Genomic DNA, 144,179 nt, shown 5'->3' on the forward strand with positions numbered 1-144,179 from the left:
CTCCTGGCCTGGTCCTTGTGTGTCAGCTGTGATGAGCACTTCTCAAAGCATGCCGCATCTTGGGAGAACGTGGGAATGGCCAATGGAATAGGCAAGTCACCTCTTTTTTCCAGTACCTGTTAATGTTTAGATATATTTTTAAGTGTTCATTTTTACCTAGATTCCCTAAAATGGGTGAGGAGGAATTGGGGTGAAACCTGGGGAGTAGTGAGAGGATGAAGGGGAGGGGAAGGGGAGTGGAAGAGAGGTGGAACACGTTTGCACCAATTGAGAAAGGTCCCTTTAAACTGCTTTTCATACATTCGAGTTCTGTGCACCTGTCACACCTTCAGTGTTTGAGCCGTAACTGGTCTGGGCCATCCATGTCATTTTCACTTACACACTTGGGTTGCTTTTCTTTTATTCTGTATTTTGCCTCAGTTTGGTCACAGAGAAGGCTGCACAGTGTTCATCAGCAGGGGGAGGTGTCATCTGTCGTTCTGCTGTTTTATTACCAATGCTTGTTATATTTTAGTTCTGACCATTCTTGTTCTCATAGGATGTGTGACCTCAGTGTACACAGGGTGAGCCACGTGAACATTCTTTGAGGATGCTGGAGAGCAGTGCTTTCCAAAGTTTATGGTGTTTCAGCTCCCTGTTTGTTTTTGTATCTTTTTTGCTGAACTTTCTCTTTCTTCCAGGGTTGTAAAGTGGGTTAAAACTAATTTTATATAGAAGTGGAAAGTTTTATGCCTGAGGATAACCCCACAGAATTGAAAACCTGGTCTGTGAATGGAAGATTTCTTAAAAGCCAGTGAAAATAAGACAGCATAGGAATCACACTTGGCCACGCAATTTTAAATGTCTCTGTTGTGTTCACAGTGCCCCAGCTTTTCTCTTAGTGAACAGTTAGTTTCTCAGCAATCTGTGTTCTTACGTAAAAGGTGCTATTATCTCATTATTCCAATTGCATATTGGTTCATTCTTGGCTCAGGACAATGCAGCTTCCATATCAACCTACATTTTCTCATGTCCTTATTACTATAACATCCAGCCCATTTTCTGATGATCACAGTCGACACTCTCACGCCTTATGCCGGAAATCACTGAGCATTAGGAAATTCCAGGGTGAAAGAGGAGGGAAGGAAAGAGGGTGATGTAGGTGGTGCACTGAGCAGGCACTTTGTTAGTGCTTTCACATGCAGGGATTCATTTCAGAAAATACCCGATTCCCACTTAGCTGAGGAGAAAAGTGGAGGCTTAGCAAGGTTAAATCACCTGTCTGTGGTCACGTAGCTTGAAGGTGCTGAGTTGGAATTTGAGTTCGTTCCATAAAACTGCACGGAGAGTTTACAGCCTTGTCCACATTCGTCATCGTTCTCACTGCTGACCACTGTCCCATATCCAGTAGTGGAACCGTGTCAGTCTCAGGATACCTGTTCGTGTTTCTGCTGGTGCCAGGCTCTGCCTGCAGGCAGTACTGGCAGCCTTAGAGTCATGGCGTTCCCTGATCAGAAGCAGATTGCAGGACAATGCCAGTTCTGTGCTTATTACAGAGCAAATGAGAATAACAATAGCCGGCATTTATTGCATGTTTGATGCACTCCAGGAGTTCAGAACATGCTTGTAACAACCACACTCTCATTTCATCCTTCATAATGCCATGGAGGCAGGCATTAAGTTTTTATCTCCATTTTCTAGATGATTCATTTGAGGCATAGAGTTGTTTGTGCAGTTTATCTGAAATATTTTAGATCCAGGCAGTGGCAGAGCTGTGATCTGACTTTCTTGCTAAATTTAAATGCCTACCCAAATTTGTCTTTGATTATAATGGATAAGTCAGTTTCTACAGCTCACCCTGCCCATTCCTACCCTTCCTTTCTTCCCTCGTAACATGCTTTTTCAAAGAAAATCTTTGTTTGAAATAAAAGTTTTTGAAATGTGCCTTTGGTATTTTGGCATTTTGGACATAAACATTCTCACTGTGCTGCTTGCAGAAGGCTGTGGAAATGCATTCCCTGGATGACTTAGCACAATAGGGTAGATCTTTCTTGTTGAGGTCCTGGAGTCTGAGAATCAAGTCAGTGGTATCCTAAGGTCTCGTCTAGCTCTGATTTATGAAACACAGTGATATGGATTTCAACAAGTGTGCGAGCCACTTCTAGCATTTTTGCGAATCATCCTTCCAGACATTTTTGTCCAGAAGCATTCACTGAGTTTGCTTAACCCAATGAAAACACCTGCAAGCTCCAGTCTAGGAGATAATGTATTTATTTCAAGCAACATTCTTTACAGAAATTTCCAGCACACTAAGGGATTTGGGTGGTTGCGCTGGATTTAGAAAATTACATCATGCTTTGTGGCTTTAAGAGTTAAACCATCTTGGTGTGAATGGTACTTCCAGGTGAGCAAGTTTGGTCCTGCTGCTTGAGGCTGTGTCTGTGGGCTGTGCAGGAGCCTTTAAAGCACAGGCCCTATTGTGGTCCCTGTCCAGAAGGATAGACAGCCAGCCCTCAGAGTCTTAATTATTACTGGCTATTTCTGCTGAAATGAAAAGGAGGGGGTGATTGACCAGGCCAGTGTGGCAATTGGCTTGCTTTCTATTAATTGGAAAGTCTCAATCAAATAATGGCATTGCTTTTGTTTTTCAGTGTTAATGAATATGCTGCACTGTCTGCATCTTCTGTATATGTGAGCATGAAATGTTTACAAGGCGGGACAGAATCTGCAGGGCATCTCCCAACAGTAAGTGCATTTTCATGTCTTCATGTTACTGACCAGATTCATGTTACTGACCAGGAGATGGTTGCTTTCTGATTCTGTGGGAAATCGCTTTCAAGGTATGTGTTATGATGTTGTTTTATTCAAAGCATGGTGGAGGCTTTGGGTTGGGGGAAAGTATTGTTGACATAAGCTTTTATTAAGCAGAGTGAATTAAAAGAGAGCCGCAGGAACATTGCTGTGGGAGAATTAATGGTGGCGAACTCGTATTGGCTGGTGCTAAAAGCACCGAGAATTTCTCAGTCCTCAACAGCTGCATGTTGGAAAGGGAAAGGCTTTTTAGCTTTATGAGTTTATGAGGGAAAGGCATGTAGATGGGAGGGAGGCGGTGTGAGGAGAAGGGGGAAAAGATCCAGAGTATTAATAATGTCCACAAAACCCAGTGAGTTGTATGCTGTGTCACGATTGTGAACTGACATGGGGTGGTTAAATGTATTTGTTTTTATTTATATCTTGCTCCATAAAGAATTTAAGGCAAATATTTACTATCCAGGTTAGCCTATTGAGGTAACGAAACGGTTATGGATATGGGCAGCTGCTGTCTTTACATTGTATTAGTTAAGAAAAGTCAGTGACGATATCACCTTATTTGCTAGATTTGGGAACCACTAATCACTAAGAGAATAACAAGGTTTGTCAAGTGTTTTTTAAAATTTAATTGGTTTTCCTGCTTTTTTTTTTTTAAAGCACAGTGAAAAATTCTCATGTTCTGGGCTTAAATTCTTTAGTTTTCTTTTGGACTTCCTAGTAAAGGCCCTTTGTCTGTTATGCAGACTCTGAATTCACGTGAGCAGTGCTGGGGAAGAAGTAATTGCTTAAACACAGCAAAGGGAAAGCCTGGCCCATCTTCTTGCTCCTTTCATACTTGTTATTTCCCACCCTGAGGCCATGTCTCCGATTATCCCTGACCCCAAAAGAAATTCTTCTGGGAGAAATCTTTACTGAAATTGGTGTGTGGCCTGAGACAACTTTTGAAGGAACAGAAATTCCAGAAAATGATACTTTGAGTTTCAGTTCTGTGTCTGATTAGAAGTTTTTGTTCTCTTTCTGTCTGCCCTACCCTCTCCACCCCCTGCTTTTTTTTTTTTCCTTTTTTGTGTTAATCCCATCTGCTTCTCATGGGCCTCTTACATTTCTCCACTAAAGAGCTGTCCATACTGTCCTTGGCATCGGTAGCTAATGTAGGTCTGCCCCGCCCTGTTGAATGCACTTGTCTTATGCACTTTGTGCTGCTGCCGAGGGCACTTTGCACAAACAGGTACTTGTGTTTCCTGCCTGTCTTTTTTTTCATTAAGTGACTTTAGTTAGTGCACGTCTGACCGTAGTAACTTTACCACACTTTTGTGCAGGTAGCGAAATTTTATTCATAGTGTGAATTCTCGTATGACGTGTTCTCTGAGTTAGTTTTCTTTTTTCTTGGCCAGTCTTTGCAAGTTGTATATTAGCTGCCTGTTGCTCCAGGACCACCATTAAGCTTATGCATTTTCCAGACACATTTTCTCTGCATCACCCTTCCATTTTTCCTTCTAAACAGTTTCAGATAAAGTGTTTATTTCTAATGTAGTCTCTCTTATAAATCAATTTGCATTTTTGAGGGGGACTTTGAAAATCACGTGAAGAATATGAAAGGACTTAAAACTGACTTTTATACCTTCAATCAGATATTAAATCTCTGAGCTTTGTCATTCATCTTTGAGAAGGATTTGATCGCAGCATAGTCTTACTTTACATCCCTTTTCTATGATGGGAAAGAGGTATTAAAATACAAGTCAGCCTTTTTATTGAAAGCAAAAATATTTGCCATTATGAACACTGGAGCTTTCAACCATGAGCACATGCATGAAATAACTGTTCTTGGCCCTTTTCCTTAGCTTATTGACTGAGGTAGACACAGTGATTCCAAATAGTATTACTTTTCACGTTGCTTCACTGTAATGTGGATTTAGTAATGTGCCATCTCAGCTTCAGTGCTAGGTACACTTTGTGGGTGGGGATTTGCCAGCTGTTGGACTGTTTGTCTTATAGGTTTTGTTTTGTTTTTGGTGGGAGTGGGTGAGAAGAGGCAGTTACATTGTGTTGATGAAGTTAACGTAAGCTCAATAAAGTAAATAGTTTTGAGTAGGAAGTTATATTCTCTTTCAGCCTATGGTATAAGCAGAATAATGAATACGCCTCTTTCTATTTCTGAGTCAGCTGTGTTTCAGGAAGTCACAAAGGCACCTTGATCTTAATGAAATCATGGGGTCTAAGTGTTGCTTCTCAAACCCTCCTAAAAGATTTCAGTATGGATATTGATGGAAACCTTATTAAGCTAGGAGGGTATCTGGAAGCACAGTAGGTGCCATCTAATCTAACCTGTTCCTGTTTTGCAGCTGGGAACACCAGTACCTGATCTTTGGTGGTTGAAAAATGCTGTTGAAGTAGCTTTGAAGGGCAGGACTGGAATCTGTTTCATCTTTACCACCGGTGCGTTTTATTACCAGAATGTCCTCCATCACTTAGAAAAAAATAACCCACTCAGCTATGAAAAGCTTTCAGCTAAGAATTCACCTGGGGGTTGTGTTTGGGTAAGGTCCTCAATGCCATGGTTACTGATTCTTCCATTTTACTTCATGCAGAGCACAGCGGTACTGGGTTTGTTGGACTTCTAAGGTCTCATTCAACTCTTGAGATCTCTTCCGAAGTATCTGTGTGTAGCATTGAGGTTAGGGATTAGCAGGAGGGAAACATCTTTCATGTGGAAAGCTCAGGGCATAAAAGCCTTGGAACTTTGTTTTATGCAGTTACAGTGCCATTAGAAACTCATTGGAATAATGACAGTTGACCAGTGCTTTTTGGAATAATAACATGGTAACTTTATTCTTTTGGGTCATCCTCTGTTGGTAACCCTGGAAGACTTGTTACAGGTTTCAAAAAAAAAACACAATACACATCTGTGCTTCTGTTTCTGTCTCTCTTTCTACAAAATTTGAGAACACCTTCCCAGCAAGTAATATAGTGAATCGATTGGATCTGCCGAAAAATAATCTGTAGCTTAAAAATGGTAAAAATGAAGATTCAAACACAGTCCAAAATTTCTTTCAGTTAATCCAACATACAGTAGTAGTGAGAAATCATTGACTGCAAATTCTATGGTAAAGCAGTACTTCTAAAATAGTCTGTCTTATAGTAATGAATGTAGTCATGGAACCCTCTATTCTTTGAAGATGGTAAATTAAAGGTATCTGTGTGTCAGAAGTTGTGGTTACAATAGCTATTTATATCCTTTATTTGAAAAGGGATGCTCCAGAGGCATTTAAGGACACTTTGCACATTGTCAGTGACATCTTACTCTGCACTTATATGTGGCTCAGGTCAGGTCCGTGACCAAGGGCAATACGGTATACTGAAATTCTCCCAGGTTTTAGGTTTTCCAGCCACTCACCTTTGATAACCTTAACCCTGACTGATCCTGTAGGTTTGCTTTAGTTACTTGTAGGAGGAAGCATGTAGTCTGAAGAAAGGAAAGAAAACACTTGAGAAGTTTGGCGGGAGTCAGGAATATAGGCATTAGAAATAATCACACTCCCGCCTCAGGCGGCATGCTCTCTGGAAGTTAAAAAGAATTTGACAGTAGAAAGAGGGATTGTCGTTATATTTCTGGGTTCTTATTTTAGTTTTTAATGGACTGTAAAGGCTCATTAAATTAGTTTAGGCTTTTCTCTGTGTGCACAAAGTTTGCTTCCTTTGCTGTCCTTGGGCACATTTTCCCTAGAACCGGCTCTTACCTATTCTCTTGTTCTTTGAGGAGTCTTGCATGACACCATGTCCTTGGCATTTCCTCTGCATTTGCTGTACCAAATTTCCCAGCCAAGCGGAGGGGGGTTGCTTGTGAAAGGGAAGTGCAATATAAGCGAAAATTATCTTACCTTTTCTTTAATTACCTTTTATTTTCTTTGTTTTTCTGAGATGTAGGCTACATTTAAATTAAGTCTTTTAAATATTTTTGTGTTTTTGTACTGTTTTGGTTCTTAAGCTGGTTCCCAGTTATACTGAGACATCTATGTATGAACATTAATAGGATGTTCTTTTGCTTAAAAAATATAAGGCAGTGGAGATGCAGAGGTGAAATATTATTTGTTAGGATAATATTAAACACTTTTTAAGCTCAGAACTGAGGGTTATAACAGTTAGATAAAAAAAGACCAAATTGAATCCAAAGAACCAATTTTTTACCTTCCGAATTGTAGGTCCTGTGGGAACAAAATGTTAGTCAATTGCAACTAGAGTTTTAAAGTGAAGCATTTGCGTTTGATGAACTTTGTGTCTAAGTTAAAGGTGTTCTCAATGGAATACTATGCTGCCATAAAAGAATGAAATTCTGCCATTTGCAGCAACATAGATGAACTTAGAGAAACTTACGTTGAGTGAAATAAGCCAGGCACAGGAGGAGGAATACTTCATGTCCTCACTCATAAGTGGGAGCTAATAAATAAATAAAAATGGGAAGAAAGATGCAAGTCAAAATAATTCATTGAACTTTCAAAAGGAGAGAACAGACTGAGGCCCCCAGAGGTGGCAAAGGGGGAGGGATAAGGGGGTAGTGAGAAAGCGGTAAAGGACCACAAAAAGTGATTGCACTATGCAATGTCGAATGTACTAATGATCTCGACATGAGCATCACATTGCACAGTGCTGTGGATATTCAATGCTGTAACTCACAGATACGTACAATCAACCACGTTTCTTTTTTTTTTTTAATTTTTATTTTGTCAATATACAATGTGGTTGATTACTGTGGCCCATTACCAAAACCTCCCTCCCTCCTCCCTCCCACCCAACAATGTCCTTTCTGTTTGCTTGTCCTATCATCTTCAAGGAATTGTAGTTGTTATATCTTCTCTCCCCCACGTTTTGTGTGTGTGTATGTGTGTGTGTGTGTGTGTGTGTGTGTTTGTGTGTGAATTATTTTTAGCTCCCACCAATAAGTGAGAACATGTGGTATTTCTCTTTCTGTGCCTGACTCGTTTCACTTAATATAATTCTCTCAAGGTCCATCCATGTTGTTGCAAATGGCAGTATTTCATTCGTTTTCATAGGTAAATGGTATTTCATTGTGTAGATATACCACATTTTCCGTATCCACTCATCTAATGATGGACATTTGGGCTGGTTCCAACTCTTGGCTATTGTAAAGAATGCTGCAATGAACATTGGGGAACCAGGTATACCTTCGAGTTGATGATTTCCATTCCGCTGGGTATATTCCCAGCAGTGGGATAGCTGGGTCATATGGTAGATCTATCTTCAATTGTTTTATCTATCTTCAATTGTTTGAGGAACCTCCATACCATTTTCCATAGAGGCTGCACCATTTTGCAGTCCCACCAACAATGTATGAGAGTTCCTTTTTTTCTGCAACCTCGCCAGCATTTATCGTTCAGTCTTTTGGAATTTAGCCATCCTAACTGGGGTGAGATGGTATTTCAGTGTAGTTTTGAATTGCATTTCCCAGATGCTGAGTGATGTTGAGCATTTTTTCATATGTCTGTTGGCCATTTGTATATCTTCCTTAGAGAAATGCCTACTTAGCTCTTTTGCCCATTTTTTAATTGAGTTGCTTGTTTTTTCTTGTAAAGTTGTTTGAGTTCCTTGTATATTCTGGATATTAATCCTTTGTCAGATGTATATTTTGCAGATATTTTCTCCCACTCTGTTGGTTGTCTTTTAACTCTGTTAGTTGTTTCTTTTGCTGTGCAGAAGCTTTTTAGTTTGATATAATCCCATTTGTTTATTTTTCCTTTGGTTACCTGTGCTTTCGGGGTCGTATTCATGAAGTCTGTGTCCAGTCCTATTTCCTGAAGTTCAACCATGTTTCAATAAAAAAAAGTTAAAGGTGTTCTTGTGGCAGTGTAGTTTTTTTTTGGTTTTTTTCCCCACTTAGTTCTGGAGGTGCTTTTGTCCAAGTTGTAACTTGAGTTTCTGAGCAGCCTCTTCAGAGTAAGTGGAGAGGTTTCCTCAAGTTTGACATTCTGACGTTTATTGCTCTTTTCATCATAACACCACAAGAGAGACAGGCTCTTGGAAAATATGGGGATGTTCTTCCTGTTTTAAATTTGTTGCAGAAGAACCATTTCCCTCAAAGTCTGTAAGTAGATCAAGCTCAGGATGTCTGGGTGGCTCTTTGTTACTGGCCAGAGAAATGACCAGCAAGGTATTGCAAAGAGTGATTAAAGAGAAACAAGATTGACAGTCATTAAAGCCAATACTCCTCCTCTGGGTGAGAGGAGAATGATAGCAAATTTTTTTGAAATGCCTAGTGATATGAATGGGCTGCAAATTTTTAGGTCCTATGTCAGGAATTAGAATATAGCTGTAATAGAGCTATCTACTCTTTCCCCCAAATCTCTTTCTGTACTCCCTTTATTCTGGATGATTCTCCAATCTCCCTCCACTGGGACTGCAAGAAAGCTCAAATAAGACTTTTAATGTGTAACTCTTGTGGAATCTAGTAATAGGTATTGGGAGCACACCAGGCAAAAATTACTGTTATCTGTGCATATCTAGAGGGTTTTCTTGTTGTTTAGTTTTTGCATGTGGAGTGTTAAGAAGGAAAAGGTGGTCAACCTGATGTGTAGAAGTAGACCTTATGTTGCTTGGAGGTAATGGCATGTAAATTAAACATGTGAAAGAAAGAAGGAATTGTTGCTTTATCAAAACGTATTTGTTCTAATTGCTTTGTTTATTAAGTGGGGTTTATTGGTATCACAAACTATATTATTCTATTGGAAAGCACAGGACTATGTCAGGATCACTTTTGGTTAGTAAGAGAAAAGTATAAAAGAGACATGATTCGTTGGAACCTTCAACCATTCTGTTGTAATGATTGTGCAACACATTGGTGCTGATTGATCTTTTTTCCCCTCTGTTTTTCAGGGTAGACATGTTAAAACGGGTCAGCTGGCGGCTATCAAAGTTATGGATGTCACTGAGGTAAGGTTGGATCGCACATGTCTTTAAAGAAATTGTTAACTAAAAGACAGGGATCTTCTTCCCCAACTGCGCCCCCCCCAATACAATGTGAGAGTCATTACTCTGGAGAATCTGTTCACTTGAACAAGTTGCCATCCTGTGACATCGTAGGTTCAGAGGTCCAGCAGACTAGTTGGCTTAAATCGTTGCAGATGGCTCCCAAGTAACAAAGAATCATTAGTATTTTCTTTAAACACACACGCACACGCACACGCACACGCACACACACACACACACACAGCTGAGTGATGTCATCCTTGGCCACATAGTGGGCCATAATTTTAAACATCTTCTCTAATGGAAAAGATTTGAGAAGGGATCATGGAGGTCACATGAATAGAGACACTGAGGGGTGGGGGGTGGGGAAAAGCTTCTCTAAGGTTTTATGCCCATTTGTGCCATTTCTTTTATTTTTAACATGGGGGAAGAAAACAGATTCAGCTGAGTTCCCAGAGGTTGGAAATCAGAAACATTTGCTAGAATGCTGAGCAGGTTGTTGGCCAAATTTAGCAGCAAAAAAGTTCCTGAAATGGTCACATGAGGATTTACTGTGCAGCTTTAGATGGGAGAGAGGAGAATTTAACGCAAACAAAAAGTAATTGCATGTATGCTCGTGTGCGTGTACGTACATATGTGCATGGGTCCATATTTAAATTTTAAAAACTAGCCATTCATTATAATGAACTAAGTCCTTTTTATTTTAATTTATTGTATTTTTATCCGAAATTTTACTTTAGGATCTGCTGATTGCTTCTGACTTGCCTAATTATGAGTAGGATTCAACATCATACTTTACAGATGCTAGAAAGTGAACCATCAGCCTTGGGAATTTGTGATATCTTTAAGTCAAGCATAATTTCTGCAATTCAATGGTCCATCAAGGGAGATAATGGCTAAACCAATTTCATTCGTGCCAGCCAATAATCTAGTGAGAGTTCCTCCTCTGCTCTGCTCTCTGTACTTGGTCTCTAACTACACGGTCATCTCTAGTATGTATATTTTCTCAGTAAGAATGAGAAAGCATTGTTGTCTCTGGACTGCAGGACAACTGATAGAGCTTTATACAAATATTTGCAGATGTGACATTTTGTGAGGTGACCACTCTCTTTTCTCTTTCAAAGAGGATACAGGAGACTTTAAAATGAAAAAATATCATTGCTTGGTTGATGCCCAAAAGATTCTCGTATTGTATTGTGACATGGACTCTGTTGTGTTGTGTTATAGTGATCCTATCTTGATGTACAGCTCAGTGGGATATTGGATGCTTTCCAGTTAAAATTGTTTTAAGATTATTTTAAAGGGTGGGGAATGAGCAGCAAATTCTAGCTTATTGTAATTTAAATACAGTAGTCTAGCTATGCATGAAGTGCTCTCCTTGTGAATGGAATGAGGAGTGGCACCTTCCTTCCAAAATCAGTCTACCGTGCATCTTGCCAGGGCTGTGTTAGGAAACGCTGTTGCTGGAGCCTATGGTCTTTGCATATTTATTAACCACTTCTTGACTTGTTTTCCTGGCAGACTTGTTGGTACCATTTTAAATGTAATTTTTGGAATTTTTTGAACCAAGAGTTCACTTTCTTTCCTTGCGGTGCCCTTCAGCTTGTGCTTCCTCACCTGACAAAGGTTTTGTGGCCAGCCAGAGTATGCCTCCTTTCACATCTCAAATGGAATCTAAATGGGGTTCATCTTTTCTGTAGAGGTCCTCTTCACTTAAGCCTGGCTCTGGTGATAAGTACAGTACATGATCACTGCAAAAAATAAAGTCTAAAATACCCGAAACCATAAAGAAAAAGTGAAATCATTCTACCCCCACCACTTTACCGTGGCCATTATTGGTTCTTTGGAGTATTTCCTTTCAGTCATGTCTCTATGGGCAGAGGTATAAAAGACATACCTATGTGTGTAATCAGTGCTTTTGTATTCCACTTTTGTTGAGTTGTATACAAAAGGTATTTCTTTATCTGAAAAAATCAGACAGTGTTGGACAAATGCATGATATAAGTATTTTCAGGCCACCTTAAATAATTAATGCAAACCCCACGTATCCTGATAAAATGAAAACTAGTCTTTGAAAAAATAGAAACCCAATCAGCCATTTACCATATTGGCCTCTCAGTAATGTTTCCTGTGTGCTGTCTTCATGCAGTGACCTCTGCTATAGCTTGGGGCACAGTCAGGACCAAGAGTAAGTGTTAATTATGGATAGAGGACTGTGTGCAGCTGGCAGCCCGGAAAATATGCCCCTGCCTACCCTCCATGTCAAGTGCCTCGGCTCTTGTGAAGTTGAAGGCATTGGCCTGGCTGGGACCTAGTGGCAGAAGGGAGTAGGTGAGTGAGAGAGATTTTGCAGCTGATGCTTCTGTTGCAACTCCAGTAGAAGGGGCTGTTGGAAAGGGTTCTCTTGAGTGCAGAATTCTGCATGGTTTCTGACTTCCACTCAGTTTTGTCCCAGCAGCAAAAAGGTACAAATGCTTATTCTTGGGAAAAATCACAGACTTGACCTGACTCCTTACGTGAAATTGAGATGCAGTTATCAAGCTACTAGTCATTCCTCAGTCTGAGCAGGCAGGAACAGCAGAAGGTGTGGGCAGTTGCATGGTATGGCTGCTCTTTGAATGAGTCAAGCTTTAGAGCTGGCTGCAGTGAGTGAGAAAATGTATTTAGAAACCAATATCTGGGTACTAAGTGTGCTTATTGCTACCGAGATGTTATTGCTTCTATGTCCTTTTAGTAAACAGAGCATATTTTTTCAAGACTCAGAGTTTTCCTTTAATTTCTTCTGTGTATCTTATATTTCTTTGTCTTTTCTCCTAGACCGAAGATCTTGTTTCCTAATAAAACAATACATTTGCTTCCTTGCCTGATTTTTTAATGAACATAAAATAATTTAACAGTTACATAATGTTATAACAGACATGGAGTGACGTTTAAGTTTTCTCTGAAGTTCTTTTTTTCCTTAGAATATATCTGTTAAGTATTTATAGTCAGGGTTCTGTGTTCAGAAGTTATGTGAAGTAATTATTTTCTCTGTATGGTTTATCAATTTGTTATATAGCCAGGTTCAGTTTCTATTTAGATTCAATTTTAGGGTTTGCTTTTTCTCTTGATTTAATTTAATTTTTGAATGGGTAAGCCATGTACATAGTTTAAAGTCAAAACTATATAAAATGGTATGCATTTTGAACACTACATTATATCCAAGTACTGTCGTGCAGTTTCAGTGACTGCATTCCTGTTTGTTGTTGCTTTAGGCACAGCAGAGCTAAACATGTCTTGGATTAGTGCAGAGAGAACAGAGGAAAACTTCATATGTTTTGTTTGATGTCAAATGGAGATGAAATGGTGTCTGTGGAATGGTCTGTCACTGCTGTTCATCACCTCTGAGTGAGAGACCTACATCTAATCTAATCTTTTATGCAGTCCAGTGGTCTTTCCTCCACTCGGCCCTTCTCTGCCATTCCAGTGTTAAGATGATGTTAAAGCAGTTGGGTTCTTGAAGTGTGGTTGTTGGACCAGCAGCAGCAGCACACACCTGGGAACTTGTTAGAAATGCATTCTCAGGCTGGCCCGTGGCTCACTCGGGAGAGTGTGGTGCTGATAACACCAAGGCCATGGGTTCGGATCCCATATAGGGATGGCCGGTTAGCTCACTTCATAGTGTGTGGTGCTGACAACACCAAGACAAGGGTTAAGATCCCCTTACCAGTCATCTTTATATGGTAATTTTTAAAAAAAGAAAGAAAGAAATGCATTCTCAAGTTCTGTCCCAGACACTGCATCAGAAACTTTGGGTGGAGCCCTCCAGGGTATTCTGATGCACCCTCAAATTTGAAAACCATTGCTTTAATGGAACCTTAGGAAAGAGACCACTTCCTCCTATCTACGAGTGAAGAACTCCAGCTCAGAGACACTAGTACCTCTTGCTCAGGAGTGCATTGCTAGTTAGAAATTGCAGGCCTTAGAACCCAAATCTTTGATTGCCAACTTACTGTACTTGTGTAAATATTAACAGTTTCAAACATTGGGTTCTTTTTTTATTATTATTTTACTTTAACTTCTCAGTATACATTGTAGTTGACTTTCATGACCCTTTACCCGTTCCTCTTCCCCTCCCCCCTCCCCTCCCCCTCCCCCCCATCATATCTGTTCACTTGTCTTAACAAGTTCAAGGAATCAAACATTGGGTTCTGAGTAGGATTGTGGAGTGAGCAGATTTGAAATTTTCCTTAAAGGATAGATAGATCGTGCCCATTTTTCTCCTTTTTAGTTTATTTTTAGCAGATCACTCAGAGCATCTTGGGATGCTTGCTTTTTGTACCCAACCACCATGCTGCGAGGAATCCAAGCAGCCCACTAAAAATCCTAGTATGGAATTTTGATCCCTTCCCACAACTCCTATTGAATTCCTACCTGACAGCTCACACCAACTTGCCAGCCATCTCGAAAGCAGGTCTTCTAGCCTTCAATCAGACTGCTCCAGGTGACATTGTGTGGAGCAGAGATAAGCCATTTCTACCAGGCCCTGACTGAATTTCAGATTCAAGAGCAAAATAAATGATTGTTGTTTAAACTATCAACTTTTGTACTGGTTTATTATGAACAATATCTAAAGGTAAAGAGGTATGAAGCAGCCTGGTGGTTTTTCTTTTTTGGTTTGGTTTGGGGTTTTTTTGGCAGCTGTCCTGTATGAGGATCTGAACCCACAATCTTGGTGCTCAACTGAGTTAACTGGCCACCCTGCCTGATGTTTGAAAATAGGACACAAATAAGGACATGTTTATGTATATCTCATTATGCATAACAGCTATTAGAAATAGAAACATAAAAATATGGGGCATGTTGAATTTGTGTTATGGAAGGAAAAAAACTTAGTGTACATGTTATGAAGTTGTACTGTGTGGTCAACCCTGCCTGGGTTAATTATTATTCATGACTTTAATTAAATGTTCTAGATATAAATGTAAATATACTTACATAACAAAGTTTTCTTCCTGTAAAAAGTAAATTTTAATTGAAAAGAAAATACTAATAATCTGCTATTGTGTGTACTCAGGTAGACAATTTCCAAAAGAAATCAATTTATTGTTTTTACTATCGAAGTGGAAACGATATTATTTCAGAAACAAATAAAAAACCCAACCCAATTCTTCTACGGGAGATAAATTCACATATTCTTGGGATAAAAGTACATAATTCTGACCTGTCATCAATCCCTTGTCTTTCCTCCTAAACACACATTTCTAAGGGAAGCAACCAGCACTTTCTGAAAAAGATAACATTTATTATTTTTTAAAGCTGACAACTTTAATTTCTACAACCCTTAGGAGTGTGCGTGTGTGCGGTGGGGGGGGGTGCATGATAATTTAAGGGAGAGAGATTTAGAATGAAGGGAATTGACGGATACGCCAAGATTATTTCCTGGGCTTGTGGGTTTCTTGAATTTATTTTTTAATACTTTTGACCCTATTTTAACCTGTGGTTGAAAAGCAGAACCTCGGTGCAGCACAGGAATTCCTATTCCATCGAGCTTTGGGGCATCGAAGGTTCCTGGGATGGTGACAGCAGGTGACAACTCGCTTCCTTCCGCCTTGCCCTGAGCTGACTCCTGGAACCCGGCGCTCGGGTCCTGACCCCGCGTGTTAAGGGAGGGGCGTGGTGGGGGAGGAGGCTGCGGCCGACGTGGGGTCGCGGCCGACGTGGGGTCGCGCACGCGCGGACGGACGGGCAGAGGCGGCCGGCAGCTCTGGAGGTGGTGGTTTCTCTTTCCAGGACTCAGGAGCGGCCACAGCTGCAGCCGCGGGCAGCGGTCTCGGTCTCGGGAATCGGAGCTAGAACGGCCGGGCGCGGCGGCGGCGGCTCTGAGGGTGAGTCCGGGCGGGCGCGGGCGCGGTGGGGAGAGGCGTGGCGGGGCGCTCGGGTGCGGTGTGCGTGGGTCCGGCTTTCGGTGACGAGACGGTCGGCGGGGATGTCCCGTCTCGGGGCCTCCCCAGGCCCCCGTCCCCCTCGCGCTTCAGCCGCCGTCTCTGCCCTGGCGACGTGTGGAGCCCGCGACCTGCGCGGACACCCGTCCCTCCCTCAGGAGCGCGCTCGGCCGCGCCGGCGCCCCGGCCGCGGGCGTCCTCCTCGCAGGCGCCCCGCGCACCCCGACCTGCTCTCCCCGCCGCCGGCTCTGCCGACACCGCAGGCGCCGGCTTCTCCCCTTGCAGGCCCCTCGGCGCCGGCTTCCCCGCGCCGCCTCCCGCGAGCCTCCCGCCCCCGGTTCTCGCCCTTTCTACCCCTCCCCCTCCCGTCCCCTGCTGCCTGCTCCCTCCCGGCCTCCTTCCCTCTCCTACCCCTTCCGCTCTCAGTTCCCCATCCTTCTCTTCCCTCCAGCCCCTTCCCTCTCCCAGCCGCATCCTGGAACTCAGTCTCTGCAAAAGTGCGGGATAAATGTCGCCGTGGAAAGTGCCCGGCTGGCTCTGTCGCTGCTCTCCCGACGGCGTGGTTGCTGCACATGGAGTCTCTCCTGGAGAGCGCCGGGTCCGGCTGCGCCGCGTCCCAGTGGCCGGCCCGGGGAAGACCTTGCGGGGTCTATTTATATATGTCCTGGTGTGTGTGTGGGGGGGCGGGGGCGTTGTGTTGGTCTTTTGTGATGCCTGGCGCTTGTGACAGTTGGGAACAGAAGCCCATTTCTCTCTGGTCTCTTCCCTGCAGCCCCCACCGGCCTGGTTTGAAACTGGATTCTGTCTGTTCTCTGCCTCCCCCGCCCCCCTCCTCTCCTAACGTTTTGATCCCTTTGACCGTTACTATTTCTAACGAAGATAAAGCGCGGCTTCGCGTGTGGGTGTGGGTGTGGGTGTGGGTGTGGGTGTTCGTGTTCTCCCCACGACCAGCCACAAATGTCCGATTCATCTCTCGATGAAGCTAAGCCCGCCTTAGAAAGACCATCCCGTGGTCGCTGGCTGTTGTTCCTAGTTGCGTGTTTTCAGGATTCTTCGTTTTGTGCTGTGTTTCCTGGAGAGTTTACTCAGATGTTTTTATACGAAAGGAAGTGCTAGGAGTTACCCCCACATGATCTCGCGGTTCAGAAAGATTTCAAGCTCTTCTTAAGTTTTAATCCCTGACCCTTTAAAACGTATGTTTCTGAGTATGTGATGATTCAGCCTGGACCTTGGGAATCTAAATATTTGTCTTTCCTCAGACAGTTTGGATACTCCGTGGCTCTGGAGCTTTGTATGCGGGAGGATGCAGAAGATGAAGGCTTTCATATGTAATGCCTATCCCATGCTGTCTCCCCCAGGACACAGCGCCCTTTCCTCCCAAATCTGGTGTTTCACTGTTATTTCCCGCATAAATAGCTTTACAGTTAAAAGCTGAATATTGCTGGATGTTGTGCATATAAGTTGTTTTGCTTTACGTTTTAGAGATTAGAAAAGTGAGGAGGAAGACAGCAAGATACAGATGACAGAGTCAAACGTTTTCCTGTTATAAAAGCCCAAACGAGCATTTCCTTTTGCAGTTTTATACGGTCTAAGGCTTATCTGCATCGTAATCTGGATTTATGGAGTGACTATATTTGCTTTTATGTCATCAGTGATATTTATGGCCAGGGCATTTCATTTTTATGGAACATGTGAGTTTCATTCATTCTGTGTGGCTGATTTCTGGGACTGTAATTACAACATAGAGTACATAGCTAATACAGCTTAGACAATTCGTGTTGAAGGAACAGTATTTGAACTCATACCTTACTATTTTATGTTTAGAAACTAGGTTTTACTTTGAATATGAAGTAAAAACATTAATTTATATATCTCAGTATCTTTCAAACTATCATTGGAGAGTGGCCCTGTGTTTATAATCCTGAGATTTGTTTATCTTCCCTCTATATTAGATAATTACTGTTTAGGAATTAATTTTAAAATGTTAATTTAGAAGCTAATGTTTAAAGAGTTTTAATTCAGGAACTTTTCTTCATTTATATTTTCGAGAAAACACCGAGTTTGTACTGATAACTAATTAAAATTATTTATAGGCTACTTTTTCTTCATAATAATCTGTCGCTTTGGAGTGGTACAATCATTTTTTTTTCATACTTTTTCTGTAATTGGGCATTCAAAAAACAAAACCAGCACAAATTCCCTTTGTTTTTGATATTTGAAAAATGCATATGAAAACTTAATTTCTAAAAGCTTCTATAGTGGTTATCAGCGGCCTCAGATGAATCTATCATTTGTAGGTTAAGATTTGGATGAGATAAGTCATCTTAGGTTAAGAGTGGTAATACGTTTTTCTTGATTTTGAAACTATCTAAATTATGCTTCCATGTGGGCATTTTTAATAGTATTTTTAGTAGTTCTGTAGTGAGACTGTTTTTTACTTTATTCTTCCTCTGGTGCTCTGGAGTAGTTTATGAAATTGGGTTTCAGATTATGGCTCACATTACATCATTGGGTAGTCTCTTAAGTAATTGTGTCATCACAGCGTTTTTAGATTGTATGAGGGTGTAAATGCACATTTATAATGAGAAGAATGTGTAACTTTATAACTAATGGGACGCAAAGCTGAAACTCTAGGCATAGTTTATTAAATTATGGAGTATTAAACTGAAGCTGCAACCTCAGTATAAAAAACTTTATTTCATTTAAGCTCCTATATATTTGTCATGTAATGGATTGCTTCTGGTTTAAGATGTACACAATGATTCCTCAGTCATTTCACATTTCTTAAACTATTGCTGGCAGCATTTTGCTGTATATGAGCACCTTTCCCTGAGAATTGTTCTTTCTCACTCTCACGCACATGTGCTTTAACACAGTTTGAGGTACATACCTACATGGTTTTAAACCTCTGATAAATTTTAACTGAAAGGAGTAAGGTGAGAAAAGCCAATGTTGAATCCTGGAATGAGAATTTAAAGTGAAATAGAAATGAAAAAAAAGCAAAAAATATGTTAGGACTTTTAGAGCTAAATGTGAAACGTACCGATATTAAACTTCAGTATTCTATGAAGTGACTTTCGTGCTCATAAAAGATGTCGCAGCTGTGGAGACTGATGCTGTCCATTCGCAGCATAGGTAGAAACGTCTTCAGATTTCCCATCAGTGTGTTTCAGAGCTGTTTGGGGCCGACCTATTTTTGTCTGGCATGGGGGAAGGGAGCCGTAGGGGTTTAGAGGGTGTTGGTGTGCGTGGTGTCTCGGTGAAGGCATTCAGTATTTGCTGTTGACTCTTCACCTCTCTGAGCTTCCTGATTCTTCCATTCCTTTGCAGTGCTTTTTGATTTGTCTTACCGCAAATATTTCAATCCACTAAAGGTCTGTATTACAAAAATAGCTTTCTTTGGTTTAGAGCAAGTCATGAGTTAAATGTTTAGTAATGATGATTTGTATCAGTGTCAACTAGCCATTCATTTGGACTAAATTATGAAAAACTGTGCTTTAATTGAGGGGTCTTCATTTTACCTGTTACTTCTTATTCTTGGTTGTATCAAAAACAATTTCGTTTCAAGTACTAATTTGATTAAGAGTAATCAAGAGTATCCTTTTCAAAAGGAATTTGTTCAATTTATCTATGATTTGTAAAGGTATATTTTGTATTGTTAATGGTACTTCTTAAACCTAGGTAGTTTTGCTTTTTAAGGAAGGACCGTCTGAGAAGGTAACTAGATAGTGCTCAAAGTGATTATTAGGTGACAGTACCATGGCGAGCACAGGCCCTTCAAAGTCTGGGCATCGATTTTGTCCATTCAGTTCTGGATTTGTGACAACACTCTAAGCTAATTGGGTCACAAGGGCGGTATTCGTAATAATCAAACTGAGAAATTGATTATGATAGAATGACAGTTGAGAGGGGATATCCCTTTTCACTTACTGGAATTTTTTGTGTCTGTTATCGAGGTTCTCACAGCTTCTGAGGTATCAAGGTATTGAGAAAATTGAGTTGTAATCAGAGCTGCTTGGGGACCATGAACTCTCAGAGCGAAGGGAATTTGAAAGGCTTGAGGGATATTTCACCCAGAGTATGAAAGAAAGAAATTCTTCAGTGTCTTAATACAGTCTATATCTGTTGTGAAACATGGTTCTTTAGTGTATAGTTGGATCAATGTGCACAGCATCATATGGTTCAGTTTTTATTTAGAATCATGCAGATCTCTGTGTTCTTCTGTTATTACAAAGGTGACTTAAATCGTTTTACTGGTTTAGAGGATTTTTAACCTTAGCCCAGCCATGAGGATATGTTAATTGGATATGGATGTGGAAATGTCCACCATTTCTTTGTTCCTGTTGCTATTTGCACTAACCTCTGGCATTTAGCAAGCTGGCTTAACATTTTCATCACCCCAAAAGGAAACTTCATACCCATTAAATGGCATTCCCCACTCTCCCCTCATTCCTAGCCCCTGGCAACCACTTCTCAACTTTTATGTCTCTATCGATTTGCCTATTCTGGACATTTGTTATAAGTAGAATCATATAGCTTGTGGTCCTTTGTGACCGGCTTCTTTCATTTAGCATGATTCAAGGTTCATCCATGTTGTTGCATGTAGTGACTGTACTTCTTTACTTTTTATGGCTGAGTAATGATTCATTGTGTAGATATACCTACCATGTTTTGTTTATTCATTCATATGTTAGTGGACATTTGAGTTGTTTCCACTTTTTGGCTATTACAAATGATGTTGCTTGGTAATAGCGTTTCCGTTTCCTGTATATGTTTTGGATGTTTTCATTTCTTAAAACATTTAAATGAGTGAAAGGAAAGTTTTGGCCAACTTACCCATTTTATATTGAATTTTACTTTTTCTACTTTGAGGCTCACTTTCTGTCTATTCTGGAGGTACCTGTCCACAGCTGAATAAATTATTTTTGATTCTTCAATGCAGGATCTAAAATGTCCACCTAGGCACAAAGAGTTGATGACAGTCCAAGCACTCGTGGAGGAAGTTCTGATGGAGACCAGTGTGAAAGTGTTCAGCAAGAACCAGAAAGAGAGAGCAAGTTCAGCCCAAGAAAAAGGAGGGAAAAATATCCGGCAAAACAGCTGCTAAATTGTCAACTAGTGCTAAAAGGTACCTCGGCTATTACATTTAACCTTTTCATTTTTGGTATCAATTTATTGCCTAAATTCTGTTTTTCTGTTGCATTTATTCTTTTTTCTGAGAGATGGGCCATGAAGTTCATGGACTTTTCTTTCCCCTTCAAAATGATCTCTTTGATGTGGTTTTAATTGCAGGCAACTTTTGGTATTTAAAGTCAGTTAAATGGCATGACAAATTCATAAAATACATATCCGCAGTGTGTTTGTGTATGTTTATATGCTATGAGGAGAGGCATATGCAAGACATGCATGTGAAAGTATGATTTTATTTGTGGTTACTTGATCATAAGTATTTTTTTCTGTTCGGTAACAGAATAGAGATTAGTAGGAACCTATTGAAATAGTTATTGAGTTATAGTTTATTTTTTATTACTCCATGTTGATTAAGTCAGAAATGCTGGGGGTAGCAAAAAATGCATCTTGGTTTCATGACATTATACAGTGGACAGTCTTGATACAGAATGTCTCTTTCCATAGAGAATAGATAGATTTGGAATATAGATATTTGAAAGATTCTCTATTGTTATATCAATCTTTTATGATGATTGGCATTTTAAGTGGTCATTGGACTTGGAATCTGCTTTGATATGTTACATGACAGAGTATCTCTTAGAAAATAATTTGAAAGGTAAATTTAGCTGAGTCTTTCCTGATCCTGTGATTTTATGTTCTTGCTTTGTTTTAATATCTTTTTAATATCAAATAAGAAATGTAAGTAAAAGCAGTCTGTAACTTTTAGGCATAGCAGAATGTCTGAATGTTGAATGATAGCTTTATATATTATTGGATGATGTACATTAGGGGAAACTCTTCTCCCAAATATCAGAAACCTTTATGGACTAGTAGACTTTGTTTCCCTCTGACTTAGTCAATTCATAGCATCGGGAAGAACCTTCTTCCAGGCCCCTTGGTGAGAGGTGCTGGAGTGATGGTGAGTGTAAGCATCCCGTCCCATGGGACTAGAGTATTTGATTTTTTCTTCCCAGGGGTGTGTTGCTAATGCTTGATCTCTGTTGAAGGAGTGGTGTGAAAGTTAGATAGCCCTGAACTTTAAACCTCTGAGCGTCTGTACTACAACGTGCTAGAGTGTGGGGGAAAGGGTTCAGTTTGCTTTTGCTATCACACTACAAGGCCAGGGAGACTCAGCTGGCTGACTGCCTGGCCATAACACAAAATGACCTGCTGCTGGGAGATGGGCGTGAGGTGAGGATGGATAAGAAAGTGGGAAATGGAGAAAATATGCTATTTGGGTGAAAGAAAGGAGGTTTTGGGTGAGGAGTAGGAGACGTTCAAGTACAGGTTGTAGCTCCAATGTAGATGAGGAAACTTGAGTTCATTCCTCAGCTTCAGATAGCGAGGATTTTTACAGGACCTCTCCATATCGTCAGAAAAAGGGAATGGGGGGCTGGCCAGGTCTGTGGGGTGTAGGGTTCAGCTTTGCCCATGCTCTGCTGTCCTGTGACTGCTAGTTAACAAGACTTCTGTCTACCTTGGTGAGGCCCTGCCTTTTTCCCTAGCTGGGAGCACCACTACAAAATGCCTCAAAATCATGTTTTTGAATGATATATCATTGCTTTTGGGGGGGGGGTGGCTGGCCGGTATGGGGATATAAACCCTTGACCTTGGGGTTATAAGGTTGCTCTTTAACCAACTGATCTAATTGTCCAGCCCAATTTGGTGATATATAAAAGACCAAATTCTGCTTATGAAAGAGGGTGCACTGTTAAATGTGTGAATGTGAATTTTTCAAATACGTGGGTCATCTGTCACTTTATTTTGTTACAGTGTATATAGAAAGTACAGATTATATATTCAAACCTAGTGAGAGATTTCATGAGGTAAAAATATAGAAAGAAGATTTTTATTCATATGAGAAGTCTTTCCCAAATAGTGCCATTTTATGAGATAGTAGCAGTGAAGGGTTGGAAATCTTGAGACAGAATCTGGGTTTGAATCTGCATTCTAGTACTTAGTAGCTCTGTGATCTTGGGTACGTAATTTAAGGTCTCTAAGTCTTAGTTTTCTCTTTGTAAAATGATGATAATAATGAAACATAAAGTAATAAAACAGCCTTTTCACAGGCTTTTGTGGGGACTAAATGTAATAAAACACTTTTTTGGCATATAGGAAGCTTTCTCATAAACTGAAGCTGTCAATTATAGACTTTGTGCCAGTTAAAGTCTATGATGATATATTTCAAGTTCCTCTGGTACAGACTTTGGGAAAATGAGGTATATGTTAACCTCAGAGGACTTAGCGCTAGTATTAAGGCTGTTGTTAAATTAGAAAAACTCAGATGCTGTAATAAGATACATTTTCTAGTAACTCAGGAAAACTTTGCACAAAGGTGCTCAGTTAGATGTGCTATAATTGTAGAATTAACAGTTGTTAATTATAGAATTAGTAATTTGGTCTAGATATATTTTCTTGAAAAATCTCATTTTTGAGGTATTACAGAATATTGATCTTTGATGTCGAAGTTATTTAAGTGAGTATTTAAACTGGTATAAATTAATTTCTACCTTTTTTAGAGGTAGGAGGGAAGATTGTAAGTACATCTTTGATTCATTTTTGCTTTTCTTTGGCAAGAGTTTGTTTCTTGTTATGGCCTGTTCTCTTTATATGTCTGTGTCACTCTTGTTATATTTGCAAGTACATAGTTAAACCATGTCTGTGTGACAAATTTAAATGATTCAGATTAAGTTGACTAGTCAGTTCAATAAGACATCTATTTTGAGATCTTCATTGAATCGATTCTGTTGCTATTTTCACATGTTGACACATCTGTAAATGTGAATTTTAAATCACATTTATTTCAAGTTAACTTTGTTCAGAGTAGACATTGTGATTTTATTGGATACTCAGTGTAATATTGTTCTAGGAATAGTATTTTATTGCAGACTCTCAATTTTTGTCAGGTTGTAAGGTCGATTCTAGTGTGTTCCAGTGTGAATTCTTATTGTATAGGCTCATCTAAGTTTGTTTCCACATGAGAATGAAGTAGTACTGTTTATAGATAATTGATGGAGTTTAGATGTGTTGTCCCCTCCAAAACTTATGTGGAAATTTGATCCCCAGTGTGGCAGTGTTGGAAACTGATTGAGTCATGGGGGCGGATCCCTCATGAATGGATTCATGCTCTCCCTGGGGGAGGGGGGAGTAATGAGTGAGTTCTCGCTCCATTACTTCCAGGGAAAGCTTGTTTATAGGACCCTGGCTCCTCCTCTCTGTCTCTCTTGCTTCCTCTCACCATGTGATCTGCTTGTACCCGCCAGCTGCCTGCCACTTTCTGCCATGAGTAGAAGCTGCCTGAGGCATGTGCCAGATGCAGGTGTCCCAGACTCGTAAGCCAAATAAACCTCTTTTCCTTATAAATTACCTAGTTTTGGGTATTTCTGTTATAGCAACACAAAACGGACTAATACAGTAATCTTTGGTGATTACTGTATTTTCTTGATTCTAAACATACATTTAAAAACTTTTTAATGTTTTTGAAATCGAGATGCATCTTCGATGCCTAATTGATGGTGTGTCTTCGAATCACAGATATGTAACGTATATCACTGTTCAGAATTAAACTCTAGGCCTATTATTTGCAATGGCACTGTGTATCCTAGAGACTGTTTTGACATTTAAAAAAGTTAATAATTAGTTGCATGATGCTTTCTTGAGAATAAGTTCATTTTGGAAGGTTTTGGCCAGTTGATTCAACTGGTTAGAGTAGATTCAATTCAACTGGTTCTTAGGTGATTGAGGAATGCAGTCCATACAGGAATATAGAAAGTAATCTAGATGGGATGTAGGGTTTAAAAAAACAAAAACTGCTAAGAAATCACCTTTGTGAATCTCCATGTCTACATAGTCATGGTCTACTTGGCTCTGAGTGAGTTATTGAATTTTCTTTAACCGAAGTTATGTGTTTTAAATATGCCAGTACATATCATATACACTGCTTCATTTTTCTGAACCATTAATCCAATACGTTGATATTAAAATGAGTGCTTCAGATCTTCTTCATTCTGTATAATTTTGGTACCATATTTTTCAGTTTAGTCTGAATGAATCATGGTTGTTATTATCACCCCCGGCTCCTCCCCCCCCCCTTTATTTAGCAGATAACAGTCCTGGACAGTTAAGGTATTAGGTGAAGTCAAACAAACTGAAATTTAGTTTATAGTTTTTGCTCCTGACTTGTCCAAGTAACTATGTGCAGATGCTGACTTCTGTATCATAATAACCTAAGAAGTAACATGGCCTGATGGACATTGGATGTTCAGGCAGTTGTCTAGTTGATTTACGTCTAAAATACTTCTGTCTTAAAAGTTCTGATAAGGGACAGGTCTTTTTGTTTGTTTCACTTAGCAAGATAATTGCCTCAGTCTTTCACCTTAGCAGTGTAAAATAGCCTTAGTTTCCTTATCTTTAAAATGGGGACTGATAAGAGAGTAATACTTAGAGTATTCTGTGAGGTTTATGTAATTCACTTTTAGTGGTCTAAGATCATCATGTGAAAGGTTCACTGTAAGTGTGAATTATTGATCCTTTCATTTTTCCTCACCCTGAGGGACAGTGTGTGGAATGGCTACCTTCCTTATCCCACATGTCAAGACTGAGAAACTTAATATACAGCATGATCACGACTTTTGAGATAGAATCGAATTGCTGTCATTGAAAACAACAGGACGTGTTGCAACCGTTTAAATAGCAGTTCTTAGTATAATATTTTTCTATCAAGAGAAATACAACCATTCTTAGGTAACGGGTACCTCAAAATATGTTGATTCACTGCTCAAAGTTGTCAGATTTATCGGTAAATTACTTTTTGTGTTGAATAATATAGATTTGGAATTACAGACATCTGGAGGTGTTCAAGTGCCATTATAGAATTCTGTGACAGAAATTTATGATTTATTAATTGTTTTAAACCAAAAGAGCAGTTTAAGCAAGATGAGTTATTTGAAAATCGCAAAGTTCTTTTATGTTAAAAAACAGTTTAAGCATGTCTTTCGAATGCCTGTTCTTTTGAGTCTCTCTGTTTAAACACAATTTATAAAAGTTACTTGTGTTTCTTATAACATACAGTAGAGATTTTTTTAAAAATAAAGCCCCAGTTTTTTATTCATCCACCCAACATTACTAGTTACATTCCCTCGAAGCAAAGTTTTTCGCTGTCTTTAGTTTTAGTCCTTCTATTGGTTTTTCTACATAACTCTAAATAATAGATTTGTTTCTTACTTTTTGAATTATTAACTGAAATAATATCTTTTGACTCCCTGCTCTAAAATAGTGAGGATTTAGTTTATTTACCCATTTTTTTTCTTCCTTTTTCCTCCTCCGGATTAATGATAGTTACATTAAAAAAAAAAGATTATTGGTTGTCTTTATACTCTACAGAATATATTTAAGCTTCTGTTTCTTGTTCCTTTAAATTTCAATATTATTTCTTGATTCCCTACTTTGTAGAATGGGGATATTAACACTTTCGTTCTTATAACTACTCATTGCTAGCTTCCATCTGCTTCTAGCTGGTTTTTATTAGCTACACTTAATTTTATATCTTCACATTAGTAACATTTATATTGTATAATGCAACTACAACCTGTCTTCTGTGCTTCATTTATAAGTAAAAGACAAATGAATTCTACATTTATTATAACTGTATTCAATGCCAGACGACAAAAAACAGCATGTTAAGATTAATTTCCTGCAAGACCAATGTCATGGCCATGGAGAGCGGGGTCGACCCAGGGCCCACATCCCCAGACCCAGTGGGTCGTGCCCCTCCCCCATCCCTGTAGCCCCACCAGCCACCTGCTCAGTGGCAGTCACCTTTACAGTGTTCACTCTGCATAGGTAGAAGCTGAAGTACTGCTCATGCACGAACTCGCTTGTTTTCACCGCTCATCCCCATCTTTTTTTTTTTTTTTTTTTTTTTTTTTTTTTTTTTATGGTGTGCATATACTGTTTTATTTATTTTTTTTTTTTATATATTTTGTAAACTTTATAGAAATAATACAAAATTGAGAAAATTAATATTTTTGTTAATTGCCTGCCCATTTCTTTTTTTTTTTTTTCCTCTGTAATCTGATTTATTTATTTATTTATTTATTTATTTATTTATTTATTTTTTAATTTTATTTTGTCGATATACATTGTAGCTGATTATTGCTTCCCATCACCAAAACCTCCCTCCCTTCTCCCTCCCCCCCTCCCCCCCGACAATGTCCTTTCTGTTTGCTTGTTGTATCAACCCCATCTTACAAACAGGAGAGCGACCCCACCGCAGCCAGAGGAGTGGGTTGCAGTGTCTGGCAGACCACCCCTCCCAAGGACAGCCTGTGACTTCTGCTCAGGCTCCTGCTGGCTTGTCGGGGGCTTCAACTCCCCAACTCTGGAGAGTAGTGTAAGAAAACCAATTTCTGAGAAGTGGTGTGTGTGTGTGTAATACATACACATAAGGGGAATAGTTGTAAGCAGGTAATGCGTTGCTGTAAAGTGGTAGGGGCTTGCTTTGTAGCTGAGAATCCAGAAATGCTATTCTTCCTTTCTCACTGTAAGGGCATTTGTAAATCCTGCATTGCCGAGGAAGCCAGTCCTGAGCCAGTTGCTTGGCATGAGAGTGCCCTGCCTTGTATGTTGTATATTTGAGGGAGATTAGAGTGGCAGGGTCAGGAAGGGGCTGAGGGCTTGAACCCAGGGCTGCCAGACTGCTCGGCCTTCTCTCTCTCTTTCAGTAATGCCTCACTCTCTCCTGAACAAAGACCCCGTGGCTCAGGAGACAGGTCATTCCTCTGACCTGGCCAGCTGTCCTTTCCCAGGAGGTGGGCAGCTCGAGGATTGCTTTGTGGGTGAGGGGACACCTAACTGCCCAAGTGCACGTCCACTGTGGGCATTCACTGAGTGGTCTGACATTCCCTGCCAGGGCTTTTGCTTAGCCAGGTGGCTAAGTCATGCAGCTGAGCACCCAGAGCCTCCTCTGTGTTGCTTCTGCTCCCATATTTGAGACACCTCTCAGAACAGTAACTTAGAGGGTTAAAAAATGGCGATATTCTGGGTTTTTTTGTTCACATGTATTACTTAGAATTATTCTATTTGTTTACCTTAGATGTTTGCTTAATGGAATCATCTGATTCTCTGGCTCTGACATAGTTTTCTTACAGGAAAATCAACATAATTTCTTGATTCCTTTTCTCTTAATTTTACAGTGTTTAGAATGAGTTTATTTTTTATAATCCTCCAAAGGTGACCAAGGTAGGGTTTGTTTATTTTAGTACCTATTTGATTGAAATCCTCCATTTTTAACATACCTGTTTCAGTCCATTGCTGGATTGCTCGACTTTACCTTTATGTAATGTTAAAGAAAACAGAGAGCCATGGCAATGGACATGCCCCTCATCCTGTGTTCCACTTCCAGGAAGCAACCCTAAGAAAATCATGAAAAAACAGATTTGAGTAAAAGCTTTATGAACACACATATTAGTTGAAGCATTTAAAATAATGAAACTAATTATTTGGTAGTTGTTCAATAGTTGCTTAGCAAAATAAGCAACTTGATGGGATATTATATAGCCATTGTATTCGTCTGTTTTCTGTTGCTTAGAATAACTGAACTAGGTAGTATATAATGAAATGAAACATTGCTTACAGTTTGGGAGGCTGGGAAGTCCAAGGTTTAGGGAACACAGCTGGTAAGGGCTGCCTTCTGGGTGAACTCTCTATACGGTCCCGTGGTGATGTAGGCAATCACATGGCAAGGATGGCAAGAGCTCTTTAACATGCTCACTTGATCTCCTTATAAAGACACGAGTGCCACTCCTATGACAACCCATTAAACCACTAACCCATTGCTCCATGAGTAGATTCATCCATTCACAAGGACATAGTGGTAATGATCCAATCACCTCTTAAAGGCCTCACCTTCCAACACTGCCACAGTTTGATTTCCCACTCTTTGAAAACTGTTAAAATGGGGATCAAGCTTCATTGAGTCTTGTGAAAACATTCAATCCACAGCAGCCATTTAAATGATAATTCTTAAAATTATTAACAGTCTTTTAGTATCTTTATAGACATAAAATATACATACCATAAAATTCACCCAATTTTAAGTGTATATTCAATGACCTTTAGTAAAATTATACAGTTGTGCAAGTATCACCACGATTCAGTTTAAAACATCACCCCCCGAATTTTCTTGTGCCCATGTGCAGTTCATCCCTGCTACCATGTTTCATCCAGGCAACCACTTACCTGCTTTCCCTGTCCCTACAAACAGAAGTTTCTAGAAACTTCATATGAATAATCGCACACAGTAGATGGTCTTTTGTGTCTAGCTTCTTTCACTTAGCATAGTGTTTTTGAAGTTTGAATCTGCATTTTTGCATGTGTCAGTATTATCTTCATTCTTATTGCTGAGTGTAGTCCATTGCATGGATATACCATGTTTTGTTTATGCATTTATAAGGTGATAGTACATTTGGATTGTTTTTAGTTTTAGGTTATTATATGCTGTTATGAAACATTCACATACAAGTCTTTGTGTGGATATATGTTTTTGTTTCTCTTAGATATGTACCTAGAAGTGGAAGTGTTCAGGAAATGGTAAGTGGATATTTAACTTTATAAGGAGCTTCCCAACTCTTTGTGAAAATAGCTGTAGCATTTTTTTTTACTTCCAGCAATGTATGAGGGTTTCAGTTTCTCCGCGTCCTTGTCAGCATTTGGTGTTGTGTTTTGGACTTTTGCTATTCTAATAGGTTTGTGGTGGCATCTCATTGTGGTTTTAATTTGCATTTCTCTAATGACATGGCATTAACAAAATAAAAAATAGACAAGTTGGACTTCATCAAAATTAAACACTTTTGTGCAACACTATCAAGAGGTTAAAAAGACAGCCCACAGAATGGAAGAAAATATTTTCGAATCATATATCTGATAAGAGGCTAGTATTCAGAATACATAAAGAACTACAACTCCACAACAAAAAGACAGAAAGCCCAATTCAAGAAAATGGGTAAAGAATGTAAACAGATATTTATCCAAAGAATTTACACAAGTGAACAGTAAGCACATAAAAAGTTAGTCAATGCCTTTAGTGGTTTGGGAAATGTAAATCAAAAACCGCAATTACAATACCAATTCAAAGCCATTATGTCTTCTCCACCCCGACCCACAAATAGAGAATAACAAATGTTGGTGAGAACGTAGAGAATTGGAACCTTCTAAACTGCTGGTGGGGGCTTTTGTATATCGATCTTCTTCTATCTTGCAACCTTTGTAAGCTAGTTTAATGTAATAGTTTTTCATTTTTGTGGAGTCTGTAGAATTTTTCATGTAGATTGGAAAGTTTTTTAACAAACATTTTAAATTTCTTTAATAAATACGATATAGGACTACTCACGTTATTTCTTCCTAAGTGGATTTTGGTAGTTTTGATAGTTTGTGTCATTCTCTCCCCCATGTCGGACACGTTTGTCTCTCACCTGAGCCACTGCTCTGAGGGAATGTTTCCACTTTTCAAATGAGAAACAGAGTTGGGAGAAATGTCTTGCCAGAGCCAGGATTCCAGGTCCAGCCCCCATGACCTTCTTTTCATGTTTTCCAAGGAGGATGAGGCTGGTGGTCGCTGGGGGATGAGGAGGAACGGGAGCTCTAGGGACCATTTATTTTTATTTATTTATTTTTTTGACTGGTAAGGGGATCGCGACCCTCGGCACGGTGTGGTTTGCACCACACTGAGCCAGTGAGTGCACCAGCCATCCCCATATAGGATCCGAACCCCATGGCCTCGGCGCTACCAGTGCTGCACTCTCCCATTTGAGCCATGGGGCCAGCCCTCTAGGGAGCATTTCCAAGAGGAGAAATCTCCTGGGATTGTGAATTGCTGGGCAGCCTGAGCCATGAGGGCCACAGGACAGAGCTCAGGGAGAGCCTTTTGGCACAACGAGATCAGCCGTGGGCGATTGGGGCTCATATAGGTCTCGCCAATGGGCTTTGGGGAAAAGAAGGAATGGATAGAAGAGGCCAGGGAAGACAATAGAGCCCTAGGGACTGTCACCATTTGGGGCAGGAGGAGGGAAAAAATGAGCAAAGGGAATTGGGCATTGTGTGGCCAGAGGTTGCAGGGACATTCCAGCGCCATTTCATGTCAGGGTAGTCAAGAGAGGCCCTGGTAGAAACAGGGAGGGCTGGGGGAGGCCTAGCTTGCTGGAGATGCTTCTACTGTGCCTTTTCCTTGGGCCCCGATGCCTATAAGGGGACCAGCCCTTCCCTTGCATGTTTCTCTGGGGTCTGTTCCACTCCAGCATATGCACCTGTGAGTGACACTCAGACTTACTTTTTTCTGTCTCCAGCACCTGATGCACATCTCCTTTCAGGACAGGGCAAGGAGGAAGTAGAGATATCTGCTACAGAGCCAATTTAAGTAGAATTGCAGCCAAAAGTGGCAGCACTCTTACTGAACAGGCAGCTTTAGGTAAGGGACAAGAGCGTGTTTGCACACGTCAGAAAGGAAGAGAGTGAAGAGATGGGAAATTAGGAGCAGGAAGTAAGTCTTTGTGCAAATTCCCTGCGGGATTCTAGGAAGAGATGGTTCTAGGAGTGAAGACCTCATCACTGAGGGAGGGCCTGGGTAGCTCAGGAGAAAAGTATCTTGGATCTTAATCAGTCTGCACTTGGAAATGACAAAACCCAGAACTCACTGAATTATCAGGACCACCTCATTCCACAGGGCAAAGGGCTCTCACAACTCCTGAGATCATTTATCTCCTCCAAGGGGCACAGTCGGTGATGTGCACCAGAACAGGACTTGGAAGTGCCTTCTACTTGCTGGAGCTCATGGACAACGAATGAGTGTTTATATCATGAGCATTTCATTTTTGTCATGTTGAGTGTTTGGAATATGTTAGACGCTACACAGACCACGAACGGCACACTCTGGTGTGGGTGGGTGGGTGGGTGGGTGGGTGTGTGTGTGTGTGTGTGTGTGTGTGTGTGTGTGTGTGTGTGTGTGTGTGTGTGTGTGTGTGTGTGTGTGTGTGTGTGTGTGTGGTGTGTGGCAAGTGTGTGGCAAGTGTGCTCTTGTAAAGTAAGTGACCACAGACCTACATTCAAAAGAAGCCATTGCTATGGCATAGAACTGGCTGCCCTGGCAGATGTGTCCGGAGTCTGTGCGTGCAGGATTTCCTCTTCTTTTCACATGGTTCCATTCTGTGAACAAGTGATGTTATTCCCATTTGTGAGCAAAGAGTATGAGCCTCGGAGAATTTGTGTGTCACCCACCTGGTGGCCAGAAGGAATTGGAATGCTGAAGTGCAGGGCAATTTTCAATTTCATTCCTTTATCCAACAAATATCTCTTGGCATGTGTTTAATTAAAATGACAGACTGAAAGTTACTGCTTGGGGAAAAACAGCGATCTCAAGGAAGACACCCAGGTAACTCCTTGACTTCTGGGTGGTTAAATCCTTGAAGCGATTTTCTCTTATTATTTGTATGTCTTTAGGAGGCAGAAGAGGACAGAACCAAAATGCAGTCTTTACTATTATTTTATTATTATTCTAATCTTATGTAAAAGTGAAAGGGTATTTTTAAAATTTTGCTTTATCAGAAAAAAATTTTCTTTTAAAGATTCTCATCCATAACCCATGGGGGAAGAGGGTGAGAATTGCATCTCCCCATCAATAGATGGTGACATCTGAGCACAGAGTCGCAGCAGGCACAGTGAGTGCCAGTGTCCCACGGGCACCCGGGATGCTGCCCAGGAAGGTCTCAGCCCAACAGCCAGCAAGTGTTCTCTGATCCTAAAATAAGTCAAGGAGAATCAAGACTCCTAATATATTTCATATACCTCTGAAGCCCAGCTCCACTCACATCCTTTCACTGCTTAAAAAACTAGCAATAGCTACTTCCTGCCGAAAGGCTAATGTCACCTATTGTCATCACATAGGGATTTGATCCTTATTTTATGACTTTCTGTGTTCCCTATATTCGAGGAATGTGTTGTGCCCCCAGGGCGCGTCAGAGCAGACCATTGGCCTGGTGGTTGCATATAGTGGAGTATGTGCCTGGTGGGGACCCAGGCCTCCCCAGCCATCCTGGCCCCCAGCTTCCTCTCCTTGCACCCCTTCATTCCTTGCTTGGGCTTTTCCATGTTTCTGCCTTGCCTGCCCAGCACCCCACACAGCTAACCTAGGTCTCCCTGTCATCCATTCCTCCCAATCGGGAGATTCTTCCCTGGCCTTTATGTTCTAGGGCATCTCTCCTGAGCTCATGTGGCCAGATGCTCAGGGCCTTGGACTTTGCGGTTGGAGTCTCTGTGGGGGACTCAGGGCACATGCCCAGTAGCTCTAAGATCTAGGTCTGCAGAGGTCATTGTGGTACTCATCAATCTATTAATCCCTCTAATATGCATTTACTCGGCAGTCCACTGTTCTGGATACTGCATCACATCCTGGTGGTGTGCTGTGGGTAAGGTCTGATTCATGCCTTCCAGAAGCAACAACCGAGTCAGAGGGAGAGGGAGATTCTGACATGAATATAAGTGTTGGAGCACATGCATCTGCACCGGGAGGTGGGGCTGCAGATGGAAGGGTGACTGTCTGTCTAGGGGCTTTGGGGAAGAAGCAGAACTTAGAAGAAGGAGGGACATGGGCATCCACCATTATTGAGAGAAGGCCTCTCTTTCTGCAGTGTTTTCTCTGCCTTGGGGTGCCAACCTCCTTCCACAGTGGCTGAGTTGAGGAGGATGGGGGGCTCCTTCTGCGTGAGGAGACCGAGAAACCTCCTGTTGGGCTAATGTCTAACTCTTTCTCCATTTAGGTGACATCTGAGTTGCTTCCCATTGGGAGGAGGTGTGGCGAAGTTGTCCCTTTTTGGCCTGGGACAGGCAGCCTCACCTGGATGTTCCCTAGGATTGTGGTATATTCAGTTTTCAAAGTGCCCTTCCTAGACTGACCCTGATCCCACATGGATAATCCAGAGTCCAGCTCTGGATTTGGAAGGAACTGGGCCGATGGCCATTGGCTGCTTTGGTTCTCAGCTTCAGGTCTTTAAACTAGACCAAAGGGTTCCATCCACAGGCTGGCGATTTTGCTAGGTTCCAACAAGAGCTGGGAAGACAAGAACTAATAATAAACTGTGATCCTCTGCTTGCCTTCTTCTCTATGGATATCTTTCTCTTATGAGCATGCCATTTCAAAGAAAATTTGTATTTGTTTGTGCTTTTGAATTCAAATCTTTTAAATTGTTGGATGGCCAAAAAATTAAATAGATGGGCTTTAATCTGGGTGCTTTGTTGGATAACTGGCAGTTGTGAGGCTGTTATAGGGTCTCCATGTGACTCCATATTTTGGTCTGACTACAAGTCAATTCTTTTGAATAGCAATGAGATGACAATTGCGGGATCCAAATGGGAAGAGGTCACTCAGATGTAGGTTTTGTGCTTTGTTTTTGTTTTCCCTGCAATGCTTCCCTACTGCCTCAGTCTGTTCTGGCTGCTTTAACAAAATACCGTAGACTGGGTGGCTTCCAAACAGCAGAAATCTATTTCTTATGGTTCTGGAGGCTGGAAGTCTAAGATCCAGGCATGGCAAATTCAGTGTCTAGTAAGGGTCCACTTTCTGGTTCATAAATGACACCTTCTAGATGTGTCCTCACATGGTAGAAGGGGTGGGAGTCTGTGTGTAGCCTCTGTTAGAAGGTCCCTAATCCCATTCGGAAGGGCTCCACCCTCATGACCTCAGTGTCTCTCAAAGACCGCAACTCCTAATACCATCCCCTTGGGTATTAGGATTTCAACATAAGAATTTCGGGGAGACACAAACAGACCGCAGAACCCACCGAATGAAATGTGAGGCAGCACCCAGGGAATGTGCTCACCCCTGCCAGCTTCATGCCCGAAATATCAGCAGAACTCAAACCCCCAGAATGGGCGTCACTCTTGGGGTGGGTGAAAAGACACAGGGAATCTTGCCCACAGCTGATGGGTGAGCGCCCACAGGGACTCCCAGTGGACCGTTCCAACACAGTGTATTGTGTTTTGATGCCTTCTGAAGTACGGCAATGGTAGGACCCTGGGGACATCCCATTACACATTTCTTTTTCTTTTTTTTTCTTTTGCCTTTGTTTTTCTTTGAAATACAAAGGGATAAACTTTTCCCTAACCTGTCTGTGGAGGCACCTGAAAGAAAGTGAGCCTAGATGCCAGGTACCGTTCAAGCTTTATTAAAGAAAGAAATCTGGGCCGGGCCCATGGCTCACTCAGGACAGTGCGGCGCTGGTAGTGCCGAGGCCGTGGGTTTGGATCCTATATAGGTATATCCAGTGCGCTCACTGGCTGAGCGTGGTGTGGACAACACTGTTCTGAGGGTTGCAATCCCCTTACCAGTCAGGAAAAAAAAAAAAATCTCCCAGGCTGTACTCAAAGTGGAGGACAGCCCAGGGCTGCCCTGAAAATGGTGGACAGCACCAACAATGGGTTGGGAGAGTTTATATTAGCTTTTGGGCATGAGATGTATGGGGGGAAGGACCATTAGGTTGATGTAACTGGGTGGAGAACTGTGCCGAAGCAGAAGCTGGAAAGTTGTTTCTAAGTCAGGAGGCTTCTGGTAAAGGGAAGGGGAGAGGGGCTTGGTGCAGGAGTGGAAGAAGAGCTGTTTTGTGCTGGTGCCTATTGTGTGCACAATGGTACCGGCCACGTCCCAAATCCATCAGCACCCATAACCAAAAGGACAAACAAAGCATGATTCCTAAACAGAAAGTTGAAGCAACAGTTTTCTCATTGTTTCTCCATTTCATTCAGTGAAAGTATGCAGTGGGACTTGGTGCTCGAGTCTCTGCATGTCCTATTTGTTGAGTATACTATAAAGCAAATAAATTTCACAGGGCCTAGTTTCTTGTACTTTCAGGTTTAGTCTCACTTCTTAAAAGTACATATAAAATGTTGACCTTGCAAAAAACAGGAAATTTTCCCCAGGCTATAGTCTCTGTTGTAAGATAAAGAATTGTAACACAACAAGGTTGCTGGTTCAAAGACAGACAAGTTACTGATTGATATGTAAAGAAAGATACTGAGAAGCTGTGTAGGGAGAAGGAATGCTTGCTAAGACCAAGCGTTTGTTGGTGGATCACTTAAATTGCCTTATGGAATGTTGCTTTGCTTGTTTTACTGAATGTTACCAGCCTATATTGTTAAACTATAACCCCACCTATGTTCTCTTCCTGTAACTTCCTGGTCTGGAGAATAAGTGCGGGAAGAGAACCCCAGTTTGTGGTTAATTTCCCAAATGAAAGGAATGCCTCTCTCTTGAGGGTTCCGGGAGATTAACCACTTCGGGGCTTCTCACTGCTGAGAAGAGATGGGCTTTTGGTTAATCCTTTGCGGCTCCATCACCCAGGGGAAGAGGGGTGACAAATCCATGGGAGGCAAAGCAACAATTATTAGCTAATCCCTTAGGTCCACCCTCTCCTCTGGGATGGGAAAAATCCTTACATGGTCATGTCCAGGGTTTCAGGCTCCACTCTACATAGGTGGTGGTGGTGGTGGTGGTGGTGGTTGTTTGTTTGTTTTCAATAGACCAAGTAAAAATAACTGTCATCTTGTGCCACATACAAACACAAGTAGTATGAATAGTCAAACAGTTATTGCACTCAACCTGAGAGGTGTCTCAGCAGGTGAGCAGAATTCACAGGATGTGTGGCATCAGGAAGACCTGAAGAGGGTGGTGGCTGTGTGGGAGTGGAAGGGTTGGGGACCAAGGTTTGAAGTCCATTTCCACTCCACTCTTACTATTGAAGTAATCTTGGAAAATTTACTGAGCATCAGTTTATTTGCACAAAGCAGTTATTTCTAACAAAAATAGCAAGTAGAACAACCACCGCTTTTGTGCACTGATGATGACTCAAGGACTGTGCTAAGTACCTTCTATTTGTAAACTTAGTTATTGTAAACCCAAGAGGTAGATGTCTTAGCAGGTAGGGAGATGTGTTTGAAGGACGGATGTCTCTGTCTTACAGAGTAATTTGAATATTTTTCTTATTCATGAATGTGGCTATGGGTACTAGTGAAGGTACAAACATTCCTCAGAGAGAATGGGATTCACATGGAAATAAAAGGATGGTGTTCATGAAATTGAACAAAGACCATGTTATGTACAGCAACAATAGACTGTAGGTGAAACAACCAGAAAATCTCCAGTAAAGAAACACCTCAAAACTGAAATCATGTTGCATGATTAATAACAAACACATTAGTTGTACTAAATGCCAGTGTCAGGATATGGGAAAGTTTCAGGAAGCTGAAAGAGTAGAAATCATATTAGTCAAAGGTTTTATAGGTAGTCTTTGGTGATGTGAGCCCTTTACTAGTTAATATCAAAATTTGTCTCTGGCCTGTGGGTATTTTGTTTTTTCTTCCAGTTCTGTGTTGGATTATTCGCTGTTCCCACCACTTTAAACTCTATACTGGAACTAATTGGTTGTCCTTTGCTTGCTTCTAGAATGGGAGGACTTCATGTGGGGACCTTCACTTGAGCCCTGTAGTTGAGGTAAATTGCTGCTTTGCTGCTGATTCTCTGGGGAAGGCTTTTTGTGCAGCTCAGGTTTTAATGGTTGACTTTATAGGTACTTCTGGATCTTATGAGATGATTAAATAATGGACCAGGTTGTGTTGGTCACTTGGTTACAGTAGGATGCATAAATGACCATAAGTGAAGTAGACGTAGGGGCCAAGGGAAAACTTCCTCTTCACCCCTGACGGTTCATTAATAAAAATCAGTGACAAATTTTGATTGATAAGAAAAGGCATTTATTATTTTAATGTGGTGGGAGGGACAATGCATGGGTTAATCACAAGAGGGTAATTTCCCAATTTCCTAGTGGAGTGCAGAGGCTTATATAACAATCGTCACAGGCAAGAGGGAAGGAGAGGAATGTAGATGATTCTCTTGAGGAACAGTAAACAATTATTGGGGGTGAGACCGAGAGGCAGATATAATCTTGTGAAAAGCTCTGTCCAGGTGTGGGTCCCTCCAGTCCTCCAGTCCCTCCTGGAGTTGTTCTTTCCTGGTTATCTGAGGAGGTTCCTAAGGAGACCTTAAGACAATTGCATTTCTTTTGGAAAGTTTTTTTAGATAAGTGCTTGGGGTGAGGGGAACAAGACAAGGTTGGAGGGACTTTAATTGTGAGGCTCATTTCTGAGGCCTTTTAATTTTCAAAGCACTCAGCATGACAAAACACCATGGTTTGGGGAGCAGTTTTCTGCACCCCAGTACAGACAAAGAGTGAGATGGGATTTGCTGGAGCACACGCAGGTTCACAGGAGTCTGACTCACTCTCCCATGGGTGAAGCTAGAACAACTCAACCAGAACATCAGGAGACCTGGATTTTAACATTGCCTCTGACATTTTGACCTTGGACAAATGGGAAAAATTTGAATTTCTCAGAAGCCAAATGAGGGTGTAGTCCAGCCTTGACTCCATATCTCCTGGAGATTCCAGACGCCCCCAGAGGTGCAATGTCACAGTGAAAAAGAATCAGGCCACCTGCTGGACTTGTAATGGACTCACTGGTTTTGTGAAAAAGTCGTAGGCCTTATGGGATCACTTCCTGTGTTGGGGTTCAGTGGCGCCAGAAGTGTGTTCGAAAGCATATTGCCCAGCAGATTGAAGGTGCCACGCATTCTTGAAGCCTTAATTACACCAAGACAATGGAAAGAAATCAAACAACAGTGTAGTCTTCTTACTTTAAAGCACAAAATATGTATGAAGTTACAGCAGACAGACACACACACAGTTTGCTTTCTCTTTGCTTTAAGACAATTCCTTTGTGTCTCATGCTACATCAGAGGTGGGACCTATGTGGGTGAGGTGAGGAGCTGGGATATGGAGAGAGGACCCTAGTGGCCTGGGAGGAGGACTTCCTCAGGTTGGGTACCTGTGCTGATGGGTGGATCACTTCCATGTGTTGACCTAAGAGAAAGTGAGGACGAATATATAAAGCATAGGATTTATTGAGCCAACATGACAAGTGCAACTGGGGAAATGCATAGGTCACATCACCCTGAGAAATGTGCTGTGTAGTGCACCAGCAGAGCTCAGCATTTTATAATCACACGAGTGAGAAGAATCAAAAGAGAGAAAACAGATCCCCCCTTAATCCTACATCAGTGTTTTTATTGGCGTCCCTATGTAGATCTGGGATTGTTACTAGGTTACCTCTTCCCTGTGGTGATCTAGGGTTAGGATTACAAGAAACATTCTAGGTTGTTTTATAGCCTTCTAGTGCCGTCATGTCTGCTTCTAAGTAAAAATGGTCTTATGATAACATTTTCCAGGACAGGTGGACGTGGCTACTGACTTATGCCAGACCCCCCGAGGCACGACAATTTAGCTGACCTGCTTAGAGCAGATTTTTTTGTCATCACATGGCGTGACTCCACAATAGGACCTTGTGAAGTATATACGTACAGTGACAGCATCACTGACAAGCTTTCTCTGTGGTGTACTACCTCCCAAGTAATGGTGATAATATGAGTGGCCTATGCTGGATGGCAAATGAATATTTTCAAGTGATCTTTCAGATGATACCTGGAGAAAATAATGTTTTAGTTATAAGTTATGGAATAACTTTGAAATCTCCTCTTCCTTACTTTTAGAAGTAGTTTCTCTGCCAAAACACTTTTATCAATGGTTTTTTGTTTTAAAGCTCCAATATTAAAATATGAAACGAATAAGTGCCCCATGGTTGCCACTTTTCATCCACTTGGGCACACAGAAGAAATGTACATATTAAAAGGTCGGGTAGATTTTTTTTGTGCCCAGAGTGGTGCTAGAGAATTTGGAACAGGCTTGACAGTGTGTCTTCTTTCTCCCACAGGTCCTGTGCAACTTGGTCAAGCCCTTTTGCCAGATGAAAACCATTGAGACCATCGACATGTTTGTGGGAATTGCTAAGTTTTTTTTGTGGGAATCGGTGGGGTGTTGATTGCCATCTTCCTGGGATTCTTAGTGGCATTTACGACTCGCTTCACACACGATATCTGAGTGATCAAGCCACTCGTTGTCCTGTACAGTTATTTGTCCTACATAACGGCTGAAATGTTTCACCTCTCAGTCACCATGGAGTAAGTATTTCATTGCTGAGAGCTCTTGGTAATTACATTTCACTGCATTCATGTGTTCTAAGCTAAGATATTCAGTTGAATCAGTTGTATAAAAGTCTAGGTTTTCTTATCCTTTTAAAAACAATTAAAAATAATCGTTCTTTCTTTTTCTTATGAAGAAATGAAAATGTGTATCAGCTGAATTTATTCTAACATGATCTGGTGCTAAGATCTGGTGCTAAAACCACTTAAAAGTTATTTCTTGGGTCTCATGTGAAATATAACAATAAACCGTTGGGGATGATCTTGGTCAGGCCCCATGAATTTTATGAGTTTGATGCTCATTCAGCATTGTCCACATGGCAGGCTGTGAACTTCCTCCAGCAAGGCGTCACCCAAGCTGCTCTCGAGTTCACGTTCCGGAATTGCTTATGTATATTCACTTCAATAGTCTTAATAGTAAGAATATTTTATATGATAGATTCAATTGGAAATAGTAGCTCAGAGTCATTCAAAACAAAATTCCATGAATAAACGGTGCGATCAGGTAATTTTTTGTTCAGCTTTTCAAATAAAGAGGTGTGAATATAAAGCGAGGAATTTAGAAAGCAAATTGTTTATTCACTAAAGGTCGGTGAGGGTACCATTCACTAGCTGATTCTGAAGGACATTCTCAAGAAGTTCTGTGAATGGGTGAAAGAACGGTAGTGTTTGGATCCCATGTTACCCTTTGGAGGGTCACTTTGAAAGAGGCTACTCATTAGGTGTGGGTGTCTTTGTAGCTTCCCCAAACAAGCCTATTATGTAATGATCACACCCTGTAAACGGTCAGTGAGAAATACGTAGTAATGGATGCTTTTACATTTTCTTTTATCTTTGGAAATATTTATTTGCAGCTCAGTAGACACGAGCCTGTATGCTAGGACCTGCTTTACCTGTTTAGAGTTTTGCTGTCGTAAACACAGGCCAAGTTCTTCCTGAAATTTTCTCTCCCGACCTGACTTAGGTTTTGCTCAGCCTTTTGGCTGACTTTGCTTCAGATCAGCACCTTTGAGAGTCGGCGGTCCCAGCAGCCCTCCTGCCTATCCCTGGCATTGCTGCAGAACAAGCCAAGCCATTCGCACTGTTCCCACTGCGATGAGACGTACACCCTCCCCCAGAACGGCACCATCAAGTTCTCCAAGGAGCTCCGGTGCCCACTCGATGGCTTCGAGCTGGTCCTGTGGTCCTCTGGCTCACAGGGCAAGAGCTACCCGCCGTGCCCCTACTGCTACATGAAGAACGGTGAGTGCAGCGTCCCCCTGCCCCTACCACTCCCTCCCGAGCCTGGCCTTCCCGTCCCCGCTGGGTACCTGCAGTCTCTGTTCAGCATCAGCCCCTACTGGACTCCGGGGGACCCTTCACCCTCTCACTGAGATAAGAGAGCCCAGCGCCTATCTGGGATACAGCTCAGGCATCAGCCAGCCAGTCTGCCGCCCTCTGCCTGGGTCACAGGTAGGCAGGCTAGTCTAGGATGGTTGGGATCTGGGCAGGGCATGTGCTGTGCCCCCTAGTGGGCTGGGGTGGGTGAGAGAGTTAGTGTGTGCCCTTGGTCAGCGTCCATCGCTGTTCTCTCCTTGTGCTTGTTACTGGAGAAAGGCAAGTGTGTGTCCAGGAAGGGCAGAGAGCACCGAGCCAGGAGCCTGCAGGGGGCCCAGGGCCCAGTGCGCTGCCCCACGGCTGTGCCAGCTCCTTTATGCACGCTTGGGCTCATTCTGTCCACGAGGAGCCAGGAGGGGTGAGGTGTTCACCTCCAGGGGTTCTGGAGAGAACCCTCAGTGGTCACAGGCTGCAGTTAGGCTGCCAGGAAGAGTGAGGTCCTGTCCCTGCCCTGTGGCAGCTTCCAGTGTAGTGATGGTCCCAAGAGGCCAGTTGATGTCAGGAGCACATGAAGCTGCCAGTAACCAGCTGCAGGAGCAAAGCAAATGGGGATGGACTCAGCTGAAGGCCACGTGGAAGATGTTGGCTGGGCAGAGAGGACTTAAAGTTTGAGGACGTTTTAAATATGCAGAGAACAGGGATGATGGTAGCCTGGGGGCTTCAGGAGCCCAGGCCCGCCATGAGCATGGGCATTGCCAAGAGGAGTTCATTCTGTTGGGACAAGGGATCCAGGGGTTCCCTTCAGGAGCACACCTGCATTTGAACAAGTTCTGTTCATTAGTCATTCCATCAAAGGAGAGTATGCACCAGGAGGAACCATGGGGCGTGTGTGGAAGAGAGTGTTACAAACAAACTGTTATTGCACTAGGTTTTAGTTGTGTCATTTAGGAGACCGTCTAAGGAAGCTCTAGTTTGGATGCTTTTTAAAGGTGAGGGAAATGCTATCAATGGTTAGCTGAATATCTACAGGGACGGTGGACAAGAGCAAGGGTCGAGCTGTCACTGATAATGAAGTAGCAGCCACTCATTTCAGACAAGAGAGAAGGCTCTTTGTCATTTTGGGCGTGGGACAGGGATCAAGAGTTGTATATTCTTCTGGTCTCAAAGTGAGTGCCTTCGTCGGCTCAGGCTGCGATTGCAAAACACTATCGACTGCGTGGCTTCAACAACAGAAACTGATTACTTACGACTGGCCTAATAGGGAGAAAGGGATAAGAGGGGGACAGAAAAGGGGAGACAGAAAAGGAGGTACAGGTGCTGCTGTCTGAAAGCCAAGTGGGGTCCCGTGAAGAAGAAACAACCACATGAATTGTGGAAGGCAGTGGCCAGTGAACAGGTGGTATGCACATGCCTTAAAACCATGATCTAGGGAATATCTATTGGTGTAGTGACAGGTGAAGACACAGGTATGTGTGAGTGCTCACACTAGGAGGCCAGAAGGGATCGGAAGAACATCGTGAAAGCACTGAAAGAAGAGACCCACCAGCCCAGCACACAAGACGCAACAGAGACGTCCTTAAGGAGGGAAGGCAAAGGAAACCAAAGACACACATAGGCTCAACACACAAACTCACCTCCAGACAACACAGACAGACATCCCGTAATGATGTGAAAGGAAATTTTTGCAACCCAAACAGTAAACTATCCCGGACAAAGGGAGAGCCTATTCTCCTCTTAAATTCTTGACCATCGCTTGAGTTTTGAATGCCAAAATTTTACCACTGTCTCAGAGGTGGGGACTAATTAATGCGGATGGAATACATGTGACAACTCTAATAAAGAGAGCAGGGGGTAAAAGAATCTATATGGATGCATGGCTTCTGCATTTTACGTTTGTCAGAGCCAAAGTTGCACCAGAGAATGTTGATCAGACAAGGAAGACGTTAGACGAGGCTATTGCAATGGGGGAGCCAGCCCGAACTCACTCTGAGCGCAACTCCATTGAAACAAAAGGCGGGAGGGTTTTGAAGCACTGAAGTGAGCGCTGGGAAAGGACTGGAGGACTTTCAGGGGAGGTGGACGGTGGGAGCTGTCCAGCACACTGACTTCGTTATTCCTGAGATGGCAAATGTTATCTGTGATCAACCCATATGTGTTGGCTAACCTGTGCCCACTGAAGTTTGGCTCCAACCCTCCCACAGAGACTGGGACATGGGGGCCCTGTCTTCCTGGATGGTTCCATTTCAAAGGGTGGGTCCCAGGTCTTTGAGAAAGACATTCCTGGGTTCTAAAACTGCCAAGAGGCTTTTTTCAAGTTTCCATCTCAAAGAGCTGAGAAATAATGCACATTTACAAGTTATCTAAAGTCAGTGCTCTAAGAGGGAGCACAGGGACCTTCAGTCAAGCTGAGGTGAACTTCAAGGCTGCCTTGGTCACTGCAATTGGGAAAATATGAACCCAGCCCAGACTGTGAAATGATGATGGAATATTGATACTACTATGCCCCGCCCCAAACAACTTAAAAACTGTGACAAAATCACTTAAGAAAAAATTGGGTAACATTAGTAGTCCTACACCTGGAAGATACAAATAAAGCAGCTACCACGTTCACATACAGGATTTTGTGAAGACCTAAGTTTTCATTTCTCTTGGTTAAATACCTCAGAGGGAAAGGCTGGTCAGATGGGCCTCTTCCGCCTGTGTCATGGGCACGCGCCCCTCCTCCTCCATAGTCTTCTGCATGCGCCTGCTCCTGACATATGCCCTACGTGTGCTTGTTCCTCACACATCTGTTACACACACACTCACGTGCACATTCTGTGCATGCGCATTCTGTGCACATTCTGTGCATGTGCATAGGTCGTCCCAGCAACCGGCCAAACGTTCCGAGCTTTGCCAGTTGACTGAGTTGGTTGAGTTGGCAGCTCGAGGAGCATTGTCAGTGCTCAGCTCTCTTACTTACTCAAAGAGAGAAACTTCCACAGCTGGAAGTTTCCACATGGGTAGCTACGTGGGCAGGCTTCGCCCCGCACCCATGCCCCCTGCCCTGGGGGGGCAATGTCCTGCCAGAAGGGCTCACACACCCGCAGCCCACTCACACCGCCGGCAGAATTCCCACAACTGGCCGGGTCCACCCGACAGCCCATGCCCTCGGATGAACAGTGGGCCATGCCACAGGTACCCAGGAGCGTCGCACAGGCGCTGTGACAGAGCATCTGCCAGGAGATGTCCTGTGGCCCTGCAGATACTGTGTTCCCTGCTGGGGGTCCTTACTTCCATCTGCAGACATCTCCACCAGGGGATGCAGGTACTGTCTGCTCACAATCGCAAGATGTTCTTCAGGTCAACACCCAGCTGTGCACAAGACTCCTGCACAGCGAGGAGTGTGATGAGGGCCCTTGGAGAGAGCCTCAGAGAAAAGGCTGAGCAAGAGAAAGACCCCAAAGTCACAGAGAAGCAGGACGGTGAGAGACGGGGCCCTGAAGGTGCTGGCACTGCACAGTCAGCATTTAGGCCCTTTAGGGTCAATGCAGCCTTTTCTTCCTTGGTGCCGAGGCATGGGCCTCTGCAGAGGAACCTCCAGGTGGGGTGCTGGCAGCCCACATATAAGATGCCTCACACCTGTTGTTTGAGCTCCTGCCCCCTACGAAATGCCATCACAAGCTCCTACAGCTCGACTTCAAGTATCCAACTGCCGCAGAGTAGGAAGGGTCAGGCCTCAAAAGTGAGAAATGAGGGCCCTCAGCTTTCCATTTTAGCTACTGAGATTTGCCAGAGGAAGAGCCCAGGTGCAGCGACAGGGCAGGAACTCCCCTCTAAGATCTCTTCGCCCACAGTCCAGAGCTCCAGGCCCCGCAAACGCAAGATTCCTCTGCTGCCGCGTAGGCGAGGGGGATCTTTTACGCTGCCACCATGCCCCGAGCCAGGTTTTCGAGTCACCGCTGAAGACCTGGACAGGGAGAAGAAGGCAGCACTCCAGCGTATCAATGCTGCCTTAGGAAGTCAGGGAGCCCACTGTGATGGCAGGGCCAGTCTGCCTTCCGAATCTTTCCTCCTGCCAGCTGCAGTGACCACCCCTCCGCCTGCTGGCCCTGTGGCTTCCCTCGTCTCCTCCCAAAGCTCTGCTCCCAGCGGGGATCCTAGTGCAGCCAAGGACACCACCACCCTGCCCTCAGAGAGGCTCTGGGCGTCAGCCAAGGACACTACCACCCCACCAGCACAGACATCCTATGCCTCTGCCCCAACTCAGAGACTACCTGGCAACCCTGGAGCCCACGCCCAGTCCGGAGTTGGGTCCCCTCTTGGGCAGAAGCGTAAAGCCCCTGAAACTGGCTCTGAAAGGTTCACAAAGCATTGATACCAAGACGAGGAATCAGGCTAGAAGGAGTTTATTGGCACAGGTGGTACGTTAGGGACATAGGTACAGAACCTAGCCCGACCTCTCCCCCAGGGGTTGGGCTCATGGTTCTTCTTGTTCTGAGCTGTGTTGCTGTGATTGGCCATAGCTTCTGTTGATGAGGAGTTAAACGAAAAGTCCACTGGTAGTTGTTGAGGCCTTGTGTCAATTCGGTGATGTTTAGGTTTGCGATTATTGGTTCACTTAGTGTGTAAAGTAGGGTTTCACAGGGGACCAGTGGCGTGGAGATCTGTTGCTGTTAGGAATTTTGTTGTCTTTCTACTTTACAGGGAAGTCCTGTAGGGCAGGCAGCACCATTCTGAGTATCTGTGAGTAGCACCATGTGAAGTAGTCCTCCCCAGACCTAATAGTCCTCCCTTGTGTGTTTGGTGAAAAAGAAAGGATGTGAGTCGATTGTTATTAGGGAGACCCCCAGACGGGGTATATGGATGAAGTTCTGTCTTCTGTAATGACTTCCTGCTGACAAAGGGGTGATGAGGGGCTAATGACCTGAGGGGTTTCCTTGTCACTGAGGTCCTTGAGGCTGGAGGAGATGGTAACGGGCATCTCTCATCATCACAATTTCAGTTACCCACTCATGAGTCACTGGATGGTCGTGCAGAGGAACCAGGAGAATTGTTGTAGAAGTATAGGTGCCATGGATAGCGGAAGGGAACTTATGACAAGGGGAATTAAGATAGGGAGCAAAATGGGTAATAGCCATGAGCCCTTAGACCATTCCGTTGGCAGAGTTTTTAGGTTTGTCGCCTTTTTCTGACTGAAAAAGAACATGGTGAGGACGATTAATTTTCCACTTCTGTCCACTTGGTTATTTGAGGGGACAAGAAGTCCCTGAAGTCTCCTTGTAGGTAGTAGCCCCAAAGGAAGGATAGAAATGTGTTCTCACAGGCTTAGGGCTCAGGTGTGTTTCGAAGGAGAGAGTAGAAGGAGGTCGTAGAAACTGCCTGCCGCTGACAGAGACACCAGCCAGGGCAGCTCACTCATCAGCTGGGTGTGGGTTGGCCGGAGCAGTTAGGCTTCTGTGTTTCTGGATACTGACTCCTCTTGTGGATTCCTCAGGTATCCTTGTTAGCCGGACAGAGGTGAGTGCGAGAAGCTGGGAATGATATTTCTCAGGATGTTCTGAGAGTTTTCAATTGAAGTCTGCTACCTTTGTAACCTGGAAAAATGAACCCACATACTTATGCCTGATAATATTGCCATGGTTGGGGTGGTGAGAAGTGCGTGCTGGGGGCCTGCCCTCTTAGGTTGAAGAGGTTTTGGGTTTAAGTCTTTTAGGACAACCCAGTCCCCTGGCTCAATGTTGAGAGGGGGAAAGGGAGTGGAGTAGGGTTTTGGTAGGTGGGTGTTAACATACTCGTGCAAAAGTGATCAGGTGTGGTTTTGAGCAGGTAAAAAGTCTCCCATGGGGTGAGGTTCGTAAGGGAAGTTACCCAACAGAAAAGATTTTCCATATTCCCAGTGCAAATCCCTGTGTGCTGTCTCCATAGACAAGGAAGACTTCGTTTGGGTTGGGGAGCGCCAATGCCAGAGAAGAGGTGAGAGCTTGTTTTCAGAGTGTGAAGGGAGTAGATCCAGGGGGATTAGGACCTAAGGGTTCATGGAGGTTCCCCTCAGTGGCCTGATACAAAGGTCGAGAAATGAGACCAACGTTTGGTACCCAAAGCCTAAAATATCCTACTAGCCCAAGGAAGGAGAGAAGTTCAGCCTTAGTTTGGGAAGGGGAATTTCTTGTATGAGGTGTTTTCTGTCTACTGGGAGAACCCTGTGACTGGGGGTGAGTAAAAGACCCAAATAGGTAACCTCTGTTTTGGATAGTTGTGTTTTTTTAAGTGAGACTCGGTAACATTTTGTCCTAAAAAGTTTAGAAGGAGGATAGTATGAGGTTTGGAAAGTTGTTTTGAGGGGGTACATTGAAGTAAATCATCAACATATGGCAGTAAGGTGCTAGGGGTGGCGGACAGGTCCTGCAAGTCTTTCATTAAAGCTTGGCCGGACAGGTGAGGCCTGTCTCTAAATCCCTGGGGTAGGACTGTCCAGGTGAGTTGTTGTGAGACCCACGAATCTGGGCCAGTCCATGTAAAAGCAAAGTCGTCTTGGGACGATGAGTCATGAGGAATGGTGAGGAAGGCGTCTTTAAGGTCTAACACCTGGTAATGTGAGGTCTTAGGGGGCACGGAGGAAAGAAGGATGTAAGGATTAGAGATGCTGGGGGACAGGGGAAGAACCGCTTCACTAATAGCCCTGTGGTCCTGAGCCAGAGGATAGGACCCATCTGTCTTTTTACCTGGAAGGATAGGGGAATTACGTGGAGAGCTGGTGGCCCTTAAACGGCGAGCCTGTAGTAATTTATTTATCATGGGTTTTAAATCCTTTAACCCTTGTGTGAGCTCTGGGTATTGAGGAAAGAAAGTGGATCCTTTAAGGTTTCATTTGTAGGAGAGAGATGGGCAGCCACCAAAGGATGTTCAGTGTCCCACACCTGAGGGTTGATTACATCTGGAAAAGGGGTAGTAGGTCGGACAGAATTTTGAGATTCTCCCTCTGTGAGGAAAAGGAGATTATGTGTTAATGTCTTTGGTGGGTGTAGGGTTAAGGTTGTGTCTAGCTTATTGAGTAGGTCTTGCACTGTTATAGCAGTGGGGCATGTAGGTATGGCCAGGAAAGAATGAGCGAAAGCTGTGTCTTGTACGACAGAGGCTAATGGTGGGCTTATTTATCGTAGGTTTGTTAATTTGGCCATTTACCTCCATAATAGAGATCGAGGAAGGGAACAAAGGTCGTGCATGTTCAGGAAGAACCAAGAAAGTGGCCCTTGTATCGAGAAAAAAGACATCAGCTTACCTGCCACCTCCATCTTTACCATGGGCCGTGTTGTTGATGGTCACAGTGGGGGCCTCTGAGCCCAGGCAGCATCAGTCTTTGGTGGCATGTCCCAGAAGTTCTGGGAGGTGCACTTCTGGCTCAGATTTGGGTGTTGGCCTGACGGCCCCAGGCCCAGAGACATGGAGGCAGTCCGACTTGTGATGGTGCGTTCTCTCACAAGCCATACAGGGTCTCTGCGGAGCCTTGGGATCTGGGCAGGGTGTGACCCAGTGTCCTTCCTTGTCACATGTGTAGCACAGCCCTGCAGGAGATCGGTATTGTACTGTTGACGCTTTAATATTCTGACTGTGCTGGAAGGTGGGGGCCCTCATTTGGAATCGAGCCTGATCCCCTTTTACCATTGGTAGCCTTTGTTTCTTACCTCTATTATGAAAGACCTTAAAGGCTGTCTTAATTAGGTCATTTTGAGGGGGTTGAGCGCTGTCTTCTAGTTTTTGTAGTTTTTTCTTGATATCTGGTGAGATAAAATGTGGATGTAGGTACAATTGACCTGCTTCAGAGGTTGGATCTAGGTTGGTGTATTTAAGGAGTGCCTCCATGAGTCGGCTCATATAAAGAGCCAGCTTTTCATCTGACTTTTATGTTCTTCTTGGATTTTGCCGTAATTTACTGTCCTGAGTGCACCTTTCTTCATGTCTTCTATTAAGCAAGTAATTAGGTATGTTCTTTCAGGCCCATTCTTCAGAGTTGGCTTGGTTTTTCTAGCTAGAGTCAGCTTGAGGAACTGCCACCGTCCCTACTGGATATCTGGTGGGGTCTTGAGTGCATAGAGAGTTGGCAAATGCAGTAGTAGCGGCTGACCAGACCCTGTCCCTTTCTTCTGGATTGAGAGAAGAGGACATCATGATGTACGCATCATGTCATGTAAGATTATAAGTATGTTTAAATACTGGAATTCTTTAACACACTGAGTAGGGTCGAGTTTCCATTCTATTTGAAAAAGATGAGAGAGAGAGAGAGAGAATGAGAGAAGGGGCCATGGACATGTGCAGTGCCTTCTGTTCTGGCAACATCCTGTAGGGGAACCTTGCAGTGGGGGAGACAGATGAAGAACTGACAACAACTTGAGGAGTACATGCTGGAAGGAGATCTAACTAAGGCCGGGGAAGTCGAGGCTTGAGCTGAAAATGAAAAAAAGAGAAGGAAGCAGCTGGGTGGTGAAGGGGGTCCTGGAACCAATCCTGCATAGAAAGCAAAGCACGAATGGACACTCTGCTAGGAACACATGCAGGAAAACTCCTATAAGCAGGAAAATCACGCCCTCAAAACCAGGAGTACCCCATGACCAGGAGTGCCCCAGACCAGAAGCACCCGAGACCAGGAGCACTCAAACCGGAGGACGCCTGCATTTGTCAGGTCTGAGTGTGGACTGCGGTCAGTACATCACCAGAAATCTACTGCCTCTTGTCCTCTGAGCACCAGCCTCCTGGCCTGGTCCTTGTGTGTCAGCTGTGATGAGCACTTCTCAAAGCATGCCGCTTCTTGGGAGAACGTGGGAGGAATGGCCAATGGAATAGGCAAGTCACCTCTTTTTTCCAGTACCTGTTAATGTTTGGATAAATTTTTAAGTGTTCTTTTTTTACCTAGATTCCCTAAAATGGGTGAGGAGGAATTGGGGTGAAACCTGGGGAGTAGTGAGAGGATGAAGGAGAGGGGAGGGGGAGGGGGAGGGAGGTGGAACACGTTTGCACCGATTGAGAAAGGTCCCTTTAAACTGCTTTTAATACACTCGAGTTCTGTGCACCTGTGACACCGTCAATGTTTGAGCCGTAACTGGTCGGGGCCGAGCATGTCATTTTTAGTTACACACTTGGGTTGCTTTTCTTTTATTCTGTATTTTGCTTTAGTTTGGTCACAGAGGAGGCTGCACAGTGTTCATCAGAAGGGGGAGGTGTCATCTGTCGTTCTACTGTTTTATTACCAATGCTTGTTATATTTTAGTTCTGAGCATTCTTGTTCTCATAGGATGTGTGACCTCAGTGTACACAGGGTGAGCCATGCGAACGTTCTTTGAGGATGCTGGAGAGCAGTGCTTTCCAAAGTTTATGGTGTTTCAGCTCCCTGTTTGTTTTTGTATCTTTTTTGCTGAACTTTCTCTTTCTTCCAGGGTTGTAAAGTGGGTTAAAACTAATTTTATATAGAAGTGGAAAGTTTTATGCCTGAGGATAACCCCACAGAATTGAAAACCTGGTCTGTGAATGGAAGATTTCTTAAAAGCCAGTGAAAATAAGACAGCATAGAAATCACGCTTGGCCACGCAATTTTAAATGTCTCAGTTTGTGTTCACAGCGCACCAGCTTTTCTCTTAGTGAATGGTTAGTTTCTCAGCAATCTGTGTTCTTATCTGAAAGGTGCTATTATCTCATTAGTCCAATTGCATATTGGTTCATTCTTGGCTCAGGACAATGCAACTCTCATATCAACCTGCATTTTCTCATGTCCTTATTCCTATAACATCCAGCCCATTTTCTGATGATCACAGTCGACACTCTCACGCCTTATGCCGGAAATCACTGAGCGTTAGGAAATTCCAGGGTGAAAGAGGAGGGAAGGAAAGAGGGTGATGTAGGTGGTGCACTGAGCAGGCACTTTGTTAGTGCTTTCACATGCAAGGATTCAATTCAGAAAATACCCGATTCCCACTTAGCTGAGGAGAAAAGTGGAGGCTTAGCAAGGTTAAGTCACCTGTCTGTGGTCACGTAGCTTGAAGGTGCTGAGTTGGAATTTGAGTTCGTTCCATAAAACTGCACAGAGAGTTTACAGCCTTGTCCACATTCGTCATCGTTCTCACTGCTGACCACTGTCCCATATCCAGTGGTGGAACCGTGTCAGTCTCAGGATACCTGTTCGTGTTTCTGCTGGTGCCAGGCTCTGCCTGCAGGCAGTACTGGCAGCCTTAGAGTCATGGCGTTCCCTGATCAGAAGCAGACTGCAGGACAATGCCAGTTCTGTGCTTATTACAGAGCAAATGAGAATAACAATAGCCGGCATTTATTGCATGTTTGATGCACTCCAGGAGTTCAGAACATGCTTGTAACAACCACACTCTCATTTAATCTTTCATAATGCCATGGAGGCAGGCATTAAGTTTTTATCTCCATTTTTTAGATGATGCATTTGAGGCGCGTAGAGTTGTTTGTGCAGTTTATCTGAAATAGTTTAGATCTAGGCAGTGGCAAAGCCATGATTTGACTTTCTTGCTAAGTTTAAATGACTTCCTAAATTTGTCTCTGATAATAATGGATAATTCACTTTCCGCAGCTCACCGTGCCCACTCCTGCCCTTCCTTTCTTCCCTCGTAACATGCTTTTTCAAAGAAAATCTTTGTTCAAAAAAGAAGTTTTTGAAATGTGCCTTTGGCATTTTGGATATAAACATTCTCACTGTGCTGCTTGAAGAAGGCTATGGAAATGCATTCCCTGGATGACTTAGCACAATAGGGTTGATCTTTCTTGTTGAGGTCCTGGAGTCTGAGAATCAAGTCAGTGCTATTCTAAGGTCCCGTCTAGCTCTGATTTATGAAAGAGTGATATGGATTTCCACAAGTGTGTGAGCCACTTATAGCATTTCTGTGAATTATCCTTTCAGACATTTTTGTCCAGAAGCATTCTCTGAGTTTTGCTTAACCCAACGAAAACATTTGCAAGCTCCAGTCTAGGAGATAGTCTATGTATTTCAAGCAACATTCTTTACAGAAATTTCCAGCACACTCAGGGATTTGGGTGGTTGCTCTGGATTTAGGAAATTACATCTCGTTTTTGTGGCTTTAAAAGTTAAACTATCTTGATGTGAATGGATCTTCCAGCTGAGCAAGTTCGCTCCTGCTGCTTGGGGCTGTGTCTGTGGGCTTTGAAGGAGCCTTTAAAGCACAGGCCCTGTTGTGGTCCCTGTCCAGAAGGATAGACAGCCAGCCCTCAGAGCCTTAATTACTAGTGGCTATTTCTGCTGAAATGAAAAGGAGGGGATGATTGACCAGGCTAGTGTGGCACTTGGCTTTCTTTCTATTAATTGGAAAGTCTCAATCAAATAATGGCATTGCTTTTGTTTTTCAGTTTTAATGAATATGCTACACTGTCTGCGTCTTCTGCATATGTGAGTGTGAAATGCTTACAAGGCGGGAGAGCATCTGCAGGGCACCTCCCAACAGTAAGTGCGTTTTCATGTCTTCATGTTACTGACCAGATTCATGTTACTGATCAGGAGCTGGTTGCTTTCTGATTCTGTGGGAAATCGCTTTCAAGGTATGTGTTATGATGTTGTTTTATTCAAAGCATGGTGGAGGCTTTGGGTTGGGGGAAAGTATTGTTGACATAAGTTTTTATTCAGCAGAGTGAATTAAAAGAGAGCCGCAGGAAAATTGCTGTGGGAGAATTAATGGTGGCGAACTCGTATTGTCTGGTGCTAAAAGCACCGAGAATTTCTCAGTCCTCAACAGCTGCATGTTGGAAAGGGAAAGGCTTTTTAGCTTTATGAGTTTATGAGGGAAAGTTATGTAGATGGGAGGGAGGCGGTGTGAGGAGAAGGGGGAAAAGATCCAGAGTATTAATAATGTCCACAAAACCCAGTGAGTTGTATGCTGTGTCACGATTGTGAACTGACATGGTGTGGTTAAATGTATTTGTTTTTATTTATATCTTGCTCCATAAAGAATTTAAGGCAAATATTTACTATCCAGGTTAGCCTATTGAGGTAACGAAACGGTTATGGATATGGGCAGCTGCTGTCTTTACATTGTATTAGTTAAGAAAAGTCAGTGAGGATATCACCTTATTTGCTAGATTTGGGAACCACTAATCACTAAGAGAATAACAAGGTTTGTCAAGTGTTTTTTTAAAATTTAATTGGTTTTCATGGTTTTTGTTTTTTAAAGCAGAGTGAAAAATTCTTGTGTTCTTTAACCATGAGCACATGCATGAAGTAACAGTTCTTGGCAGTTTTCCTTAACTTGTTGCCTGAGGTAGATACAGTGATTTCCAATAGTATTACTTTTCACGTTGCTTCATTGTAAAGTGGATTTAGTAATGTGCCTTTAGTAATTTTAAGTAGAAAGTTATATTCTTTTTCAGCCTATGTTATAAGCAGAATAATGAATATGCCTCTCTGTATTTCTCAGTCAGCTGTGTTTCAGGAAGTCACAAAGGCACCTGGATCTTAATGAAATCATGGGGTCTAAGTGTTGCTTCTAAAACTGTCCTGCAAGATTTCAGTATGGAATTTGATGGAAACCTTATTAAGCTAGGAGGGTATCTGGAAGCACAGTAAGTGCCATCTAATCTAACCTGTTCCTGTTTTACAGCTGGGAATACCAGTACCTGTTCTGTGGTGGTTGAAAAATGCTGTTGAAGTAGCTTTGACGGGCAGGACTGGATTCTAACCTGTCTTCTGGGACCCAGTTCATCTTTACCACTGGTGCGTTTTATTACCAGAATCACCTCCATCACTTAAAAAAAAAAAACAACCCACTCAGCTATGGAAAGGTTTCAGCTAAGAATTTATCTGGGGGTTGTGTTTGGATAAGGTCATGGTTATTGATTCTTCCATTTTACTTCATGCAGAGCACAGCAGTACTGGGTTTGTTGGACTTCTAAGGTCTCATTCAACTCTTGAGATCTCTTCCGAAGTATCTGTGTGTAGCATTGAGGTTAGGGATTAGCAGGAGGGGAAACATCTTTCATGTGGAAAGGTCAGGGCATAAGAGCCTTGGAACTTTGTTTTATGCAGTTACAGTGCCATTAGAAACTCATTGAAATAATTACAGTTGACCAGTGCTTTTTGGAATAATAACATGGTAACTTTATTCTTTTGGGTCATCCTCTGTTTGGTAACCCTGGAAGACTTGTTACAGGTTTCAAAAAAAAACACTATACACATCTGTGCTTCTGTCTCTGTCTCTCTTTCTACAAAATTTGAGAACACCTTCCCAGCAAGTAATATAGTGAATCAATTGGATCTACAGAAAAATAATCTGTAGCTTGAAACTGGTAAAAATCAAGACTTGAACCCAGTCCAAAATTTCTTCCAGTTAATCCGACATACAGTAGTAGTGAGAAATCATTGAATACAAATTCTACGGTAAAACAAAACTTTTAAAACAGTCTTTCTTATAGTAATGAATGTAGTCATGGAACCCTCTATTCTTTGAAGATGGTAAATTAAAGGTATCTGTGTGTCAGAAGTTGTGGTTACAATAGCTATTTATATCCTTTATTTGAAAAGGGATGCTCCAGAGGCATTTAAGGACACTTTGCACATTGTCAGTGACATCTTACTCTGCACTTATATATGGCTCAGGTTAGGTCCATGACCAAGGGCAATACGGTATACTAAAATTCTCCCAGGTTTTAAGCTTTCCAGCCACTCACCTTTGATAACCTTAACCCTGACTGATCCTGTAGATTTGCTTTAGATGCTTGTAGGAGGAAGCATGTAGTCTGAAGAAAGGAAAGAAAACACTTGAGAAGTTCGGTGGGGGTCAGGAATATAGGCATTAGAAATAATCACACTCCCACCTCAGGTGGCATGCTCTGTGGGAGCTAAAAAGAATTTGACAGTAGAAAGAGGGATTGTCGTTATATTTCTGGGTTCTTATTTTAGTTTTTAATGGACTGTAAAGGCTCATTAAATTAGTTTAGGCTTTTCTCTGTGTGCACAAAGTTTGCTTCCTTTGCTGTCCTCGGGCATTTTTTTCCTAGAACCGGCTCTTACCTATTCTCCTGTTCTTTGAGGAGTCTTGCATGACACCATGTCCTTGGCATTTCTTCTGCATTTGCTGTTCCAAATTTCCCAACCAAGAGGAGGGGGGTTGCTTGTGAAAGGGAACTGTAATATAAGCGAAAATTAACTGAGCCTTTTCTTTAATTACCTTTTTTTTTTTTGAGACGTAAGCTACATTTAAATTAAGTCTTTTAAGGATTTCCGTGTTTTTGCCCTGTTTTGGTTGTTAAGCTGATTCCCCGTTATACTGAGATACCTACGTATGAACTTTAATAGGATGTTCTTCTGCTGAAAAAAATAAGCAGTGGAGATTCAGAGGTAAAATATTATTTGTTAGGATAATATTAAACACTTTTTAAGCTCGGAACTGAGGGTTATAACAGTTAGATAAAAAAAGACCAAATTGAATCCAAAGAATCAATTTTTTACCTTCCAAATTGTAGGTCCTGTGGGTGCAAAATGTTTAGTCAATAGCAACTAGAGTTCTAAAGTGAGGCATTTGTGTTTGATGAACTTTGTGGCTAAGTTAAAGGTCTTCTCAATGGAATACTACGCTGCCATAAAAGAATGAAATTCTGCCGTTTGCAGCAACATAGATGAACTTAGAGAAACATACGTTGAGTGAAATAAGCCAGGCACAGGAGGAGGAATACTACATGTCCTCACTCATAAGTGGGAGCTAATAAATAAATAAAAATGGGAAGAAAGATGCAAGTCAAAATAATTCATTGAACTTTCAAAAGGAGAGAACAGAGTGAGGCCCCCAGAGGTGGCAAAGGGGGAGGGCTAAGGGGGTAGTGAGAAAGCGGTAAAGGGCCACAAAAAGTGATTGCACTGTGCAATGTCGAATGTACTAATGATCTCGACATGAGCATCACATTGCTCACTGCTGTGGATATTCAGTGCTGTAACTCACAGATACGTACAATCAACCACGTTTCAATAAAAAAAAGTTAAACGTGTTCTTGTGGCAGTGTGGTTTTTTGTTTTTTATTCCCACTTAGTTTTGGAGGTGCTTTTGTCCAAGTTGTAACTTGAGTTTCTGTGCGGCCTCTTCAGAGTAAGTGGAGAGGTTTCCTCAAGTTTGACATTCTGACGTTTATTGCTCTTTTCATCATAACACCACAAGAGAGACAGGCTCTTGGAAAATATGGGGATGTTCTTTCTGTTTTAAGTTTGTTGCAGAAGAACCGTTTCCCACAAAGTCTGTAAGTAGATCAAGCTCAGGATGTCTGGATGGCTGTTACTGGCCAGAGAAATGACCAGCAAGTATTGCAAAGAGTGATTAAAGAGAAACAAGATTAACAGTCGTTAAAGCCAATACTCCTCCTCTGGGTGAGAGGAGAATGATAGCAAATTTTTTTGAAATGCCTAGTGATATGAATGGGCTGCAAATTTTTAGGTCCTATGTCAGGAATTAGAATATAGCTGTAATAGAGCTATCTACTCTTTCCCCCAAATCTCTTTCTGTACTCCCTTTATTCTGGATGATTCTCCAATCTCCCTCCACTGGGACTGCAAGAAAGCTCAAATAAGACTTTTAATGTGTAACTCTTGTGGAATCTAGTAATAGGTATTGGGAGCACACCAGGCAAAAATTACTGTTATCTGTGCATATCTAGAGGGTTTTCTTGTTGTTTAGTTTTTGCATGTGGAGTGTTAAGAAGGAAAAGGTGGTCAACCTGATGTGTAGAAGTAGACCTTATGTTGCTTGGAGGTAATGGCATGTAAATTAAACCTGTGAAAGAAAGAAGGAATTGTTGCTTTATCAAAACGTATTTGTTCTAATTGCCTTGTTTATTAAGTGGGGTTTATTGGTATTACAAGCTATATTATTCTGTTGGAAAGCACAGGACTATGTCAGAATCACATTTGGTTAGTAAGAGAAAATTATAAAGGAGACATGATTTGTTGGAAACTTCAACCATTCTGTTGTAATGATTGTGCAACACATTGGTGCTGATTGATCTTTTTTCCCCTCTGTTTTCAGGGTAGACATGTTAAAAGGGGTCAGCTGGCGGCCATCAAAGTTATGGATGTCACTGAGGTAAGGTTGAATCGCACATGTCTTTAAGAAATTGTTAACTAAAAGAGAAGGATCTTCTTCCCCAACCGCCCCCCCCCCAAAACAATGTGAGAGTCATTACTCTGGAGAATCTGTTCACTTGAACAAGTTGCAATCCTATGACATCATAGGTCCCGCAGGCTAGTTGGCTTAAATTGTGGCAGATGGCTCCCAAGTAACAAAGTATTTTCTTTAAACGCACGCGCACACGCACACAATCTGAGTGATGTCATCCTTGGCCACATAGTGGACCATAATTTTAAACATCTTCTCTAATGGAAAAGATTTGAGAAGGGATCATGGAGGTCACATGAATAGAGACACTGAGGGGAGTGGGGTGGGGAAAAGCTTCTGTAAGGTTTAATGCCCCATTTGTGCCATTTCTTTTATTTTTAACATGGGGGAAAAAAACAGATTCATCCAAGTTCCCAGAAGTTGGAAAACAGAAACATCTGCTAGAATGCTGAGCAGGTTGTTGGCCACATTTAGCAGCAAAAAATAGTTCTTGAAATGGTCACATGAGGATTTACTGTGCAGCTTTAGATGGGAGAGAGGAGAATTTAACCCAAACAAAAAGTAATTGCATGTATGCTCGTGTGTGTGTACGTACATATGTGCAAGGGTCCATATTTAAATTTTAAAAACTAGCCATAGATTATAATGAACTAAGTCCTTTTTATTTTAATTTATTGTATTTTTATCTGAAATTTTACTTTAGGATCTGCTGATTGCTTCTGCCTTGCCTAATTATGAATAGGATTCAACATCATATTTTACAGATGCTAGAAAGTGAACCAGCAGCCTTGGGAATTTGTGATATCTTTAAGTGAGGCATAATTTCTGCAAATCAATGGTCCATCAAGGGAGATAACGGCTAAACCAATTTCATTCGTGCCAGCCAATAATCTAGTGAGAGTTCCTCCTCTGCTCTGCTCTCTGTACTTGGTCTCTAACAACACGGTCATCTCTAGTATGTATATTTTCTCAGTAAGAATGAGAAAGCATTGTTGTCTCTGGACTGCAGGACAACTGATAGAGCTTTATACAAATATTTGCAGATGTGACATTTTATGAGGTGACCAGTCTCTTTTCTCTGTCAAAGAGGATAAAGGGGACATTAAAATGAAAAAATACCATTGCTTGGTTGAATAGCCAAAAGATTCTCGTATTGTATTGTGACGTGGAGTCTGTTGTGTTGTGTTAGAGTGATCCTATCTTGATGTACAGCTCAGTGGGATATTGGATGCTTTCCAGTTAAAATTGTTTTAAGATTATTTTAAAGAGTGGGGAATGAGCAGCAAATTCTAGCTAATTGTAATTTAAATACAGTAGTCTAGCTATGCATGAAGTGCTCTCTCCGTGAATGGAATGAGGAGTGGCACCTTCCTTCCAAAATCAGTCTGCCATGCATCTTGCCAGGGCTTTGTTAGGAAACGCTGTTGCTGGAGCCTATGGTCTTTGCATATTTATTAACCACTTCTTGACTTGTTTTCCTGGCAGACTTGTTGGTACCATTTTAAATGTAATTTTTGGAATTTTTTGAACCAAGAGTTCACTTTCTTTCCTTGCGGTGCCCTTCAGTTTGTGCTTCCTCACCTGACAAAGGTGTTGTGGCCAGCCAGAGTATGCCTCCTTTCACATTTCAAATGAAATCTAAATGGGATTTGTCTTTTCTGTAGAGGTCCTCTTCACCTAAGCCTGGCTCTGGTGATAAACATACAGTACATGATCACTGCAAAAAATAAAGTCTAAAATACAGGAAACCATAAAGAAAAAGTCAAATCATTCTACTCTCACCACTTTACCATGGCCATTATTGGTTCTTTGGAGTATTTCCTTTCAATCATGTCTCTATGGGCAGAGGTATAAAAGACATACCTATGTGTGTAATCAGTGCTTTTGTATTCCACTTTTGTTGAGTTGTATACAAAAGGTATTTCTTTATCTGAAAAAATCAGACAGTGTTGGACAAATGCATGATATAAGTATTTTCAGGCCTCCTTAAATAATTAATGCAAACCCCACGTATCCTGATAAAATGAAAACTAGTCTTTGAAAAAATAGAAACCCAATCAGCCATTTACCATATTGGCCTCTCAGTAATGTTTCCTGTGTGCTGTCTTCATGCAGTGACCTCTGCTATAGCTTGGGGCACAGTCAGGACCAAGAGTAAGTGTTAATTATGGATAGAGGACTGTGTGCAGCTGGCAGCCCGGAAAATATGCCCCTGCCTACCCTCCATGTCAAGTGCCTCGGCTCTTGTGAAGTTGAAGGCATTGGCCTGGCTGGGACCTAGTGGCAGAAGGGAGTAGGTGAGTGAGAGAGATTTTGCAGCTGATGCTTCTGTTGCAACTCCAGTAGAAGGGGCTGTTGGAAAGGGTTCTCTTGAGTGCAGAATTCTGCATGGTTTCTGACTTCCACTCAGTTTTGTCCCAGCAGCAAAAAGGTACAAATGCTTATTCTTGGGAAAAATCACAGACTTGACCTGACTCCTTACGTGAAATTGAGATCCAGTTATCAAGCTACTAGTCATTCCTCAGTCTGAGCAGGCAGGAACAGCAGAAGGTGTGGGCAGTTGCATGGTATGGCTGCTCTTTGAATGAGTCAAGCTTTGGAGCTGGCTGCACTGAGTGAGAAAATGTGGGCCCACTTCACCTGCTTTACTTGATGATGGGAACCTGGGAAACAGAATCACCTGAGCATTCAGATTTCACTGTATGGTGAGGCGACCAAGGGCTCTGGAAGGGAGATATTTGCTTGCAAGAGAGGTACAGTTCTCTTCATATTTCTTTTTGGATTTTAACAGTATTAAGAATTGACTGTCCTTAGGATTTCGAAGGGTCCTTTTGAGCATGTTTTTTATCTGATTGGTTTTTGGGGAGGGGTTTATGGAGCAGGTTAAGGGTGTGTTCGAGGACAGCAGTTCTATAATGCGTGCTTTGTTTTAAAATAGTTATTGATTCATAGGAATTTGCAGAAAAATATATAGGGAGATCGCATGTACACTTCACTCAGTTTTCCCCAGTGATAACATCTTGCATAGCTATAGTACAATATCATAAGTGACGTACATGCACAGAACAAAGCAAAGCAAATGGTTGCTTTTTCAAGCGAAAGATTTCACTTGGATTCCAGTGTTGAGTTCCAGCAAATTGGACTAGACCCCTTCACTGTGTCTGCCGGCATGATTTAGAATCAAGGCAGACCACTGGAAGTTGACATTAGTGCATGTTCCCCAGTTTAACATGCACTCATTTGTGCATGATGTGTTTTGAGGGATATTGAATTGGTAGTTTGGACTCTTGATAGCCCCTTCATTTTAATTCCTGCATCCTAAGGTCAAACTTTTATTATATAAGAGAGTGTTCTACAGTAAGGGACTGATAGTTTATTTTTTCAGTTTTGGATTCTCTTATTACTTTGAGTTAATATTCTGGCAGATAAAAATTGAAATAGCTAAGCTAGGGATTCTCGACCTGGGATCCATAAACTCTTTGAGTAAGGTTTGTCTCCGAGAACAGAATTTTCTTTGCATTTCAATAATATCCCCCACCCTTTTGTCGTGAAAATGTTCATATACAAAACTGTTGAAAGAATGAACATTCTGTATCCTTCACTTAGATTCAGCAGTTGTTCACATTTTGTTTGTGTATGTTTTGTGTGTGTATTGTTGTGGAAATTAATTATGGGTACCAACATTACACTCCATCTGTTACTACTTGAGCATGCTTTTGTTAAAGACAGTCTTGTACATAATCATAGTAACACCCAAGAGAGTTAATAATTCCAGAATTTCACCAAACGTTCAGACTATATTCCAATATCGTTCATTGTACAAAGAATGTTTCTAGAACTGTTTTTCAGATTATAGTCCAATCCAGGTTTGTGCATTCTACCTGGTTATCTTACCCGTTTTCTTTTCTTTTTTCTTCCCCTTCTTCCCTCCCTCCCTCCCTCCTTCCTTCCTTCCTTCCTTCCTTCCCTCTTTCCCCTCCTTTCCTCTCCTTCTCCCTCATCCCTCTCTCTCCTCCCACCATTGCTTCATAAAACATCCCACATTCTGGATTTGTCTGATAGTTTCCTCATGTTATGCTTCAACTTGTTACTCTCTGTGAAATCTGGAAATTACATTGACAGGCAGGACTAAACAGAGATTAAAGTCTTTTTTGTCAAGAATGCCTCATTGATGGCGTTAGCTACTCCATAGTTCATCATGTCAAGGGGCGCCTCAATTCTACGTGTCCCACTATTAGTGAAGCCAAGTTTGATTGCTTAGTTAAAGAGGTGACTGCCAGGGTTTTTGACTGTAAAGGTCCTTTCTCAGCTTTGCACTTCATGAGTAATCTCCAGGGTGATACTTTTGGCTCTGTGTGGATATTCTGTTTACCAGCAACTTTTTAAATAATGGTTTTGGCATTCATTTGACCATCTTTGCCTGGTTTAGTGGTTATTGCAAAATAACGATTTTCTGTTTATGGGAAGAGTTTCTTTTCCTACCTACTCCCACTCTTTCTTGTCTTCTCTCCTCCATGTATTGCCGTGGACATGGGTGGTTTTATTTATTCAGTGTGTTTCCATCAATTGCAGCTGCTATTATTACTATAATTATTGTTATTATAATCAAATTGTACCAAATTTGGCAGTGGGAGCCTTTGACACATGACCCCAGTGGGTCCCCAGTGGAGTCTTGCAGCCTTTTGACTAGACCCCATTGGTTTTGAGTACTTGCTTGTTTTCTGGCACAAGGAGATACTTGAAGCTCACCTGCCAGGACGTGGAATCCCCTTGTCTGAGAAGCCTTAGTACAGTTAGTGGGAAATGTATTTAGAAACCAATATCTGGATACTAAGTGTGCTTATTGCTACCGAGATGTTATTGCTTCTAAGTCCTTTTAGTAAACAGAGCATATTTTTTCAAGACTCAGACTTTTCCTTTAATTTCTTCTATCCATGTATCTTATATTTCTTTGTCTTTTCTCCTAGACTGAAGAGCTTGGTTCCTAATAAAACAATACATTTGCTTCCTTGCCTGATCTTTTAATGAACATAAAATCATTTCACAATTACATAATGTTCTGATAGACATGGAGTGACGTTTAAGTTTTCTCTGAAGTTCTTCTTTTCCTTAGAATATATCTGTTAAGGATTTATAGTCAGGGTTCTGTGTTCAGAAGTTATGTGAAGTAATTATTTTCTCTGTATGGTTTATCAATTTGTTATATAGCCAGGTTCAGTTTCTATTTAGATTCAATTTTAGGGTTTGCTTTTTCTCTTGATTTAATTTAATTTTTGAATGTGTAAGCCATGTACATAGTTTAAAGTCAAAACTATATAAAATGGTATGCATTTTGAAAAACCCTGCATTATACCCAAGTACTGTTGTGCAGTTTCAGTGACTGCATTTCTGTTTGTTGTTGCTTTAGGCACAGCAGAGCTAAACATGTCTTGGATTAGTGCAGAGAGAACAGAACAAAATTTCATATGTGTTGTTTGATGTCAAATGAAGATGAAATGGTGTCTATGGAATGGTCTGTCACTGCTGTTCCTCACCTCTGAGTGAGAGACCTACATCTAATCTAATCTTTTATTCGGTCCAGTGGTCTTTCCTCCACTCGGCCCTTCTCTGCCATTCCAGTGTAAGATGATGTTAAAGCAGTTGGGTTCTTGAAGTGTGGTTGTTGGACCAGCAGCAGCAGCAGACACCTGGGAACTTGTTAGAAATGCATTCTCAGGCTGGCCCGTGGCTCACTCGGGAGAGTGTGGTGCTGATAACACCAAGGCCATGGGTTCGGATCCCATATAGGGATGGCAGGTTAGCTCACTTGGGAGAGCGTGGTGCTGACAACACCAAGTCAAGGGTTAAGATCCCCTTGCCAGTCATCTTTATATGGGAATGAAAAAAAAAAAATGAAATGCATTCTCAAGTTCTATCCCAGACACTGCCTCAGAAACTCTGGGTGGAGCCCTCCAGGGGATTCTGATGCATCCTCAAGTTTGAAAACCATTGCTTTAATGGAACCTTAGGAAAGAGGCCACTTCCTCCTATCTACGAGTGAAGAACTCCAGCTCAGAGACACTAGTACCTCTTGCTCAGGAGTACATTGCTAGTTAGAAATTGCAGACAATAGAACCCAAATCTTTGATTGCCAACTTACTGTACTTGTGTAAATATTAAGTTTCAAACATTGGGTTCTTTTTTTATTATTATTTTACTTTAACTTCTCAGTATACATTGTAGTTGACTTTCATGACGCTTTACCCGTTCCTCTTCCCCTCCCCCTCTCCCCTTCCCCCCATCAAATCTGTTCACTTGTCTTAAGAAGTTCAAGGAATCAAACATTGGGTTCTGAGTAGGATTGTTGAGTGAGCAGATTTGATCTGGTCCTTAAAGGATAGATAGATCGTGCCCATTTTTCTCCTTTCTAGTTTATTTTTAGCAGATCCCTCAGAGCAGACATCCTTTCGGTCTTAATACTAAAATGTTTATGATTGGGAATTCGGCCCTATTCCTTGGGGGACAGGAAGATGTTGGGCACAATGCCTGTTGGGGCACAAGGAGCCCATCAGCAATTTGTTGAGCATCCTCCACAGTCCTAGCACGGTGCTCCTCGGAGACGTGGGAGGAAAAGCTGTGTGAAAACCTGGCCTCTGCCTGTCATCATATTGGAAAGGCAACAGCCACACACGAAGCAGTCGGATGCTAAGCAGTATAGGTCAGTTCTGGTAGGCAGGCATTTGAGTGCCTACTGAGCTAGGTGCACGGGGTGGGCAGGGCACCTTTCTTGTTGTCAGAGAGTTGATGCTCTGGCAGGAGGGAGCACAGCAAGCCTACTCCAGTGACAAAGCAAAGCCCCGTAACGCTGAACAGTTTTACCACTTTTCAGTGGGAGGAGAGAACGGTGTAATGGATGTGTGGTCCTCGTCCAGACTGAAAGTAAGAGCAAGAGGAAGGGAAAGAGATCTCTGTGGGCCATGTGACCTGTCGTTCTGTCCTGTTGTTCCTTCGAGGACAGGTAAAAGCTGCAGGCCTCACTGCGTGGAACTGGCTTCTTCAATTTCAGGCAGCTGGCACTTTCTTCCTCCCCTTCCTTGACTCTCACCGATCACAGGATCACTCAGGGTTGTCCGGAAGAGCCGTGACTGCACCAGTGAGACCACATTCAGCTGTCATTTTTTTTGACAGTGTGTACCACCCTCCTACCCCCAAACCCCCATTCTCTCCCATCTTCCCTTCTGCTTTTTTTATGCTCTGCCTTCTTTCTTTTCTTTCTGAGAAACTGGTGTGTCATGTTTGGGGGCTGGTAAATTTTCGTATTTGTTATTCTATTGCCTTAGATTACTTTTCGCTTTATTTAAGTGGTCTCAGTGTTAGATTTCACCTCCCCACTTTGAGTTTCCTTACTCAGCCTTCTGTAGGTAGAGAAAAGGTCACAAGCTGTCCCTTTTTTTATATTGGTACTAGTCTTTGAAGAAAAGCTCTTAAAATCATTTAGAATCAACTCAATTTTGATTTATTAAAAAGTATGAATATGATTTTGAGGACTAATAGTTCCCCAGTTACATCCTCATATAATACAGCAATTTTTCTCAAACTTTTTTTCCATTATCAATTCTCTAAAAGGCTCTAAGATATTTTTTCCTAATCATCCCTCTATGAAATTTTAGTAGTAAAAATATACTGTATATCTGTATACATCCATTTATTTACTGTATGTATGTCTTTCTGCTCTATACATAAAAGTAGTAAGTTTTTTCTCTTCATTTTTTTTCATGCCCTTGGGGGTGATATCACCCTCTTTGAGAGCACCTGCTATAGAGTAATACAAACACACTTTTTACAAATAAGACATTAAATCTTTGTACTATTCCTAGTATTTTCTTTTTTTAAAACCCCTCACTAGATATTAGAATTAATCATCAGGGATAAAGAAGATAAATTGGCTATAAAAGTGTAGATGGATGAAGCGAACTGTTTTTTTTATAGACTGCACTGGGTATCATTGCATTAGACATTGTACATTGTATTGGGTTTGGTATGGGCACTTAGTTTCATGCACACAGCAGCCTTTGAGACAGATGTCATCATCTCCTCTGTCTAGATGAAAGAACAAATCCTGGGACCCAACTCCAACCTTTTCTGGATGTAAAGCTTGTTCCTCTTTCTTCTGAATCCCTCTGTCCTTCTCTCCTCAAAACTAATAGATAGTTAATTTAGGGTTAAGGTCGAGCTGTTCAACAAGTATGTGCTGTTGAAAGGTGTTTAGAAAACGGCTGTCCTGGTGATGATGTGAGAGTAAAATGTTTTGAAGGATTAATATTTTTGTTTTTGGAGGGATAGGATGTGTTTCTATTTTGGATTAATTCATTCTAACTTTGGAATGCAACTAGGAAATTATAAAATATGAAAATTCTCCCTTGCTGTTCTTATCTGTTTAATAAGTCAAGTTAGAGGAAGGTTAAGACTGAGTTAACTGTAAACCTCAGACACTTTGTGTTTCTCATGTTGAAAAGCCTTCACTTTACGTATGGATGATAACGGTTGGAATTCAGAGAGGTGATTGTCCTGTCCGAAGTCCAATAGCCAGTTGCAGAATAGGGTCCCAATCTTGTTTTCATTATACCATGATATCTTCCAGTTTACTTTCAGAGCATAGCAGAGGTATTCTGTATTTGGGTTTTAAAGTAGTAGTACCTAACAAGGTGCAATGCTGTGTAAGTGGTAGGTACTCAAATCTTTGATGAACTAAATAGGATGTTCCATTTTTGGTGTTGGCATTAATTTGGGGCACTTGGAGAAAACAAACAATAGATATACAATATTGGTTTCAGTGTATTAGTCCATTTCCATTGTTTATAAGAAAATACTTGGAACTGAGTGATTTATGAAAAAATGAAATTATTGCTTATAGTTTCTGAGGCTTGGTAGTCCAAAGTCCCAGCAACCCTGAAATCCTCAGCGCTAGCCCCGCCCCTCCCAAGCCCCGCCCCCGCCCCTAGCGCCCGCCATGTCCCCGCCGGCCGAGGCCGAGAAGGGCGGCCCTGGGGAGGAACCTGGCGGCGCCGTCAGCCTCCACAAATTTTCTACCGTAAATATGCAGTTGGGAGTGATCCGGAAATAAATTTTAATACCGTGGGGCCAACAGTAGTCTGACTATGTAACTTGTGGGGCCCGTTGCAAAATGAAAATATGGAGTCCATTGTTCAAAATGCAGGAAAATAGTGCTGGTGAAGATATTAAAATATAAAGCTTTTTTACAACCATGGTCTCTCTCTTTCAACTTGTCGTGGTATTATTTGCTATGTAACGCCATTCTAAGTAAAGAAAAATGAAAATTTCATGTTATTAGCATGATTTTACTGTTCATATTTACATGGTGCAGTGTTAGTTTTAAATGCAAAATATAAGTGCATTTAACTCATGTTGGAAACCTCCAAAATTGCAGTTTGTATTTCATAGTTTGTAATGGATATTCTTAGCCAGAACAATAGAAATGCTGCAGAAACCTAATTCAACTATTTTTATTTCACTTGCTAATACACAAATATTCTACCAACACTATGTTTGGCTTACTGATGGGTAAGGAAAGATCTGAAGGAAAAGGAACTATGATTGCCTTCTCTTTCTCTGTCATTTTCAACCTAAGTGGAGCTGCTGCAGGAAAGTGACAGGAGTAAGAAAGGGTAGAACAGGGCTCCTGGCTGTTTGTGTTTCCAAGATTGCTCTTACCTTCTTTCTGCATCAGTAGCAAGTTCTGGCTCAAACACAGAGCATGGCTGCTTGGGGCTGTCCGCGCCCATCTTGCTGAGTTGTGGACATAGCATACTTGTCTTGTATTTGCTTTGGGTCTTGCTGAACTCCCCCGAGTAGGGAATTCTGTCCTGGTGAACGCTGCAGGTGAACGCAGTCTGAGCAGAGCGGGCTTCCACGCGTGGTGCACATTCCTCCTGTGCTCACACACAGGCCCCCTTGTCCCGTAAGACTTCACATACAAAACACAAGCTCAAAAATAAGATTATTAAGAATTTCAAGACGGTAACAGCAGAGCATTAAACCACGTGGGGTCCCTTCTGAGTTCTGGGCCCCATGTGACTACACAGGTTACCTGCCTGTGAAACCAGCCAACATACTTCATGCAGTAAAAGAAAAATGGCAAAACAGAAGCTTTCTACTTTCAGCAGATAAGCCCAAAATTCCTGACCACCCTCATCTTCATAATGCTAATACTTAAAGCAAAATCAATGTTGGTTCGATGTCAAGGTGACTAATAGTTTGTTAAATCAATTATTTACCAATTTGTTTCATGACTTAAAACTTGCTCAAAGTATTTTCTAAAAGGAGACAAAATCATCAACAAGAATGTAAATATATTCCATTGTACTATTCTCTTCTTGAATAAACTTTACTATATGATCAGTACTTTAAATAGCGAGATGATATAGCTTATCATAACAAGAAAGTGGTCTTATTCTTATTTTCTGGTCTGAATTTTTAAATCTTACTTGGACATAGTATTTGTACTGAATTGTTGAAAATAATGTAGTCTTCCAAGGAAAAACACAAACACACTGTTAGCACAGCACAAATGGCTAGAAGGTAAGCTGCATATCTTGAGAGTCATCTTGTTCCCAGGAAAAATAAGAATTTTTTATAAGTCAAAATTATTTTTGTTAACAAAGGGAAAAATTCTTATCTAATGCCATTTAGTGTGAAATGGAAACATTCTCATTCCCCCTGCCAAATGCTATTGACAGAGAAAAGCATGTCTATGAAGATTATGTGAGAATTTTCACCAGCTATTTTCTGAGAATTGCTCTGTTTAACTGCAGAAACTGCTTTCAAAAGAGAAAAATATCTTTCAGAGATGAAGCCAACCATACTAAAATCTCGAATGCTCTTTCTTCAGGTGAACTGAGGGCTTTTCCTTTTTCACCAGGACAAGAAATTCATTCCAGGGGCCACTCAGAAAAGTTCATAATAGGGAGCTGAACTTTCTGCATGCCTAAAACGCAAATGTTTTGTTAGTTTCTTACCAAAAGTTGTCCTGTTGTAAAGCACAGCTGATAAGTGATGCCCACTGTTCTATACCTATTATTTCACCTCGGAGGATAGGTTCTGAGAAATGTGTTGTTAGGCAATTTTGTCGCTGTGGGACATCATGGAGTGTCCTTACACAAGCCTAGATGGTATAGCCCACTACACATCTATACTCTATGAGACCACAGTCATCTATGCAGTCCATCGTTGGCCTAAATGTCATTATGCAGCACTCGACTGTACTTGAATATGGATCTACACACCCACAACCAATAAAACAAGCCACCTCCTAAGTTCAGGGCCGAAGGACTGGGACAAAGACCCCCTTTGTACCAATGCCGGGTCCGATCCTCTGGGCCTGGACAGCCTTGTATGTGTGATGTCATAAGCCATTCAGTCCCCGGGCCCTGACAGGGTAAGCTCATTGCATAATGAACCTCAGTAGAGGGGAAGGAGACCTGGTCTTAGAGTCCAGAGGCCTGAAGTTGCCTTTTACCAGCTTTCTGATATTGGGCAAGCTGCCTAATCTTTGAGTCTCCTCCAAAAAAAAATGGGGGTAACAATTCACTTTATTATCTAACAGTTATCAACCACTTTGTCGCTGCTAGGCACTGTTCTAGATGTGGGGGTACAGTAGCTTCTCGGTCCAGGGGTTTTAACCGCACTGTGACCAACAGCGAAGCCCTTGGTACGGATTTCCTGGTCCTTGTTATCTTTATAAGCAACGGCTAATGAGTCCTTCACAATTTGCGCACAAGGCAATGGGAATGGCCAAGGTGGAAAAGCAGCGACTTAGTGCCAAAGGAAAGCCTCAAATGAGCATGCAGTCTGCCTGCAGCACCATGGAATTTCCAAAGGCAGAACTTGGCCATTTTCTCTCCTGCCAGCTCTTTAGGGATTAAGAACTGATGCATCAGAGCTCTGCACCAGAAATGTGCTCCGGAACGACAACATTTCCCCTGACAAGTCTTTTATATTAGTGGCTCCATGTTAAGGCTGAAGCTCAGAGGGAGGACTGAAATGTGGAATGGAAAATGTATTTTCAAAGAGCTGTTTCAAGGTGCGGTCGGGAGGCAGGATTCCAGGACACGCCGGGGTCGTGCTCCTGCAGAGGCAGACCGGGTCCTTCTCAGGGCAGCTACGCTCCAGGCTCACGAAATTAACAGTACTTCTGCCAGCCATTATGGGGAAACTAAGGCACAGAGCAACAATGCAACTGCCCAAGTGTATACGACAATGAATGGCAGATTGATGAGCATGATCTATCGAATAATATTTATTTTTACTGACTATTCCTCCTGTATCAGGAAATAGAATGCCGCTGGCACACAAACAGTAGACGTCAAGGAGACTTTGCCCAGAGACTACTGACAAGGTGTGGGTAGGTGGCATCTCTGGGCAGCAGCCCAGCTGTTCACCCCTGGGCAAAGCCTGGCGTGGGGGGTGCCAGGTGCGGAGGGTGGAGGGATCGCTGTTCCGGGAGCCCGTGGGGACGCCGCCTGGGCAGCAGCCCGCACCGCCCCCTTGCACGCTCTCAGTCCTGCCGGGTCTGTGCCAGCTGGAAGCAGGGCACGGGAACCCCTGTGTGGCCAGGAGGTCAGCCTCGGGGTAGACCGTGCGGGTCGAGCGTGCAAGTGGATCTGCTGGGCCAGAAGGAGAAAGGAGCTCGCACTGAACAAGCAAAAGGCTGCCTGGCCACTCGGGGCCAGGGATCACCGAAATGCCGCCAGCTGGTACCTTACTAACGTTCTTCCCGCGGACACGCGGGAGCCGCGCGCCCCGGGGCCACCTCTGCTCCCGACTCCCGGAGAGCCTGGGTCCCGCACGTCGCGAGCTGCGGGAAACGCCGCTGTCCCATGCGCGAGCAGGAGAAGCAGCGGCTGCCATAGGACGGAAGCGGAAGCGACTCTGGCACAGGGAAGCCGCCTCGGCCCCCAGCCCGGCTGCAGAGTCTCAGAGGAGGGGGTTCTGGTCGTGAACGTCCACGTTCACCTTCACTTCATGCCTGTCAAGGAAACGGGACCTGGGCCACGCTGCAGCCCAGACCTGAGGCTGCCGGTCGGCAGCCAGCCCTGCTTTGCTTCGAGCTTAGGGGAACCCGGCTCGTGCCCCTGTCTGCTCCCTTCCTGGGGGACCTGACTCCGCGTTCACCCCGGGGCTGGGCCCCGGCGGGGCCCGTGGAGACGCTGCCCTCCCGCTGCAAGGGGATGCTGGGTTTTTCCAACTGCGGGTGTTTATGAGCTGCTCTCAGGCTCTCAGGTAAGAGCAGGGCTCTCAGTCCTACAGATAATCTGCTTTTCCACCCTGCAAGTGTTCAGCACTTTCTCTCCTCCTGTAGGATTTTCTCTTTGCTGAGTTCACTCTCGTTTCTGTGTTTTTCCCTTCTCTGTCCTGCTGGGCTTTCTGAGCCCTTTTGAATCAGGTCGGACGTCTCTGTCCTGCAGGGGGAGGACTTTCAGCCCTTACAGAGCAGGTGCTGCTGGGGATGGGGCACTGGCTGGACTCTGCTCCCTCCCAGGGGGTCGTCAGTCGCTTTTTGACTCAGACATTGAGCAGCACACACGCTCCTTGGCAAAAGCCGTCAGGCTGGAGGAGTGGGTGCCTCGGGTTCAAATGCTGCCACTCCAGATCAAGGTCCATCTGCCAAAATGCCTCTGCCTCTCAATTGAGTTAGCAGGGCTCTCGCTGCTCCTAGGGTCTAGGAATCCCCTCTCCCCACGCCAGGAGGTCATGGTCCCCTTTCCGCCTTCGCTCACTGTTGGGGAGAAGGGTGCAGCACTTGAAACTTGCTTAGGTGTTGCCCATCAGTCTCTCTGCAGGGTTAATGTTGGTGTCCTGAGAATTGCACATCCCCCCCACCCTGCCCGCAGCCCCTCACAGGGGAGGACTCGGTCCCCACCCATCACCACCACCATGACCCTGGACCCAGCCTTCATGTTTCTTTATAAATTGGTGGGATCCTGTCTCCTAAACTTTCTAATTGGGTGTCCCTTTCCAGCGGTCACTATCATGGGGCCAGTGGGACCCGCACATCCAGACTCACGTAACTCCACATCAGGCGTCACACTACTGATTTTGTCACATGGATCAAGCCCAGCAGATGGTACAGCAGGTGACACAGCAGGAGGAGTTCCACCTGTGGCTCAGGTGTGATGAGATGAGAACGTCCCTCTCTACTCCTAGTTCTGCCAACCAGGCTGCTGGTCACTCAAATGCCAAGAATGAGGAGTGGAGCCAGCGTGTCTTTGGTGTGGCAGGTGCACATGGGACAGGAAGCCCACAGATCGGCAGCTGATCATTTTTACTTGGATGGAGAGTTTTCAATGTGTGTGATAAAGTCCTATGAAATCTCCCAGGCTGTGGGCTTCTCGGGGAAGAGTAGAGACGTTTGTTTGTTTATTTTTAATAGTGGTTGAAAACACATGACATAAAATTTACTCTTAACCCTTTTCAAAGGTACACTTCAGTGTTAAGTCCATTCCCATTGTTGTGCAACCAATCTCCAGAGCTCTTTTCATCCTGAAAAGCTGCAACTCTGTACCCACTGAACACCTCCCACTCCCCGTCCCCAGACCCTAGCACCCACCGTTCTGCTTTCTGTCTCTATGACACTGGCTACTCTAGGTGCCTCGTGTTAGTGGAATCATACAGTGCTTGCCCTTCGGGGTCTGGCTTCTTTCATTTAGCACAGTGTCCTCAGGGTTCACCCGTGTTCCGGTGCCCGCATTAGCCTGCCCATTCACTGTGGATGGACACGTGGATTGCTTTGAGCTCTGGTGAATGGGGCTGCTACAGGCACAGGTGTGTGACTGTCTCCTAGGCAGTTGACTTTCTGACGCCTGCCATTCGAAGTACATCTCCTGGTGTCAACAGAACGGATGAATGAGGAGCCAGTGAACCTGCAAACTGGAAAGAACTCTCCCCGAACACTGGCGCCACAAAACCGTGTGTGGCTGAGGTCTGAGAGCCTCCATGAATCAGGCCTGATAGGACCAGCTTGTGGGAGAGGTTTCACTTACGTGGATCTAAAGACAGCTAAACAAGTAAGCAACCAGAGCAAGCAGAAAAAGTACACTCATTCCAGAGGCCACGACTTCTGGACAAGCCACCTCTTGGAGCAGCACTGTCCCTGAGACCATCGGGTAAACGTGCTCTTAATTCGTCTGAGTGCCCTCTGCCATTTTAGCGGGAAGAAGCGAGCCCTGCTCCACTCTCATGTCCATTTTGACCCATGAATGTCACAGGAGACCTTACGTCACCCAAGAATCCTGTGATGGAATTTCCAAGGACCTTGCCTGACTCACCCACCCTCCTCTTGGTGGACCTAGTTTTTAGCCCCACAAGTTGTTGAAAGCCCTGCTCAGCATCTTTACAGTGACTTCCGGAATCAGCAGACCTCTAGGGAGAAAGTAGCCCCAGAAGCCAGGCACATGTTTCTGGGTTTCCTTCTTTACCAGATCTTGGCCTGTGATTCCTCACTGCCTTGTTTGCTTCCTGATACCCTCAGTCAGACTTAAATATATATATATACGTATTTAAAAAATAAATATATGTCACTTAAAAAGCTGCTCAGAATGAATGTATGTGTACACACACACACACACACACATTTGACCAGGTTTTCCAGTTGTCCTCAGCTAGGAATTTGGTCCAAGTGTTCTGGTCCATCATTGTCAGAAGTAGTGGTCCTAAAAAATTGACGTTGATGTTCCCCACCCTGTGAATGGGAAAAGGCTGCCACTTTTGGAATTTAGTATCCAGGAACGTTGGCCCAGCCAATTGAACACTGGCTTTGCCAAGGAGAAGATTCATTTGTAGAGCATCACTGTGGGCACTGGTCACCTGGGGAGGGGGTGGCACTCGGCAGTTGATAAAGAAAGAGAAATAGCCACAGAGAAAAATAGATTGCCTATTTCTCTGGTTTTAAAATCCTGGAATTCTAAAATGCTATTGCTACTGTATATGTGAAGCAGAGGCCCTTCAAGGTCACGATCTCGGCCATCTCTGAAGGGGGTGAATTATCATCTGTGGTTGAGCGGATAAGTTCCAGGAAGTTACACGGCTGGTTGAAGGTCTCATAAGTTGAAGCCCCGCCAGGCTTTGGATTCAGGTCCCCTGGTCCTAGTGGCCCTGAAGGTTTCCTCCTGGAGGCACTGCCAGTCGCCATTCCCTGTGGGTGTGTGGGAGCAGGCCCTGTCTCCAAGGAGATTTGAACCAAGTGTACTTGCTGTACCTGTGGCAGCAGAAGTGACAGATTGGGGACCCTGGGAGCTGTGCCAGACGCTCCAGCCTTGCCACCCAGCAAAAGGCCCCATGGAAGATTCTGCCAAGGAAATGCCAGATGGGCCAAGGCATCCGAGGTTTCAGGTGACTGGCCAGGGCAGCTCCAGCTGGCCGAGTTGTGCTAAGGGAGGGTTACCTGGTGGGCGAGAGCCTGCCCGTGCTACCCGAAGGGACAAGCAGTGTGAGTTAACATTTACTTATCGAGCTATGAGTATCAACCGGGAAGCGTGTTAAACGCTTTACAAGGATCAACCAAGAGACAGGACTTGTTGCTTATCTACCTGAGGGCTGAGAAACTAGGATGCAGAGACTGGATGTGGGCTGCATAGAAAAGGCAATACTTACTCAAAGGAGTCAACGTATGATGGTGGCATTTCAGGACATAACTGAGTTCTCTGGAGTCAGCCTGAGGCCCTGCTCTGGGTGGTGGTGGCCAGTGTCCCTCCCCACCCTCTGGGCCTCCCATCTTACCTCCTAGCACCCTGTCTCTCTGAGCCTAAATGCCAGGGACCAAACCAGGAGGCTGGCAGCCAGCCTGGTCCACACCATGGGCCCCTCCTACATGGTCCCAAATCCTTCCTTGCACTTTCTGGACAAGCATGGAGCAGTTAGCTTCCAACCCTCGTACAAACACTGATGATCACAGCCCCATGTGGGGTGGGAGGCCGGTGTGTGCAGTCAGATGACCCCGCCCAGGCCCTGACCTCTGCCCACATTGATGCCGCATTTAGAGAAGAGATGGCCTGACCCCTCACCCACACCAAGGGTACCAAGGAGTCAAGTGTTGAGGTTAGAGGCGGGGATATCAGGGAGGTGAGCTGAGACCAGAGGGTGAGGTGAGATGCCCTCGTTCACATCAAGCCAGAGAAGAGGGTTTAAAGAGAGCTTTAGGCTTTGAGGTGTCCTCCGCAGGTGGAGAAATCCAGTGGACTGATGCCTCACCCCACCCCAAAGTCTAGAGGGCAAGAGACAGGCTGGCTGCTTTGATGGCGGAGCTGAGGAGAGGGCCGACGGCCCAGGTGAGGGCTTCGTGTGAGAGAGTCGGCGTGGAATCTCACAGGCCCAGTCCCAGGAGGCAGCCTGGGCAGTGAACAGACGCAGGCCAAGAGAAGGTGGGGCTGCCACTACCCGTCAGGGGCTCCTTGGTTCGCTGAGGCCCACACAAAATATCCTAGTCAGGGGGACAGTGGGGACCGTGTCCGGGCTCTGAAGACCCTCGGAGATGCCGATGAGAGAAAGAGGTGTAGCTTTCCACCTCCGCCAAGCCCAGAGCACAGTTCAGCTGGAGGCTGACCACGCCTGCTGCCCGGCCGAGGCTTCCCACCCCACCAGGCCGGGGCAGCATGAGCGGCCTCCACTTCAAAGCAGGGGACTTGACGATGACGTCAGGCCCTTTTTATTGTTGGGCCTGGACGTGAGCCGAGCGGTGCTGTGTGACGTGAAGTGGTGGAGACCATGGGTATTTCCCTACCAAGAAGCAGCCTGGGCTTGTCAGGTTTCCATCTGGCCGTGGGAGGACTGGCCAGCAGAAGAGGTTTCAAGGGCCAGAGGTGGACACAAATAAAGCTGCTTTAAGTGGTTTCCAGTTCCACAGCTGTGCTGGCTCAGTGTCCTGGTGACATCCCTGAGTTCTGAGGCATCCAGAGGAAGGCTTTGGGGGGGCAACAGGTGTTTACTGAGCTTCTTTAAAGAGCGGGCACCACATGCATGGTGAGACGCACCCCCTCCCAGAGGGGACTTGCTCTCAGACAGGGGCTCTTGGTGGGGCAGGGCCCAAACCCTGAGGGGGAATTTCTCTGCCTCTGCCCCTCAGCCAGGCCCAACAGTAGAAAGGGCCTGAGGGAAAGGTATGGAAGAGCTCCACCTGCCGGCTTGGGGTCCTGGGGAGGAGGGATTGAACTTGGGCCTGGAGTGGAGGGGGTCATGAGGAAGGTCCAGGAGACCCTAAGACTTGTGGGTGGGGCTTGCCAAGCCCCTGCCCTGCCTAGGATGAGGTAGGATGAGAGTGAGGGACCCTGGTCAGCTAACGCATTTCATCACCGCCGCCTCCAGTGTGAAGTGCTCAGTAATTGCAACATAAGGAAAAGCAGCCTTCATCCAGCCTTGAAACGATTCCTTCCCTTTTCATTTCCAAACTGCCCTGCCCTCGGGCTCCTGCCACCGTGGGAGGAAAAGCACAGTTCCAACCCATCAGGCTCCAGCTCGTAGCTAACAGGGCAGGCACTCCTGCAGCCTCCCTCCCCTTTTCTGGGTCTCATAGCTACCAGAGACTCTTGCAAAATTGACTCTCGGGGAGTTTGCTAATGGCCACGTGCCCGCAGCACGGCCACCGCTGAGGCCCATGTAAGGAGCCTACTCAGGTGTCCTCAATCCCAATTCCCTCCTGCCTGGGAAGTGAGCAAGTGGCGGGGGGGTCATGGCAGGGGGTAGGAATGTTCACATCTGTGTTGCATGAGGGGAACCCCCCAGGTTGGCTGCTGCAGTGGGAGGTTCCCAAGGCCCTGGGGCCTGGGGGGCCCAGTGGGCAGGGCAGTTGTCCTAACCTGTTTGGTTGCACAGCTTGTTAACTTCGAAGAAAGCACCTCTGAGCAGTGGGAGGGTGACTCTCCAGAGGGCAGCACTGGTTTGGGGGTGGGCTTCTCTGGTCCTACCTTTTCAGTTCACACAGTAACTAAGGCCAGGCCTGTCCTGGGCAGTGTGATCAGCAAGTCTCCAAGCTGACGTATGAAATATGGGTGTTTCATCGGTTGGGGGGCATCTTGACCGCCATGCTCGCTTTGGGATGAATGGAACAAGCTTTATGTCCCGGCTTTGTCACTTTCTAGCCTGTGACTTGGGCAAACCCTTTTACTTTTCTGGGTCTCCCTGTCATTATCCATAGAGTGAGATAAAGACACCTTCCTCCCAAGTCCACCGTGAAGACTCAAAACGCTCAGGGCGTCCCTGCTCCTGGAAGTGTGCTGGGAGCCAAAGGAGCAGGGCTGTCCTGGCCTTGAAAGGCCGAGGGTCTCCTGGGGAGCTGTGCCCTGACCTGAGGCTTGCCCCCCCTTTCCCCAGGGGGCAGGGTGGGCTGGGAGCTTGGGCCAGACACCTGGGCAGCTGCCTCCCCTCTGGAACAGTCCTCATTTTATTCCCCTGTGGTCCTGAAAGTTGGAACTAACTGGCTGGGTAAAAAAAAAAAAAAAAAAGGCAAAGGGCGAGCAAGTGCTTTGTGCGTGCTGCAAGGCAGGGTGTGTCTCAGGGATCTGTTTCCATGGGAACCAGCGGCACAGGCTGGCTCCTATGGGCACCAAAAAGAAACTTGGCAGAGGTTTCAGGCACCTGAAGTGGGATTCATGCCAGGGATACAAGAATGGTTCAACATATGAAAGTCAATAAATGTGATACAATAAATGTAACGGTCATGCGGCCAGTATGAATCTGGCCATCACAGCTTGGGCATGAACGGTGACAATCAGCTTTGTATCCCGTGAATATTCATAACCAATAAAATTTGAAAAAAAATGAATAAATGGGTACAGGAGATCTTATTGGTGTGGTGAAAATGTTCTAAAACTGATTTGTGGTGATGGCTGCACAACTTGATGAACTTACTAGAACTCATTGAATTGCATACCTGAAATGGGTGGATTACAAGGTATATAAAATACTCCTCAATAAAGTGTTTTTTAAACAAAGAGCATTTCACTGACATCCAGCAGATTCCGAAATACAACACACTTCTGCCACTAAATAGCTAAACAGCCCTGGACAAGTAGTGCACTTACTGTAGACCTTTGCTTCATTACCTATAAAGAAAGCGTTGGGCCAGCTGAAGCCCAGAGTGTCTCAGGCCTCTTCCCATTGCCACATTCTATGGCTATTTTGGCAAAGTTAGTCCAAAGAAAACACTTTTGTTCCTTGGCAGATATCTAAGGAAGGATGCTCCTCTGAAAGAAATTAAAATCGCAAAATTTCCTTTAAAAAATTGCCAAAGGAAAAGTTGATCTCCTAGAAGTAGCAGACTAGTGGTCACTAGAGGCTGGGAAGGGTAGGGCGAGGAGGGGAAAGGCAGAGGTTACAGATACAAAGTTGCAGCTGGACAGGAGGAACTATTTGTACTGATCTACAGCTTTGTAAGGTGGCTAGAGTCAGCACGCATTTATTAGATCATTTCAAATAGCTAAAAGAGAGGATTTTGAATTTTCCCAGCACAAAGAAATGACAAATATTTGAGTGATGAGTATGCTGATTACCCAGATTTCATCATTATAAACATGGATTTAAATCCAGCGGTGGCCCGGCCAAAACGAAGCCGAGGTGGGGGTGGCTAGGACAGCGTGTGTCACAGGCTCGCGCGGGGCAGGCTCCGGAACCATGTGGCGGAAGTGACGTCAAAAAGGGGCCTGGTTACCATGGTGCGCGTGGGGGAACGCCTGAGGCCGGTGGGCGCCAGTGCTCCCCGGCTCCCCTCAAGGCCGGCTGCGCTGTGTCTGCTGCTGTTGCAGGGGCCAGTTCGCCTTCCCGACAGAACGCAGAGCTGTCTCAGCTGCTGGTTGTGGCCTGGCCACGCCGTGGCTACTGTGGCCACTGCCAGAGCAGCCTCGGCGCCATGGAGGTGCCCGGGGCTGCCCCTCAGCCGTACTTGGGGCTGTTCCTGGGAAAGCTGTGCAGGACTGTGGCAGCATTGCCTGAAGACCTGAGACCGGGCCCTGCTTTTCCGTGGGAACTGGTGACATGTGCGGCTCTTACTGGATTGTTGATTCTCTTGTTTTTGTGGAGAAGTGTTCGATCGGTGAGAAGCCGGCTTTATGTAAGAAGAGAGAAAAAGCTTGCTGAAAAGCTTTCTGGACTAATTGAAGAAAAATGTAAACTACTTGACAAACTTTGCGTTGTTCAAGAGGAGTATGAAGGCTTGGAGTCAGCTGTGAAGGATGCCAGCTTTGAGAAGGAGTCAACAGAAGCACAAATCTTGGAGGCAACCTTTGAAAAGCTGAGCAGCTCCAAATCTAAACTTGAGGATGAAATAGTCTTTCTAGCCAAAGAATTAAAGGAACAGAAATCTAAACATTGTGAGCAAGATGAATTGATGGCAGATATTTCAAAAAGGATACAGTCCCTAGAAGATGAATCGAAATCCATCCAGTCACAAGTAGCTGAAGCCAAACTAATCTGCAAAATATTTCAAATGAAGGAAGAACGTCTGAAGGTGGCAATAAAGGATGCCTTGAATGAAAATTCCCAACTTCAGGAAAGCCAGAAACAGCTTTTACAAGAAGCGGAAGTATTGAAAGAACAAGTGAGTGAACTTAATAAACAGAAAATAACATTTGAAGACTCCAAAGTCCAGGCAGAACAAGTTCTGAGTGATAAAGAAAATCACATCCAGTCTCTGGCTGAACGCTTGCTCAAGATGACAGACTGGGCTACTGTGCTTGGAGAAGACATGATGGCTGATGACTTGGAATTGGAGATGAAGAGTGAATCACAAAAAGGTGCTCGCTTAGATGATCTGCCAAAAGGAGCTTTGAAGAAACTGATTCACGCTGCTAAGTTAAATGCTTCTTTCAAAACCCTAGAAGGAGAAAGAAACCAAATTTACACTGAGTTGTCTGAAGTAGATAAAACAAAGGAAGAGCTTATAGAGCATATTACAAATCTCCAGACTGAACAAGCATCTTTACAGTCAGAAAACACACAGTTGGAAAGTGAAAATCAGAAGCTTCAGCAGAAACTTAAAGTAATGACTGAACTGTATCAAGAAAATGGAATGAAACTCCACAGGAAGTTAATAGCAGAGGAAAAGGACCGGTTAGAGGAGGAGGAGAAACTTTACAAAGTAGAAGAGAAGATGAGCCATCCAGCTGAGGAACTGGAGACCTACAGAAGGAGAGCCAGAGATGCGGAAGAAGAATTGGAGAGAAGCGTTCGTTCTTATCAAGGGCAGATGACTTCCTATGAGAAAGAAGCGCATGGCAGCTGGGTGGCAGCTGAGACTGCTGAAAGACACCTCAGGTATTTAAGGAAAGTAAATGTTTACAAGAGACAAAAATTAGCTGAAAAAGAGTTTAAATTTGAACTTTTCAAAAAAGATCCTTATGTAGTTGATGTTCCAAAGACAGCATTTGGCGGAGAGCATTCCCCATATGGTGCCTCACCAGTGGGTCGACCTTCATCCAAAACGAGAGCTTTTCTCTCTCCACTCAAACTCGCACCTTTGACTCCAGGGCGAGGAGGAGGAAGAGGCTCAAGAGGCCCAGAGAATACTCTGGATCACCAGATGACCAATGAAAGAGGAGAATTGGGTTGTGATAGGTTAACCGATTCTCATGGAGCACCTTCTGGGTTCCTGTCACCTCCGTGGGAACAGCACCGGAGGATGAGGATCCCTCCACCAGGCCACCCATGTTCTGATCCAGCTCTTCTTCCACGAAGGCAAGATGGATTTGATCCTGATCCTGGTGGACCGTCTGACCCAGCAGAACTCAGAAGTTTGAACCTGCCTTCTTTGGATAAAGTGGATGGGCCAAAGCCCTCACAAAGGGAATCCAGCAGAAATGATACAAAAGACGACCTTGGTAATGTAAATGTGCCTCATTCATCTGTGCCTGCTGAAAGGGAAGCAAGTGGCCCTGGCTTTGCTCCTCCACCTTTTCCTGCAATCAGAGGTCCATTGTTTCCAGTGGATAGGAGGGGTCCATTCATGAGAAGAGAACCTCCTTTTCCTCCACCTCCTCGAGGAAGCCTGTATAGAGCTCCTCGAAATAATTTTCTACCAGGTGTTTTCCCTGTCCAGCCACCACCTCCATTTGCAATGAGAAATGTCTGCTCACTGAGGGGATTTCCTCCTTATGTTCCTCTAGGAGCTGGATTGTCACCTCCACCCCCACATTCTGAAAGTAGGGGTGAGTTCCCTTCAGGGTCCATTCCGCACTCAAATGAGCCTGCTCCTGAAATCCAGAACCAAAGCAAGAAACCTGATGATATTTTTGGTCTCTCTTCATAAATAGTTTTGACTTATCTTTCATTTTCAGTTTAAGTAACTACTTTTTTTGCTCAATTTGAAGCTTAACGGAATTATAATTCTCAGGATAGTATTTAGTAAATAAAGGTGATTTAAATATGAATTTCATGAGTAAATTATTTCCATTTTATTTTATCCTAGATTGTATAATTATTTTAATTTGATTAACTAACCCACTATTACATAAAGAATAATGGGAAGTTTATTTAGGTAATCTTGCATTTCGGGATGTTTTAAACTCCAAGGGCCGTGTCTTTTTGCCAAGAACTGTATTTACTATGGTTGTAGACAAATGTGAAAGTCACTTTATAGTTAATTAAATTTTCATTGATTTAAAGACTTGTTTGGTATTGATAATCATAATAAAATCTGCTAGTTTTTTAATTAAAAAAATCACAATGTACCCCATAAATATGCACAATTATTATGTGTCAGTTAAAAATAATAATAATCTTTTTAACTTACCAAAAGAAATTATAGATCTAAGACCCTTCAAGACCCTCTATTTATAAAAACTTGCTGTCGATGGATATTTTTATGCTCTTAAAACATGAAATCTAAGCCTCTGTACATACTGCAATGAAAAAGTCTGTGATGAGAAGATATGATAAGAAGATGAAGCATATTATTAACCAGTGTTTATGTTTTTCATAGGCCTTTGCTATCTAGAAAGAAACCTAGAAGGAGGGTATAATAAGGCTTCTATGGTTCTAATTTAAACTTTTTATGAATAGAAAACAGTGAGCACTGAATACAGGTAAAAAACCATATAAAATCCTTCATATATGGGTATTGGAAGACTTCAAAATGTTTGTGGGTAAATAGAATTGAAAGGTAAAATGAATCTTCCCTGAGCTTTTTGAAGTGCCCTCGTACATGGAGATGTGTGTATTACATATTTATGCATGTGTGTGTATAATTGACAGCTAACGTTTTTCTGATGATAAAAATAATACATTACTGCTAATTTTTGCTTGAAATATCTGAAGAACATGCACCAATCAATCTTTAGGTTACAATTAAGGATGATTTCCATGTGACCACAACGTTAAGAACTTTAATCCTTGAAGGGAAAAAAAATCATTCAACTCTATAGCGCCTATATGGGTGGCATGCATTAACTAAATAAATGAGATTTTCTTCTCATTTTTTTGCAAATTTTTTTTTTTTTTAAATTGGGGAAAATTCTCTAGAAAATTCTTTGATACTTCTTATCTCGAAAATAATTTAGTAAGTGTCCTATTTATGCCTTAGAATAAAGACATTATGTGGCATTACACTCTGGTGGTTTGTACTCTGTCAGTGCAGCTAAGCTGGGAATTAATTACATTTTCCACAATTCCTTTCCTTCTATTCTTCCAGATTAGAATTGGCCAAGAAAGAAACTTACACAATATTTGAAGAGTGGAAATGAGGCAGTGGCCATAAGCATCTGCAGATCTTTTCTCAGGCAGATTCAGAGATAGACAGAAGAGGTCCCTGGCAGGTGTCAGCTTGTCATCGCTCTCTTCTGCTCCTCATCTAGCTTTTTTTCCTCAGATATTAAAGGGATTTGTACAAATGCAGAATAATGTTACTCTTCTTACTATTTTTTTGTTTTCTTCTGGAAAACAGTTATTTTTATAAGATATAGTTAGTGGATTTATTTCTGCTATTTTTCAAATGAATTAATAAATATTTGAAAAATGTTCTGTTATAATTTTTAATATGATAAATATCAATAGATATAACTCACCCAAGTAAAAGTTCTTTGAGGACCTCAATAATTTACCTGTTTAATAAGGTAAAACCAAAGCACCTCCACATAAAAGTCTACTTTATTTCCATACTGATGGTTTTGCTCACTCATAGAAGTGCTTTCATTCTCAGCTACAAATATTCCCACTTTAGAATAGACGGCAAGAACAGACCTTTAAATTGTCAGCACCAGCAGTGTTAATATTTCCTTTCCACTCCCCCCACCCCCACTATCTCTATCCAAAAGAGTTCCAAGCAATTTTGAAGAGTATAAACTGATATAAGAAAAATGATCAAGGTGCTGGCAACCAGGCATTAAAGGCTTCTGTAAACAATTACATTTATAACCACAGACCATAACTGAATACAGGAAATAGATTCTTATCTGGTACCTTGGAACAGTGATTTTGTAAAGAATCAACCAATAGAGGATCATAAAATAGAATAAGTTATTTTTAAAAACATAAATACCTTTTAACTTTGAAAAGTTAAAACCCCAACAGGGTTTTGATGTAACTTAACAAGCTAACTGTACAATTTTAAAACCCTACCCCAATTTGGAGGGTGGGGAGGACTACCCTATCAGATATAAAATTTATAAACCAAAGCACAGAGAGGTTAACTAAATTGCCTAAGGTCACAGTAGAGCCAGTATTCAACCCAGGTGTTCTGACTCTGGTACCTGAGCTCTTAACCACTACTGTCACTGGTTAGGTTTACTGACTCCTCAAAGATATTCACAGCAATACTGTACTCATATATTATAACAAAATACTGGTAATAGCCATGATCAAGGACTGATCAAATAAATAATAAGCCATTCATCATGTAGAAGAGCAAATGATGTGGAGCCAACATATACACACAGAAATATTTATAACACATTCTTTTATAAATGGAAAGTTATTACTTTTATATTAAAATAAAAAATTAAACTAACAAGCAAACATATAAGGAAATAGAGCCACAGGTTAGATGAGATGCTAATAAGACTGACACTACCGATCTACCCTCACATGAAGCAGTTAAATTTGTTATGCTCATGGCCACAGATTGAAGAACTCTAAACCTGGCCAATAGTTTCAAACATTTTGACAGTGATTCTAATTCAGTAAGACTGTGATGCATCGCTGCCAAAGTATACAACATCATCAGTAAGAGTCAATCTGCATGGGTTCAAATTGCAGCTCCACTATTAACTAGCTGTATGATTTTAGGCAAGTCACTTAACCTCCTTATGTCTCAATTTCCTCATTGTCAAATACGGGTATTAGTATTTACCTCATAAGGCTAATATTTGTAAAGTCCTTATAATAGTACCTGTACAAAACTAATATAGATTCATTCTGTTAGAAAGAAATAACTGAAGAAAGTACATATATGTACTTTTACATGCTGATGTTAAGCTAAAAGACATAAGTAGCCTTTCAAGATATACTTTCAAGATATACTGCATCATACGTAGTAATTACAAGGATTGTTTTGCAAACCTTTTTTTAAGGCTATTCAGACACATGTATGAATATGGTACCATAATGTAAAATGCATTTCTCATGGTCTAAAGAGTATCAAAACCACTGCACTAGAGCATACCATGGAATGGCTTAGAGCTCTGTCCTCTGCTGCCACATCCTGAGATCAAACCTCACCACATCAAGCCTGGGATCTATAACAGGATCTTTCATCTCAAAGGTCTGCATAATAAACACTGTTTTCAAACCTTAGTATATATGTAAACACCCTGTCTTAAAACAAATTCAAAACACTTTCTCCTCCTGAAATATCTTTTCTATCGTCTCCAGATTAAATTCTCTCATTATTAATATATATTTAATTGAGACCAAGCAATCCTCTCCTTCAAACCCTTTTCTTCTCTAGTCAAAGCTCATCTTGATTTTAAGGCAACTTAATCCAAATTCTCACCTTTTGTAGGTTTATTTATAAACCTTTTATTCTGTCACTTCAATGGACAGTAAAAACAGCTAAGAAATTATACTGTCCTAATAAAAGAAAGAATTCATTTTATTATTTGTAGTAACTACGTTTCTAGAATAAAAGCATGACATATTATAATTGGCCTATTAAAGTAAGGCATTTAGGATTAAGCTTATTTCAATATATAAATCAACTTTATTAGGCAGATATTAAACCTACTGGTTCTCGAAATATTTTTCCTAGTACGTTGCTTCTCACCAACACTGTTATTTCTCCCACATCCTGTTTTGAATTCCCCATATAACCTGTTTAAAATGAAGTAAATTGTAAAGTCCTAAGAAACCCTCGCCTCCCCTAGCCCCTTTTTGGGGGGAGGGGGAGGCGGGTTAGAATTAATCTTAGGTCATTTACTCAATATCTCTTAGGTCTTTTTCATATTCTGAGAACAGTAATTTGCATATCTTGTATCAATTCAATGAAAACCTATGTAGAAACTCTTCAGTTCCATCCCCTTGTTCTGCAGATGGTGAAATCTAGATCTAGAGGAGTAAGTGGCCTCCTCAGAGTCACGTGCTTTGGACTGAATGACATATGATTATGGGGCTGCAAACGTTGTTTCGCCGCCTCAAGGAAAAGGGCACAATGATAATGATTAATTAACCACATACATTAAAAGTCAGTATGTTCTCTAGAACTTTTCAAAGTACTTTGAAATAATTACTTAAGGCGTTTACTGTTCAGTCTCATTTGACAGAAAAACAAGCTGAACGCAGTAAAACAACAGGGTTACTTGCTTGTGATCACACCAAAGCTGAGCATAAGATTCATACTTAGTCAATCAACTGGTAGTTCAAATGTGAGACATTATCTCCCAATGTTGCATTTCTGAGTTGCTATTTTAATACCGTTTTTACGACTATCTTTTAAAGTCAATAATTTTCTGACACAAATGGAAAACATAATCAATTTACTAAAATCCAATGTCCTCTTGGTCTCATGCCTGTGTTCATCCTCCACGATGTGACCAGCGATTCCAACACTAGGTCGTTCTGTGGGACACCAGCCGCCATCATAAAGTGTCCCCTCAGATCCACGTGAGAAAAGTCCCCAACAGCTCGTCCAAGCATCAGACAGCAGAGGCCGGGCCATGTGGGTAAAAACCTCCAGCCGAGTCTGTGAAGTGACGTATCCCGAGGTTGTCCTGAGGGGAGTGCTTCCGTTTTTCTTTGTTCACGGATGTTCTCCTCAAACCAAAGCCATTTTTCTGGAAATTTTCTTCTCTAAAGCTTCTTGGCCTTTAAAAACCTAGTATTTGTCGTTGAGTTTTGGTGCAGCATCAAAGACCCTTCACAGTCATCTGAAGTGGCTGCTGAAGCACTTCTTCTGCAGTTAGTGTCCCTGTGACGCTCAACTTGCTTCACGTTCTTCCACCAAAGCAACGTGTTGCCACAGATTCCTGCAGCAGCAGGTAGGAGAGTCCAGCTGCTCCTGAGGAGCGTCAGCGCTGCAGCGGCCTCCTCAGCGCTCCAGCGCTCCCGCTCCGCTGCAGCCTCTGTTCCCCTCAAGCGGCTGCCCGTTAGCTCCCCCTCCTGCTGCAGCCTCTGCCCCGCTCGAGCCTCTGCCCGCGCGCTCCCGCTCACGAGCACGGGGACGAGCCCAGCCCGATGCTCACTGCAGTGAGCATCCTGGTGTCCTCCAGAGATTTCTCTGGGTTTGGGCCTAGAGGTGACACTGATGGGACAAAGAATATCCACATGGAAAATACTGAAAGATAGGACCAGATTATCTTCCAAAGGCTGCAGTTTTATTGCTACCAAGAGTATGTGAGGCAATTTTAAATTGAGTTGAACTGTGGATGTGTTGAGTCTAATCAAAATTCTAGTGTTCGTCTCTTCATTGTCTGAGGTATTGCGTCAGGCCTCTGGAGACAGTTGCGTGCATGAGATGACTCCTGGCTTCCAGCTGTCTACACCATGTGTAACATGGCTGTCTGATGACTCTGGCGGCCTGCGGTCCCACAGTCAACTTTGTCATTCTCTTCTCCCCATTAAAATACAGGTTGAGTACCCCTTATCCAAAATGCTTGGAAAGTATTTTGGTTTTAGGATGTTTTCAGATTTGGGAATATTTGGAGAATACATTTGCAGAATGCTCCAATGAGCATTTCCTTTGAGTGTCATGTTAGCACTCAAAAAGTTTAGGAGTTTGGATTTTTGGATTAGAGACTCTTAACCTGTATATAAATATCCCAGACATTCTGTTTTCTACTATTCTTGGAGTTTCAGGTCCTTAAAGGAGCACAAAAATATTTTGCCAAACCACAGTTCTAATTTGTGATGTTTAAGATGTGGCTTTTGTATTTGCAAACTCCAATGCCAAGTTTTATGATGTTTCTTGGGTCTAGGGTCCAGACCTCCGGACAAGCAGTTGAGAGCGTTAAGAATGCTCCAAGAAGAAGCTTGTGTCAGGGCCTCTGTCAGCCGGCACTGAGGACTTGAGAGTGGGGGATCCACTGGCCCTGTCCTTTGGAATGTCACAGTCTAATGTGGCTAGGGCCAGAAGGATACTGGGGATGTCCATTTGTTTCGATGCTGGAACTTGGGAATTTCTCAGAGTCAGAACATTGTTAGATTGTAGCTGACGTGGCAGTTAGTTCTTGGCCCAGTCCAAGGGGGCCGTGGAATCATCGGTTGTTCATGTTGGAGGGGACTCTTGGGATCAACTTGCCCATTTGTAAAGGAGGAAACAAAGGCTCAGGGAAAAGTGGCTTGCTTGGGTTCACCAGGCTTGGAGTGGTAAAGCTAAGATGAGACCTCTGGTCTTCAGATCCCCAGAGCAGTCATTTCCAATGTGTGACTTTGGAGTAAATGACGTAAATTTATTGTCTAAGAGTTCTGGAGACCAGAAGCTCAAGATCATGGTGTTGGTAGGATGAGTTTCTTCTGAGGGCTGTGAGGGAAGGATCTGTTCTGGGCTTCCCTTCTTGGCTTATAGATGGTGTCTTCTCCCTGTGTCCTCACCTAGTGTTCACTCTGTACCTGTTTGTCTCCAAATTCCCACTTTTTATCAGGAGACACCCAGGAGAGCACCTGAGTGGGAATCAGCTTCTTTGCAAAGTCTCCAGGTAGCTTTGCAGGGCTCAGGCTGGCCTTGGATTCTGCAAGCCTCAAAGAACTGTTAGTTTTGCAAGGTACTGATTAGCTTTCAACAGCCTTGTTTTTCTACTTAGTAAACAAGATAAAGTCAGGGGATGGGAAGAAAGAGAGGAGAAAAATACTGTTTTTAAAATCTTCCCACAGCCCAGGTAGTTTTATGTCCCATTGTGGCTTCAGTCCTGCTCACTCCACCATGCTGAGGGCCTGGGTAGAACAAAAAGGCAGAGAAAGGTTGAATTTGCTCTCTGCCTGGCTGATTGAATGGAGATGTGGATCTCTCCTGCCCTTGGTGCTCCTGGTTCTCAGGGCTTCAGACTCTAATGGGAATCTACACCATCAGTTCTGTGGCTCTCAGGACTTCAAACTACACCACATGGGTTTCCTGGGTCTCCAGATTGCTGATGGCAGATCGTGGGACTTCTCGGCTTCCATTCTTGTGTGGGCCAATTCCTTACAATGTGTGTGTGTGTGTGTGTGTGTGTGTGTGTGTGTGTGTGTGTGTGTGTGTGTGTGTGTGTGTGTGTGTGTGCGTGTGTGTGTGCGCGTGCGTGCATGTGTGTGTTTATCCCATTGGTTCTGTTTCTCTAGAGAGCCCTGACTGATGCAGTGGCTTTCAGGAAAGGCTTCTGTGTGCCACACTGCCTATTGCATGTGCCATGTGAGGGTAGTGGTATGAATCGGGGTGTTCTGCCCTTTTGAAGGAACCGACAGTCCTGTACACTGTTTGAATCTGCCTGGAAAACTAATTTGCAGAAAGCTTCTTGTTACCCTCAGGGGGTTCTAAGAACATTGGTCATATTGTAGAGAAACATATAGAATACAGCATACACACAACGTAGTCACCTTGGGTCCCACCCCAGGGATTCTGATTTAACTGGTTCGGGGTTGGCATCAGCACGGGGAGCTTCATGCTCTCCCGGGAGTTTCTAATGTGAATGCCAAGCTGAGCACTGTATGTTAGACAGAGCTCAGTGGAAGCCCCAGTCATTGATGCGTTGTTGAATCTCAGTGAAGTCTCTAAACTTCTCTGAACCTCAGTTTTGTCATATGTGAAAGGGTGAATATAAAATTGTCCCCAGATTCTGGTCCTGAGGATGACATAAGACAGGGTGTGTGAAGTAAGGGAAGTACTAGCAGAGCAGGTGTGCCTGCAGAGGTGTGGCCTCCACCACCTGCACCTGCAGAGGTAGGCAGCAGTGCTCGGGAGGGCCAGCTGTGCCTTTGGAAGAGGCCTTGGCATATTTGGATTGGAGCCCATGCCCTGGGCCCTGCCAGTGCTTCCCGCACCCCTCCCCTACCTTCACTGCACCCCACCCCCTTCAGGCTGGGCCACACATCACAGGCTGGAAAATGACCAAATATTTTAAAGAACTGAGTTTGTTGTCTCCAAATATCTCTCATTCTTGATCTCTTTGGGGTCACAGAACTTCAATAATCTGAAAATGCACTTAGGCACATCAGAAGCAGTTTGAATACAGCTCAAGGGTATCCGTGTCTGTCCCTAACCCCGTGTTGAGAGCACCACAGCTCAATGAACCCAATACAGTCTTAAGATGGGAAAAAGGAATCACAAAGCTGTGCCTCATTCTTGTTCAGGTGCAAGGCGGTGGTGGAATTGGGAAGAAAATTCAGGTTCCTTTTCCTGTTTAACTGACACTGAAGACGCATTTTCACCCTGCCTTCCACAAAGCAAGGAGATGAAAAAGGTAGCTTAGAGTTCATTTTACTTGATCTTGTTAATCATGAAATACAGGCACAAGAAAAATGCTCATGAAGAGGACCCCAGTTAAGTGCCCCTCCCAGACATTCCCCTTGCTGGGCTGCCCCCACCATAACAGCTAACTCCCCATAGGGTATTTGCCTGGTTTCTTGCCTGACTCTAACACTATGAAGCCCCTTGACGGCCAGGGACACACATGTCCTGTGCACAGTGGTGTCCCCAGCACTTGACATGTTAGGCAATCAACAAATATTTATGGGATGAATGAATGAGTAACTATAAGAACAAACAAATGAGAGAGTTAAAAATACATGAGCATGATTAATTTAACTAAAGTGTTCAACACAATATCCACACAAAACTCTGAATTTTTGCTGCAGGCATTTAAATACTTAGTTTTAAGTCTGCTTTGTTTGTGTCTTCCCATCCCATGCTTCAGTGTCCTTATCTCTCAGTATGAAGTGAGAGCCAGGGAGCTCAACACCTGCCGACAAGAGCCTGCTGGCTCTCATGCGAGGGGGCCTCGCAACAGTATCAGGGGGTCTGGAATATTTTTAAAGCACCATGTTCCTTCCCAGGAAGTGTCAAATGCTACCATCAGGTTGGCAACGGGAACAGGACAGTACGTCACTGTGCTCTCCTGAGGAGGCGCTCTTCTCCGTGTTCATCCTCCTGCCTAAAAATGAATGACAGCCCTGTGGACCATGTCCCCAGGCCACTTAGAGAGCAGCAGATGCAAGAGTCATGTGAACATGGTAACAACCACACTAGGACACGGCAGAGCACTGCAGGGCAGGTGGCAGTCAAGAACACGCTGGGGGAGGTATCTTTACAGTCTGGCAAGGGAATCTGAAAACCTAAAATCAAAGGCAAAACAACCATTTACAGAGAAGCCTTTGAGCCCTAAACACTTCTCCACCGCCTCAGACTCTCTCGGAATTGATTCCCGCCCCTTGGAGAAACCCTTTGCTGTGACTGACCTACTTTTTCACATGAAAGATATACTCACTATGTCTTCTTCTCCCTTACAGGAAGGTTTAAAAAAACACTTCTTTTGCTGACTCTTACACATGCACACTATAGACTAGGACACATCAGTGAAGAAGGGTCTATACCAGTGCTGTCCTGTAGAACTTTCTGTGACAATGGACACATTCTGTGTCTGTGCCGGCCACGAAGACAGCCACAGCCACACGCGGTTTCCAATGAGCACTTGAAAGACAGCTGTCAGCATGACCAAGGAACTGAATTTTAAGTTTTATTTAATTTTAATTAATTTAAACTTAGCCACATGTAGCTTGACCTATATATACTATTATCAAAAGAGTTCCTAGTCATATTGTTGAAGTGGAAAAAGTGGAAAAAATTGAAGTGCTATATATTTAGCATAATCCATTTTTGGAAAATATATCCACCCCAAACAAAACAATATATTTACATTTGTGCATATAAGTGCTTTTAAATGCGTACAGAAATAGCTGAAATTGTACCTACAGGCCAATAGGAGGAAGGAGAGGAGATATTTCCAAGAAGGTCTTTTGCATTATCAGCTTTGTTTGAATTTTTTTCAATGAAACTGTATTATTTGTATCATGCAATATATAAAAAAAGAAGAAAATGTTTAAATGCTTTCTTGGCTGATACATATGGTGTAATTTTTTTCTTTTGGTCTAGTTATCATGGTAAATCGACCTGAGTCTAGTACCTAGGACCAAGGAAGCCTGAGAACAGGCAGAGCAGCTGTAGGACAGCTTTTTCTAAGAGCCCAGTGATCCTTCGTAGCAGGCTTCAGGACAAGCCAGAAATGCACACATGAACCCATGTGCACCAAGTAACATGAAATATGCTATTCTCAACCTCGTCTGTGCATCAGAGGTACCTTTTAAAAATATCCAGATGCTGGAGTCCTATCCCAAAGATTACATTTCAATTGGTATGGAATGGGCCCAGGGCAATGGTATTTTTTAATAGCTGCCTGGGTGATTCTACTGTGTAGCCAGGGTTGAGAATGTCTGAGCTGGAAGTAACCTGTAGGAGAAATACAGAGCAACAGGGAGCAGTCAAGTTGGGCAAGGGCCAGGTAGGAAAACCCCTCAGCCCTTGAACCAGCACGAGTGAGGGGAAGGACACATAAGAACTGTTCACGTGGCACCATGTGGAGAGGAACACAGCATCTGAACACTGGACAGCCCCAGGGTTGCATCCCAGTCTCTACCTATCTTTGGTTCTTAGGTAATGTCTCTCCTGCTGTAGCTTCAAATTATTAGTGCCAGCTCCATGCAGTGATTGGAAATCTCCAGTCAGACACCAGTCTCCAGCTCCCTACACAACATCCCTACCTGGATGTCTAACCCGCCTCAGTCATAGCCTGCTCTTTGATCCCTCCTGCACCCCAGCTTCCCTATCCCAGAAACTCACCCCACCATCCACCAGCTGCTCCAGCCAGAGCATGTCGGAGTGTGCTGACTCCTTTCTTTCCCTCACACCTCACATATATTTCCTCCTCGGGTCCTGCTGGCTCTAACTTTAAAATATATCATGATCCAACCATTTGTTACCAACTCCATTGCTACACATTGGCCCTTGCCTGCACCATCCTCTCTGGACACCGTACTACCCCCAAGTGGGTCTCCAGCTTTCTTTCACTCTTCCTCCCAGAGGCTCCAAACCAGGCAAGAAGAAACTTGTTAATGCAGCACCATGTTTCCATAACTCCACACTTAACCCCTCTAGTGGCTTCCCGTCACCCTCAGAACACCTAGTAACACACTTGTAGTCCACAGTCCATGCTGCCGCCTGGCCTCACGCCCTTCCAGACTCTTCTCCTCTTTCGTCAGCTCCATCCACATGGTCTTCTGGTTGTTCTTTTTTTTTTTTTTAAGTTTGAATTTATTATTATCTACCAGAGAAGAGACCCATTAAGATATTTATTACAAGTGAGATATATATGTGTGTATGTGTATATATATATATATATATACATATCATTAAACAAAAGTGTCTCTGTTAGGAACATTAAAATAAATCATTATGTAGGTACGTTACTTAAAATACGTGAAAGAAATACATTTACCACAGAAAATAGATAACATTATCTAATTTCTTATAGGTGGGTCACAAATTATTTGAGAAAAATTTTATACATAAGAGTGGTTTTTAAAAATTATTTATTTATTTACTATTATTATTTTCACATTCTATAATATTGTTGTGGAGCAGTTGATGGAGAGAGAGAGGAAAGGAAGAGGGGGAAAGGGTGAGAGGAAGGGGAAGGAGGGGGGTATGGTAGAGGCCCCTGGCACCCCCCTCATTTCAACAGGGGAGCTCAGGGGGCTTCCACCTCAGTCATCAGTGGGCTGGTTGCTGATGTTGGAGGTGTGAGGCTGAAACCCTCAGGCCCCGACCACCCCAGCTAGGCAGCCTGGGGTGCTTCAGGTAGTGGCTTGGTAGTCATTGCTGGGCTAAATGTGGATGTTGGGGGCATGGCTGAGGCCCTTGGCCCCACCACTGCCCTGGCTCAGGAGCCCCGTGTGCTTCCGGCAGCAGCCTGGTGGTGGTCTCTGGGTTGGATGCAGTCGTCAGGGGTGTGTGGCTGAGACCCACAGTCCTCCCCCATCCCTGGCTAGGAGCCCAGGGGTCTTCCAGTCCTTCTAGCTTTTATAGGTGTTCTTTGGTGGTGTTAGACATTTATTGGTTAATATCAGAACTTTGTCTCTGCTCTGTGGGTATTTTGTTTTGTCTTTCATTTCTGTGTTGGATTATTCCCACCACTTAAACTCTGCACTGGAACAAATTTGTTGTCCTTTGCTTACGTCTAAAATGGGAGAACTTCCTAAGGGAACCAGCACTTGAGCCCTGTGGTTGAGCTAGATTGCTGCTTTGCTGCTGATTCTCTGGGGAAGGCTTTTTATGCAGCTCATGTTGAATTGTTGACCTTGTAAGCACTTTCCAGTCTTGCGAGGTCTGGTACCCTGGGCTGTGTGGAAACTCTGGTCTGGGCCTGAGTCTTTTCAGCAAACTGCACCCTCTGCAGTTCTGTATTCCTGACCAGTCCACACTGAGTGGGCCTGTGCTGATTGGAGGGCAGATCAGCTGTCCATGCTGTGCCCCAATATTCCCCCCTTGGGCTGTCCCCCCACCACCCCAACACCAAACACTTCCCATGGGACAGGACAGGCACCAGTCCCTTGTGATGACTCCCAGGCCTCTGAGTGGCTTCTGTTTTCAGTTGTCTGTGACCCCTCACTCTTATGTCGGTCCACAGGAACCCTGTTAGTGGTCTTGCTGGCCTGGGGCCACCAAGGCCCTCTTCTCCCCTGTACCTCCAAGCAACTTCATACAAAGGGCACATCTGTGACTTTTGCCAGCTCTTGCTCTGTGTGCTCACCAGAGCCAGGCTTGAAGCTTCTGGTGCTCAAAACAATTGGAGCGGTCCTTTCTTTCTTTCTTCATGGCTTCTCCTGCCTTCATGAACTCTGCAGGTCTCTCCTCCTCTTCCCCTGAGCTCTAGCGGCCCCAGCTTGGCTGTTGTTGCTTTTTAATAGTTGTAAATTGGTTGACTGTGGGACAGAGTGATGCTGGGGACCATCTATTCTGCCATCTTGACCAGAAGTCCTGGTTGTTCTTGAATATTCCCTCCCCCAGAGCCTTTGCAGCAGATCCACATCCCTCGACCACAGTTCACCTAAGTCTCTGCTCACATCTCACCTCTTGAATGGGGGAGGGGCTTTCCTGGCCTCCTGATCTCAATCAGGGAAGCACTTCTACCTGCATCCCCTGCAGCCCCTTACCCGCTTAGTTTTCTACATAGCACTTGTGACTACCTGCAATTATTGTTTGTTTTGTCTGTTTGCCTCCTCCCACGTTCTGCACTGGAATATGAGTGCCTAGAGGGCAGTGACTGTGTTGCTCACGGCTGTACTGCCAGCTTCTGGGACAGGGCCAAGTGCATCGCAGCAGGGCAGAGGCTCCATAGCTGCCGGCTTAAGTGTTAACACAATTACATGTTTGCTCATTCAACGTTTTTGTGTGTATGTGGTAAAATATATATAATATAAAGCTTACTATTTTAACCATTTTCGAGTGTACAGTTCAGTGGCGTTAAGTCCATTCACAGTCTTGTGTAACCATCACCACCCTCCGTCTCCAGAACTTTTTCATCTTCCCAAACTGAAGGTCTGTGTCCAGTAGACACCAGCTCCCACCCCCTCCTTCAGCCCCGGCACTGCCATTCGATTCCATCTCTGTGAATCCGAGGGTTCTAGGTACCTCCCACGAGTGAGCGGAGGCAGACAGTATTTGTACTTTCCTGTCTGGCTTATTTCACTTAGCATCGTACCCTCAAGGGTCATCCATGCTGTAGCGAATGTCAGCTCCTTCCTTGGTAAGGCTGAACAACACTCCATTGCATGCATATTCCACATTTGTTAATCCATTCACCTGCAGATGGGAGGTGAGTTGTGTTCATTCAACTTTTTAATAGAATTGCATAGCAAGAATGCTTGGAAAATGTGATGTGTGAGGAACAAGAGCATTCTGTCTAAATCAGTGTAACCAATAGCCCCAAGTGTCCAAGAAGTCAGCAAAGCAGGATGTTCCCAGGAAGCGCAGTGCAGCCTTGGGCCGGCAGGGGCCAGGGCTGGGTGGCCTGGGTGTGTGTGCGTGTGCAGAACAACGGTTCATCAACAATGTGACATTTAGTCACTACTAACCACTGACTTCTGCCCACTACATGACACAGCCAAGAAGAGGGGATTGGTAGAGGAAGGGAAACGTGGTCTCTGCATGCTTTGGCTTGGGGCTGAGGTGCTCCTGGTCGCCCCAGACCATCCTGACTCTTCTGGCTGCTGTGGGGTTCTCGCTGGCCCCCACTTCCTCTTCACACCTCCTTGGTCCCCTGGGAGGGTGACTCCATGCAAGGACAGGTTCCCCATCACCTTCCCCCTCTGTCACTCACCACCCTGTCCTGCCCCTTAGATTCAAGAGCCCATACGAAGCACTGTTTTCTTTTGTTTCTCCAAAATGTGGGGCCTCAGGAAACAGAGCAAAGTCTCATTGAATTTGGTTGTGTCATAGATGGAGAAAGGCAAGGTCATGCCTGCAAGAATGAACCAAGGCACTGGCGGGGGCAAGAGGGCCAGGCAGTTGGAGTGGGGGTGCACATTGGGGATTAGGGCAGACAGGCTGGAAAGGAAGGGAGACCAATGTTGAGGGGCTGGGGAAAAGACACATGGAGAAATGGGGATCTTTTCATGGAGAGGGGCCCAGCTTGGGTAGGGGTTAGGAGCAAGGAAAGTGAACACTTCACTCAGCCTAGATGCTTTTTAAACATCCCTGAAGTCATCCAACCGAACACGCTCCTCAAAGCGAGGCCTGTGCACCAGGGCTGGTCGTGGCAACCTGTCCACCTCGTTCACAGAGAGATCAGCCCACGGTGAGAGAAGAGTGGGCAGAAATGCCATGCGCTTGGCCTGCCCAGCGGCCTGAGACCAGGTGGGGGCTTGAACCAGCGTTAGGCTGGGCCTGTGAACCAAACTGACTCCATTTTCACTGCAAAGGACACTTTGTTACTTTTCCACTCCTCAGCCATGAGACCCCTGGGGCACATGATTACTCCATGGCCTGCCCTGATAAGATAGACAGACGTAAGAGAGGAAACAGATATTTACTGAGTTGTAAAACCCGTCCCCAGGGCTCCTTTACTATAATTGTAAAAGTTACAGATTAACCTTAACATGGCTTTAGGAATTCCCATCTGGGCACAAAGCTTCAAGGTGACTGTGACTTTGACCCTCCTGGTGTGACAGTGATGACCACCACTGCCATCTTGGACCTACTGAGCATGCATCTGTGACACAACCAGGAAGAACAGAACAGACCACCTCCAGTGACACTGGCCTGCACCCCTTAACTCCTTTCCCTATGAAAGACCCTGAACAGCTCCCCTCAGGGGACCAGCTTTACTGTTGCTACCCCCTTATGCATAAGTCTATCTCCTCTCTTAACAAAGTGTTGCTTGCTTTACTGCTAGGTACATTGTTCATTTCTGTGACTTTGGAATCCAAGAGCCTAATTTAGTCACTGGCAAAAATTGGAAAGCTTTGCACACCAGAGAAGACTCCAGCTGCAAGAGGCAAGTGGCCTCTGGGACTATTTTGCTCCCATGTCTCTGCCGCTGGTAGATCTCTCCTGGAGTCCCTGGCCGAAATTCTGACAAGGCAATGCTTTATTCTCTTTTATTTTCCTTTCCCCCTTTCTTCTTCTTTAAAGTGACCAAAGGACAACTACAGCTTGAACTCCCCTCCCCCTGTGAGAAGCCGCTCCTTCTGGCCGGCCACAGCTTGCCCTGACAGGTGACTAGCAGAGGTGGGGAGGCCAGTCCTGCACCGTGAAGACCTTGCTTGAGCAGGTTCCCCCGACAGGGGACGCGTGAGACTGTGGGGTTCAGTCCCATGCCACGCAGTGACTGCAAGTCCAGAAGCTGCTCAGATTCTCTCTCCCTTTCTCTGATTTTCCGAGCCCTCTCCTGCTGTTCTGTGTAGGTGCACCTGGAGGGCTCCTGGCTGTGCTTTGTTTCTCTGATTTCAATCTAGTCAGTACTTTTCTTCTTTGTGCCAACGACAGCAGGGACAACTGCTTTTATCAATCACTATCAGTGGAAGAGGTTGGCCCTGCCGACTAGGACAAGGACAAACTGGACCGCACTGCTCCTCTTTTCTCTTTGTTTGCTTGGTTAGACGTTCAGTTTAGTACCAGTTATCCGAATAAACCTTCCAATCCTTGCACCAACTTTTGGACTCTCAGGTCACTTGTTTAGTGCGAGAGGGTAAGCTGAGCCTGGTGTGTTGGTGACACCTGTGGGGCCTGTCACAGCCAGGGGAAGCAGGTGCAGGTTCCCACTACAGGTGGTCTAGCAGCTGGGCCTGAAGCCGCCCGCCAGGGTGGCCACAGCCTCGGACAGAGCCCGATGTCAGGCCGCAACCAGGTGAGCCAGTTGGCCGGCTTTAGGGGCATATTGTGCACAAGAGACATGTCTCCACCTTGACTCCCGAGCTGGCGCAGGGTGGGACGCCTCCTGCGAGGGATGCCGCACACTGAGGCCACCCGAGGCAACAGGAAAGCCTCGGCTCCAGCGTCCCCTCACTGGTCCGTGTTCTGTCCTCGAGTGGGACGGTGAGCAGAGGTTCCGCTGTTGCTTAATTCCTCCAGTTTGCTTAAATTGTTCCTCCTTTGTCAGCACACGGAGTGGAATGTGCACAGGTTTTGTAAGTAGGATCTGACTGCACTATAGAGGGTGCCATAAAAGCGAACACCCGACTGTTTATCGTGTGTCCCCATGAACCAGGCTCTGGGATGGTAACTTCCCGTGGGCTCCGTCACGGGCTCCTCATGTGGAGTCAGTGAGGGAAGGGCTGGGACTGCTGTGCTCAGCTCACATGTGGCTTTAGCTTCTCCCTCCCTCCACGTGGTGGGTTGAACTGCGCCCCCTCCCAAAATGATATCTCCGAATTCCAACCCCTAGTACCTCTGGATGAGGACTCATCCGGAGATAGGGTCTTTGTGGATGTAATCAAGTGAACAGGACGAGGTCACTGCAGAGGGCCCTTATCCGATACGATGAACGTCCTTACACAGGTTGAGTATCTCTAACCCAAAATGCTTGGGAGCAGAAGAGTTATAAATTTCAATTTTTTTGGATTTTGGAATAATTGCCTACTTTACGGGTTGAACATCCCTACTCCAAAAATCCAACATTCAAAATCCTCCTAAATCTGAAATTTTTTGAGCACCAGCATGAAACTCAAAGGACGCAAGTTTCAGATTTTGGCGATTTTTGGATTTGGGGTTAGGAACATTCAGCCTGTAAAAAGGGGAAATCTGGACCCAGAGACAGACACAGAGGAAAGACAGGGAAAAGTCACAGGGGGAAGATGCCATGTGAGGACAGAGGGGTGGAATGATGTGTCTGCAAGCTGAGGAGCACCCAAGTCTGTGGCAACCACCGAAGCTAGAAGGACCAAGGGAGGCTCCCTGTGGTTCCAGAGGGAGCAAGGCCCTGCCCACGCCTCAGCTTCAGACCTCAGTCTTCAGGACCGCGAGACAATACATTTCTGTTGCTTGAAACCACCCAGTTTTTGGTTCTTTGTTACAGAAGCCTTAGCAAACAAATGGGCCTTATGACCAGGAATAACCAAGTGACTTAGGCCTGGCCAAACAGACCTCACTAACCACCCTCTGTCCACAATGGCTGTAGTTCAGGAGGAGCAAGGGAGCCACGCTGGGCTGACAAGGAGCATCACAGCTTTTGCCATAACTACAGGACAGAGAGGTTTTTTTCTGATGCTTCCTCAGCTGCAAATATTGACTCTGAGCTTCATTCCATCACCTGGATCCAGCCATGCCTGAAGCCATAACCTTTTTAGCCACATAAGCCCCCGTTTCTCCTTGTCTTTTTCTTGAGCTGAATTTCTCCACTCTCCAGCACAGTGCTTGCTTCAGGCAGTCTGCATTGTCACCGAGGCTTTATGCATGGCAACGGATCTGACAACCACTTTCCCTCAGCTCTACAGGTGGAACCCCACTTCCCACAGGGAGGGCTACAGGAATCTCATTCTGCTGAACCACGAAGCCAAATAACTGTTTAGTGATGTTGCCAAAATAACAGCCTCTTGGAACAGCTTGATGTCTTTTTCTTCATATGCCTTCCCAAGCAGTGCAGTGAGTTGACATCACTGCGTTGAGGGCAATTTACTCAGCAGGACCAGGGCAGGAGGAAGGAGGGGTCCGAGAAAGCTGACTCTGCAAGAGCCCTCCACGCCTGGCTACGGGTGAGTGGGGAGCAGAGGCCTGTTTGCAGACCAGTCTCTCTACACCTCCTAGAGTGACAATTAGGCCGGCCGTGAGAGCAAAACAAATTGCCTTAATAGCTGTGTAACTCTCGGATCCTACCGGAAAAAAATTAGATCATTGGAGGACTACGTATTTTTAATCAAAAACTAGCATTTTAAAAAAGTATGTGTGATTGGAATTTTTTTATTCTGTGCCTTCAATGCAATTTAAATATGACCTGTTGAGCATGCACTCAATTTTGTTTTTAAAAGAACAAACCTTCGGCCTGGTGGAATTGAGTGGTTTTTGTTTTGTTTCGTTTTGATTTTTTGAACCAAAATGTTATAAGAGTTTTTGGAGTATATGTATAAATCAAAACTTGCAAAAGTGAAAAACTTACTTAATTTCAACAAACTCTTACTGAGTAGCATCTACCAAATGATCTATGGCCTTTGCTCTTGCTCTTGAAAAGCTGACAGTCCTTGTCAATGCGTGATAAGAAACTTGAAAAGCATGTTGGATTGCTTTTGGTTGCAAGAAACAAAAACAAAAAAACTAACCTCAATTAACTGAAACAACACAGGAAATTTAAAAACAAAGACTTAAAGTCTGAAGATAGTCCTCAGGGGAGGCTTGATCAAGGACCTCAGATGCTCTGATCAGGATTGTTTCTTTCCTTCTGTCTTTTCAAACCTCTTCCATTCTGGGCAGCATCCTCTCCAGTCCCCCAGCCCCAGCCTGTCTTCCCGGCCTTTCTGCTCACCTGCTCCCTGGGGATCAGGAAGGGGTTCCCTGGGAAGGTCATGCATTGGATCTGATGCTACCGGGAGTCAGGGAAGCTGCAAATGGTTTCTTATTGCCGGAGAGGAGCGTCTACTTGAGGGACTGGAAGTGATGGGGGAGGCAGGGGGACATGAGCTCTTTCTTGAGCTGAGCTGAGGAGGTAGCACTTTGTCCTGAAGACCATGGAGAAAATTCTAAGCCAGGTGTGCATCGATAAGATGGGCACTTCAAAAAGAAAATGAAAAAAGACTGACTCAGACTGGTCTAAACAATAGGCAAGTTTGTCATCTCACACAACTGCAAGGTCAGAGGGAAGGGGCAGACAAGTCGGGACTTAGCAAGATAAGCGACTCAAAGATGTCCTGAACGACTTGGTCTTTTTCTGTTTTTCTGTTCTATCGCCCTTAGGGTGAGCGTCACTCAAAGTCTGGCTCCCCAGTGGTGGCAGGACAGCTGCCAGTGGCAAGCAGGGCCATATGCTGTCCCAAACGCAGCCAGCAGTGGAGGTGGAGAGGGAAAGGGAGGTGTGGAGAGGAGGGGGGCAGGGACAACTCAGAGGGGTCTGTCAGGGGCACGGAATGCCGGTGGGAGACAGCGGTGCTCATACCAGGGGCCCCACCCCAGTCCCTTCTCTAACACCCAGGAGGCCTGTTGGATTGTGAAATTCAGAACTGGGGGGCACATCCGAAAGGTGACCAAGGGTCTACCCGCCCGCGGGGCTCTGCCGGGTGCTCGCACGGACCTGCAGAGGTGCGCGGGTGCCACACCGGCTCAGCGGGTCACAGCGCGCCGCGCGCCTCGCCTCCGGGACTGCGACAGGGCGAGGGGCTGCGCTGCTCTGCTGCTCCGCCGAGACAGGGCAGCGGGGCCGGGGGAGCCAGGCGGGCCAGAGAGGCGGTCTCTGGGGCTATTGCGAGGTGTGACGGGACACGGGGCGGCGCTGGACCAGGACAGACGTGGTGGAGCGGAGAGCTGGGGGACGCGAGCGGTCGGCGAAGGGCCTTTCTTCTGCCACTAGAGGTCGCGAAGCCCTGGCTCGGGTGCACGCAGGTGGAGGGACGTCCAGACTCGGAGCCGGAATGTGCCCTCGCTGCCGAGCTGCCGAGGGCACGGGCTGTGTGCGCGTGTCGCAAACGCGTGTGGGGGCTGAGGGCTTAGGCCCCTCCAGCCTGGACGCCCCGTGCTCAGCGGCCGGTCTCCGAGCTCCCCGTGAGGGGCAGGGGCAGGGAAGGGGCTGCGCCCCCTGGGGCACGGGCGAGCTGCGTTCCTGTAGCCCCGGTGGCAGCAGGAAGAGGGTGAAGAGATGAGAGGCAGGCGGATCGCTCTGGGTGGGGCGCGCAGGGTAACAAGCAGCCACGTGACAGTGTTCCCTGTGGCCCTTCTCGGCCCCCAGAACAGTTCTGTACCCGCAGCCCGCAGGGGGCTCCGTGTCCGGGGGTCTAGGGCTGGGGCTGTGTGGGGAGCAGAGAGCATGGAGGGGTCTGGGGTGAGCGGAAAGGATGGACGTGCCTGTGAGCCGGGAGGGAAGGAGGGAAGCCAGTACAGGGGCGCGAATGTGTGAGCCGTGCACGTGTCATACCTCTTAGAGTGTTCCAGAATGCCTGAGCTAGGATGGAGACTTTCGTCTGCTGCACCGCATTCCCTTGGTGTGGCATCCTGAGGACTAAGACCTCTGCCATGAGGACAGGATGAGGCGGCACCACCAGGGAGAGAACGTTACAGTCGGAAGGGGCCCAGGCCCTGGGCAAGTCCAAAGTGCAGACTTTCCAGGTGGAGAAACTAAGGCCAGCAAGATGTGGGGGCTTCCCAAGGCCACAGAGCCGTCTGTGGGGGGCACAGCTGGCACAGAGTGAGTTCCCCTGGCATGAGGCCTAGGCTCTGACGTCTGTGTGACACGGGGGCAGGGATGCCGTAGACGGGTCAGCTGGAAGGACAGCCTAGAGCAAGTGCCACCGTCTGTCTCCACCCCCTTCCCGAGCTGGCTGGACCCCTTCCAGGACTCTGGACCTCCTACTGCCCTGATTTAAACCTCCTTTTTCCCGGATTTCAACAGATCTTCATAGCCTTGGGCTACTTTCTCTCTGACCTGCAGTTTTGAAGTCTGGCTTTGCACCAACTCCTCGCCCCAAATGCAAACACAGAACAGACCAACCCCCTATCCTCAAAGGCTCACAGCTGCCCGGGGCTTTCCTGGGTGAACTTGAGACTCCTGTAACACCATCCATCAGGTGTCAACATCCTCCTGGGCCACTTTCCTACATTTCCACACATGGTGCTAACATGTGAAGCCACGCTCCTCCCTGCCCAGCTCAGGTGCACTGCCAGGTGGGCCAGTCTGAGGTGACTGGGCTGTGTCCTGCCATGCACAAGGTCCCATATGATGGCTCCATTTAAGGCCAAAGACACAAGCTTCTTTAAGGTGGTGTCTAATACATTGACCTTAACAAGGTCCAGGATTTTCCTTTTGGAGCCTGCTAAAAGAGAGTTTTAAGTGTGGAGACATGGGTAGGAGATGCCTAAAATCTAGCCAGGAGAATTAAACTAGAAGAAAGCATGTTCATGTGCAAGGAATATTATTAAGTCCATTGGTGATAAACTAATAAGACGTTCTATAAATTCTCTGTGAGAAACATCCTCTGGGCATCATCAGGCAGTCAGGGGAAGCCAGAGGACTAATGGGTTTAATACACGTTTCCATAAAACCCAGAGCTCATTCCCAGGATGGGGAAGAGCCAACAGGAAGACTGAAGAAAGCCGGCCGCGGCGACGGGCGCTCATCTCTGAGGCAGCAGGTCCATTCAAAGCCAGATCTGATAACTGTAAACCCTTTGTTGTGATTGAACAAAAGGATATGGATAAATTAGTTTGGGTATCAAAGTTTTTTCTGTTGCTGCATTCAGCATTTTATTAACTAGTATATTTGAAAGCTCTTCATGTGGTAGCGAATAGAGTATTTTCAATGCCGTGATTTGTCTGGCAATGGGGGAGGGAAAAAACTGGTTAAAAAAACCCTAAGATCCCTGTTGGTAATGCTTTTTGTTCCTTCTGTGCTATTTTTTTATGGTAAGAAAATTGTTCATCCTTTACTCTGTTCCAGAAAACTAAGGAGAATTTTCAAGGTAATTTTTACCTGAGAAAAGAAACATTAAAAAGACCATGTAAGTCACGTGGAGATCCTCTTTTTCCCTGTGCGTGGTTGGATCTGTGCGGTCTTCTGCTGGCCCTCTGCAAGCCCTGGAACAACTCCTGCAGACTTGGCTCTTGCTTTCCTGCCAGTGGTAGCTCTATCTGGCACAGAGCGCTTCGCTCTTTTGTAATTTGTTCTTGTGCCATCGGCTGCTTCCACCAGGGAGAGCCCCAGCCCCCCAGGAGTGTGAGGACAGGGCTGAGCCTGTCTGCAGCAACTCTCAGCTTATTTTTCACTCTGGGGCAAAGTCTGCCTCTGCATGACCCCAGTACTTTCCCTCCGTGGTCTCCCTCCCTTCTTTTTCTGACCCTCCCTTCCCTAGGGCTTAGTAAAGCTGGCAGGTCCAGTTTGCCTCCTTGAGAATGGAGCACCAAGAAAGCACATGTGCTAAGATAGGCCCATGTGCATAGCGTGACTTCCACGTGGGATTTTAGTAAGAAGCCTGTTGTCCCCTGGGGTGAGGATGGAGAGGGGGAAGGCTGTGGGAAATACAGAAGACCCTACACAGCCCACTACAGTGCCCCCGGAGAGTGGGCAGGCGAGCGCTTGCTCCAGGCCTCTCTCATGTCCTGGGCTTTAGGGTCCCCCTGAAAACCACCTACATGAACATGCCCAGGACTCTGCAGCTGGGGTGGTGACCACCATGCAGGCCAGTGGTTCCCAGAATGCACGCATCAGCATCCTGGAGGGCTTGTTAAAACACAGATGGCCGGGCCCCCAAAAGTGCATTTTTAACAGCTTCCCAGGTAATGCTCATGCTCTGCCTCCAGGGACTCCACTTGAAGAACCACTGCCGTAAGCAAATGACGCCCAACTAGGTGTGCTGAAGTCCTGGTGTGCTTGACCTGCACAGCACATGGAGTTGTTCAGTGACAGCAACTCCCTGCAGTTTCTCTCCCACTTTCCTAATTTTATACCTGAATCTCTATCAAAAACTATGGAGGTCCTGAGATTTACCCTCCTTGCTTGTTAACCTGCTAGCCTGCACAGTTTCATGGGTGTTAGCAGAAGACACAGATGCTTGAGTTAGAGACAAAGGAAAGTTTACAACTCACAGCCACAGCAGTAGACAGGGTCAGCACTTGTGCCAGTTCCCTCAGCACCAAGTCCCACTGGGCAAAGAGGTCCAGGTCACAACTGCACCATTAGTGTGTCATGTTCAAAGAGAGGGAACATGCTTAGGGAACCTGAGTCTTTTCTAACGGACAGTAAGCCTGCCTGACTTTTGCCCTATAAGGAGACATTTCCTTATTACACCGAAACTAACAACAGCAACCACCAGAACAAAAACCTGTTTGTTTCAGGGGTAGACATGTATATCAAGGCTGTTTGCTATACAAACATTCTTAATAATATAGTCTGGAATAAAGGCAAATACCTCTGCTCTCAAGACGTGCAAAAACCCGAGGGACTCGTAAGGAATTATCTCCATACATCCTTCCGCTCCTTCTCATTGGAAATGGCAACATATAGCATCCCTTGAAAGCCCTCATGGTAGGCAGAATCATGCCGCCCTGCCAAAGAGGTCCACGTCCTGAAACCTCTTTCTTCACATGGCGTGTTAGTCCTAGGGCTGCTGTAACAAAGCTTGGTGGCTTAAAATGACAAAAGTTTATTTCCACACAGTTCTGGAAGCCAGAAGTTTAAAACCAGTGTTGAAAGTGCTGGCGGGACCATCCTCCTCCTAAAGCTTTTGGAGTAAGAATCCTTCCTCACCTGCTCTAACTTCTGATGGTTCCAGGTGTTCCTTGGCTTGCAGATGCATCACTGCAGGCTCTGCCTACATCTCCACGCGGCCTTCTCCTTATGTGTCCGTGTCTTCACACGCCTATATTCTTTTAGGGACACCAGTCATATTGGATTAGGGGCTCGCCCTACTCTAGTATAACTTCATCTTAACTATTTACACCTGCAATGACCCTATTTCCAAATAAGGCCACATTCTGAGGAGGTTAGGACTTCCACATGTTTTTTGGGAAATGCCATTCAACCCATGACACATGACAAAGATAAATTAAGGTTGCTAATCAAGTGACTTTAAAATAAGAAGCTTATTCTGTATTATTGGGGTGGGCTCAGAGTAATCACAAAGGTCCTTAAGAACGGAAGAGGGAGGCAATGTGAGAAGGACGCAGCCTATTGTCACCAGCTCTAAAGATGGAGGAAAGGACCATGGGCCAAGAGGTGGACAGTCTCTAGAAGTTAGAAAAGTCAAGCAACAGATTCTTCCCTAGAGCCTCCAGAAAAAACACAATCCTATCAACACCTTAATTTTAGCCCAAGGAGTCCTCTGATGGACTTCCAACCTACAGAAATGCAAGAAAATAAATTTGTGTTGTTTCAAGCTACTGTGTTTGTGGTAATTCATTGCAGCAACCATGGGAAACTAATTCAACCATCAGGACAGTAGAGTTGAGGTAACACAACTATATTGCCTCAAGCTATTTCCTTTATTTTCTTGTATACCACAAATTAATATATTTCACATGGTCACTCTTTGCCATTTTTAATCCCATGACTGTGTGTTTATAACTGTTTCTGAATCTCAGCAAGAAGGGATTTTGCTCAGAAAGACAATTTCTCTTTGCTTCCCTCTTTCTACCTTATTTAAAGTTCTGCATTCTCTGTACCACTTCCAAGTGACTGAACTCATAATGCTTGCTTTATCTCGAGCTTTGCTTTGTTTTTCAATTAAAATTTTTTGTTGGTAGAAGATAGAAGGAGTGCTTGCTCATTTAATGTCTGTTTATCTGGCTTAATGATGTCATCTTTATATGAGGAGCTCTGGAAATGAATCAATATTTCTGATGAAGCAACACCCTGCTCCTCCGCACGCACAATGGCTAGAAAAGTTTGATTTGCTTGCATTTTATGACTACTCTGGCCACTTATTTTCTACATGTTTAGTGCTTTGGGGGAAAGACTGGATCTTACTCACCTTTGAATTCTCTTAAATGAAGAGCGTTGTGCACTGTAGACTCACTAAACAGTTGGTAATGATTAAAGATGGGGATAGGTGTTTTCCTGAGATGTTTTTCATGTTCTGGTAGCTTTTATTTCCTGTATTTCTGTGTTTTTTTCTGTTCCCTGGCACCCTCTCAGCTACCTCATCTTTCTGTAGCTGAGCTTCCTGAAACAGAACAAAGTACTCCAGGTGTGGTCTCATTACAGTCTCTGAGCTGTGAGGTCATATTTCTCTTCATAATGATACCTTGTTCTTACCTGGCACCTTACAAGTAAAACTCACTGCTGGTGAGGAGCGTGCACACCTACACACACACACACACACACACACACACACACACACACACTCACACTCACTGCCATCCGAAAATTCAGCAAAATCAGGTTACCAGCACCTTCAGAAAAAAAAAAACTGCCAGCCAGGTGCCCCCATATTTTTTTCAAGGAACCCACTTAATAGAACAATGTGTTTCTAAGGAAAATTCATACTGTTACCTTAAAATTTTAGAGTGCCCTTCCTCTTGGGTCTCAAAGTACAGGTGGAAATGTGAGCTTATCTTTACAGCATCCCAATGGGAACAACACGACTGCATTTGAAGGCGACCTACTTAGAGCGTAAAGTAGGAAGCTTTTGGGAAAAGTCCCCCCAGAGGATGGGGCTTTTGAAAGTGTCCAGAGTGAAATGGGTGAAAGAGTGTCCAGGAATATAGTCACCATGTAGGGAAGATTTGTTTGAAGGAAAATGTGATTTTTCTAGAAGAATCAAGTAACTATTAGAAAATGTCAGATAATGGGAGCTTCCCTCTTGGAGTCGATGGCAGCTGACCGTTTAACACGGTGCAGAACTGCACAAACAGACTCAAGGTTGAGGGAAGGACAGGGAGGATCAGGATTCGCACAGCAGTTTCTGAGCAAAAGCTGTGGTGTCTGAGTTCACCTGGGAGCGGACTACGCTAAACTGCTGAGGATGGGACACTGGAGAAGACTCCTGACAGAAATCCTGGTAGAAAACCTGAATTTATATTGTTTTTCATCTGGGTGTGGACGGTATCTTGCTGTTGACTAATTCCTTGAAAACACTCCAAACATCCCTATAGATTGAAAAACACCAAATTCAGGGCATCCTTCTTTATCTTGCCAGCATTGCATGTGTCATTTAACTCCTCCAGTCCTTCTGAGAGGTGCTCATTATGACGAGAGTCTATCACTTGTGGGACACGTAAGTGTGAGCAAGTGGATCCACCATGCGCCAGTTAGTTGAGCACTCTGTCCCAAATGCCTCGGGCCAGACTGATTCAGCCCTCATTTCTTGAATGCTCAGGTAACTGCATGACAGACAAGTGAGAATATAATGTGCAGCATGTGACCTTTGCAGACTGATATGGTCATGAGTACACCAAGATCGTCAGAACTTCTGGTGGAAGGTAATGGGCTGGACCAAAGCCCTGCTGAGCCATATGGAACAGGAGGCAGAAGGAAAAACTAGCTGCACTGATCCTGTCTTTATTTAAAATTGTGAATTTTTTTCATCATGGATATTTTGCATCCATTTTGGTTTATTAAAGATTGCATTAAGTAGTATTTGCCTTGATGCCCGAGTCTTTGGTGCCTTCTTAAATGTTACAGCCAAGACAAGTGAGGTGAGGCATCCTCGTCCTGGCACTGGACTGCACGTGGGCACTTAGCTCCACTCCCTCTGGAAGCCCCACCAGAATGACCACAAATCAATCCCACAAAGACACAGAGAACGGGAGAAGAGACTGGAAAGTGAAATTCAGTGCAGAAGTGGTACTTGGTTTAGTGGTACTTGGTTTTTCACCCCTAGCCAGCAGCGACAACAGCTGAAAAGCGATCTTGTTTACATCGTGGGGCCCTCCCCCTCCACACACACACACAAAACCATCATAATTGGTGGAAGCATATGCTTTCAGTGGATGAAAGTGTTCTTTAAGAAGTAGCTGGGCGCAGCAGTGATAGAATGGAGGCTTATTTTCTTGAGAGGGTGACCTGAGGCTGTCTGACCTCAGAGCACCAGGCACAGTTGAAGGAAGGGTTTGGAAGACCGGGAGCATAAGAAGTAGTCTGCAAGTAAACATTCAAAACTCCAATCTCCTTCACATCTTAGGAAGAGGCCCCTGGCAACTAGCTAATTACCCTCCAGGCAGGAAAGTGGAGAACTAGCAGATTATACTGACCTTGGGGGCTCCTAAGGGAACAGCCAGCCTGATCATCCTACAGTGAAGACCATGGTGACAAGCCCCACAGACCTTTCAATCAGCCCCTGGTGGCCCTGTCTTATATACTGACCACAGAGGATTATCAGACAAGACGCTAGTGGGGAGTGCCTCACAGCAGTGATGGGATACGGAACAACAGAAAAAGAAGCTTATAGACACAGAGATGACGTAGGCAGAAGAAGACAGCAGGAACAACCTCAGAGAAGGAGAAGGCACTGACTGCATCAATAAAACAAGGAGAGGGCTTATAAAAGCAAACACTCAAGGGACCGAAAAAGCCCGAGAAAATAAAAATATGATAGCTGAAATTTAAAACTCAGTAAGAAAGTCGAAAGATAAGCTTGAGGAAATCTTTCCAAAAGAAAGTAGAGTAAAAAGAGCAAGAAATTGGAGGAGAAAAAAAGAAAAGAAAAGAAAATTAGAGGATTAATCTAGGTAACAGGAAGCCAACAAACAAGTCATAGCAGGAAGTATGAGCAGAAGTTAGTGGAGAGGAAATCACTTAAGAAATAACAGAGGAACATTTTTCACAACTAAAGGACAATATTTTCTCGATTAAAAGGGCCCACCATGTACCCTGCCGAAGTATGAAAATCATGCACACCAGGGTACATTATAAAATGTTAGAATACTGGTGACAAAGAGAAGAGCCAAAGCACTCCCAGAGACAAGCAGCTGTGTCAGGGGAAAGAATCCAGAAGCGGAGTGGCATTTGGCTTCTGCGTATCCACTCCAGAACCAGAGGACAATGAAGCCATGCTTTCACAATTCTGAGAAATGAGTTCTGTCCTAGAATTCTGTCCCAAGGCAGAAAATCAAATCACTGCAAGAGTAGACTACTGTCATCTTAGGATCCGCAAGGTTTCAAGAATTTTCCCTCTGGAAGAAATCACTAAGGAAGCTACTCCAGGAACCATGGAAGAGGAAGACATGGAATGAAGAAAATAAAGGGTATGACGTGGACTTTTCCCCACGGGGAATGAACGGATAGATGTCCTCACGTATTTGAGCAGATCAAGAGGAGACTGATACAACTAGGTAGAGTCTGGGTGTGAAGCTGTAATAAATACACAGAAAGTTAAGCATGCACTCACGTACACACAAACCCATACAAACCCGGCACAAGTATCAGCTCCGGGGAATAAAACATATTGTGCAAGAAAGAAAAGAGAAACATAGTATCATGCAAGAAAGAAAAACTACAGTGCACTGTGGGGCTTGTTTGTGAATGGAACTCACAAGCATCATTGTGCAAACACTGAATAGTGCTGTAACTTGGGTATGTTGTAACTGTATTGCTAGTGAGAGGGCGGGAGGACGGAGACGTGTCTGCATGAGGTCGGGGCAGGAACGGTGGGGCGGGTGTAGGAGAACAGAGTTGTCATCTGCGTAAAGGCAAGTCAGCAGACGATGCCTGAAAGGGAAGGCCACGGAAGAGGCACGTAAGCACGTTGTTTGGAGACACGAGAGGAAGCACCACACGAGTGTGCTATGCTCACAGCTACTGGGTTGCCTCAGGGAGTGGAAAATGCTAAGGAGGAGCTGCTGTTTTTGTAAAAAGCCTTGCAGATCGACTTGACTTTAAAATATGTACATATATAATTTTGATAGGAAAATAAACTAAATTAGAAGAGGAAGAGGACATGGATCTCTAAGAGCAGTTCAGAGAGCCAGGACAAGACTGAGAGGCAGGGCAGGAGTTGAGCAGTGAGGGCTGCACGTATGTGGTGGCCAGGGCCGAGTGACACCTGCAAGTCCTCCAGGGGCAGAGACATCACTCTCGAGAACTTGACGCGTCTGTCGGGAAACAACCACTCTTCAGTCATGGTACCGCTTGATTGCTTCAAAAAGTAGGGCGTATATGAGTATGTTTCTAGTAGGAAATACGGATAATAATGAGAATTAATTCCAGTGCTGGCCTGGGCAGCGTGACAATTAATTATAAATTTAATTATACGGATTAGAGTTCCTTACAAGTGAGGGGTTTTATGCCTCACGTTCTGATCTCAGGTTCGTAACTGAGCTTTGCTGTTGCTGGGTGTGTCCTGATCGCAGTCCCTGAGCTAGAGCTAAAGCAGGTTAAATCCGTCCTTTGCTTCTCTCCCAAGCTCCCACCCCAGGAGCCGGGCATACCTTCTGCACACACGCGGTGCATGAAACCTCTTTAATCCTCTCCGCTTTCCCCCGCCCTGCCGCACACACCGAGTGCTGTGGATTTGTAACTAACCTAGAGCTGATGATGTCTGTGCAGTTGTACACCCTCTAAGATTCAAATGGTTTGACTGCTCCAGTTTGGATGGCTGTTATACCAAGGCCTGAAATGAAACTGTCTGTAAAGTGAAAGTACACAACAGCGCTCTCTTTAGAAGAATCAAAACAGGCTATTATCATAGTTATATCAGCAGATGTAAGAGCTGTGGGTCAGAACCAACTTTTAGCACTGTGCAGGTTATTTCCCTTGTCCCCACCCCCCATTTTCTGTATTTCCTGCCTCTTGTGCCCCAGGAATCTGGTCTTCTTTGGCTGCTTCTCTTGGGCTCCTAGGCCCTGTGACATCTTATGAGAGGCTTGGTTCAGCAGGGGGAGGAAGACGGGTGGGCAGTGGTCACCTTCCTCAGTTCCAGCCCTGTTTCTCAGGGCCCCGAGCTCTCCCCAGGCTCCAGTAATGCTGCTTCCTCCCTCCACCTTCAGGCCTCCAACAGACATGAGCTTCCAGCCTTTGCACTTCCATCAAATCACCCAACACCTGCTGAAGAGTTGTTTAATGAGACTTTCTCCAATTACACTTTCAGACTGTGCCATCTGTTTTCTGCCAAGACCCTGCCTGACCTGAGCCTGGTTTGTAGCCATGCTGGTGGTGGTCTCCCAGTCTCCCCTGCTAACTTAGAAGGTCCCCATGTTTAGAGCATGGCCTGGTATATTATATGCATTCACAATATGCTGGACACACGGAACAATGCAGCCACTAATGAATTCCTGTATGTAGTGCTTTATTTCAGAGAAAAAGTTGAGGATATTTAACACATCCACACTAGGAGACATGAGTGGAGATTGTAGAGTTTGGGAAAGAAACATTTACCACTGTCTGTGACTGACAGTCACTGAATTGTTAGGTCAAACCCCGCTTCTCCAACTTCACACAAAAGTCAAGATTAGAGGCTTAGAAAACCAACTTCTTTGAAACAGGTGCATCTGAAGATACTGGATAGAGGTAAAGCAGAAGCTCACACGCACAAAACACGGCATGGGTTTGGACACAGGGCCTACAATTTTAGATGCTTTTGGCCATTAACAGCATATTCAATTTCCAGAGGCTTAAAAAATAATCACCATTATTATCTAATGTAACAAAAGTCCTGGAGGCTCAGCCTCCTCCTTCTCCACCACCTCGTAAGGTTGGCCTTTAATCTCGACACCCCTCCCCTGCCACTCCATGAAGCCACAGGATGGCGACTACTACCCTGGGTGCCATCTTCACACAAGTCCATCACAAGGCAGGGAAGGAGGTTCCTTTTACCTGCTTTGTTTTATTACAGAGTCCAGCAGAGGTGTCCTCACGACTGCTGACCCTGACTGGCTCCCACACCCACGCTCCAGCTGCAAGAGAGCGGGCGGAAGTAAACATCTGGGGTTTCAGCCTCCACAAGGGGAAGAGTCTGTGCCAGTGTTATGAGCTGAATGTCTGTGTCCCCCCAAATTCATGTGTTGAAGCCCCAACTCCCAAGGTGATGGTATTAGGAGGTGGGGCTTTTGGTAGGTGATTCCGTCACGAGGGTGGAGCCCTCATTGATGGGGTTAGTGCCCTTAGAAGAGGAGACCCAGGAGCTTGCTCTCTCTGGTCTCTGCCATGCAAGAATATGGTGAGAAGACCGGCACCTCGATCTTGGACTTCCAGCCTCCAGAACTGTGAGAAATAAATGCTTGTCGTTTAAGCCCCTTAGTCTGAGGTAATTTATTATAGCAGCTAGAACTGACTACGATAACCAGAAAGGAAGAAGGGGTGGAAGAAAAGCTGTTGGATAAACAACAAACAGAGTCAGCAGCATAAAGCAAAGACATATAAGAAAAAGGATGCCAACTCGCTGAGGGTTCCACATACGCTTGATTGAGAAAGTTACTTTATAGGTACAGTTACGTCCATTCTTCATGTGGGTGATTTATTTGAATAGAGAAACTCCGGGGACAGAAACTGTGGCGACTGTCACAGGGGAACATGAGTGAGGGCGTGCTGGGCCCTCAGGCGGCAGCTGTCTCCTGCGTGCCCTGCAGACGCGCCCCTCACATCTGACGCCGGCCTCACATTATTCTCAGTTGCTTTTCATGACTTATTATGTTTACCTGCACTTTATAATAACAGCATCTGACATGTCACAAAGTTAATGTTTGTCAGCAATTCTGCTTTGGGTCTTCTTTTGCCAAAGAGTTGCTTAAGCTATAAAAGTTATGTCCAGGTTAAGTCTCATGGTATAACATCATAAAAGAGAAGTAAAGCGCTGTTCTCTTCTGTCAATTAAAGAAAAAACATCAACAGTATCCCTTACTTGTTAGCAAGAGGAAAAAACAAACATTTTCCAAGTTCTCTGTGTTTGCTACATGCTCTCGCATATAACTTCATGACCCTCATAACAGTCCTGTGTGTGTGGTGTGCAGATTTTGTGTGTGTGTGTGTATGCATGTGTGGTGTGTAGTGTGTGTTTGTATGTGTGTGCATCTGGTATGTGCGGTGTATGTATGGTGTATGGAATGTGTATATATGATGGTGTGGGTGTGGTGCGGGTGTGGTGTGTGGTATATGTATGTGATGGGGTGTGTGTGGTATGTATGAGGGTACTTGAAAAAGTTTATGGAAAAATAGAATTAAAAGATGATATGGTTCTTTCCATGAACTTTCTGAAGTACCCTTGTATGTGTATGTGGTGTTGTGTGTTTGTGGTATGTGTGTGTGTGTACATGTGGTGTGATATGTGTGTTGTGTGATGTGTGTGTGTGGTGCATGTGTGTGGTATAAGTGTGTGTGGTATATATGCATGTGGTGTGCATGTGTGTGTGTGCATGTAGTGTGTGCATGTGGTGTGTATGTAGTGTGTGGTATGTGTGTGTGGTGCATGTGTGGTACACATGTGTGTGGTGTGCGTATATGCATGTGCATTTGGTGTGTGTAGTGTGTGGTGTGTGTAGTGTGTGGTGTGTGTGCACATGGTGTGTGTCATGTGTGTTGTGCGTATGGTATGCATGTGGTGTGTGCTATGTGTACGTGTGGTGTGTGGTGTGTGTAGTGTGTGTGTGGTATGTGTGTGGTGTGTGTGTGTGTGTTGTTGTCCCCTTTGTGCAGTGAGGGGGATGAGGCTCAGGACAGTTTACACAGCTCATTAGCCCCTATTGGAAACCAGGCTTATCTGTGATGCTCCACGGTGTGGATGGTTCCGTGACCGTGAGGCATTCGGTCAAGGAGATCTGGAGTGACTTGTAAAACTGAGTCACAGGATAAAGGGTGAGTGTGTTAGTTTCCTAGGGCTGCCATAATAATATACCACACACTGGGTGGGTTAAAACAACAGAATTTTGCTCTCTCTCCATTCTGGAGGCTAGAATTTCAAACTCAAGCTGTCAGCCAGGTTGGTTTCTCCTGGAGGCCCCGTGGAGAGCCTGTTCCCTGTTTCCCTCTGACTGCCGGAGGTGGCCAGCCATCCTTGGTGTTCCCTGGCTTGTAGACGTGTCCCTCAATCTCCATCTGGCTCTTCGTGTCTCTCCTTTCTCTGTCTTCCTCGTAAGAATACCAGTCACTGGATTTAGGACTCACCCTACTCCAGGATGACCTCATCTTCACTCAACTAATTACAACTGCAAAGACCCTATTTCCAAATAAGGCCACATTCTGAGGTTCCCGGTAGACATGAATTTGGGGGGAACACTGCTCAGCCCCAGGACAGTGAGAGAGGAGTAACTGGCAAATGGAAAGGATGTGACTCCACTAGCAGAGCTGTGCACCTGGCTCTGTGCAGTCAGGAAATGTGCAGGAAGAGCAAGGCGAGATCCATTCTGCCACAGTCTCTCAACAAATACCCCAAGCACTGGGATGCAAGAGTGGCCAAGGCAGAAAAGAGCCCTGGGCTCCTGAGCTTTCCTGTCTCCTCTGGGATTTGCTTCTGCACGGGCCGAGCAGAGTCAACCTCCTCCACGCTCCTGCTCCTCTGGCCGGCTCAGGTGAGGACCACGCCCGTCGCCGCGGGTGTCCACAGAACCCCCCCCACATTTCCCACCACACTTCTGAACGTCTCCCCACTTAATTCTCTCAAAAACAGCAGGAAACGGTTCTTCTGATGAGGTCTCACTGATGAGGAAGCAGGTGAGTAACACAGTGGGGACTTCAACCCAGGCGCTCTCATTCTCACACCTGTGGTTTTCCTCCGTCTGTTCAGGTAACATGGCAGGTAATGCGAAGGCATGTGGCAACCATCAGACAGTGTGCAGTGTGGGACCACAACGAGCTAGAGACGCAGGTTTTAAATACACACTCAGACCCAGTTCCTAAACACCGCTCTGCGGGTGTACACTGTGTCCTTTGACTCAGCAGTTCCACTTCCATTATTTTATCCCACAGGTGTACTCGTACACGTGTCGGACACTGGTTAAATAGATGTTGGTGTATCTGCACAAAGGTGTGGGATGCAGAAACAACACAGTTTTTAATGTACTGATGTGAATCTGTGTCGAGTAGGAAGAGAGCATTCGTGCAGTGCGGTGCATGTATGCCTGTGTAGTCATGGACCTCTCAGAATATGCAGGAAACCCGTGCTATTGATTGTCTGCAGGGAGGGAACGAGGCAGCTTTTTGCAGATATCCCTTTGTAAGTTTTGATTTCTGAACCACACGAATACCTCTCCTGTTTTCAATAATTAAGATAGCGCATAGGTCAAAAAAAGGCAGGGAGGGGCAGTCTGGGACCCCTTGGCTGGGCCAGAGCTGTGTCATGCCAGCCTTCAGCCTCCCCTGTTCCTCATGCTGCCTGGCATGCAACCGGGCTCATTACATGTGCAGTCATTCTTTTAGCTTTGTGGGTCATGCTGGAGGCTGTCAGGCCCAGCACGGGACTCATTCTGCTCTCAGAGCTGCGGCTCCTCCTGGGCACTCTCTGAGTGGTGCTCCCAGCCTCTGACTACCCATGGGCACCTCTGTCTTCCTTTCTCTCACTGTCCTCCCTCTTCCCACCCCATCCCTGTACCCCACACCTTCCCCATCTATGTCCTAATTGCCTCCAGGACTCTCTCCTTTCCACCCTCCTGCCCCAGAGGAAGAACTTGTCATCCGTCACTCGCCACCCCGCAGCCTCCCAGCTGACCTTCCTGCCACCACATTGTCCCCTCTGTTGACCATGCTACCTCCTTCCTCCAGGATTCTCCAAAGGCCTGTTGGCTCTGCAGCCGGCCAGTTAGCTCACTGGGTTAGAGCGTGGTGTTGGTAACATCAAGGTCAAGGGTTCGGATCCCATACCAGTCAGCTGCCAGAAAAGAAAAAGAAGAAACTACCAATTGTTAAATAGGCTGGCTGGTTAGCTCAGTTGATGAGAGCACATCCTTGGAACACCACAGATTTGAACTCCTCAGAACGGCCACAGGGCCTTCCACAAGCTGGCACTGGCCACCTTCGCCTCGTCCTCCCCCTCACTTCCGCTCCCACCGCCATGCCTCCCTGCCGACGTCTCCCCCACTGGTGGTATACAGCAGGCTGGTATACAGCAGGCAGGGGCAGATCCAGCTCATGGGGCTGGAAACATCCACGATTGTGGGCAGGGGAGGGCTTCTTTGAGAAAATGAATGCAAAATTACTTATATAAAGTCACGCATGAAATTGAATGTGTATCTACAACAAGGAAATTATAACAAAGCATACATTTTGAAAAGCTTTGGAATGTCCAGAAAATGAGATAATATGTTTATGAATTATCTATATAACATACCTTTATGCCACATATGCTGATAACCTTGTTATATGGCACTGACTAGTGTCTTTTCTCTACAGAGAACAAAGAAGACTCCCATCTGTCCTACAGCCTGGCTAATTGAAAATCCCTCTTATTATTGATAACTAAGTGATGTTTTCTTTTCATAGCTCATTATTAGTCATGTCATAACAGGAAGCAATCCCTACATTGAGATGCATCAAACGCATGACCTCATGCACAGGCGTATTCACTGTCTACAGGACTGCCACAGGCCAGGGCTCCAGACACAGTAATTCTGGTTAATTCGATTTTGTGCCATTTCCAGCAAGGAGAAAAGAGACTGTATGGTGCATTTCTAACAATACCAGCTGCATTGGTTCTGGGTGGTCAGTGATGCCATCCTTGTTGTGGGCCAGTTACAGGCTGAGAAGGGGCAGACTCACAAGGGGAGTCTGAGGGTGAGCGACCTCCAGGTGTCACAGGGCTTGGAAGAAGTCCAGCCCAGCAGCAGAGCTGGCGTCCCCAAAGCAAGATGACAAATAGCAGGCAAGCAGCTAGCAGGGGCCACCTTGCACCAGGGAAGGTCGCCTTACGTGAAAGCAACGTGACCCTAGACAAGGCCCTTACTTGTGGAGCCGCTGCTTTCTCACCTGTAAAAAGGGGATGAGGGCACACGCCTGCCGTGCGGCTGTGAGTGTCAGTGAGAGAACGCATGCCCAGCACCACGCCCTCCTTCTCGGCCACCCTCCCTTCCACTTTCCCCACGCTGGGAGATGCTAGCCAGGCTGTGCTCACCCGGTAATGGAGTGATCGTCCAGGTCCGGGCCCTCAAGCCTACATGCCTGGCTTGCTCATCCAGGCCAGATGCCGAGGTGCAGTGAGGACAGGAGTGTGGTGGGGAGCCCTCCTTCCCCCCATGCTCAGGGATACCCCTAAGCCCTCAGCCTGATTGACTGGTAACCTTAACACCTTCCACTGACGTGTTGATGTTGTTCTGCCTTGCAGAACTGAGACAGTAATTCACAAGTGTTTATATTTGTCCCAAGTCTGGTGCCACAAATGGGCAAATCAGAAGACTTCTTCATTTAGTAATCCCTCATTCACCCTGTGCTTGTCTAGCAATAATTACGATTTGCTACAAAGATTAACAAGTTTTAAATCTCCCATATAATAAATATGCATTTAATAGGAACTTTCTAGGGAAATGTTCAAGCCCAACAGGACCTCAAGTAAGTCAGGAGGGGACTTAATTTTGGCTTTGCGGGTGTATCTGCTGCCAGTTACAATCCCTTGGGAAGCCATCAAGATCTCTGAGCAGGGCAGTCACCCTGTCTACCTGTTTGTGATACACCCCAAAAAGAAATTAGGGCCTAAATATAAAGAAAAGTAATGCAATATTGAAAAAAACTCTAGGAAAAGAGAGACGACTGTGGTGAGGAGCAGCAAAAGATTCTACCAAATGACGGGAGTCTTGGACCAGGTGTCCCTGGCGTCATGTGGCATTCTAGCTTGGCGATGGTGGCAGACAAAGCAGCTGTGAGGCAGAAATACCAGTGTCATTGCTAGAGGGCTCTGTCTGCTGCCTTTGTGAGAAAAATGGGCAAGGAGAAGTCAGAAGCCCCTCTGTAGAGTCTCTCCCCATCTAATCAGTCTCCAGAGCTGCGGGCACTTCGGAGCAGGCTGTATAAGGGCAGGAGAACCTTGGCTCAGAGCCAAGCCCTGGATTTGCCAGGGCACAGAGGGCTCAGGTCCCTCGGCTCATGGCAGGATGAAGGGGGACAGGTGGCTCAGGAGGTGGTGGCCTTTGCCCTAGTGTGCAGAGAAGGTAAAGCGACTGAAGAGTGATGGCTGGTGTGATGTTGCGGTCAGGATTCCTCCCAACCGGCAGGCTGCGGAGGGCTGCTGTGGGAGCAGGTGACAGCCGGCCTGTTCCCGCTGCCCCGCCCTCCACCCTCCTGCCCCCTCTGTGTGCCCATGTCCCTGATGCCTCTCTCAGGCAGGGAAGGCTTTGCTCTCCACCGATTCCTGCTCCCTCCTGTGTTAGTCAGTTTTCTGTTGCTTATAACAGAATGCCTGAAACTGGGTAATGAGTAAAGAAATAAAATTTATTTCTTATGGCTTTGGGAGCTGGGAAGTCCAGGGTGTAGAGATGGGGACTCTCTACAGAGGCCATGGTGAACAGGGTATCACACGGCGAGGCCTGGGCGAGAGTTCTTATTAATGTGCTCACTTGCTCTCCTTATAAAGCCACCTGCCCATGCCCATGACAACCTATTAACCCATCAACCCTTTACCCCAGGAACAGATCAATCATCCGTGAGCGCACAGCCCTTGTGATCCGAGCACGTTGGAGAGGCAGGTGTTCAGCTCGCAGCCTCCCGTCCCTCGCCTCGCTTATGGAGGAGGGAAGGCAAACAGCAGCTGGCCCCTCTCTGCTGCATAAATGCACAGAGAGCCCCACGTCGGAGCAGCGAGATCGGGAGTAGGGGCCTAAAGGGCATAAAATATCAGCCGCATCCTTTAGGAGGTAATTGGGGCCATGGGATTTAAGTAACAGTAAAACCAGTGGTAAGGCTGGGAGTCACCTGAGTGGTGACAGGCCTGACCCCGCTGGCCCCGAGGGTCACTCTGCAGTGAGAATCCGCAGATGCACAGAGGGCGGCTCAGCCTCGTTGAAGGCACCAGACCAAGGGGCAGAGACCTGGGCACCACTAAGGCTGGTCCAGCGGGCCGTGTTACCATGAGTGAGCCACCCAGCTCATCACTTCACCTGCAGCGTGCAGGGAGGTAGATGTCACAGGGAGTCTCTGGTGGAGACGATCGGTCTGGGTGGTCAGGAGCACTCGGGTCTCTATGTCACTCACCAACAGCAGTGGCATCTGTGCACTCACTCACTGTCCTCCATAAAATCACAGTGGTGGCTTCTAAGGCTTTCTAGCCCTACAACTCCAGGACCTTCAGATGAGGTCGTGTGTATGAAAGCTGTAACCCATTATGTGTTTGTAAGGCACCATTGTGTCACTGCCACAATAGAGCGTTCATAGAGGAAGCAGAGTTTGAACTCGGCCTTGAAGGAAGAGCAGGGTTTGGACCGATAGCCTAGGGTGTAAAGGGCATGACAGGTGCACCAGAAGAGTGGGGAGGACAGGGAGGAGAACGAGCAAAGGCCGTGCTCAGGAGATGGGACGCTTGAGCTCATCAGCAGTGACCCACTGAGGCAGGGGCTCAGGCTTTGCTCCTGAAAACTGCGCAGGGCCCCTGGTCAAGGCCACGCAGGCCACATGTCCCAGTGGCCGAGTCCTCCCTGCAAACCCCATGAGCACAACAGCTGGTTCTGGCTGTGGAGGGAACTAGAAAGCGGACTGAGACCCAGCACCAACGCCCCTTCTAAAGGAGGTCTGAAGAGAGGGCGTGACTCTTGGGGTGGCGTGCAGCCCTCATCTGGGTGGACCACAGCATCCTTTGTCCCAGGCGCTGGGAGCCCCTTCTCGAACAGGGAGTGGGCCATGGCACGAACGACTGCTTTTATGAAAGCCATTGTCGGGCATGCGGCACTGAATGCTTGGCAGGCCTCGATGGCACAGAAGTGACAGCCTGCACAGCTAGCCTCACGGGGAGCTGTCGCTGCAGGGGAGCTGCCTGTGGTGTGGGAGGCAGCCACATTTAATTTCCATTCACAGACACCCTCAAAACTGTTACCGGAGGCTTCCGCTGTTATTCCGGTTGCTTCTAAAATAAGGTCTTGTGATTATTTTTGTGTGTGGATGGTCTGCAAGGAAGGTTCTCTTGTTTTGGTGGAGTTGGTTTATCTAAAGAAAATTACAGAGCTCGACAGAAAAGGACACGCTCTCTGCCAACAAGCCGAGCGCGTACCGGGGAGGGAAGGAGGGGCTGTGCTCAGCTGAATCTACTGCATTTCGGGGCAGCTCCCACCGATGTCACATCAAACCTCATGGGGTCCAGGCTGTAGGCTGTCATCCCCGGGGAGCAAATGGTGTCATTGCCATCCTCCAAGATTTCTTAGGTCCTTCAGTCATCAACCTCCTGAACTGGAGCTGCTTGAGCTGCTGCTGGAGTTGTCCTGCTGCTGTTCTGGGAACACACACACGGATTCTGCCAACTGGCGAGGAGAGAGGCAGGACCTAAATGGCCACTTCTCCCCGACATCAGCAACAGCTGAAGCTGGCCATGGGTAAAGCGGGCCACCCTTCCCAGGTAGTGACACAGCACAGAAGGTGGGTGAGAGTGTGGGATTGAAGCCAGTGCCACAGGGGCATGGGAGCATGAAGGCGTGCATCTCCAGGGCTCCTGCTGCACCAGCACGCAGGTGACTGCACAGCAGCACTGCTGGCACTATCGGAGCAGGGACACACAGAGACCATAGACACCGGCACCGAGGCCTATCCTTCCTGGGGATACTAGCTTAGAAAACATTTCCCATGACGTCATCATCGTTTATAACCACGGTGTAGAAACACAATGACAATGGCATAAACTAAAAATGCAAATGTGGTGAAAAAAATGAGCTCTGAGTCTCAGCAATGAAGCCTCCCTTCTCCCACATTGGGGACCAAGAAAGGAAAATGCAGAGAATAAGTCTAGGAGCAGCACAGAATTCCCTCTCCAGCTTGGCACTATGCAGCTGGTGAAGAGCATCTGAGACCCCGTTCTGAGCGCATGTGTCTAATTCCCAATCCAGGTGGAACCGATGTCCTGTGAGAACGACCATGGAAGGAGCTCTGCTGTGTAGGATCCGCACCATGACAAAGCGGGACTCGGCCAGTTCATCATCAGGATTTATTTTGTATTTGGGGAATGTGACAAAAGCAGATCTGTGTGGAGCATCTCAGAATCCCAGCACCAGGGGTAAGCCCCTTCCAAATGCCATGTCTTCTACCCCTTTCTTAGGGCCCTCAGCCAGAGCCAGAGTGAGTGGCGGTTGGTCAACTCCCCTCCCCACCCCCTCTCAGCCCCTGCTTTGTGATGTGCTATGACACTGGAAAATTCTACCATCTGAAAATCTGATCAAGTTGTCTCCAGCCAGCCATGGTTGAAGTGAGAGCACGTGGCCTGGGGAGAAGTGGGTGAATGAAACCACAGGCGGCCACCAGTGCACCGGTGCAGGTGTCTGCCAGGAAAGCTACACTTGGAGTCAGGGAGGACAGGGCTGCCTGGGGCAGCAGGACCAGGGATGGGGAGCTGCTGATGAGCAGAGGCAGTCAGCAGCTCAAGTGTGCAGCGCTCAGCACCCTGGTGACAGCCGGGACAACGCTGCTAATGGGAAGAGGAGAATGTGCTGGAAACAGTCACCGAGTTTACAGTTTTGCTTAGAACTAGCCCTGCATTTAACTCTCCCAGAAATGAACCTGTCAGCAAACCAGGCAGGACTGTTTGTTATTTGCTGGGGTTTGCAAAAGCCCAGGTGGTTGCGGCTGGCCCTCTCACCCTGCACATCACCTCCCCTCTCAGGTGCCAAATGCATCAGGCTTAGGTGGGAGCCTCTGCCAGGGCAGCTGGGAGCCCCGCACTTCTAGTTCAAAGTAAGGAAGGGCCATTTCAGGCAGAATCACACCGTCCAGGCCCCGAGCACTTCTGCACATTCCTGAAGATGCAAAGGCCTCTGTGGCTTCTACCTTTCAGGACTTGCTGAAACCTCAGTGAGCCCTTCACTGCTTACTTAGAATTCTACTAATGCATTTTTTATGTCCTTATGTAATTTTTTAAGTGGGAAGAGAAAGAGCCATCTGTCGTGCCTCCGCTGCAAGCGGGGCAGGCCAGTCCCTTCCGCTCGCTTCTGCTCTCTTGCAGCACACTCGCTCCCCAGCCCCAGCCCCGGCTCCACACTTTCTACTTACAGCCTTGCTCTCCAGAAAAGTTTCAAGAAGCTAAAACAAAGCAAAACAAAAGCAAAAATCCTGCTAAGCATGAAGTGGCCTCCATGACGTCTGGGCCTGACCGTCCCACCTCTGAGCTGTGAGACACCTTCAGGCAGTCTAGCCTCTCTGGGTTTTAGTTTCCTTATATATAAAATGACAGGATTTACCCAGACACACTCTAAAGTTTCTTCAAGCCTTGACATTTTTTGATCCTAAGATGTTGGGAATAAAAATAGTTTTAGATCACAGACTGTTTCCAAATAACAATGAAATCTGTCCCCAAATGTGCTGAAAAGAGCTTCCAGAACCAAGTTCAAATGTCCATCATCTGTAGGACAACAGTTGACATAATCTTCTTCAACGATACACAGTCTACATAACCATCTAATCAGAACAATATGAAATCTAAAAATATAGTAGCTACTTAGCCATACTCAGGCAGAGACCCAGCTGCAATCCCTCCATGTGCCCAAAAGAAAAGAAAAAAAAATAAAACGAGGTTTATAAATCTCTCTAGAAGGTTGCTGGCAAAAGGAAAAAAACACACAAGAGAATTTTCCTCTAACTTACCTCTAAACCAGATTTGAATTAATGGATGCTTCACCCACAAGGCAGAGAGGTAAGAAGTTTTACCACATTTTTATCCTTTTATCATGAGTATAGGCAGTGATTGCAGCCAGTGGACAGGATATCAAAGAGGATGCTTTATGCATTTACTTTTCCTGCTCCTGATCTAGCTTCCAGAGTGTACTTTATGATACACAGCGTTTACCAATTAGTTATATATAAAGTGTAAATGCAGCATAGACTGCCTGGAATCTATGTGATAAACCTCTGAACATGATAGCAAAAAATTCTGTAACGAGCAACATAAATTGTGGGGGGGTCTTGCCTAATGGGACTGGCAAAAGTTTCTGCCAAACTTTGATTACATGAAGTCTTGATCACTAAAGCCACACACTAATAATGGGCCTTCCCTGTAGGAAGAACTGAGTCAGAAGGAAATAAACACTGATGACCCTTGTTTCTTTTCACAGCTTTACAGTGTTAACGGGCACCTCCAGGGGTGAATCAAAAATGATTCCACAACAACTGTAACTAGGTGGACGGCACCTGTGCCTATGCAATAAGTGGTTCTCCATTCTCATCATCACTGTGGCAAGGGACATCTTGGACTGCACAGCTAGAGCCGTTTGCTCTAAACTCAGAGCAATCTTCACCGAGGCAGACGGCAGGCACAGTTCAAACAGTCTGGCCAGTGAGTCAGGGCACAGCGCTGGGAGGCACAGTCCAACCCTTCAGTAACATTCTGAGCTCCAAGATGATGCTTTGAAGATGTTTACAGTCAGAGAAATCCTCTTCAAAGAAAGTGTAATGCAGAAGCCCAGTACATCAAACAGAAAAGTGGAGAAGCTCTGGTTGAATAACCAAGTGTGGGGGTGGGAGGGAAGCTCTACTTAAATTGGGTTGGTTCCCCCGAGGCACCTCTGCAGCCCCTGAGATCCTGCAGAATGGTCGGAGAACCTCCCATCAGAGGAGTTTATCACATTCTGCCTATGGCACTTTGGGGGGAGCAAAAAAAAGGCTGAAACTAGCCTTGGCTTCCTTTTGTTGGAAAGCTGAGAACTGACCTGCTAGAACTTACAGATACACCTGCAGAAGCAATGCTTTCATGACTTATCACAGATGGACTTCAGCTGGAGCCACCCAAAAGCTCAAGTCTGAGTTCTTATCAAGCACACTTTGCAGGAAGGGTCAGATGGGAGTGTAACGCAGCAGTGTGCAAGGCTGGCTCGCCCAGCTGAGAGCCCTTTGTTACATTTCCAGGAGCTTTCCAAGACAAGTGTTAAACACGGCCATTATTAAAAATGAAACTAGGTATCTGGCTTTCATACTCTTGGATATTTACCCAAATAAATTGAAAACCCACAACTCGGCACAAAAATACGCTATAGACTTCTTGGAATCAATGTGATAAACCCCTGAACATGATAGTAAAAAATTCTGTAATAAGCAACATAAATTGTGGGGGTTCTTGCCTAATGGGACAAGACTCCACGTCCACACAGAACCTGCACACGGATGCTTACAGCAGCTTTATTCATAACTGCCAAAATTTAGAAGCAACCAAGATGTTCTTCAGTAGGCAAATAGATAAGTTAGCTGTGCTAAATCCAGACAATGGAACAGTACTCAGCACTAAAGAGATATGAGCTATGAAGCCATGAAAAGACATGGAAAAATCTTAAATGCATATCACTAAGTGAAACAAACCAACCTGAAAGGTTACAAACTATATAGTTGCAACTCTGTGACATTCTGGAAAACGGGAAATTGTAGTGATGGTAAGAAGATCAGCGGTTGCCAGGGCTGGGGGAGGAAGGGATAAATAGGGAGAGCACAGATTTTTAGGGTGGTGAAACTACCCCGTATGGTACTTTAATGGTGGATACACGTCATTATATATTTATCAAAACCCATAGAACCTACAGCACCAAGAGTGAACCTTAATGTAAACTATGAACTTTGGGTGATGATGATGTGTTGATGTAGGTTCACAGTTGAAGCAAATGTACCACATGGCGTGGGGTGCTGAGAGTTGGAGGGCCTGTGGGGAGTGGGAGGGGAGCACACGGAACCCTCCGCACTTCCCGTTTAACTTTGCTATGAGCCTAAAAGTGCTCTAAAAAATAGTTCACTAAAATTAGACTATATATATTCTAATTAAATAGACTATATTAAAAGCAGAGACAATTACTACTCAAAACTCATCACATCCTCATTATTTTATTACAATCACTATTATCTATGCTCCTAAGTTTATATCTATTGTATCTGTATAATACCTGTAGAATATTGAATCTGTGGAATTGTTAAACAATGGTGTATGCTCTGTGTTAAGTGACCTCAATTAGGTAGCTTGAAATCAAATCAGCCATGGTGTGAGTGTTTACACTATGGATATCAGCAAGCACTACATATCAGGACTTTTCCTCCCAGAGAGCTGGTTATCGACGGCACAACACTGACAGTGGATCCAGTTAGGCTTAGACTTTAGTACAGTAATGCATATATATATATATATATATATATATATATCTGAGGATGCTGACCAAAGTATGGCTTTTGGAAAAAGATTATGGAAGTATGGATATTTACATATGATTAAACTAAGTAGTTCTCTCTGAAATCATAGTCATTCAAAGATCTCTTCAGAATGGTTCCAAGAATTCCCTCTTCTGGGAGCCAGGAACTCCAACCCATCTAAGGAATCAAATCACTCAAATTTGAACAAGAAAAATACACTTCAGGTACAGCTAGGTCTCTTGCCATCAGAATTACTTAGCTCATGATCTGCGTGATAGATACTAATTGCCAAACTGTTCACCGTAATTAAGTCTACCAGCATGGTGTTCTCCTAGTGAAAATAGAGTTTTGTACAATACATCGTTTGCAAAAGGAGTCTCTTATCTCCCTTAAATTGTAAATCTATGAGTCAATGAGTTCTCTTCACAATGCGATTTTTTCCCCCTCAAGGATATGAAGGACTTAAAAAAAAATCCAATTAATATTTCCCACAAGAGAGAAGCTGGTCGCAGGCACCTTTATTTCACCCAAACACTATTATATCCTGCAACATCTCATCAAGACAGTTTAAGTGTGTCTGAAGAACGGGTTGATCTTTCACCAGCCTTTGTTTGCATTGATAAACTATGCAGTTTTGAAATAGATCCCCATCTGTCAGTGCCTCTTTTGAGTCAGCATGATGGTGCTGCTGTGCAAATCAAAGACGGAGGAACAGCTTTTGTACAGAGTCAACCTCACTTCTAACTGGTGTTAGCACAACTGTTTCCTTTTAGCCCAGTGGTTCTCAGCACTGCCTGCCTATTAGCATTACTGGATGAGGGGAGGAGGGCTTAAAAAATTATGGAATGTCAGGCCCCATCCCTAGAGATTCTGATTTAATCAGTCTTAAGAGGGTTGAGGACATCAATAAGTTTTAAAAGCTTTCTAGTTGATTCTAATATACAGCCAGGATTAAGAACCACTATTTGAACCTGTATAAAAATCATTTGATGGAGTTGATGTGAATTAGCTCTTTGTCCAACTGACACACAGGAGAACAAGTCAGGTCAAATATCCTCATCCCTGACGACAACATAGTTTCGCTGTCTTCTGGTTAGTTAATGAAAACCGGAGTGGTTCCGCATCAATGCTATCACATGAAATTGCTGTTTGCCGGACAGTCTCCAATGTTAGAAGGTGAGTCCTATGACGTCAGTGCACTTCTGTCCCACAGGGTCCATGTGCTGCCAGCGAGCCAGGGGCTGGGAGGCATAGCTCCACCACCTTCTGGCCACTCTGTGGCTATGCTTCATTCTCCAGCTCCTGGCCTGATCTTGCATCTGACCCATTTTCTAAGACAGATCTCTCCATCTCCTGCCAATCCTGTAAGCCCTATATCTTCCCCCCCCCCCCCCCCGATTATTCCCAGTCTTCTCTTTCTTTTTGCTTAAAATAGAAGCACTTTTTGTTCCTTGCAAGGGAAAAATTCCCAACTGATACTTTGTCATATCCGTAAAGGAAATAGAAATCAGTGATCGATTTTCATAAACACTTCTGAAACAAAGAACATAAGAATTCAGGAAGAAAAAGTTGGGAGACTTGCCCTACAAGAAATAAATATTACAAAGTATGTATACATTGGTCAGAATAAAGAATCTGAAAGCAGTCTCAAGCAAATAGAAACTCAGGATATAAAGGGATGGCATTATACATGGAAGAAAGGATAGGCTGCTCAGTGAATGGTGCTCAGGAAAACTAACTTTCAGTGTGGAGAAAAATGAATTAATTTTATTAAAATGTAAAGGCAAAAAACAAAGCTTTAAACATTTGAAAGAAAATATAGAAAAATATCTTTATGCCATTGGGGTAGGAAAAGACATTTTTAAATGAAATATAAACTTGCCCAAAACTAAAAGTGAAATGCTGATGTATTTGACTACAATTAGGTGAGAGTTTTCATATGAAAAGACACCATAAGTAAAGTGAAAATACAAGCCACAAGTTAGGAAAATATATTTGCAACTTATATATCCAGAAAAGAATTAGAATCTAGGGTAAACAATTCCTACAAATCAATAGGCTATAAGCAAGCCAATAGAAAAATGGGCAAGGGATATAAACAGACAACACACAGAAGAAAAATTAAATAGCCAATAAATATATGAAAACATGATTATTCTCTGGTAATTAGGAAAAAGTATATTAAATAGCAATTATTTTATTTTATAGTCAAAAGTACTGACAAAGATGTAGAGAAATGGGAACTCAAACTGCTGGCAAAAATGTAAATTGGATGAAGGTAATTATTGTAACATTGCTTATATCAGAAAAAAGAAAAATGTCTATTAATAGTAAAGGAATAAATTATATATTTATATGGTGGAATATTATGCATATTACACAGGAGTTAAAGTTCATGAACTAATACAACATACTTGATCATGAATGAATGTCAAAAACATAAATGTCAAGTGGGGAGAAAGCAAGTTGAAAAATTATGTCAGTTAAATCAGTACCAATTATTTTAAATTACCTCAAACAATATTATCTAGAGGAAAAGTGTAAAAACATAGTCAGGAGGAACATTCACTAACTGCACAGTGGTTACCTCTAGGGAGGGAAGGAGGGATGGGACAGCGAGCTGAAGGCAATTCCATGACATCTGTAGTTTCCGTTCCTTATCTAATCCAGTGGAGTAAAACTAGGTGGTGCGGGCCGAGCCGTGGCGCACTCGGGAGAGTGCGGCGCTGGGAGTGCAGTGACGCTCCCGCCGCGGGTTCGGATCCTATATGGGAATGGCCGGTGCACTCACTGGCTGAGTGCCGGTCACGAAAAAGACAAAAAAAAAAAATCTAGGTGGCGGTATGATGAGATTACATTATATTCTGTGCTAGTTTGTCATAATTTAAATATTTTTGTTAGTAAGAGTCCCAATCTGGCTTTCTCTCCTTTCAAGTAAGATAATGCTTTGGAAGGCTTCTGCCCAAACATGTAGTTATTTTAGTTACCTGCCCCATGGGTCTTCGCCTTTCTATGTCGTTTGTTGCTCCAGTTATGAGGCCCAAGACCGCAGCCCGTCGCAAGCCCTGGCCAGCGTGCTGGAGCTACCAGCCTGTCCTGCCCGCGTCATGCCGGCCGTCGACTGTCTGCGGGTGTCTGTGTGAGCGCCGCTGCCCGTCTGCTCCGGCCACACTCAGCCCGGTGCGTGCAGCTCGTGCTTGGTGACTTGTTCGTCTACAACTCATCCGAGCGCCTCCGATCCTCTTTGCCAGCCTCTTGCTCTCCTACCGACCCACTTCATGGACACTGGCTGTCATATTGTCCAGGACACTGACGCGATTGTTCCCTTCAGGGTGCAGAAGGGACAGGTAGGGAACGCCTTCTCCACCCCCAACCTCTCCTCCAAAGGTCGATGCGACCTGCGGACAACACCGCTCAGATACGTCCGTCCAGCCACCCCGCACCGCCCAGACCTGTGACACACAGGACGTGGCTCTGTTTGGATCTCTACCATCGATCTCTCTATACCTGTCTGTGTCATTGTCACACTACCGTGGCAATCAAAAAATAATGATGGGGGACATAGGTGATAGAAATAGCTTTGTTAGAAGGAAAACAAAGGTCTCAGACCTTGCTGTAGACATTTCCACATTTTTCACTACGCTTTTCTCTTAAAAGAAGCCGGACTGTGCCTTGTATGGTGCGTTGAAACCCGCCCTTTCCCTTAGGCGTGGTTTCCCGCCGTCTCGCCCTGCCTGGTCCGTGACCTCGAGCCGCCATATTCCCAGCAGTACTTGCGAGTCCCCAAGATGGCATCGGGTGCCCTCGTTACCTCCGGCCTCTTGATCAGCCACCCCGGGTGTGGTGGCAAGACAGTCGCGGAGAGCAGCCAAGCCTCCTCCGTCCCCTGTGCACAGCCGTGGCCACAGCATCCACTTGCCCAGGGCGGCGACCCCAGGCCGGCGCATGCGCGCTCCTGCCCCGCGAGCACCCGCCCGCAGCCTCGGCCTCGCGCTCAGTGCACAGAGCCCGGGCGGTACCATCCGGCCCTTGACAGGAGAGGTTTGCCCGCTTTGGAATAGCCTCTAGAAGACTTTGGGTCAGAAGGAAATGAACTAGTCCTTTAAAATTCTGTGGAACTCATCTATAAAACTCCTTGGCCTGGTCTTTCCCTTAAGGAGACACTGTTAACATATATATATATATATAATCACTTTAAATGACCACACTTTTAACCAGTTCCCTAATCACTCACAGTTAGACTAATTCCAGAGTTTGGCTGTGATTTACTATCATTCTCATGAGCGTCTTTGTGAGCCCGCCCTTAGTCCCCAGCAGGAAGCCTTTGACCCTGTCCATGGGGACGGGCTGCCTCCTTTCAGTCCACCTCTGGGCCTGCGCAGGCCTCTCCTGGGCGTCCTCTGAAGGCAGCAGCAGTTTGCAAGTTGTGTGTGCAGGGCTTGGACCTGCAGGCTGAGTCCACGCAAATGCTGGAGGCACTTGGCCTTGCTGAGGGAGGCAGGGCTGTGGATGCAAAGAAACGGGCTGTAGATTGGGAAGCGATCCCTGCACGGTCACATTCTAGCAGGGAACACTGAGGAACCTATCATTTTATATCCAAAGTTGGGCTCTCTGGTTGATATAAAGATAGAAGGGTAGAACAGTTTATTAGCTTTTATTTTATCGAACAGTTTATTAGCTTAACTCATAATTTAAATATTTAGACATGTGCTCGGTAAGCTTCCATTTGTCTTTTCCTGTTCTCGCAAATATTAGGGGTAAACCTGCATCTTTGTATATATAATTTTTGTGCAACTAGTTCTCTGGCAATATTTGCAATTGACTAGGGAATCATGTGTTTTCTAGCATCAACTTTCAGGTCCACGGTTTGAGGTACAACCCTGTTTTCTCTTTTTTTTCAAAGAGGCAGAGAACACAGGAGAAGGAGCAGGTTTGAGGAGAGGGTGATGAACTCAGTGTTGTTCCCACTGAGTACAGTAGTCTGCGGTGGATTCCATGCTGGAACTCTGAGTTGTACGTGGACCTCAGAGGCCACCTGGTCCAGCTAACACGAGCGTCTCCTCTACAGCATTCCTGACTTGTGATCACACTCCTGGTACTTGCCCTTCACCAATGACGATACTCTACCAGCTCCCTGGATAGCCTGTCACAGTTTAAACAGCTTAAATGTTAAAATATTCTTTCTTACTCTAAGACCATGAAATTCTACTACTAGAAATTCAAAATTAAGAAATGAGTCAAAACATGGGCAAGATTTGCACACAAAGATTTCAATATGCAAATATTTATACTAGTGCCAGCTTGTAAACACCTTAAATGCCCAACATTTAAAGTTTGGTGAATACGGCTATTGAAATTACTTTTTTTTTTTTTTGACCGGTGAGGGGATCGTAACCCTTGGCTTGGTGCTGTCTGCATCACGCTCAGCCAGTGAGTTCACCGGCCATCCCTGTGTAGGATCCAAACCCGCGGCCTCAGCACTACAAGGGCCGCACTCTCCCAAGTGAGCCACGGGGCCGGCCCACAACCCTGTTTTCTAAATGGCTATGCTTGCATCACACTTTACTGGTTATGAAGAGTTTTCACGTGATTACATATGATTTCATTTGATCCATACAAAGCTCTTCTGCATGGAAAGGACAGTTGCTTTCCCTTTCTTTACACTGAAGAGGGTTTCAAGGGTCAGCAAGGTTGAATGTCCTGCCCACATCACACCCCTGCAATGCTCTTCTCTACCTCCCCACATTGATTTTAATACCATCATTTTCTGGGATCCTTTCTGGGGGCTTTTATGATTAGGGAGCTCTTCTGAAATACTTTCTAGGATGGCGTGTTTGGAAATTTCTGGATGCTGTTTCTACTAACGCCTGAGGTTGTGTGCCTTACGCCTCTGATCACGAGTTTCTTCATCTTGACTGGGACAGGTAATCCACTTTCTCCCAGATCCAATTCCTTGGGGCTGTGCTTTCTTGGAAGCACCTCTTGTGAAGCGGGTGATAAGCAGATGGATGATTCTTCTTGAAATCAGCAAGAAGACAGAGACACAAACATGACTTTCCCACGCCCCAATAATAATATTTAAATATTAAAAAACAAATACTGTAGACATTTAATCCCTTGAGTCCTTTACTTTGTAACAAGTTATTGATAACAGTGTCATAGCAAGAGTTTTGCAATTTCAAGCTTGCACAGGCTGCAGGGGAATTTGGGAGTGTGTCTGCAGCCTCTTCTGTCTCCACCAAGATTTCCTTTCCTTCTTTATTCCCCAGCCCCTCATTCCTATATCACCCAAGATCTGAATTTCTCTTCCCTCTTTTCTATCAAATTACCCAATCCTATTTCTGTTTGCAACTAAGATTATCATAAAGGCCTCCTAAACTAATTCAATTAGCGTGTGAATGACGGTCAGCATCTTATTTGTAGTTTATTTTCAAGCTGTTTATTTTTTTATTTTTTGTCGTTTTTTTTTTTTTTTTTTCGTGACCGGTGAGTGCACCGGCCAGTCCTATATAGGATCCGAACCCGCGGCGGGAGCGTCGCCACGCTGCCAGCGCAGCACTCTACCAAGTGCGCCACGGGCTCGGCTTTGACTTGCCACTGTCATAATAGACCTCAATAGCACTGTCTTCCTGAGCTATTCTCTAGTTAATTCCCTTTCTACAAAGTATATCGGGAACGTCTGTGTATAATTCTTCTTAATTCAGGAATATTTTAATCTTGCAAAGGTTTGAAGCAGGCTGAGCACCCTTAACATCTCTCTCCCCACTCCACGACATCTCTGTCTCCATTTACAAATGACACACCACTGTGCCTCTCCTCAAAATTCAGGGACCCAACCAGCCACCACCCTGTATTCTGATCCAAGACTTGCACTAAATTGCTGTCTGCAGGAATAAGCCCAGAAGTTTCATGCTTGTCTTCTGTCTCTGCCTGGCCGCTTCGGACTAAGCCCTGGATTAGGCTTGTATGTATACTGCTCAACTTTAATTTTTTTCTCTACAGGCACTGTCACTCTTGGCTACGCACACTGTCTGTAGTCCTCAGGCCATTCTCTTGCATCCCTGCACCCGGACAACCAGACTGGTCCCCAGTCAAGGGCTCCTCTGCATCTTTGCATCCTGGAAACCACTTGTTCAGAAGGCAGATGGTAGGTGCTCAGTAACTACAGATCTGGCCCCTTACTGGTCAGCCGCTCTTTCACGTGCCATTTATTAGGTACTCTGGACATGTCAGGCACCGCGTGAGGCATCAGAAACAGGCAAATGAAATACAATCAGGAAAACTAGTCTAGAGGTGAAGACTGAGGAGCAATTAAAATATCACTGTAAGTTATACGATTATTAAAAGTTAGTGTTGTAAATACAAAAGGGAGTGCTCCCAACTCCACCAGGGGTGGGAGTGAGCAGCCGTGGAAGACCCACACACACACCAGAGGTGGCCACAAGGTTACACGTGGTGCCTTTGGTCTTCAAGGTATCTTTCAGAAGACAAGTATTATTATTTTTTAAGTGTGAGTTGGGACTGGGGGTGGAGGGAGTGGCCTCCAGGGTGCTGCCTCCGCTTCCGGCAGGCGGGCAAGAAGGTGGGCCTCGGCCCTGTGGAGTCCTGTGGTCTTTTTGTGAAGAAAGAGAGCGCCCCTGCCTGGTGCTGCAGAGCCTGCCTCCAGACGGGCATGTGGGGAGTATAGGGCTTGCTGGCTGACTGACGGTTGGCACAGCTTTCACAGCTGAGACTGAACCCCATGTTTTTCTCAGGACCTTCTGGAGCCCTCTGAGATGGGGCCCTGTGTGTCATGGGGTACACAGGGCAAGAGCTGCTGTCAGCCGTGCCCTGCCCAGGCCTCCAGCTGGTCCCCCTCTTCTCCCTGCACTGCCCACAGCCAGCTCTTGTCAAGCAGCTGCTCCTCCAAGTATTTGTGCCTGTAAACCCCAAAGAAGTCTGGAAAGAGGATGCTGGAAACATGCGGGGGTGAAGTTTGGGAGCAGCGAGGCCTGGGAAGCAGCCAGATTTCTCTGTCGGTGGACACTGTTGGCTGACTGGCCACTTGACTTCTGACCCGAGCCCTGGGAAAGCGCCTTCCTCTCTTTTGTTTTATTTATGGCTCTGTGCAAGCTTCCTATTTCTGTGCACATCTGACAGAGAAGGGCCAGATTGTTCAGCCACTCTGATGCTGCTGCTTCTTTCCCTCTGTGCCAGCAGTGGCCTCCTCTGCAGGCCTGTCGCTCTGCCTACAGTGCCACTGGGTCCCAAGGTTTTCTCACTGGGCATTTGATACATGCAACCTTCTTCTGCAATGTGATTCTGGAAATTTCATGCTGCACCACATCCATCTCGCCATTGAGAAAAATGGCAGCTGTGCGAACGGCAGATCCTAAGCCCAGGGCAAGCTAACTGCACACTGCCTTGCCTGTGCTTGGACTTCCCAAGGACGAGTCCTTTGATTGGAACCTGCTGGAAGAGAAGGAGAGGCAGAGGAGTCCAGGGCCCAACATGCAGGTCATTGCCTCTGGGACTAATACCGGTAATGAGAAATGAAATTTGTACAGCAATGCCAACAGGGCCTTGGCCTGACTCCTCTGCAGCAGTCTCAGAAAGGGAAGGAGATGTGGGGGGCAAGCTCGGTCGTTTTGCTCCAAACACCACTGAACACAGAGCAAATCCCATGACACGTCCTCTGACTAAACAGCCCAGAGCACCAGCCCAGAGGTTTCCATTTTTAGTTTGCAAGAGGAAAAACTAAGCTTTCATGAGCGGGAATTTGCTACTGTAAATCGAGCCTTTGTACAAGGGCTGCAATCTGCCCTGGAGACAGGAAGCACAGGAAATATTTGCTGTGGTCGTGGGAGAGGACGTTCCACAGGCAAAGCTGCATCCTTTTCAAAAGTCAAACCTGCAAATATTGAAGGGATGACTTTTTTATTTGTAGAGAGGATTTAGCTAATGTTGTTTTATTTGTTGGTCTTACATTTATGGAGAACTCTGCACGGTCTGTTGGATAATCCCTAATTATTCCTTTCCTATTCATACCTTTGAGGCCGATGTTCCCATATTTCAGAGGAAGCTGGCACCTGGGATAAAGGGATCTATCCACACATGAGGCACCTGGAATATTAAATTAGATACAAATAATCTGTGCAAAGAGGTCAACAAAGTGCAGGACTTGCTACAGTTGGTGTCCTTTTTTGGTCACTGGTAGGCTTTGTGCTGCAGTCCCTGCCCAGCCTCTCAACTCTCTGTTCCAGCATCTGTGCAGGCCATGCGTTCAGCAGATGGAACTGACGTTCCAAACCAGCCCTCTGAGAGCAAGGGAAGCACTGGGTCTAAATCAGCCTCTCACGCTTTGCTCTTTCTGTCACATGTGTTTCCCAGGAAGAGGGTCAGAGATCAAAAGAAATATGGAAATTGTGTGTAAAAGGTGAGGATAGAGAGAAGAGAAAAGAAGTGTCTCCAGAGACAACAACAAAGGAATGCAATAAAATGCAGGACAGGCTGGTAGCTGAGCCAAAGGGAGCTGCTGAGAAACGTGGAGAAGATAATGTGTCAGAATCACAGAAACATCCTGTGACTGTAGCCAAGCGAATGGCACTCTAGAGGCATAATGAACAGCAGTTGTATTGGCTCAAACTTTGTGAATTTTTGCAGAATTAAAATATTTTAAAATACTTTTAGGGCTGGCTGGGTAGCTTGGTTGGTTAGAGCGTGGTGCTGATAACATTATGGTCCAGGGTTTGATTTCTGTACCAGCCAGCTGCAAATAATAATAATAAAATAAAATATTCTAAAAATATTTCTTTATTGTTTAAAAATATTTAGAGCTTTCAAAATGTTTCCAAACCTCGCCAGTGAAGGACAAACCCAAATTTCTAACCCAGGTGACATTTTTGAAATACAGAACATAGAAGCAATATTTTAAAAGGAAAAAGAATGCCTTTCACGTTTGACTTGTGTTTTCCCTGTGTCTCAGTGATAATGTAATACTGAATCCCTGGAAATGTGCAGGGATCCAAGGCTGAGACCATTACATCATTCAGAGTTTTAAATAAACATACTTTTTTGGAAAACAATATTTTGGTGGTCAGTTTTCAATCTCCAGGTGCACCTGCCAGTCATCAGGATGGGAAGTTGTGCTTGTCGAACCTTGCCCTCTCTAGGAACTTGCACAGCAGGAGTCCGGGCCTGGCCCACTCTCTGACCCCAAACACTGGCGAGGAAGAAACTCAAATAGCATCAACCACTCAGTTAAATACACGGTGGCATTCATGCACATGACTTCAGACTGTAAACACAGGAGCCAAGGTCCCATAGAAATACAACTCCAAGTCTGGCTTCAGAATGTGACGCTGCTGCCTTGTCTTTGCTTAGTAGGCAACTGCATGTTAAAATAGTAGGAGTAGAAATCGAGATTGGACTTTTAGTCTTCAGCTGTTTAATTCTCCTAACTCCAGAACCCAAGAGGGAGCATCTGTAGAAAACAATGGAGGATGGGCTCTCAGAGACGGGGCCATCTTGTGCAACGCTCGTAAGACTCCTGCACTGCAGATGCCAGACACACGGGCCCACCACTTTCCCAGAGAGCCTCCTCTTCTCCCCCAAACTGCTCAGCTTCCAGCTTAGAAAAGATGTGACATACTTGGGACCTTAGAACTTTAGCCAATAACCATATTTGCAGGTGCTGAAGACTGGACAGCCTGCCCAACTAGAAGCAAATCCCAGACACTCATGGCAGCCACCAGGGATGAAGTGTCCAATTGTATCAAGTCAGATTTTCTTCTGGAAACCACAGACATAAATAGTAAAATATAAACACTGAGATGTCACAAATCATGGTTTATATCTTTCAATATTATTTGCAAAACTTAAAACTGAAGCAACTCAATTGTCCCATTGGTGAGCAGGCACACAAGATTTCCAAGTTGACCTTTTTGGGCCATGACGACCTCTCCCTTGCACCTGGACAGGAGGCTGGGGCCATGCTTTTTATGAATAGGGCCTATGTATTATTGTCCTTTATTCTGGATCTAGCACACTGCCTGGCCCAAAGCCAGAGTTCAGTAATCGTTCATACAGCTAAACTGGGGAGCTTCCTAGCTGGTCTAATTCTATACATTTCTATACTGTTCATTCTATACATTACCACCATGTTAATCATCTCGATGTGCTGCGTATGAGAAGAATACAGACCTCTCAGTTGGGACGTGAAACCCTCTGTTTCAGGCTTTAGAACTTACTCTTCTTTCCTCTGTAGTCTTTCATTAATTCCACAGGTATTTTCTGGGTGCCTTTTACCTACCTGCAGTAGCACCTGTGGATGAGTAAGAAAGGCAGTGCCTGCCCACAAGGAACCTGCCACAGACCCTTAAACTGACAAATCTCACCACAGCGTGCAAAAGTCACACACGAGGCGAGGGAAGGACAGAGGCGGCGGGTGGGCCTGAGCACCCTTTCACTCTGCTCGACTGCCCCAGATCCTCGTCCCGACTCCTGGCCTTTCAGAGGATAGTTTCAAGGTACAAGTAATCGTTGTGTATAGCAAAAAAAGTAAAGAAATGCCTGGGCATGACTAACTCTGAAGTCAAGATGGGCGGTTTCCTTCTGTCATCTGACGAACCTGCAACATTGTGTTAAGAGAAATAAGCTAGGCACAGAAAGACAAATACCACAAGACCTCACCTACATGTGCAATCTCAAGAAGTCAAGTTCACAGCAGCAGAGCGTAGAGTGGTGGTTACTAGGGGCTGGCAGAGGGGAAAGGTTGTGGAGATGTTGGTCAAAGTACGCAAAATTTCAGATAGACGGGAGGAGTAAGATCTGGAGAAATGTTGTACAGCATGGTGACTGTGGGAAATAACACTAACAATACTGCACACTTGAGAACTGCAAAGCGAGTAGGTATTCAGTATTCTCACCACCAAAAAAAGTAAGTGAGTAATGCATATGTTAATTAGCTTGATTTAGTCATTTCACAATGTATACATATTTCAAAACTTTATGTTGTACAGCATAAATTTATACAATTTTTTTTTGTCAATTTAAAAATTAATTAGGAAAAAATGGAAATGAGCAGGAACAAGGGATTCATCTTGTTTTACACATGCAATGTGTAAGTTGAAGAATATGCAATGTAGATGTTAATTTGATATGAAAATAAATAGATAAATGAAGTATTTAGAAAGAAAAAGATGGGCAGTTTCCTGAAGGGAGATAGAGAGGGACACAAGATCTAACCATGTTGGCAATGATTCGTTTTATTTATGTATGTATTGGTAGGTACACAGGCGTGTTCTGCCCTCTTGGCATTCTGGGCTGCGTGTCCTGCAACTGCACTCACCTCTTCCCACTGCTGGGGGTGCTTCCTCCTGCCTCTTGGTACCCTCAGCGGGGGCGCCCAGCGTTTCCGCCTATGCCTTGTCTACTCTGAACCCACAAAATACTCTTTCACCAAATCAAGAGCAACAACAGCTCAAGTGTCTCTACGCTCTTCTGCCCTTGTCTAGAAAGACTGTCTGGTGGCCTTTGATTCTCAAAAGGCATCCCTTCAACAGTCCGTAGTCCCCAAACAGCACAGAACACTTGTGAGGGGCGCGGGGCCTGGGCCGGGCGTCCCACCGACAGCTTTCTCCTGTCCTGCCAGAAATCTGTCTTGTTTTGTTCATCGTTTGTTTTGGCTGGTGGGAAGGATGGTCAATCCGCCCTCAAGAACAGCCCTCTCATTTTTGATACTATCATGCAGGGCTTTCATACATCACAGCAGCACTGTCCAGACTTTTTCATGTCTGCACTGAGACACCACAGGCCATCGTCAGGGCTCAAAGGGCAGTGCTGTCAGGGAGGGCAGGCCCACACGCTAAAGCCCAGCAAATCCTTGTGCTTCTCAGTTTTAGCACCACTCCAGGCTAACACCGTCAGGGGCCATCCTACTATGATGATAAAGGTTTGTTTGGGTTTGGTTTTCTTTTTTGCCATCATAGCACAGCTCCAAGTTGGGCAGACACCAGGTCGCACGTGGCTGCTGTTCCTTCCCTGGAACCCTCGCGCAGTGAACGTCCCCGTCCACTCCTGCAACACGCACAGCCCTGTAGCATCTTTTTCCTCGGAGCTGCTTCACCCCTTTGGTGGTATTTCTTACCTTGTAAAAGGCTCCCGCCACTTCGGAGCTGTACCATTCAGTGTGCGGGCCCTCCCTGTGAATCCGTCGCTCGTGGGTGCCGCTGTGAGTGCTGTCACTGCTGCCCTCGGGCCTCCCTCCCAGCTGCCGGGCGGGCACGGGGTGGGCCCGGGCCTTCCCTGCCACATGTCTTCACGGCACGAGAGTGATCTCAAAAATCATTTCACACACGGAAACTTCTGTTCACATGAAACAGAATAAGTATAAACTAAAGTGCAGATATAGGGAAACTTTTATTTTTCTAAGTAATCACTCAAATCCTTGCCTCATAAAAAAAAAAAAAGCCAGTATGTTTCTCATAGAGGCTCCTTCCAGAGGAAAATAAACACACACACAGTGCCCCATCTGTATATCCTTCAGTGAGGTCGGAGGTAGGGGCCAGGGGGGGCCGATAGCCAGCCTCAGCCCACCCAGTCCTCTTACCAGGTTCTTGACTTCACCACAGGAAAGAATTCAAGAGCAGAGTCACTAGGAAGTGAGAGCAGGTTTAACAGATAAGAAATGCAGGTTCCATAGAGAGAGTGCAGCACAGTTCCGGAGCCTGAGCAGGGCCCACACCAAGTCAGTTCGGTACAGACGTCAAGTCTCACACAAAAGCACGAAAATCACACTTAAAGTTCAGTACAAAGTACAGGCTGGTTCAAGAGAGTGAGCAGCCACTTGCTGAAAGTAAGTCTGATACAAAGTAAAGCACACACAGCCTCAGCCAGACAAGTACAGGCTGCCTCCAGGACAGCCAGCAGCAGCCCCGCCTTCAGCTGGAATTGGCTTTTATCATTTCTCTATCTAATGCATATTCAGTTAAGGGGGTGGCTCCCAGTTAGGTAACATTTAGTCTTGCACATTCTCAGTCCCTTTCTGGAGCATGTTCATTGGTCAGACCCTATCACATGTACCAGCATATTCAAGAATGTTCTGTGCTCTCTATTGAGCATGCCCAGCCACTGGATGTGCATAAGCCAGCCCCCTGTTGTCTCATTTTCCCTGCCTTGGTGTTAAAAATAGGTCTAACTGCAACAGTAACTTTCCTCCAGGGGAGAGCTCAGAGGAGGGGGCCTGAGACCTCAGGGAGTGGCTGGAAACCCAGAGGCATGTCCTGAAACCTGAACCCAGGGAAACTGAGCACGTCCTGTATCACTAGGACCCCGAAGGTGACCACCTTGGTCCTGGGCCTGGGTACCTGCTGACCCAGCATGGCTGTCATAGCTGGGCTAGAAGAACATGTGAACCATCATCGAGCCACCTCAGCTGCCAGGAGCCTGCAGGGACACATCCCTCGGCTGGCCAAGCAGCATTTCGAGACAAGAGGAGTCCTCTCAGCCAAGACCTCCCACCAGGGCTCCCAAGGTCACTGTCCCAAGTGCTCCACTCAGTTTCCAAACACAGCTGGCCCCGTGCCTGGTGCTGGGACCACCACACGGCTTCCCCACCCCCATCCTTCCCTCCTTACAGCTACATCCCCAAACTCAGAAGCTTTTCCTTTTAAATCTACAAAGCACAAGGAGCCGAGCTGCCCTGACCCCTTCCTTCCCTAGACCATGGGGCTCCCCTCCCGCCCTGATTGTTTCCCTTCTGGGCAGGGCTGCCTTCGGTGACTCCATAATGATGGAGAAAAGGAAGAATCTCACAAACAGAATCTCTGATGAGGCCTCACCACTACACCAGAAATCAGAAATTGATATGGATGAGCCCAGAAAACTTACACCTACAGCTGTACTTCTGCTTTTTGCTTTGCTCCTGTATTGTTGCTTTTTGTTTTGTTTTTGTAACACTGCCCGCCTTTTGTATCAGCTTAGCTCCCACCGGGTGGTCTCAGAGAAAACAACACCTGCCACCCCAGACCTATATATCTCTTTGCAAGCCTGGAGTCGGGGCTCAGACTTTGGAGTGTGAACTCCTCTGGGCCCTCCAGCGAAATAAATCTTTGAGTTCTCCAACCCTCCAAGTGATGCGTGGTTTCTTGGCAGTCTGTCTGCCTCTGTTCCTGTAACAAAATAAGCACAAATGGATGAAAGCCAGGCTGCTACAGTGACCCAGGGGATATCACTAATGTGCACCCTAGCACCAGGGCTCCCTGGGGGATGGGCTGAGGCCTCTGTGCAACCACACTGCAGCCCAGCTTCCTCTCTGCCCAGTCTCTCCTTCCTTCCCCTCAGTGTTGTTTCCAGAGAATGCCCCCCAGAACGGCCTCATTGGAGCCTATTTCCAGAGACCTTGACCTGTGACAGCTACTCATGACACACACCGTATGGTACAAGCCCCACCGTGTTCACTGCCCCATCTTCCACAACCAAAGAAATTATTCTAAAAGGGTGACATTAGACTTCTCTCCAGCCAACAAGGCCATGATAAAATAAAACACACTTGAACTAAATTATAAGATATTCAAAATTAGACCTAGAAGGAGGTATTAGGACTGAGATGGTTGAAGATGGCAGGTTGAACTGACATTTTCTATTTCCTTTTCTCCCAGAGACCCCAAATAAGATCACACAAAAGGAATAAATAGTATGTAAACACACAATTAATGAGGAGAATCTCTTACAAGACGTTTCAACAAAACCCTGAGAGAAGGGAAGGAGAGACAGTGAGGTGTGGGAAGCTGCAGGTTAGCTCATTTGGGGCATCTGGGAAGAGGGGAGCTGGTGAGCCCCACAGCCCCCTCAGGATGGGGCCTGGAATGTGGGGCTGAAAACAGGGCACCGTCTTAAGAGTCTGAATAGGTCTGTTGACAACCTTTTTTTTTTTTTAAACAGGCTTTTTTCCAGTGCTCTTTAACGTTTTTGACCATCTGCATGGACTCCACAGCTCGATAACAATTAAAAACCATTTGACATAGAGAGAGATAACTAACTTTTAAAGAGAATCATTTTTAAATTCTTCCTATTCCGTTGGATCAAATAAAATCCCCAACAAGGGCCATATAACAGCATCACGGTGATGGCTGCTGTTGAACAGGAAAAGGGCAGAGTCCTCTCAACTGTAGACCTCTCTCTCACCTCCTGCGGGGTCCCCAGGACAGCTCTGTGGGGGCTCCAGGGCTAAGAGTTGGAAAACCTTTGTGGAAACTAAAGGCTAGAGAATCCATCTGCTCTTGAACACTGTGTTCCCTTGGGGAATTGTGGGTTATCATTTTTTCAGCACTCGGGTGTTATACATAGAATTAGTTTTGGACTTTAATTTCCCTAGTTCTTTAATCACTTTCTCATCAGAAACCAGAGGCATTAGGGACTTCAATTAAAAAAGAAAAGCACATCCTAAAATAGTTTATAGACACGGAGAGTCCTGAGATTCCTGTGGGGTTTGCATTCACGAGCATTCTTCAGAACCGGGAAAGGAACCTGGTTATTTCAGGCAGAGACACGCGAATGCTTCAGGAGGAGAATACCTCACAGTTCTTGAGGTCGGAAGTCTGACGTGGGTCTCAGCTGGTGAAGATCAAGGTGCTGTGATTTCTCCAGAGGCGCTAGGGGAGAACCTGTATCCTCACCTTTCCCAGCACCTAGACGCCCCCTGCGTTCCTTGGCTCATGGGCCCTGCCTACATCCTCAAAGCCAATCTCACCTGGCCAAGTCCCTCTCGTGCTGCTGTCTCGCTGACTCTTCTCTCCATGTCACCTTTCTCTCTCCTTCCTTCCATCCCTCCCTCCTCCTTGATCTGACTATCCTGCTTCCTTCTTTCCATTTTAAGGACTCTTGTGATCATGCTGGACCCAAGCAGGACAATCTCCACATCTTGATGTCACTTCACCTGTTCACAGAAGCACACGAACCAAAATTACTACATTTTTATCACAGTGACTGCCCCTGTCCCTTTTTCCACTAATCGCCACCTGCACTGGACCCAGAGTGGGCCACCAGTAATAAATAAAGCAGTAGTCCCCACATCCCCATGATGTCAGGCGGGAACTCCATGGACACTGTGTTGTCATCTCTCTGCAAACCCCGAGACAGTGCAGGCTCCTGCACAAGCCTTGTGCTTGTGTGTGTATTCATCTTACATGCCTGGGGGTAGACAGAATTGTGCCCTCCCTGCACCCCATTCCCAAGGACGTCCATGTCCTAATTCCCGGAACCTGTGAATATGGACCTTACATGGATAAGGAATTTGGCAGATGTGATCAGGTTATGACATGCACGTGTTCTTCCTGAGGAGGTACTGGAATGTGCCAGCATGACCTTGTTCAGCTGCCTTGTGCCTGAAGGACACTGCCTGAGAGACTGCAGGCCATGGTTATACACATTCTCTGGTGCTAAGTGAGCCACCCACGGAGGGGGCAAGAAACTGTCCAGTCGTGTCCTCAAAGCTTGACCACATCTCCTCCGGCCCGATGTCCTTTCCTCCCTGAGACTCCACCCAAACTACCCCATTTGCCATGCTGTCCTCTCCAGGTGGCACAATTAATGTCACGCTGAAAACATTAAAACCAATTTGAGGGCCATGGCCTTACCCATAGAAGGAGGTGGGCACTTAGTCTCTGAAAATGGGGAATAAGAGCTGAAATCTGGACAAAGAGGGTCCAGGAAACTCATTTCCTGAAGCTCTTGTATCTGCCGGGCACTGTGCTTTGCACATGTAATCTTTTCTCCAGCCCTGCACTCCCAGGTATCCTTATCTCCACCTAACAGATGAGAGGACAGAGGCTCCCCAGGCCCCAGCACTGGACTCCCGGCCCACGTGGGGAGTAAACCTGGTGTCTGCAGAGAGAACCTGTAACTGACAAGTACAGCATATACCTCAGGTCTCACTCTGGGGCTGTGGACTGTGTGGCTGAGCAGAGGTTAATAGACTCAGTGGGCTCATTAGATCTCAGGAAACAGATCTGCTGGCTTTGGAATGCTGAAAACTCCCTTTTGTAGAAAATGCACAATGAAGCCAATTCACATACACACTGCGTGTGGCACAAATAAGCCCCTTTTGCTATTTGAATGTTATTCAAGTAAAGGATTATAAAGCACCTTGGCAGCTTACATTACCATTTCCAAATGCAAAGTCAAAAAAAGGACCAGTGTTTAGAACAAGGGATTTGTTATTTGACCATAGAAAAGAAAGGAGTCTTTCTTTTGTAATTCAAAACAATTGAAACTCAGGTATGAAGAGCACTGAAGAGAACATTCTAGACTAATCCTTTCTCTTAGCCACACCTTGTACCCACACAAAAGCACGAGTCCCTTCTAAAACACCTCTGACTGGTGACCTTGAACTCCTCGGGTGATGGGACTAGCCCTCTCTCCTGAGGCGGCTCCCCGTGGTTCCAGGGCAGAATACAGCAGCTATAATCACTGCTTTAACAACGGAGTGAGAAGCAAAGCTGGTAGGTTTGACCCCTTGACTCCTTCACTCTACCCTGTCCCTGGGAAAGGAAGCCTCTGTTGGGCTCCTATTGCTATTGTAACAAATTAAACAAATTTACTGGCTTCAAACAACAGAAATTTTGCTATCGTACAGTCTGGAAGCCAGAAACCTGAAACGAGTCTCCTGGGCTAACACGAGGCGTCGGCAGGCTGTGTTCCTTCCGGAGGCGCTAGGGGGACGTTTCCTTCCCTTGCGTGGCTTTGGAGGCCACCTGCTTTCGTCGCTCGCAGCCCTTCGTCCATCCCCAGATCCCTGTCCCGTCCTTCCGCCTCCCTCTTTCACGTCGAGGGGACTTTGTGATGACACTGGGCTCTCCCAGATAGTCCAGGACGATCTCTCCATCTCCAAATCCTGAATGACATCTGTCAAGTCCCTGGGGCCATGTGAATTGACATAGTCACAGGTTCCAGGGATAAGGACACGGACGTCTTTGGGGCCACAGAGGCCCAAGCCCGGTTTTCAGGCAAGTGGAGCGAGCACCCAGGAGGTGCGGAGGCC

General features: G+C 45.0%; 1 long non-coding RNA gene across 1 annotated transcript; it reads left to right on the forward strand.

The window, feature by feature from the left end:
• The first annotated feature begins 39,728 nt into the window (after positions 1 to 39,728).
• LOC134363406 (uncharacterized) lies at positions 39,729 to 112,142 on the forward strand. Its single transcript, XR_010021706.1, has 6 exons — positions 39,729 to 39,969; positions 40,955 to 41,232; positions 52,663 to 52,756; positions 53,907 to 54,019; positions 57,315 to 57,371; positions 111,792 to 112,142. It is a non-coding gene; the product is annotated as an uncharacterized LOC134363406 (long non-coding RNA).
• Positions 112,143 to 144,179: the final 32,037 nt, after the last annotated feature.

The sequence above is a fragment of the Cynocephalus volans genome, chromosome 14 (assembly GCF_027409185.1).
Source record: "Cynocephalus volans isolate mCynVol1 chromosome 14, mCynVol1.pri, whole genome shotgun sequence".
NCBI lineage: Eukaryota > Metazoa > Chordata > Mammalia > Dermoptera > Cynocephalidae > Cynocephalus > Cynocephalus volans.